General features: G+C 32.4%; 13 protein-coding genes across 19 annotated transcripts; 6 read left to right on the top strand and 7 right to left on the bottom strand.

Moving 5' to 3' along the window:
* Positions 1-1,636: 1,636 nt before the first annotated feature.
* On the top strand, positions 1,637-3,497 carry LOC108329917 (chaperone protein dnaJ 49). The gene is made up of 2 exons (XM_017564300.2): positions 1,637-2,049; positions 2,232-3,497. The coding sequence occupies exon 2, from the start codon at positions 2,265-2,267 to the stop codon at positions 3,357-3,359; it is 1,095 nt and encodes a 364-aa protein (XP_017419789.1). The 5' UTR covers positions 1,637-2,049; positions 2,232-2,264; the 3' UTR covers positions 3,360-3,497.
* A 5,622-nt stretch (positions 3,498-9,119) lies between these two features.
* Positions 9,120-12,990, bottom strand: LOC108331857 (uncharacterized). Of its 2 annotated transcripts, XM_017566836.2 has the most exons (8): positions 12,798-12,985; positions 12,574-12,686; positions 12,077-12,148; positions 10,548-10,583; positions 10,047-10,092; positions 9,775-9,862; positions 9,473-9,530; positions 9,120-9,398 (listed from the first exon to the last, which is right to left on the bottom strand). In XM_017566836.2, exons 1-8 carry the CDS (start codon positions 12,874-12,876, stop codon positions 9,348-9,350), a joined length of 543 nt encoding a protein of 180 aa, XP_017422325.1. In that variant the 5' UTR covers positions 12,877-12,985; the 3' UTR covers positions 9,120-9,347. The 2 variants fall into 2 exon arrangements, with proteins under 2 accessions (XP_017422325.1, XP_017422326.1); XM_017566837.2 differs by lacking the exon at positions 12,077-12,148 and having other exon boundaries at positions 12,798-12,990.
* Positions 12,991-20,051: 7,061 nt separating this feature from the next.
* LOC108331856 (beta-glucuronosyltransferase GlcAT14B) lies at positions 20,052-23,743 on the top strand. The gene is made up of 4 exons (XM_017566835.2): positions 20,052-20,832; positions 21,967-22,042; positions 22,165-22,280; positions 22,875-23,743. The coding sequence occupies exons 1-4, from the start codon at positions 20,280-20,282 to the stop codon at positions 23,387-23,389; spliced, it is 1,260 nt and encodes a 419-aa protein (XP_017422324.1). The 5' UTR covers positions 20,052-20,279; the 3' UTR covers positions 23,390-23,743.
* A 206-nt stretch (positions 23,744-23,949) lies between these two features.
* Positions 23,950-25,515, bottom strand: LOC108330189 (pentatricopeptide repeat-containing protein At5g66520). The gene has a single exon (XM_017564694.1). It carries the CDS (start codon positions 25,513-25,515, stop codon positions 23,950-23,952), a length of 1,566 nt encoding a protein of 521 aa, XP_017420183.1.
* A 4,008-nt stretch (positions 25,516-29,523) lies between these two features.
* Positions 29,524-31,445, bottom strand: LOC108331378 (2-alkenal reductase (NADP(+)-dependent)). Its single transcript, XM_017566024.2, has 5 exons — positions 31,050-31,445; positions 30,612-30,789; positions 30,245-30,411; positions 30,090-30,172; positions 29,524-30,021 (listed from the first exon to the last, which is right to left on the bottom strand). Exons 1-5 carry the CDS (start codon positions 31,281-31,283, stop codon positions 29,643-29,645), a joined length of 1,041 nt encoding a protein of 346 aa, XP_017421513.1. The 5' UTR covers positions 31,284-31,445; the 3' UTR covers positions 29,524-29,642.
* Positions 31,446-44,347: 12,902 nt separating this feature from the next.
* On the top strand, positions 44,348-47,535 carry LOC108330994 (putative pentatricopeptide repeat-containing protein At1g68930). Its single transcript, XM_017565596.2, has one exon. It carries the CDS (start codon positions 44,395-44,397, stop codon positions 46,636-46,638), a length of 2,244 nt encoding a protein of 747 aa, XP_017421085.1. The 5' UTR covers positions 44,348-44,394; the 3' UTR covers positions 46,639-47,535.
* Positions 47,536-51,356: 3,821 nt separating this feature from the next.
* LOC108329984 (amino acid transporter AVT6A) lies at positions 51,357-54,702 on the top strand. Its single transcript, XM_017564412.2, has 4 exons — positions 51,357-52,050; positions 52,296-52,499; positions 53,468-53,933; positions 54,349-54,702. Exons 1-4 carry the CDS (start codon positions 51,495-51,497, stop codon positions 54,485-54,487), a joined length of 1,365 nt encoding a protein of 454 aa, XP_017419901.1. The 5' UTR covers positions 51,357-51,494; the 3' UTR covers positions 54,488-54,702.
* Positions 54,703-64,403: 9,701 nt separating this feature from the next.
* LOC108330047 (3beta-hydroxysteroid-dehydrogenase/decarboxylase) lies at positions 64,404-70,611 on the top strand. 2 transcript variants are annotated; one of them, XM_017564496.2, is made up of 13 exons: positions 64,404-64,545; positions 64,634-64,884; positions 64,961-65,050; positions 65,119-65,252; positions 65,410-65,580; positions 66,133-66,258; positions 66,557-66,636; positions 67,784-67,982; positions 68,287-68,398; positions 68,926-69,100; positions 69,260-69,416; positions 69,810-69,876; positions 70,347-70,611. In XM_017564496.2, the coding sequence occupies exons 2-13, from the start codon at positions 64,653-64,655 to the stop codon at positions 70,490-70,492; spliced, it is 1,689 nt and encodes a 562-aa protein (XP_017419985.1). In that variant the 5' UTR covers positions 64,404-64,545; positions 64,634-64,652; the 3' UTR covers positions 70,493-70,611. The 2 variants fall into 2 exon arrangements, with proteins under 2 accessions (XP_017419985.1, XP_017419986.1); XM_017564497.2 differs by having other exon boundaries at positions 64,407-64,551.
* Positions 70,612-71,555: 944 nt separating this feature from the next.
* On the top strand, positions 71,556-76,910 carry LOC108331041 (protein BUNDLE SHEATH DEFECTIVE 2, chloroplastic). 4 transcript variants are annotated; one of them, XM_052877214.1, is made up of 5 exons: positions 71,556-71,725; positions 71,825-71,916; positions 72,047-72,110; positions 72,879-72,975; positions 76,506-76,910. In XM_052877214.1, the coding sequence occupies exons 1-5, from the start codon at positions 71,668-71,670 to the stop codon at positions 76,582-76,584; spliced, it is 390 nt and encodes a 129-aa protein (XP_052733174.1). In that variant the 5' UTR covers positions 71,556-71,667; the 3' UTR covers positions 76,585-76,910. The 4 variants fall into 4 exon arrangements, with proteins under 4 accessions (XP_052733174.1, XP_017421145.1, XP_017421144.1 ...); XM_017565656.2 differs by having other exon boundaries at positions 76,503-76,910; XM_017565655.2 differs by having other exon boundaries at positions 71,822-71,916.
* A 2,167-nt stretch (positions 76,911-79,077) lies between these two features.
* Positions 79,078-83,557, bottom strand: LOC108332029 (heme oxygenase 1, chloroplastic). The gene is made up of 4 exons (XM_017567120.2): positions 82,795-83,557; positions 81,749-81,972; positions 79,484-79,591; positions 79,078-79,301 (listed from the first exon to the last, which is right to left on the bottom strand). The coding sequence occupies exons 1-4, from the start codon at positions 83,204-83,206 to the stop codon at positions 79,209-79,211; spliced, it is 837 nt and encodes a 278-aa protein (XP_017422609.1). The 5' UTR covers positions 83,207-83,557; the 3' UTR covers positions 79,078-79,208.
* Positions 83,558-84,992: 1,435 nt separating this feature from the next.
* LOC108331562 (nuclear pore complex protein NUP205) lies at positions 84,993-118,594 on the bottom strand. Of its 2 annotated transcripts, XR_001832400.2 has the most exons (46): positions 118,240-118,594; positions 118,045-118,140; positions 116,299-116,373; positions 115,824-115,928; positions 115,618-115,728; positions 114,800-114,959; positions 114,587-114,672; positions 112,553-112,675; positions 112,231-112,458; positions 108,838-108,927; positions 107,861-108,010; positions 107,448-107,564; positions 107,151-107,357; positions 106,645-106,746; positions 106,366-106,509; positions 104,192-104,322; positions 103,976-104,095; positions 103,595-103,718; positions 102,565-102,762; positions 101,772-101,890; positions 101,513-101,663; positions 101,300-101,412; positions 101,140-101,221; positions 100,931-101,017; positions 100,767-100,844; positions 99,713-99,916; positions 97,562-97,654; positions 97,341-97,445; positions 97,041-97,211; positions 91,707-91,762; positions 91,529-91,601; positions 91,207-91,397; positions 90,994-91,120; positions 90,825-90,902; positions 89,858-90,022; positions 87,860-88,027; positions 87,651-87,788; positions 87,320-87,463; positions 86,923-87,045; positions 86,711-86,806; positions 86,449-86,586; positions 86,240-86,340; positions 86,005-86,124; positions 85,703-85,832; positions 85,426-85,560; positions 84,993-85,311 (listed from the first exon to the last, which is right to left on the bottom strand). XR_001832400.2 is itself a non-coding variant. In XM_017566326.2 (45 exons), the coding sequence occupies exons 1-45, from the start codon at positions 118,378-118,380 to the stop codon at positions 85,480-85,482; spliced, it is 5,640 nt and encodes a 1,879-aa protein (XP_017421815.1). In that variant the 5' UTR covers positions 118,381-118,594; the 3' UTR covers positions 84,993-85,479. The 2 variants fall into 2 exon arrangements, 1 of the variants encoding a protein (XP_017421815.1); XM_017566326.2 differs by having other exon boundaries at positions 84,993-85,560.
* A 4,710-nt stretch (positions 118,595-123,304) lies between these two features.
* On the bottom strand, positions 123,305-124,899 carry LOC108331324 (uncharacterized). The gene is made up of 4 exons (XM_017565979.2): positions 124,791-124,899; positions 124,016-124,352; positions 123,658-123,728; positions 123,305-123,565 (listed from the first exon to the last, which is right to left on the bottom strand). The coding sequence occupies exons 2-4, from the start codon at positions 124,345-124,347 to the stop codon at positions 123,552-123,554; spliced, it is 417 nt and encodes a 138-aa protein (XP_017421468.1). The 5' UTR covers positions 124,348-124,352; positions 124,791-124,899; the 3' UTR covers positions 123,305-123,551.
* A 12,164-nt stretch (positions 124,900-137,063) lies between these two features.
* On the bottom strand, positions 137,064-138,027 carry LOC108331345 (early nodulin-93). The gene is made up of 4 exons (XM_017565998.2): positions 137,809-138,027; positions 137,676-137,737; positions 137,411-137,486; positions 137,064-137,239 (listed from the first exon to the last, which is right to left on the bottom strand). The coding sequence occupies exons 1-4, from the start codon at positions 137,891-137,893 to the stop codon at positions 137,145-137,147; spliced, it is 318 nt and encodes a 105-aa protein (XP_017421487.1). The 5' UTR covers positions 137,894-138,027; the 3' UTR covers positions 137,064-137,144.
* Positions 138,028-144,179: the final 6,152 nt, after the last annotated feature.

Here is a 144,179-nt window from a genome sequence, read left to right as displayed (position 1 = left end):
CTCCTAAGTCATCATGAAACACTTCTAGTAAATTAAAAATATTTAGACCTTGTATTAAGGGTTCGATATTGTATTAAGAGTCAAGTAGTAAATATTTAAACTTTGTATTAAGGGTCAAATATTGTATTAAGAGTCAAGTAGTATAGAATTTCTTTTTAGACTGTGTATTAAGGATTGTATAAGGTTTTTGAACAATCTTATTTAAGTTGTAGAACAATATTTGTGCTTAACTTAAGCTAATTTTGAGTGATTAGTTTTGTAATTCTAACTTGGTGTACCATATCTCATATAAGACATGGTAATCATATAACAAACATGTAGTGAAGAGTTTTCCTACAAAAGTAATGGTTAAATGTAATTTTCTTAGTAGAGAACTTTTGCCAAAGTGATTTTGAAATGTGGAAAAATAATAGAAAAGGGATTAAATAATATTTTAAACTTTTTTGTAATTCAATACTTAATTATTATTACAAGGTTAAACATAAACACGTGTATTCTCAATTGATATTACAATTTTAGCTCTTGATAAGATAAAAAAAACTAGATTACAAAAGAATGTAAATAAGTCATAAAAATCTATTATGAACAATTTTTGATTCTAGTTAATATAAAAATTGTCCATAACTCAAAAGAAAAAAAAGTTATACCAAGTATAATTAAATGATTAAAGATTAAAAGAATGTGAAATTCTTTCACTAAATATAATAATCACTTGAAATTTAATTATTTATCAAAATAAAAATTTTGCACGTGTCAAATTATTCATATCTCACACACCAACACAACATTAGAAGATCCACTTTTGATTGAAAAAAAACCTAAATCATATTTTATAGTTTGTTTTAATTATAAATCTATTTCATTTCTATTATATTTTTTCCATTAAATTCCATTTCTTTCTTTCTTTATACCTTCTACTTAAAAAAAAAATCATTTACATTATTCGTAGTTACAAACTTATATCTTTATATTTAAATTTTTCATCTCTAAATATTATTTCATTTATTTTTAATTTAAATCATTTTAGATTGCCATATTAATCTATAATACTTTAATAAATATACAATAAAATTTTCTATTTCAAATAAAAATTGATTATAAATATAAATGGTTGTTTATTTTATTTTTCAACATTTAAAATAAAAATTTCCAATCGTACTCTCTATTTTATACATATAGTAGCCATGTTAAACTTTTATTAACAAAACTTATTACAAAAATTATTTATTATTTGCTTAAATTAATCAACAAAATTATCAATTTAAATTTGAAAGAATTTTATATTTCTAATACATTATAATGTAATAAAACAAGTTCTTCATTTTTCTCACTTATTAAAATTTGGTACCAATCATTATTAATAACGATATTTTATTTTAAAATTTATTTTACACCACACCGATTAATATTACTTTACATTATATTATGTGATTTATCATTTTAATAGATTATTTACAAAAAATATAATTTTTAAATAATCATTATTTATTTTTTATTAATTATCAAATTTCTAAAATAGGTGATGTTGTTTTGATACGAAGGAAAAAAAACATCTACTTTACCAACTTAAAATAATAATATTTCAATATATTTCTTAATTTAAAATAATTGTTAATTAGATGTTTCTTTTCAGGGTGTCGAACTCTTATTTTTGTTTTTTTTATCTCATTTTTGTTTTTGATGTTATGTTGGATGATTTATTATTAAAATTCAGGGAATTCTAGATATGTTAAGAAAATATGTATACTTAGTTAATAATTTAATTTATTTTATTATTTTGATTATATAAGAAATTTATTTTAGAAAAAACAATTATATATCTTTTATGAAAAGAAATGCGATATATAAATTCGCGTGTTGAGAGAGATGAAGTATATATGGAGAAGAGGAGAAAGATCAAAGAGTTGCTCCATTAATCTCCAATCGTGGGGCAGTGATAAACTGAAAAACAATCTCTCAATTCTTTCTGTCTCCAAATGAAACCCTAATCAACTCGTTTTTCCGATCTCGATAGCGCGATTCTTCTACGCTCGTCTTCGCTCTTTAACTGTAAGTTCACTTTCCCAATTTCCTTCACTCCCTCTCGATCCACCATATCAGCTTCACGCATCTCTTAAATTTGTCATTTCAATTCACAATCTTTTGTTCTTCTTTCTATTTTCCCCAAAATTAATCTCGAATCTGACATAAATCTCGGATTTTTCACTCCCTTCGGTACCCTAATTTTTCAGGTGCAAAGATCCGGTACGAGCGTTATCTTCACGATGGATGGGAACAAGGACGACGCGCTGAAATGTTTGAGAATCGGTAAAGAGGCGTTAGAAAACGGCGATCGTTCACGCGCGTTGAAGTTCGTGACGAAGGCGCGCCGCCTCGACCCCACGCTCCCCGTCGACGATCTACTGTCCACGATTGAGGCGGACACAGGGGATAAGTCTTCTGCCAAAGAGACCGCGGCGGAAGGTACCGTGCCCCCCAATCAGCCTTCTCTCCGGCGAAGGGCGGCCGCTACCTCGGCGGCCACGGCGGGGTCGTCATCCGCCTCGTCCTCTTCGGCCACGTATACCGAAGAGCAAGTTTCAATTATCAGAGAAATTAAGAGGAAGAAAAACTTTTATGAGATATTGGGAGTAGAGAAAAGTTGCACTGTTGAGGATGTGAGGAAATCTTATAGGAAACTGTCCCTTAAGGTTCATCCCGACAAGAACAAAGCCCCTGGCGCTGAGGAAGCATTCAAGGCTGTGTCAAAGGCGTTTCAGTGCCTTAGCAATGAAGAGAGTAGGAGAAAGTATGATGTTTCCGGTGAAGATGAATCGGTTTACGAGCAGCGTGCCGCGAGGCCAGCTGCTAGAGGTTATAATGGTTACTATGAGGCTGATGTTGATGCTGAGGAGATATTTAGGAACTTCTTCTTTGGAGGAATGGCTCCTGCAGCCAATTTTGGAGGATTCAGTTTTGGACCAGGTGGCTTCAACGGCTTCAATGGTCACAGGCCTGCTGAACACGCTTCTGGTGGTTTTAATGTTCGTGCTTTAATTCAGTTGTTGCCGGTGCTACTGATTTTGCTACTAAACTTTTTGCCTTCGTCGGATCCCTTGTACTCGCTGTCGAAGAGCTATCCTTATGAGCATCGTTTAACTACACCAAAGGGTGTTAACTATTATGTCAAGTCTACAAAGTTTGCTCAGGAGTATCCGCCTGAGAGCGAAGAACGAGCAACTCTTGAAGAAAGGGTGGAGAGGGATTACTTTAGCGTTCTTCGCCAGAATTGTCATTTTGAGTTGCAGCGCCGCCAATGGGGGTATATCCGGGAAACACCGCACTGCGATATGCTTCGGAAGTTTGAGTTGGCGAATTGATAAGTGGAATCATAATCCTTATTTTTATTATTGTCTTACCTTTTGATGTAGATGCAACAGCTATTACTTGTTTGTGATATTATAGAATGTACAATTTATTTTTTTCACTCTGATATCAGTGAAGCAAGTTCACAATAAGCCAGCTTCTTTGTTGGAATTGTTCTCTCAAATTTCATCAACTATCTCCCTGATGAATTTTTTGTTTACTTGCTAAAATTATTTATTACCTGAGGTATAGTATGAATGCATTGGATCAATTGTGTACTTACGTTTGTCAGTGTATTCCATGCTAAGCGGTACGCTGAGTGGTAGAGTAAATCTGTAAGTATTATTTTGCTATAATTCCTTGATTATTCGGTTGATTTTATTGCTGCTAAGTGACAACTTTTATATATTACGTTAATGCTTTAGCTCTAATACAGTAGAATGAATGGAAGAAGAGAATGGGGGCGAACAATAGATAAACATATGTCTGGAGATGGCAAAAAGAGGAAGGGAAAGATCGACAGGGATTAGCTTAACGCTTCCGTGATTTTACATCATCATCAAAAGGAATAGTGTTTAGAGGTTGCTAAACACTGGCTGAAGCAGGATTATGTGGAGTTATTGATGTCATCAATGAACATACACGTTGAAAGTCTATGCATTGAAGCGTGATTTTTGGCATAAACACCCAATTAACAAATGTCCCTTTTATTGTCTTGCCGTATGACTTGATCACTTGTCACTTTTCAATTTCTTTCTGCCTCCATGGGTAGACACCCCAAGGATTCTCACTTGTTTCAATTCCTAGTACGTTAAGTAGCTATCTAGCCTTCTTTGTTTTCTTGATACTTGATAAGTGGAAGCTCTTTGATTGAGGTAGCAGTGGATGCATAGTTGGGTAGCTAAAAAGATTTGACGAAAGAGAGTCGAAGGTCTATGGCCATCAATAACCATCTGTGGTTGCAAGAATTTTAGTGATATGATCTATAGCTTATCTATCATCATGGATACAAAATTAAACGTATAAAATTTAACGTTTCTTAGGGACTTGGTTTTCATTGAAACTATGCTATGTTCATCTGTGCTTATGCGATGGCCTGTGTGGGGTGTCCCTTGTTTGGGTCTGCATGATTGAGGAGAGCCAGAACTGTCCTTTTCAAATTCATCAGGCTCAGAAGATAATAGCCATTTTTTTCATTTTTTCTTTCCTTCTATGTCAATTTTTATGGCGGTTTGGCTGGCACTGCGACATTTGACTTCACATTTGGTGAAGAATATCATGTGTTTGTAATGTGTCCTGAGTTGTGACATAAGTATTTAAACCCGAATCATAAACCGTGGGGTCACTAGGGCTATCTTCTTATTCTCTCTCAGACATTTTTCTAAGGATCAATGTCAGACCTCATTAAAACGCACTTAAAAACCTCTCTGCACGGACGTCAGATGTCAAGCAACAAGGATCAGAAATCAGATAGTGGAGGGTAGGTGTCGGCAGATGAGCGGACACTTGTTTTGACGTGGGAAGAAAATTGATTTTTCTGAAACTTCTGTTCCACTCTCTTCTGCATGCACCTTTCTTCCCAAACTCTGAAATTCTCATTTTTCTCCTCCTTCTCTCTAGAAGCTCTCCCTTCTCTCTACCAAAACTCACTCTTTCTCTTCTCCGATCACCGTTCAGGCACTGTAGGAGCACTCCCGGCGTCCCAAGCTTCAATTTGAATCGAACAGTTTCGAGTTCTGATTTGGTAAGTTGTTTTTTCCTTTATTCGTTCGTTCCCTGGAACATGCAAACAAACTCCTGGTTGCATGAGTTCATAGTATCCTTCTGAACTAGTTTGTCTGTCGTTTGTCGTTTGTTTTGGTTTGAAGAGTCGATTGAACATTAAGGGTAGAAGAATTTTAGTCAGACAAACTGCATCCTATAGCTTGTACGCTCGTTCACGCTAGAGGTAAGGGAAACTTATTTAATTTAATTTGTATGATTATGTGATGTATGCGTGTTCGTTGGATGGACTGAATGAATATGTTGTATGATGATTGAGATGTTTGAACTATATGGAGTATGAAAAATTGATTATGCTATGAATGTGCAAAGTTATGAAGTTATACGTTAAGAAATGAAATTGATTATACATGAATTCTGAATATGAAATTCCCCTAAGATAGTGTATGTTCGTTACCGAATAGTCTTCGACCGTTCGATTTTCTGAGTGAACTTGGTTAGAATTAGATTCTTTCATTTGGGAAGAATCCTAGTCGAGTACGAGCGTTTGCATTTCGAAATACTGTGCTTGAGCGTTCAGTCAAGCATAGTTATTTCTTAATCTCCTGTTATGAACTTAAGTATGTATGTATATGTATATATATATATATATATATATATATATATATATATATATATATATATATATATATATATATATATATATATATATATATATATATATATGTGTGTGTGTGTGTGAAAATTTATATTTTAGTTATTCTTAAATACTAATCTAATAGTATCTTAGTATATTTATCAAGCCTCTTTTATATAAGTTTAGTAGCACCTGGTCTTATACCAAGTGTTCGTCCTAAGCAAGTGTTTGGTCTTACACTAGACACTCGTTCTATCTCCTTAAACTAAATTTCTGATACGAGCGTTCGTTTAAGCCACTAGGGTTCGCTCACTATAATGTTCAGTCTTTAACTGACATACGTATTTCTTGATTCTAAATTTAATTAATCTAAGTTTTCATAAACGCTCGGTTTATTCATGGGAATTCCTCTACGTATTATTCTTTGAATCTCTTCGAGTGTTTGTGTCCATTGACTTCGGCCTAGAGTTTTAGTGCTGAGTATGGTCTTTCAGATGTTCGGTTAAAGCTCTTAAGAGTCAGTTCATCTAATTGACTCATTTTGTAAGTTATGTTCGTTCTATTCATTGTTCGTGATATTAGATTGTATTTGGTTTCTTTCTCAAACCGATGATAAACCTCTTGGTCTAAATTCATTCTGGAACTGGAGACCTCTTGGTCTCGCTCCAATTTTTTAGTCTCGTTCTGAGTCAGGGTTGAATGTTCGGTAAATTGTATCCAAACAGATCTCTGTGTGTGAAATGGTTAAGTGAGATGATTATTAAAGAAAGATGAAGAAAATGAGATATGGAAAGGTCGTGGTTTATGGACGAACGTTCCGGGGAGGGACGACTCATGAATATTGGATTTGGTAAAGTATGACTGTGGGCATGCTAAGCTGACTGTTCATCCTGATGTTCCGTGAGTACTCGTCTTCACGTAGAGGAAAGTAGATCATGTGTGGGAACGACAGGAGGTCCTAGTCCTTAGGGGTACTTTGGACAGATAGGGCTAACCTCGGGTGGCAGCTGATGAGAGCATTCCAGTTACTACATCACCCGGGTGCACGAACGCCTGTAGCTACACAAGTTTCATGGACGGTCAATCTAGTATTTTAGGCTTTGTGTGAACGAACTATGAATTATCTTGTTTGTGTGATTTTGTGAAAGATATGTTATGCATGAATTAAATTACATAAGCTTACCCTGTGTTTCTGTTGTGTCTTGTTTTGTACGTCCGTCTTGTCGTTGCAATGATCATCCGTGTGGATGTGAGCAGAAGGAGACACACTGTTGGAAGATGCGCTGGAAGAAGAAAATTTGGTCGAAATTGAAGTTAAGGCCGAACAGTAGGACGTTCAGTTAGTAGTTTATTTTGGTAGTGAGGTGGTTGTTCGATCACCTCCCTCTTTAGTTATGCATGAACGATCGGTATTTTATTTTGTAAACCGGTCGGATAGTTTTGTAACAACGTACAATTTAAATGTGTAACTCTTTCTGTAAAGGCCGTTCGGCCAAGAACGGTACGCTCTCCTTAGTGTAAAATTGAACTGAAATATTATCAAATGTAATTATTCTATTATATGGTTTATAGTGTATTTTTGAGATGTTACAATCAAAGTCTCGTTATCACAACCGTAGGTATAACAATCGAGACCACCCAGGCTACAGGTAGCTCAGCACAGATTAAAATATACCCAATTTCTTAGTTTATTGGAAATTATTTCAATGAAAGTTTAGTTCCTGTCTTCTTATTTATAATTAAAGCTAATATTTAGAGAATTGGCCAAATGGCTTGTCAAAGAGCCTATGCCTTAATTCATATTGACGTAGATTTGGTTTGATAAAAGATAAAATATTATTTTTAAAATGTATAAACTTACCGGCTTATCGTTTGTTTTAAAAGCTAAAAATTAAAGAATTATAACTTAGAATTAAGTTATATTGTAAGTTAAAAATTAAAAAATTAAAGAAAATATAGCGTTTATGCTAATTAATTTATGTATAACTTAAATAAATAAGTTAATATTTTTTTCTAGTAAATTTTTTTTATGAAGTTTGTTTTAATATTTTAATGCAAAATCCTTAATGATATAAATAGAAAAATGTTATGAAGTGAGAAGTCATGACTGAGGCTTGATAAATCATACTTTAGGATGTTTCTTTATTAGGATGTTTCTTAAGGAATAGAAATTTTATATGAAATTGTATTTAATGTATTTTTACATTCATGCGTAAACATATGAAAACTTTAAGATAATGTTTTGATGTAAAGCTTCTCAACTAGCCAAAAAGCAGATTTGAAATGGTTCTTTTCTTAATTTCATATATAAAGAAATCTTCTAAGAAAGATAATAAAGTGATCAATAGTTGTTAAAATACTGTAAAATTTGTTGTTCAAAGCTTCATGTGTCCCAAGCGTTACAAAGATATTTTTCATGTTTGTTTAGTAAACTAGCCAAGTATTAAAACTCTATTAATGGGAAATCATGCTTCTCTACCTAGTGACACTTACAATTCTACTAGTCTCTCTCTTGCCGTCTGATGAGAACTTGGTGAGTTTTCTAAGTATAGGGAAGGATTGCATTACTCTTGAAGCAGTTCTGTCTAACCTTTATATAATTAAGCTTCACCTGAATGCGCATGAGAGTGTAGAAGATGAATCATCTTCTAGGTTGATAGTCTTCAAGAAAGACAAAAAGGTCAAGAAGTTGAGGAAGATGAATGTTGATTTTACAAGTCTTCTTGGACTTCTATAGATAGAAATGAAGTCACCTGGAAACCACTAATGTTAATGCTCTACTTGTGATATACATTAAAATATGCATGTAAAGATATTCAGAAGTTACCAACACTAAGTTTAAAGGTCACATTTTGGTTAACTTAAAGAGAAAATTAGATTTGTGAAGTTATTCTCAAATGCAGGGAATCCTAAAAATTTATGTTGTGCAGTTCAGAGTTTCCTTGTAAACATTTCACACAACTTTTGATGTATTATTAATAGTGTCATTATGTACTCAAATATGAATGGTCTTGCATACGCTTTTGTAAGCCAAAAGATGACAATAAATCATAGTTGTAACATTAATTTATTAATGGAACCTTTTGCCATTAGCAAAAAAAAAATTAGATGCAATTCAAGTTGGAATAAACCAACATAAATCATAGTGTAATATCCGTTTTATCCATACATATTTTCCCATTCCTTACTCTACCAAGTTCCCAAAATAAAACTTATTTTTTGAAGTATTTTAGTTATTTTTGAGAAAGAATTTTGAAATACAATATATCTAGTCTATGAACTCTAAATGTGAACTTGAGTAAAAATTTTGGGATGTTAAACAAAGTAGTATTTACTATTATACTTTATTATTGATATAGAACTGTCTTGATCGTATCAAACATTTGTGAGAAGATTGCTATTAAAGTTCAAAGTGTTAAACATGAAGAAATAATACTATTAATTTTTAATAGAGTTTATTGCACTATGTGATAATATGTGTAGCTTTGTAGCGTAAACCAAAACAAGGAAGAGTATGTAACTTTGAGGTATGTATATATTTGAAAAAGAAAAAAGATTATGATATTCTTATATAATTTATTTATACTCTGTTACACTCTTCGTCCTTAAAATCCATTTAAGCCATGTATCAAGAATTGCATCCTTATTCCTTCGTTGTTAAAACTAGCAGTCCCAGTGCCCCTAGCAGTATATACTGCAAAAAAGAATGAATTAATATTAAGCTGCTAATATTGACACACTATTGAACTGTAGTTCCAAAGAACAAACCTTGAGAACAGGAATATCAGACATTATTATTGTAGCCCAACCAACATAAGGCAAGAACCTGCAGAAAAGACACAAGTAATGAAGTGTGTAAACATAATTGACGAAATCATGTTTTGTTTATAATTTGAAAAATGATTTTGCAAATTTCTTCAAAGAAATGAAGAATAAAGATTCTTGATTTGAAAACAAATATTTTTAAACTCTTTCAATTTAATCCAAAAATGTACTTAGTCGGCTCAAAAGCAAATTCTCTTTGACGAGTTCAAAAAGGTGAAGCTTAGTCCTAAGGTAAAAGGATTTACCCTACAGCTCTTCCTATAATATGGTGTTTTTGTAACCACTTCTGGCCATAATTATACATAACCCTGTCATCTTCATGATTGTTGTCTCCTGAAATGCATATCAAAGAAATGTGAATGTTTTGAAACCAAAAAAGCTAATTCACAATAAATTTTTATTACTAAAAGTAATTGCTTTATTGAACCGTGACCAAAAAATATAATATGGTCATCTGCTGACAATTGGAAAATGACATGGACATATTATGTAGTCATCCATATCTATTGTATTGTACCTTTTGTTAGGATATAAGTTTCTTCAGAATTTTTACGTTCATGAACCTAAGAAAAATCAACAAATTGAGTGATATGTATCATAGTCATCAAATAGTATTCAAATTCTAAAAATAGAAGAAGCCAAGAAATCCATTTTGTAAAATGAAAAAAATTCAGCAGTACAAACCAGCTAGCCTTTGATTCTAGAATTAGCATGGTTCAAAGGACCTATTATCTATATAACCTTTCACTATCACTATTCCTTTTTTCATATGCATTCCCCTGTGTTTCTGTTTATCTGTATTCTGCACAATGTACTAAGATTATGACATGAACTTTCCATACTACAGCAACTAACTGCTGCAGAGCAGGCATACAACAGGAGAGGAAAGATCATCACATATTAGTGTGCATAATGTCTATTTTCTTATTTAAAGATACACCGTTTATGATAGGCTTACGTTGGGTGAACTAAATAGAAATTAAAAGGTTGAGCAGAAGAAAACTAAAGTTATACAAACCTCAATTACACGGTGAACAATTGGAATGTCTTTTCCCTGCACAATGTGTAGCATTTGTCGTCAAAATGTATTGTTGCAGCCACATTAAATATAAATAAATCATTCAAGACTAGCATTATTTTGCAAGAACATAACTGATGGCCTTGTCTTTCATCATAGTTTTTGTTTTTTTTACACAAATTTATTGATAACATTTTGATAATACATGTCATTTTTTCATAGTTCATTATTTATTTAATACCGACATACTTTAAACTTAATTAAAAAATAATATATATATATATATATATATAATATTATGTTAAAATATTATTAAAAAACCTGTGTTAACAAATCACTGCCCTATATAACAAATACATATTTAAGTGTCAAAAAATATTAAGAACTTTTTTTACCCTTCAGAGAACAAGGTGACAAGGATCCTATCCAATATTGCAATATGAAAGTCGCTAGACTTATTATGAGGCTAAGGGATTTGTTTGATGTTGAAAAAATTGAAAGAATGAGTGAAGATGAAATAAGTATGAAAAAAAAAGGAATATAATTTTAAAATTGACGGGAGTCATTGTGATATTTCTAACTTATCTGTATATCTTTCTTCCCATATCTTTATTTTTCTTCACCAAATCCTTCTAATTTCTATTTTATTTCTCAAATATTTATGCTGTACTAACTTATTTCCATTCATCCTATCTCTTATGTTTCTCTCTATCAGAGTATAAGAAACCTACATGTGCAGCGCTTAATATTAAGGAAAAGATAGACATGCAGATATCATATTTCAAAAGAAACATAAATGTCTTATTTCGAGAATAAGATGACAAGTATAATATTGATAGTTTGATATACTCTCCATTAACGGGAACAGCATGAGATTTTGTTGAATAATTAAGTATTGAGAAGAAAAGAGAGTTAAGGTTATTTCTCTATCTCTCAAAAGGGTTAAATACGCTCTACGCAAGAAAATAGCACAGTTTTTGTTTGAACTTCTGTGTAAATCTTGTAAATTGTAGTTTCTAACTAGAAAAACAATGTGATTTAATCTCTTGTAACACATTTTCAGTATCTAGAGAATGATTAAAATCTTAACATAAGATAAAGAATTAAACACTTTTTTATAAAAACTAAAATAATAAATAATATTATTTTAACAAGACTAAAAGTATATTTGAGTTCAAATAAGTGGATTTTCACTAGCAGCTTCAACATTTGGCTACTTGTGCAGTTATAATGGGAGTACTTTTCGGTTTTACCATTTTTCTATATCTTTTTTTATTAAGAAAGTTAAAACATATGAATAATTTAAAAAAAAAACAGTAATATTTTCATGGGACAAAAAACATGTTCTTGTCAAGACAAGTATAGCAACAAAAGACTGATGGTCAATGCCAAGAAAAAGAAACTGATAGAATAATATTGGAAAGCATTTCAAAATCCACATCCAGTACAAAACAAAATAATAATAATAATAATAATAATAATAATAATAATAATAATAATAATAATAATAATAATATAATGGTACATACATCTAGACTGTAAACCACAATGTCTCCTGCACGAATGGGATCCTTGCTCATGTGCAAAAACAGAATGTCACCCTGTAAGAAAACCATTTAACCAAGCATCGCATAAGCTTGGGACAAAAGAAAAGGCAAATGACCATTTACATTATTATTGGCATACCTTGAAATAAACCAAAAATAAGATCTTTCATCACTAACTCAAACTACACTTACATTCCTGTTTTCCCCTCGATATACTCGTTGTTCAACAGAATTTTTATTACCATCTGTTACGTATCTAAATAAAATAATTTGTTTTTCATCATATACCAAAATTCTTGTAGTTATATTTTCGTTAGACTTGGTCTTTTAAATGGTAATGATTTTAACATTGGAGTAAATATAATACTTTTATAATTTAAAAGGATAGTATGCAAAGTAAAAACAATGTGTGTGTGAGTGTAAGGTTCTTGAAAGAAAAAGAAGATTTAGGCATAATCTAAAAATAGGGCGACACTTACTCGTCGGAAACCAGGTTCCATGCTTCCGGAAATAACAACGACGACGGGCGATTCGCTGCCGGTAACACAGCTTAACCCTTTCCATATGACGAGCGCCGATGATACAATCAAACCTGAAAGCGATTGCAAGAGCGATAGAAATTAACGAGAATTAAGTGATTAATTTGCGTAGTAGTTGTTGAATGGGTGATTATGAAAGAAATGGGGGAAAAGGAGCATGGTACCGAGAGTGATGATCTGGTTGAATACTTCTCTGAATTGAATCGAATTGAAAGAGTGAAGAGTGTCTGCGACCCAACCCATTCTGTTATACGCTTCGCTCTTGCATGTCGAAACTTAAATCCACCATGTTTAAGCATTGACTTCGCTTTCATAGCTCTGAACGCACCACATTTCCAATTCAAAACACATATACGTGGTCTCCCCAATGTCTATGCGACATGTGTTGCTTCTGTACTGTTTGAAAAAAGGTCTCAATGCTATTAAATTAACGCTTTTTTTTTGTAGAGTACGAAAGAAACAAAAACAATAAGAAAGTGTGTAAATGAAAAAAATAAAATTCATAACAAATATCTACGCTTCTATACTTAATATACATTTTGAAAAAATAAAAATAATAAATTTATAAATTATATGATGTGATAAGAAACTGTAAATGAAAAAATAATTAAAATATAATAAATGTAAAAAAATAAAAATTTATATATATTATTAAAAAATGATTAAATATGATTTTAGTGACAAACTTAAAATTTGTATATCAAATTTGAATATATTTTGGTTTCTACTTTAAAAATTAAATAAATATATATTTTTAATTAAAAGTGTTTTAAATTGATATTTAAATTATAAAGTGACATTTATTTACATTATTTACATTATAAAGTGTTATAAAGTAACATCCTCTTGTAAGAAAATAAGAGATTAACATTATTTACATAAGTAGAATAAACATTTATAAGTATTCAATGTAATGTGAAATATTTCAAATTATGTGTCTTTGTCCAAACAAAAGCTTATAAAGCAAACATGCATAAGTAAGATATTTTGCGTTTGTTTAACAGATGAAACATTTACGTTTGTGGAGATCTTATGCTTCTAAAATTTTGTTTTATTCTTTGTACAAAAAGTCCTTAATCAAAATCAAATAAGGTTTATTGAACTTTGTTTTAACAAACTAAAACTTAATATTATTTGTTAAAACACAAATCTTATTACTTGTTAGCAATTATATAGATGTAGAGATGTGTTTAATTATTTATGACTTAGCATAGGCTGTCAATTCTTCTTCAAAGACTTTTAATATTAATGTTTAACTCCTTTTTATCTACCATCTTTTCCAAGGTTGTGTGATATGATTCAGTATGAAAGTACTCTTCCTAATACTCTCGACCTCTTTCATGTTTTCATGAATAACTTCAAGTACTATTCACATTTTCTTGACACTTAAACCTGTTAATACTCAATAGAATTCATAAATCATGAGGTAAATGAAATTATGTCATTTGCTTTTACATTATATCTAGCTTCATTGTTCTCATCAATTATTTAAAAATTAAAAAATCTTTAGGAATCCACATATTTTCAACAATTTTAAAAGAAGTGAATAATCAGTTTACAATAACATTCCAAACTTTTTGATTCAAGAAATTTTTTCATGGAATTTTTTCAAAAGGAATACTTTTCTTCTATAAATAAAGGAGGCTTATTATAATAACGACACTCTCAACAAAGATTTGATTTATTCCACTATAGTATGATATATTTTTTTGAAAAACTATCAAAACAACTAAGATGAGGTGGGGAGGGGATGAGGGAGGTGAATTGATGATTTAAAATTTCTTTGTTTATTAACAAACTTTAAAAAACTTCTTGAAATAATCAAATTAGAAAATGAGTTTTCTAGAAAAAAAAAATTTAAGAAATAGTAAAAGATAAGGAAAATAAAGATTGTACAAATAATTTTAAATTAGTTTGAATCAATCTCATTCTTCATCCAACATCAATCTACTAACCTTAAAATGATTGTTTTCATCATGTATTCACACAATATATAAACTAAAAGCTTTTGAATAACCAATGAAAAATACCATCTATGCAAAAACCTACTCCACAACTTACATTTCACATAATGTAGTTAAAAATATATAAAACATACCTCACATAATGTAGCTAAAAATGTATAAAACTTTGGAAGAATTTCACCGTTGTGATGAATAGTCAAACATTAAGTTTAGAGATAAAAGAAACTATTTTCACCGCAATTTGAATTTTCTCAAAATATGTATAATAGTCATGGAGTTTTTCATGTATTGGATAGTTTCTTCAAAGAGTATACTTGAAGACATGGAATTCAAAGGTTATGTTTCAACACTCAAATCAATTTATTGAAATGAGTTCATAAGAAAATCAATTATGTTAAAAAATAATTAATAATTAATAATATTGTTATATATTGTCTTAGAAACAAAACTGAAATAAGTTAATAGATTAGTTCTCAACTTAATTATTAACTGTGTAAATTAAAACATATGATAATGAATTGTATTAAAAATAAATTTTAATATAATAATTTAATATTAATTAAAAATAATCCGTTTGTAATTACATACGACAACTTATATTAAGTGATAAAATTTCATATGTTGTTAAGATCATTTTGAACTCATTTAAGAATAAGGACAATTAAGTAAATTTCTTAATCGATTTTAGAAAGTTAGTTAAATAAATTCTTTAATTGGTTTTTTAATTTTTTAATTTTAATTTTTTTAATAATAATAATAATAAGAGAGTTACTCTCTCTACCACCACATACTACTTCCTGCACCTTTCTATTTCTTTTTTGCCCTTTGATAATATTTAAACAGATGTGAATATACGTTGATTCTTAAACGGATGTCGACATCCGTGAACGGATATCGACATCCGTTGAAGAACAAACAGATGTCGATATTCGTTTAAGAAAGAGTTTGGGCGGAGTCTTGTATAATTAGAACTCTTCCTAATTTTTCTCCAACAATTCTTGACATAGAGTCCATCCAAAATAATCCTTGTAAGTGACACACATATACAAAGTTTGATGGCATGTAGGGTCACATAAACTGAATTTAGAATCTCCGTGCAACCTAAAATCAATTTGTATGTTTAACTTTTATCTGATCTATTTTTTAAAAGGTAAATGTTTTACAAGTTTATTTTGTTTGTGAAAAAAGTTCAGTTTTTTTCCCTCAAAGAATATAAAAAATCTATCTACAAGAAATTTGAGTTGAAAGTAAACCAAGGGAACAAAGAGGGTACCTTGGAAAGGAGGATTTTAGTTCCGGGTCACTTGTCACCCCAGCTGAAGGAGAAACCATCATCTTCAGCACCTAAAATGTGGCCATTGGATCAAAACTAAGAGAATCACTATAAGAACCCCTATAACGGTCTGCAAAATTGAATACCTGAAAATAAACATTCAGATTGATTAATTAGACAATTAACATACAGAACACTTTAGCTAGCAAGAAATGAAAATGGAGGAACAATTTTTTATATTTATTAATTACGTTTATGGCTGCTTGAAGCAATTTGGAGGAATACGTTGGATTTGAATCTCCGAATACTATCGAAGAAGCTGCCAGTGCAGCTGTTGTCTATGCTGTCTCTAGCGTTTTCAATCTGGTCTATCATTGAGCTTCGAAATTCAATCACACTCCATGCTAACAATGTTGCAGTAAAGGCCATTAGCAACCCAAACTTAACGTTGTCTCCAGCATCATAATAGCCATCTACTAGGTTTACCTTAATTACAACATTAATCATGATTAAACTCTTGAGCAAAACTATAAGACAGTTCAGTTCATCTGGAGTCACAGACATTTAAAATAAATAGATAGAAAGATAAAGAAATGGATAGAGGGGATGTGGATGAAATTTGAGCAAAATTAAAAACAAATTAATTTGGTTAAACAAGAAAATGAGGTAATTAAGCAGTGGTGGGGTTCTGTGTATGTACGTGAAGAAAAGAAGAGAAAAAGTAGTTTGTGTGTATGTACGTGAAGAAAAGAAGAGAAAAAGTAGTTTGTGTGCAATCGGAGAAAAATAAAAGTGAAGGGTGAAAGGAGATCTAAGGTTTTAAAAAAGGTAAATAAAATTAAATGGTAAAATTTAAATTAATATAAGATATTTTTGGAATATAAAAAAATAGTGGAGAAGTATAGGAAGTATTTGAGGTGGTGGATTTATTATTATTATTAAATAAAAATGGGAAGGTAAAATAAAATAAAAAGGAATTTGAAAAAAAATAAGGAATCTTAATCAATTTTAAAAGTCGGTAAATTTTTTAACTAATTTTTAAAAGTAAATTTCTTAATGGGATTAAGAATTCTTTTTTCAATTTTTAATTTTAGTTTACATTTTTGTTTTTTATTTAATAATAATAATTATTAATTTTGAAATAAAATTAATAAATAAATTACTTAATCAATTTTAAAAAATAAACTACGATAAAAAAATTAAAAAATAAAGAACCTTAATTGGATTTTGAAAGCCCAGTTAAGAATTGATATTTGAAAACTGATTAAATAAATTTCTAATGGATGTTACTCCCTCCATCACCACCCCTTGCTTCCTCCACCTTCCCATTCCTCTTTTACCCCTCTTTCGACCTCTCTATTCTTATTTTATCCTTATTTTATCCTTGGGTAAAATTTTATTTTTAGAATTAATATTTTTTAACTTTTGCGTCTGAGGTACGTAATCAACCCTAAATTAAACCTTGTAAATCTTAAACGAATATGATTATCCGTCAGCAAATGTCCCTGGCACAAACTTGACCAAAAATATCTTATTTCAGTACTTAACACCAGTTTTGATTTATATCTTATTTTATTGTAAGTTTATTCATAAATATGAACATAAGTAGTAGAGTGACATCAAGGTTTTCACCTTTTTTGGGAGATATCACGAATCAAAATTTGCTTCATTAAGGTGACAAATTAAAATTTATAAACTTCTTTTCCTTCAAGCTTTCCACAGTCTCCTTAAGGCTCACTTCCAAAGGAATACATTCAATCCCCAAGCTCTTTGTTTTTTCCTTGGAAACCTTATATATTGGCACATATGACTTATTATTTGCACACTTGGTAATTTGTTGACACGGTGAAACGATATTAGGAAATTAAAAACTTGAATTATTTGTAATTATACAAATGAAAAACAAAATTAGATAGAATGAAGAGTCAATTGGACCTCAACCTAATGAGTTTTTCATACAAAAGAATATTTGAAAGACCTTCACATCCGTTTCAGGCTCAAATGGATATGCGACATCCGTGGTCTGTTATCTTCTTCCTTCTCCTCTGAACACATGCACACACAGAGAAATCACAAAGCACACAGAATTCACAGAGCACACAGAGAAAACCCAAACCAGCAGCATCAACCACACAACAAAGACAATATATTACATTTACAAAAAAATTTATAATCTATCATGCAAATGAAGCGAAGAACAAACTAACCTCTCGTAGACCCAAGTCACGAAGCACCACTGACCACCGCACACACCGCCGCATCGTCGCACCGTTGCACCGTCGCATCGTCGCACCGTTGCACCGTCAAATGACCACCGCAAACACCCGCACCACAAAACCCAAACGGAGATGGAGACACGAAACAAACGAAAGGATATGGAAGAGAAATAACGGATATGAGAGTTGGAAGGGTGAGAACGAATATGAGAGTTGGAGGGGGTGAGAATCTGAAAAGAAAGAAAAGAGAAAGTGAGACTTGAGAGAGTGGGGTTGTGTAGTGAAAGTGAAAATGGATGAGAGAATATGAATAGAAATTTAGGATTTCAGAAGAGTAAAAAAGAATACATAAATAGGGTTAAAAAGTAAAAAAAACTAATTTTACAATTAAAAAAAAGTATACAGAGTTGGGGAGGTGGAGGGAGCAAAGGTGCTGGTGGAGGGAGCAGCACTCATTTCTAATTAGTTAAGAAAATTTCTTAACCAACTTTGAAAGTCGGTCCTTAACCAACTTTAAAAATCGTTAAAAGATTTATTTAATCGATTTTTAAAAATCTGTTAAAAATTTATTTAATCAATTTTTTAAATCTAATTAAGAATTCGTAAGCTTTTAAAAACAAGTTAAGGTTTTAATGATTTTTGAAATCCATAAAATTCTTTCAAAGTCTATTGATTCTTAATGAAAAGGCCAAAGTTAGAGTTTTGGAGGTGTAAAAAGAAAATGGAGAGGTGCACAGAGAGAAACACCCATGTATAATCTTCAAATGTACAATTCATCTTTGAGGTAGAAAGAGACAAATGATAACGGCACAATATGATTAAAAAGGTCAAACAACACAACAAATTTTATTTCTAATTAAGATGATTAATTATTATTTATTTGCATGAATCAAATATTAAAATAGAATTTCTATCTAACGAATACTTTTTAAAAGAAATAAATTTATGATAATATACATTTTATTTTTTTATCATGTATTAAACTGTTTATCATTATAATTAATTTTTCTTTTTCAACCTAAACTATTTCTTACCAATGGGAAGTTTTCGTAAATGTAATTTATTTCTAATATTTTCCAATAAACTCTAATCCTTTATTTGAAAGGCGCGTGTAAGAAGTGAAGTTTTGCAACAGAGCGAAAAAGGAACACATAATTCTCACACGTGAGTGACACCACACACCGACGTCTGTCGAGCTCCACTCACGAAGTCAATACAAGTCAATTATGTTTTTTTTTTCTTTTAACAACTAATTACTAATTTATTTATGAAGTTAAATGAAAAAAATAAATTTCGTATTTATATTTTACTACATACGAAATATTTATTTAATTTGTATATTATTATATAAATATTTATAAAAATAATAATATAATTCAATGGATTTAAAAATAATCCAAATTGCAAGAATGTTTAAATTTATCTTTTGAATTAAGAAAACAGTAAAAACGATGTTCAAATAATTTTCAATTGTGTAAAGGATCATTATATGAAAATACTTCAAGTATCTCATTTTATACATTAAAATATTAATTATTTTTAATACCTTACCAACTATAATTGAATTAATTTACATTTCATTAAATTTCAATAGAAAAAAAAAATCCTGTGTCTCATTCAATGCGTAAATTTTTTTCCATATCCCAATGCATTATTTTGATTCTTTCTTATTTTTAGTGAATTTCTAAAATATATTTATGACTTAATCAGACGACTTGACCTGCAACTTTCTTGTACATGAATGAAAATAATAAAAAATAGAAAAAAGTATAATTAATTGTAATAATTGAATAAAACAGGATGTCAATCTTCAAAAGAATTTGGTCATTAACATAATAATTATTGAAAAGATAGCACTATCGAGTTTATTCTTAAATAGTAAAAGGTAAGTTTCAAGAGACTGCAGTAGTAATATAGACAATTTTATTTGAGTAAAATATATTCATCTCATTTAATTGATTTTTTTTGACATAATTTAGTTTAATTCTTAAAAATAAATAAATAAATTTATTCTTCGAAATAAAAAGAGGTAGTGCTTTTGATAATGGGCCACTGCCATCATAATCATCACGGTGAGGGGTTGGCCACTAAGAATTAAGTAGCATGTATCTCTAATCTTTTCTTCGCCACTCACTCTCTCGGCGCGTTTCACGCCAACATAGATCCTCCGCTTCACAACTTACAGCACACGCCATGGAACCCAGCAAGCACCACAACAACACCAAGAACGCCAACTGCTTCCTCCCACTCATCCTCTTATCCACCTTCCTCCTTATCCTTTCCCTTCTCGCTTCCTCCACCTCCTCCTCCCAACGCCGCCACCACCGCGTCCAAGTCCCGCCGGAAAAGCCACATTTCGTGGAGTCGAAGCTCAGGGTGAGTCCCACATCGACGAGCGCGGTGCCGCGAATCGCATACCTGATATCGGGGTCGGCGGGCGACGGGGAGAGTTTGAAGAGGACGCTGAAGGCTCTGTACCATCCGTGGAACCACTACGCGGTGCACTTGGACCTCGAGGCCTCGGCGAGGGAGAGGTTGGAGCTCGCGAATTTCGTGACCAACGAGCCTCTCTTTGTGAAATTCGGAAATGTGAGAACGGTGGTTAAGGCCAACTTGGTTACCTACAGAGGGCCCACTATGGTCGCTAATACTCTTCACGCCGCCGCCGTTTTGTTGAACCAAGCTCGGGATTGGGATTGGTTCATTAATTTGAGCGCTTCCGATTATCCTTTGGTAACCCAAGATGGTAGGAACCTTCTCCCTCTCTCACCAGCACACTGACACTACTTTCTAACTTACCAAGTATGCTTGTTTTCTGGTTAGACCAACTTCTTCTTTTTTTCCTAAACATTTCTTTTACGAAAAAAATAAGAAAAATAGAAGCTGCTTATCTAGAAGTGAAAATTATTGTGTAAAAGTTGACCGGGATTTAAAAAAATAATTAAATAACTAGTTTTAATTTCATTCAAGTTTGTTTTCTTATTCTTATTCTTATGAAGAAATTTGTTATAAAAAAATTACCTTCTTCAGTAATGATGTTTCTGTTAATATGCTTCTTTTGGGGTCTTTAGATATTCTTATCTTTTATCTGTCTTTTTCGTTGCTAATTTTGCTCCCTCTTAAATATAGATTTTTTGTTTGTAAAGGGAATTAAGAATTAGTCTAACTAGGACCAAATCTGTGTTTTAGATGTATTTTCATATCTTGTTTGTTTTCTTGACCAATAATTACTTTTGTCGGCAAACTCTATCTTTCTTTGATACATACCCAAAAAACAAACACACACACACACATATATATATATATATATATATATATATATATATATATATATATATATATATATATATATATATATATATATATATATATATATATATATATATATAGATGAGTTATAAGATAGTAATATTATAAAGTGGTCATTCAATTATAAATTAAATGCAATGTAATTATATTAACTTTTACAATAATTATCTTTAAACTGTATCTGTGTTTTTCTATGTCGAATAATAACTTAAGATTACGTGGTCGTGTATAACTTTAAACTTCTTATATTATATTTATCTGTTCCTTAAATAAAAAACTTGCATTTAATTGTTTTATTGTTTCAAGTAATTAGAAATAATTCTTGAGATATCTTTAAAATAGTTATTATAAAAATTAATAAAGTATATTCGCGATTGAATGTTACATAGTACTAAGTAGTAATATTCTTCAAGAAATTTACATTATGGAAGAATTTAATGATTTACTGATTAATTTTGCTAGTTGTTTGAAGTTAAAAAATAGTAGAGACAGAGAACCATGGACTATGTTGCCCAGTTTTCATTGTCATTGACCAACTTTTGCAATTTGCTATATTTCTTTTACACAACAGATTTGCTGCATACGCTGTCGTCTATTCCCAGGCACCTGAACTTCATTGAGCACACCAGTGATATTGGTTGGAAGGAGTAAGTTACTAATTATCTCCGTCATTCTGTTCGTTACATGATTTATGAATGTTAAGTGACATAAAATATGTAAAGATCAATGTATCCGTTCTTTACCAGGGCTACTTTACTCGTTTAAATAGGTACCATAGAGCCAAGCCAGTCATACTTGATCCAGGTCTTTATAGTTTGCAGAAATCTGATGTATTTTGGGCGTCGGAGAAAAGAAATGTGCCCACGGCTTATAAACTCTTTACAGGTGACAAACTCTTACCCATTATTTTTCACGAATCACTGTTTTATTTTCGGCGCACCCGGTCAAATTTTTAGCTGTTTCAAATTCGAGTTTGTGAGTGCTAAAAACTACTTCTAATCCCTGCATAGATTAAAGACAATTACAAATACTAAGAGCAGTTAAGGAAATTCTTGAACCTAGCCCGACACTAATAATGTATAGTGTGAAAGATAAGATATTGATATTAAGATAGTACTGTGTAAGTGTGAATTTCGATACCTTTTCTACATATGCTCCCATTCTTTTGCTTATTTTTGTCCCAACTTTCCAATGCTGGTTGGCAAGCATCATTTCTGAGCTTCCAATCCTTATATCCTTTAATTCATAATTAGGCATAATTACAAATGCTCAAAGTCGTGCCGCTTCACAGTTTCTCTTTTTTTTCAAAATATGAAGACATGTACGACTAATTTGGTACATGAGATCACAGTTTACTGGAATCTGAGATAACTGTCCATAACAAAAAAGAGACTTAAAATTAAACAAAGTAACTAGAAATTGGTTGTCTCAATTTCATGTCATGGGAGTTGTTAAAATTTGATTCTTGATTTTGCTCAGGTTCTGCCTGGATGATGCTCTCTCGCCCATTTACTGAATACTGTATATGGGGTTGGGATAACTTACCCAGAATAGTCTTGATGTACTATGCCAACTTTTTGTCTTCCCCAGAAGGGTATTTTCACACAGTCATCTGCAATGCAGAGGAGTTTCGAAACACTACTGTTAATCATGACCTCCACTTCATATCATGGGACAACCCTCCAAAACAACATCCCCATTTTCTTACAGATAATGATTACCAGAGAATGGTGGATAGCAATGCTCCTTTTGCTAGGAAATTTGGCAGGAACGAACCAGTATTGGATAAGATTGATAAGGAACTCTTGGGAAGAAATGCAGATGGTTACGTGCCCGGTAAGTGGTTCACTCAAACGAATTCAAGCACCATTGACCAATATTCTGGGATAGTAAATATCACCGAGCTTAGGCCAGGGTCTGGAGCTGAAAGGCTTGGACGCCTTATCAGTGGTTTATTATCAGCGGAAAATTTTCAGGCAAATCAGTGTTCTTGACACCTTGGAATGCCTACGACGTTCATTGCAGCATTTCCATCACCGAACAGCTGAGAGGCGAACAATTCATTTATCATTTGACGCCTGGAGGATGCTGTGAGGAATAAACAGCAGGGAAAACAGAAATGGCTACCTTTGATTTGATGGTTCTACAGAGAAATTTTAAAAGGAGTCACTATGTATCAGCAGTTCACACGATTTATTAAAACTGTAAGGAATGACAAGTCATCGATGCAACTGTTGTAACCATCAATTATGTAATACGTGGGCAAGATGCTTGCTAGGCAGAAACTGAAATAAGCCACTGTAAAATATTCTCCAAATTCTTTATGCGATGATATGTTAACTTCAGTATATTCTGTGTGTCCTTTCCTTTCTTTCTTTTGCTCTTCTTTTTTCCTCGTGGAGCTACTGCCCTCATAAATTCAACAATAAAGGAACCACAATTTATATTTAATTTTCTTTTCATGTCCATAGATTCTTGCAAATAACTATAATTAACCTAAAGCATGTAAGAAAACAACTCATCAGTAAACAATAGCTCACACCCATCAGAAGTGCTATAAAATCCCCATCTTGAGGATGGAATCCAGTAATCTGCACATTTCCTGCGCTTGTGGATGAGAATGATCACCTGCAAGAAACTCTTCAACTTCATTATCCACCTCTATTATGCTGCATCCGGGCTTCTTTCTCATCCCTATTTCTTCAATCCTACTCCTAACTTGTTTCGCGTCTGCGTCCCTCCCAGCTTCTCTATATATATTGTAAGTAAGAACATGAGTGCCACAGTCAGAGATCCCCATATCAAGCAATTTTTTCCATACCCTATTCCCAACACGAATATTTTTATGAATTCTACATGCATTTAGAAGAGCACCCCACACGTTAGCATCACTGGCTGCAAGTCCACCCATATTCTCCTCAATAAATTTCTCAGCCTCCTCTACCATGCCAGCTCTTGACAGAAGGTCAACAACACAAGCACAGTGCTCCCTCTTTGGGACAACTCCATAAGAGCTACTCATTTCTTCAAACAACCAAAGGCCTTGCTGAACCATCTTTGCATGAGTGCAACCAGTGAGGACAGCCACAAATGTAGTCTCATTCGGCTTAGTCCCAGAAGCAGCCATTTGATAAAACAACTCGAGCGATTTCTCTGCATCACCATTCAAGGCAACACCACAAATCATAGCATTCCACGCACCGGCATCCTTATCAGCAATACTCTGAAAAACAGATAAAGCAGATTCTACGCATCCACATTTCGAATACATGTCCACCAAAGCCGTTGCCAAAATTGGATTGGATTCAAGTTGGAATCTCTTGGCATAGGAATGCACCCACAGTCCCTGTGCGAATGCACCAAGATGAGCACACGCAGTGAGGACCGAGACAAGGACGGAATCATTCGGCTTTGTACCCTCTTTTTGCATCTCTGCAAACAAAGCCAGCACTTCCTTGAAGTCACTAACTCGAGAATACGCTGCAATCATGGCACTCCACGATACAGCGTTTCTGTTAGGCATTTTCTCAAACACTTCTCTAGCCTTTTCCACATTCCCCATTTTACCATAACCGTCAACCATCGCTGTCCCCAACACCACATCTTTCTTTGTCGTTTTATCAAACAATACCCGTGCATGTTCCACCTCACGAGAAACAGAGTAGAACTCGATAAACGCACTCACGACGTAAGGGTCGTCGCGGAACCCGAACATAACGACGTGGCCGTGCACCAAACGGCCAACGACGTTCGAAGAAGGAAGAAGCGCAATGCAAGCTTTGACCAAAGGTGGGAATGTGTAGTTGTTAACGGCAACGCCGTTTTGGAGCATGGACAAGTAGCAGGACACAGCTAGGAGGGGTAAACGCGCTTGGAGGTAGCCTCTAATCATGGTGTTGTACATGAAGGTGTTACGGTGGGTGAGGTGGCGGAAGATGGAGCGAGCGTAGAGGAAAAACGACGCGTCGCTGGAGGTGGCTGCGGCGGAGAGAAGCGGCGCGAGGGCATACGGCGCGTGGTTGTAGCGGCATCGGAGAATGTGAGCGTGTAGCTGCTTCAGTTTGATTAGAGTGTTGCATTTTTGCGCCACGGTTGTGAGAAACCCCTTCTTAACGGTCATATGAACATCAATTGGAAGGGCATTTCTTCTTCAACGCTCTCTGCATAATTAAACACTAAATGCATTTGCTGTTTGTTATTTTCAACAATTTTTATTTCTTCATAATTTATTAATCGAATACATCATTCTTTGTTTAAATTAAATTTATTACAATATTTATGAATAACTTTTTTTTTAAAATAACATATTTTTAATACTTTTTTTTAAACAAGTGTAACAATAATTACAATTGATATAAATGGTTAAGAATTCACACGTCATAAACATTCCTTTTTGACAAGTGGTGTCTAAAATCTCTCTCTCTCTCTCTCTCTCTCTATATATATATATATATATATATATAACTTTCAACAAATAAATAGAAATATTAAAAAGTTTAATAAGAATTTAATAATTTAAAAGAATTCCTCCCAAAAATTAATAGGAAGATCAACTTAAAAACGCAAAACCACATTTAAAATATGTTGCTTTCAACCCTTTCATTTTGTTGTAGTGTTTCCTTTCAGGATATTTGACAAATAATTCCATGATAAGAAAAGTAACTCTTCATGCAACAAAATTATGTCTCACTATCACTTCTAAATATGTTGATTTGTTTATTGCATTTGTTCATGGGACTTCCCTTTTATCAACAAGCAAACAAATCCAAACAACCTCATAAATCAACTATTTCTCATGAAGGAGTTCTATACATTTCCCAAAAATTATAATGAAACAATTCAAATGTTGTGCTTGCTCTATGATCACTTAAAAGAATTTTTTTCCTAGTTTGCTTAGCTTTAAGACATAAGTCACAAACCTAATTCAAAGATTCACAATTTTTATTGTTATTGATGGTAGGAACTTACTGTGATTTTACATGAAAAAAGCCCCAAGCTCCTAAAGAACATTGCTCTCCGAATCCCACAGAAAAAATAGAACTTATTCCTGCACACACAAGCTTGAATCAACAAGATTAGCCATTACACAAAATCTGTTAGTCAATTATAGAATGCAATTGGATTCATCCATTAATTGTGAGATCCATATTAAGTTGCAATTAGGCTAATAAAGAACAATTTTTTTTAGTTTTAGACTCTCGTTCAGAAAGCAAAAGTGTTTTGTCTATTTGGAAGTCCTACAAATATCTTGAATATCAATTTTTTTTTACATGATTGATGCACATTTGTCCACAATTTTAATAAATAGACAAGTCATAAAACATTTACTAGTCATGAACTAAGTTGTGTGGATTTCACGGCCTTTAAAAAAAGTTGTGAGCACTTTGTATGACTATTTCTCAAATTTCTTAGAAGATAAAATTATGGAGTTATAATGATTTCAATGTATAGTTCTCGATAGATGATAGATGATAGATGATAGATGATAGATGATAGATGATAGATGATAGATGATAGATGACAAGCAATTTTGATAAACAACACATAACTCCCTACATGTAATTCTCGGTAAATAATACTTGATAAACGACAATTAAAGTATGTTATGATCTAATTTATTCTAAGACGAAATTAATGTTGATAAGTCATAATCTGTCTTTTATAATACAACTTTCGTAATCAATTTGGTAAAAAATAATGTTAAAATTTGATTTCATCACTATATAGAAATATTTACACCATAAAAAATAATGTTAACATTAATTGACATTTAAAAGAGTCGAAATTAATTGACATTGGCCATAGAGTAATATCCGACCTAACTTCAGATATTACTTTATGTCACATGTCAATTAAGGTTGAATTTTGTTAAAGGTTAATAAACTCTTTTGTTTTTTTAATTAATTGTGATCCACTTTTACAACTCTATAAGACCTGAAATTAGAAAAACAATTAAATTTTTGTATTTTATACAACATGAACTATGAACTATAAGCAAAAACACAAACGCTATGACAATAATAGTATTAACTTGTGATTTTTGGTTTTGATAGTTATGGTTATTGGTTTTGATTGAATTGTTTTTACCACTCCTTAGAACCCCTAGTTCAGGAAAAAATAGCCCTTACTTTACTTTGGTTCTTTGTGAAGTATAAAAATTATTTAGAGAGTGAACTGCGATAAATCTTTAAACAACCATAACATTTGTTTCGATTGACCGATTTGCTATTATTGTATATGGATTTGGGATAGAAAATTTTTTTCACTCGTCAATTTTTATTTTTGTTTTTTCCAAACTTTGAAAAAATATTTCACATAATTAGACTTTGAATTTTGATCTAAACTTTTTTGTGGGAGCTTCTCATGGTATTTTGGTGTTTTCAACAAATTTTCAAGTCATTTGAAATATACTCTAAGTTTTGCCCTCAAGTTTAAATGTATAACGTGTAGTGTAGTATGAACAACAAACAAGTTCAAAAAGACGACAAACAAGTTTTTGAAAACGAAAACTAACCTTCTTGAAGGTGGGTCTGTCAGAATAAAGTGTTGTTGTCGTTGAGTAAGAAAGGAGAACACGTCTATGAAGGAGAACATGAAAACAATCGATCAAAACAAACGAAAATTTATGACAACTTTGTGACCCAGCGAAAGGAATGCAAGCTCCAGAAGTCAAGGAACCTCCAACAAGGTCGAGTGGATGTGGTTACAGGGGTAGACCAATGCGAAAGAGGCGTGAAGTGAAGGCTAAGCTTTGACGTAGTCGGAAATGGTTAATTGTGTTTCTTTGTATGGGTGTGACTGGCATGAACGAAGGAGCTACACACACTTAGATGAGTGACCGCAGGAAGAACGAATTTATTCTTTGTAAAAATTTATGGTTTAATATGTCAACTGTATATAAAGAAATTTGGTAAGAAATTCTTTTTCACATTTATTATTGAAAATTTTTGTATCTAAATCAATTTTTTGTATTTTTAGAAAAAATTGGTATGTAATACTTAAAAAACTTGTTTTATGATTAGATTCTCTAGTCAATTAGATTTAAATATGGATTAATAGTATATGTTTAGAACCTGTATTGTATGGTGGTACGATCATATTCATGTGAGTGATCTCGCAATCATTTTGTTATTAGCCGAATGATCACTTCGACTAGAGATCAACTTCAATTATCGTTAGCCTCTAGCAAAACAAAATTACTAACAATTAGGTCGAAATTAGATTCTAGTTAATTAAAAGTCCACTCCAAAAACTATAAATACAAGTTTGTAATAAAAATGTAGGTGATTTTGCATTCGTCGCATATTAATTACTGTAATTATCGAATACTAACTTTAACATCGAAATATCTTGTGCAAATAATTTTAGATAACAATAACAAGAGTAAAGTGATAAAGTGATAGACAAACACTAACCCTTACGAGTTAAAGAAACAGATTTTAAAAAATTGTTAACTGTTTCCATTTCTACAAAGCGAAACAATAATCTTCTTTCAACTATTTCCATTTTTACAAATGTGATCATCTTTGTTTTTAATACCAAAAATGGCAAATCAAATCATTTGCCACCCTTCACTTCACTATAATAGGCAATACATGTGGTCCATGATAAGGCATTAAATTGCAGAAAACAACCGACTACCTTTTCATGGAAACCTTATCTAATTACTTCAACCACACGTGAGAACCATTTCATCGTTTGTGGGGCATTCTATCTAGCAGAGCATTCCGCATAAACAATCACACTTTTAGGTTACAACATTGTTACTTGATTTTATTCTCAAAAGAATTCTTGAAGAATTAAGAAAGAAAAAAATATATTTAAATGATTATTAATCTCAACTCTTGAATAATATGTAACTATTAAGACACATAAAAATGTTGTAAATATTTCTATTTCAAATTTAAAATCATAAAAAATAATTTGAATTCAGTAATCTACTGGTCTCTTACGAAACATTTTCTAATTTTTCAGACAATCTTTAACTTCAATGTCTACGACAAATGCGTTGTAAGAATTTATATTTTACTTTCCTTGAAAGACCTGAAAATTCAGGTCTCCATTTAAGATGGAACCGTTCTTGCATAGTCTACTATTTACTTAACACAAAAACTTAAAACCAGCTTAATAAAATTCAAAACCTTTTTCCGACAACAATCTTATTCTTAAATATCAAATTCATCGTACTGGTGATTAATGAGTAGCATTTTCTCTAATCTCTTGCTCAACCTCAACTTCATTCCTGTATCAGTCTTCTGCTAAACTTATAACTTTCTTTCCAATGTTATCCCCTTTGAAGAGTCCAACAAAAGCAGAAGGGATGCTCTCCACGCCTGATGAAATGTCTTCAATTGTCTTTAACTCTCCTGTACGAAGGTAATCCAAAGTTTTTGAAAAAAATTCTTCAAAAACATTCAGAAAATCAGCAGCCAAAAATCCTCTGATGCTGATTCTCTTGTACACAATGTCCAACATGTTTGGTGAAGCTTTTCTTCCAGCACTATTATACTCAGATATTACCCCACAAACAGCCACTCTTCCAAATATCCTCATATTAGCCACAGCTGCTTCCAGCGTCTCACCCCCAACATTGTCAAAATATACGTCAATTCCATCAGGAAAATACCTATAATATAAAATATAAACCTACATCAAACACAGTCCTCCTCAAAAAGTTTATCTTGAATCACTTACCTTTTAAGAGCATAGTTTAGATCTTTTTCTTCTTTGTAGTTGAATGCTTCGTCAAAACCTAGCTCTTTTTTAAGCAATTCCACCTATGACATAATCCATTATGGATTAGGCTTTTAAGCTTGAAATCAAGTAAGCATAAACTTCAGTTACTTTACCTTTTTCTGGGTACCTGCACAACCAACAACATAGCAACCTAAAAGCTTTGCATATTGGCCTACTAAATTTCCAACTGCTCCACCAGCTGCAGAGACAAAAACCTTTTCACCCTTTAGGGGTTTACACAATTCAAAAAACCCAGCATAAGCTGACAGTCCGTTGAATCCTGCACCAGAGAATGGAATACATAAAACTTCAATTTTCAAAGCTCAGTCATACCAATAGGATACTACTGTGATATAAAATAGTTAATCTTACAATATTTATTTATAATTATATATTATAAATTTGTTTTATTTTTAATTGTGTAAAATCTCTAAATGTAAATAAGTGACAAATGATATGGAGCAAATCATTATATATTACCCAGAACTCCAAGATAGTATGATAGTGGAAATTCAGAGGACTCTAATTTTCTCAAGATACTCCCTTCTTTCACCAAACTATACTGTGCCCATGTGAATACTCCAAGCACCAAATCATCTTTCTGAAACTTAGCATTCCCAGAAGCCACAACTTTTCCAATAACAGCACCATCAATGGCCTGGAATGTGTCAAAACAGAACCACACAAAAACAAATTCTCATGAAGCAATAGGATCAGTCATAAATAAACATTAAAATTATCTACTTCTACTGTGTCTGGTATTTGGTTTGGTGTTGAATTTTGAAGAATTACAACCTTAATTAACAATATTTTAGGTAAATGTTTATGGCATATATAACTTTAAAATGAATTTTATAAACCCAATCCAATCACAGACTGTATCAAAATTATTGAGTTACCAAAATAATTAACGATTACCTCGCCTGGATTTATGGGTGCTGCAAAGCTTGAAGTACCCTGGGAGGAACTAGAAAGTTTCATGCGGTTAATCTGGTACGGGTCGATAGAAATGTAGAGATTCTTGACTATGATATCATCAGAACCTGGTGCAACGGACAGAGCTATTGTCCCAGTTTTAAGCTCAAAGTTGGCTTCTTTGGGTGCATCTTCAAAGTGATGCTTTATCACTATGTATTTATTCTTCACTTCCATTTTTTCAGCCTTTTTTCTATTGTTGCTGTATTTTTTTGTATACTCTTTAGACCAACTTTACAGATCGACGAGGCATGGCAACAACACAGGCAAACGTCTCTTTATAACAGACTTTGGATTTTTTTTTTTCTTTTATTAATTAAGTTTGGATTTAGTTATGTATGGTACAACCTATCATTGAGCCTAAAATGAGTTTGACTATATTCAACTCATTGAATTCAGTTTCAACAATGTTGTTGTGAATGAGTCTAATTTATAGGTATGACTCAATCTATCCTATCTAAGTCTAGTTTTTTTAGCTTGACTTGTGCTTAATTCAGGCTGATCCAATGTTGCATAACCCAACTTGACCACCCAATGTGAACTTCATCCTAACTCAACATGACAAGTAACCATTCTAACTTGACTTGGCTAAATTTGAACCCAATTGAACTAGACCTAATTTAGGTTTTGCCTAACACAATCCAACCTTGGTCCCCCCAACATGTCCCAACTTAGGTCTCACCTATTTCAGATGAATGTGAGTTTGCTCAAATTAACTTGACATGGACTTAGATTGATTCAATCTTGGACCTAGACAAATCAACTTAATGTGAACCAGAATTAACTCAAACTTACTTAGACTTAAGTTGACTTGACTCGACATTGATCTTGTCCAACTAAGCTTGACTTAAGTCTAACTCGTTTTGGCTTATCCTTAGGCCTCATTGAATTGCTTAACTAGGTCTTAGCCTGATTTGAGCTACTACGAGTTCACCTCAACTTGATGTAAACCTAGCTTACTCATTTTGATCCAGGCTAAGGCCAACTTAGCTTAATGTGAACATGGGTTGAATTACCTAGATCGTTACTTGACTCATCTTAGTGTGGATTGAGGCTCACTTAAACCAAGACAAACTCATATTGTGTTTCTTAACCTAGCCTAACTTGGATCAAGCCTATTTCAGCTTTACTTCAGCCTCATTGACTTGGTCTAACTTGTTCTTAACCATATTCATCCTAACATGACCTAAGTTGACTCTATCTAAATTTGGCATAGGTCAATTTAATATGATATGAGGCCATGCCAATTGTGTCTTAAGTGGACCTAAATGAGTTAACTAGGTTTGGGCTGACTCAACTTGACGCGAACCATAATCGACTTGGTCTAATATGGACTTGAATCAACCTACGCTCCATCCACTTGGCTTGAATTGGGCTCAGCTCAACTCGATTTGATGTGGGGTGACCTTGATTCAACTTAACATGGGTTTGAGTTAAGTTAGTCTAACTTGGACTTGACATGACTTAGTTTGAGTTGGGCTAGCCTGATCCAACTTGACATGGTTTGACTTACCTAAATTAACTTGGACCCAGTCTAACCAAAATTTATCTAGGTTTGCTCTAATCCATTTTGGCTTAGGTTTGACTTACCTGAGGTTAGGTTCAACCTAGGCCCACCTAACTTAAGTCTGACGCAAGAAATTTCCATAATCTAATTTAATTTTGGTATGTCTTGTCCAAAATCTGACTCAATTCAATCTTCCATTATTTGAACTAAATTGTTCTCTAATTTACAATAGTTATATCCAACTCAACCTAATTTTGTCTTACTTGAATGCAACCCAACCTATCATTGCATACCTTAAATTAATTTATCTAACCTATCATTTCATAACTTTCTAATTTAAACTCACTTTTAATCTTAAATTTTCAAAATCTAAAAAATTATAGAATATATATAATTCAAATCTAAGATTTATAGTTAAATTTAAATTTGAAATACTTCCATTAAAATAAACTTAAAAAGTAATATAAATTTAAATAATTATAAAATAAATTTAAAAATTTGAAAGCTATACATAAAAGTAATTTATGTATAAGGAATTTATTCATTGATATTTAGCTGGATAATGGACATTAAATATAAATTCATTGATTTTAAAAATATTCGTTTATAACTGGAGAGAATATCAAGTCGTTAACTATCCCATCAACTTGCTGAACTACGCTTTCTAATTAATTGAAGTAAAATCCAAAACTAACAATGAACTAAATTGTTAGGTAGGAATCTGGCCTGCAATAAACAAACAAAGGAGGCGGCTTGCTTATAGACAAAATTGGAATCATATGCCAACATCAAATCTTTAAGCATTCCAGATTCTTTCTATTCCTAAAATGCTATTAAAATTCTAAAATTCTAGATAATCTCGGTCTCATACACATTCACACCTCATCCATATACATAGACAAGTACTTAGGTCATTGAAATTATCAACTAGGTTGTCATGTGCACATACAAAAAACATAAAAGTAGTAAATATGTGAAGATCTCAATGTCTATACATTTCATTAATTACATATTTATTGTCTCATATAATGAGATAGGGTTATGATTATTTTTTATGCTAAACTACGATTAATGAACCAGAGAATGAGTTATAAGTTACAGTTAAAAACCGTAGGCTATAATATATATATATATATATATATATATATATATATATATATATATATATATATATATATATATATATATATATATATATATATATATATATATATATATATATATATATATATATATATATATATATATATATATATATATATATAATTATTAGTGTAAGTAAGAGATTTGAAACCAATTATTTTAAATATTATGTTTCGGTTCAAAAATAAAAATAAACAAAGAATGAGTTTTTAGTTTCTCCATTATTATTTTTTTCCATTATTTTGAGTCTTTTCTTCCATTCACTATATTGTTCTTCTTTATTGTCATCAACATTTATTTTCTTTGTTATATTTCCACCTCCATACAAAAAAATAATAATTACGAGATCTATCATTTTTGTCTCAACACTGAGAACCCAGCTTACATTGCAAAAATTCATATTTGAAAATTTTCAACCTAACCAAAAATTCCAAAATCAGGACAACCAGTGCTTACAATTTATGTTGTTTTATTTGTAGAGAAAGTTTGATCTCAGTTTTTGTTAGCTTATTTACATTATGTTTTACAATATTAGCCAAAAGCATGATAATTCTTGATGATATAGTACTTATAAGCTAGATCTTAAATAGCTTATCAAATAACTAAACTTTTCCTAATTGCTCAATGAAAACTGTAATTCGTTCATGCATGGTGTATCATCCACCATCAGGATAATATATAATGTTATTCAAGGTTCGACCTCTACTTGTGTATTTTAAGGATTTTAATAGAATTCTCATAAGTATAGTTGAATTTATTATGTTTATTGTTCTCAGTTTTTTCGCCTTTCTTGTAGCTGGCTGCTTGTTGGCTCACTAAATAGTGTTCTTTTACTAAAATTTATGAGAGAAAATTAACTGCTATTTATTATAAAAATGTCATTAATTAATTTATTATGACAAGTAAATTTCACCTATTATAATAAATTGTCATAATCTTTTTTTACTAATAATTATTGACAGGGAAGATCCAATAAGGTTAGTAACATTATTTCCCAAGTATTCACTTAAACAAGATTTGATATTTTAATTTCCTTACCTTCTTTCAGCATTTTGTCCATAGTCCAGAAACATAATAATTGCTCATTTCTTTGAACTTTTTTAAGTGTTTTTTTATGAAGACATGTTTTATAAAAAAATTATAATCGTTTTGTAAAAATATAAAACTAAGTGTTTCCAAAGCCAGAGAGAGTATTTTTCAAAGCTTAAACAGCCAGCCCCTAATTCTTTGAGAATATATTTTTGGAGTAATTTCTCTTAATTTTAACTATAAGTTTTAAACATTTCTTTAAGAAAACTTTTTTTACTGGATAAGAAATATTTTATGAATGTATAAATTATGTATACTAGTCTTTTGCATATTCTGTAATTTTTCTTTGTATTATATTGATTGTTGAACATGTGGCTGCCAAAGTTTGAAAATAGTATATCTTTAGCTGCGTTGTTGATGCACATGATTAATTTATTTTTTATTTGTAGTTATTTAATGTCTATTATATTTTTGAATGAGCATTGATTTTAGGCTTCACTCATTTTTATATCTTCGATTCCAGAATCAATATAAAAATCAATTTTTAATCAGTATAAAAATATTTTTCTAATATAGTGCTAATACCAGAGCTGGCTTTACAAACATCCCAAGTATATAAAGAACATAGAAAACATTTGAAAATTCAAGTTATGGTTACAACAAGTGGAAATATGATATTATGCGTTTATATCAACCAGTTCATCTGCTAGTTGGAAGGGTGTTTTGCATTCTGAAAGATTGTTCTATGCTTGTTATGGATGAGGTAGTTATATTTGTCTTGAAATTTACTAAATGATAGAGATACATTAGCTAATTTATACTGCTTATATATTACAAGAGGAATTGAAGATGAGGTTAAGAAATGAATCACTAGTACAAAAAGAGTTTTTGATGTTGGTGTTTTTCAGTCTTTAACATTCAAAAAATAAGGACGTGATATAAAGAGATGTTAAATAGTATCGAAAAAAAAACATTGATTGAATTTTATCATTAATCAATGTCCTTTTTTATCATTCTTCAACATCAATTAACTCCTTTATTTTTTTAATAAAGAGTGATTTATTTTTATAACTTTACAATACTTAGAAAAGCAAAAAGCTCAGATTTGACATTTTATATATCCAAAACTGCACTATGAAGTACAAAAGCTATCACAAGTTAACGATGTTATAATGAATAGTAGTGTATTGACTATTAACTTTGTTAATTTTGGATTTGATAATTATGAATATTTTTTTTGGTTGAAATTTTTTTACCACTCCTTAGAATCCCTATTTTAGGGGAAAAACTTAGGAGCCCTTATATTGAGTCTATGTGAATTATAAAAATTATTTGAAAAGAAGTCAATTGTGATAGATCTTTAAACAATCATAACATTTGTTCGAGTTATCGATTTAATAGTATTATCTATCGATTTGGGGTAGAATTTTTTTTCAATCACATGGCAATCGGCATAACCGGTTGTTTCTTCTAGATTTTCAAAAAAAATATCGTTTTCTATTTTTCATCACTTTTTTGTTTTTTCCAAACATTGCAATTAAGATTTATTTATTAAAAATGTAATTAACTTCTAATTTATTACAAGTACATGTATTTCTACTAATTTATTTTAATAAAAACTATTAAGCATAAATTTAATTCGTGGGACTAATTCAATATAATCATATGAAATTTACTTTTATATAACTAGTATAGTGTTCGAATTAGATAATTACGTGAAAATTTGACAAAATATAGATTTCGCTGCTAATAAAATAAAATTAGTATTTGTAGAATTTAAAAGAATTTGTATTTGGTCTTTAATATAAAAAATTACTTTTCATTCTTAAAATATTTTTAGATTTTAAATTTAACTTCTGAAAATTTATTTTAGTATTTTTCGTCCTTCATATTATATTGACTCTTATAAATGAAGTAAAAACACAACTTTTATTTTCGAAATCTGAAAACTTTCATGATAAATTGAAAACAGAGCAAAAAAAATCACAATTAAGATATATTTATTTGGAATAAATTTTTGATGATTTTTTTAAACAAACTGGCGGTAAGTCTGTTAATATTTTCTCCATTTTGTTTGTTGTGATTCTGATTCATGTTATACCCTTTTTAAGATTAATTCTTCTTATATTCTTTTAGTTGACGAATTTAGTTGGAATAAAATGTTAGAATGTTTACTGGATGGTCTTCAATAACATATTTGTTGAACTAATTTGTAAACTTTGAAGTATGAATCATGAACAAGTGGAATATGGAGAAAGTGCATCTCAAGTTACAAAACGACCTAATAATATTACAAGTGTTACACATATGTATAGGTAGAGATAAATTTCCTATTCCAATATCATAGTTGCTTCAATAGGAATTTCTGGTTGGATGAGAAAACAAGTGTCATCCCTCAAGAGGGCATGTTTAGCTTGTTTCAATGCAAAATAAGATTCTTTTGGAAACTTTGAGAATATCATGCATGTACACATCAATCTGTATATGTCTTTTGCAGGTAACCTAGATAATATTTCAAACAAGTTATCAGAACACAAACTCATTGTGATGATTTCGAGAATGTATCCAATTGAAAAAGTTGCATTAAATGGGAAAATATATCTATAAAAACAAAATTAATCCTTTTTTCTAATAAATTTTAACAAAGTAATATCTTTGGATACGATTCGGTTAAAATATATTCTCTATATAAATTATTGCAATTATTAAAAAACCATATAAATTATTTTAAAACTCATTTCAAATCAATATCTATGTTTTATGAAAACATTAACATTTTTAGATTACATTTTTAAATCTAAAAATTAACTTTAAAAGCTGAATATATATATTATATGGTAACAGTATAACAATGTCCAGCACAAAATATGTATGTCACGTTTTTAAATTAATTATGTTATTATTTATCAATTTGAAAATGAATGTATATTATGAATTAATTCTTTTATATTTTAAAAATATAATAAAGAAAATTATACATAAAAACATTTTCTATTATGAAATTTAGTTATAACAATTATTATTGAATCAATCAACAAATCTAGCTAATATTAGATGAGCTTTAATGTTATCATTTAAAAATAATTTTATGAAATTACTTTTTGAAATTACAATGTATGGTATAAATATAATCATATTAATTCTTCTTATATTCAGCATATCTATGTTGACTATTTATCTTTTACGAAAACTTATTATCATTTTACTTTAAATTCAAAACAATGTGAATTACTAGTTAACATGTTATTAACATGTATCATAATGAATGTTTTATATTTAATTTAATATTTATATTCGTTATTTTTATTCAAATTTATTCATATTTTTTTAAAATAAAATAGTTTTATCGCTTTTTAAATTAAAATTAAATTTAACTTTTATATAAATTTTTTATTAATATTTTTATTAAAATTTATATTTTTAATAAATATTTTATTTTGAAGTTATTATTGGTTTAAAATTAGAATGAAAATTGTAAAATTAAGAACTAACATTTATAATTTTAAGAAATTAAAAATAATAATTTTATGGTGTTATTTTTCACTTTTTAACCTCTTAAAATTTTAAATAAATGATATTACTTACCAGTTTTAAAATTTTTATTCTAATTTTATAAAGAATTCTAACTATAAATTAAAAATATTTAATAAAAATTATAATTAGTTTTTAAATTTCTTATCTATTAAGATTTTGATTAATAAAATAATTAGTTTTTAAATTGGTCATTAAATTAATTAAAGATCAATTTAAAAACTAATTCCTTTAATTGGAAAGCTTGATAAGTAATTTTAGGGACAATTTTAATAACTTTAGTTGAGATAATAATTTTACGAAAACTTATTATCATTTTACTTTAAATTCAAAACAATGTGAATTACTAGTTAACATCAGAAAAATTCTCATGTCAAATTATATCGTAATACGTGTTAGAGTTACTGACATATATCATTTTATATTTAATTTAATATCTTCGCTATTTGTTTAATTTTATCCATATCTTTTTTAAATAAAATAATTTTATCTCTTTTTAAATTAAAATTAGATTTATTTTTTGTTTAAATATTTTATTAATATTTTTATTAAAATTCAATTTTTTAAAATACTTTTTGTTTAAAGATACAATTAGTTTAAAATTAGAATAAAAGTTTTAAGAATAAAGACTAATTAACACAATTATTTATAGTATGAAGAGATTAAAAATCACGTAAAGTAATGATTTTATGGTGTTACTCTTTACTTATTAACCTCTTAAAATTTTAAACAAATATTATTACTCACCACTTTTAAATTTTTTGTTCTAACTTTAACAAAATTCTAACTCTAAATTAAATATATTTAATAAAAAATATAATTAATTTCTAAATTAGTTTCTAATTTTAGTGATAAAGATTTTGGTTACCAAAAAGTTTATAAGGATATTGTTGTTAGCAAAATGATGCATATGAAATTTTGATGATGTCCAAATCAAGTCAAGACCAATCAAGAATCAAAATGATTTGAAGATTTGTATTGTGATGGAAAGCTTTTGTAATACTCTTAGAAATATGTATAGGACTTAGATAAGGAAAAGAAAAGTGTTTTGTAAAATTACTATAGTAAATCATTGCAACAAAACACTATAGTACTATTCACATGAATAGTAACACTATTCACGTGAATAGTGACGGTTAACGGTAAGAGTATCGCACTTAACACGGACGTTGGAGAAACTAGCCGTTTATGACCATTGAAAAAACTAGCCGTTTATGTCCGTTGGACAAACTAGCCGTTTATGGCCGTTGGAGAAACTAGCCGTTTATGGCCGTTGGAGAAACTAGCCGTTAAGTTTGTCTTTTAGTGAATGGAAGCCTATAAGTATAATGGAAGGCTTCATTTCAAGAAAAACTAGAGACACAGAAACTCTTCCCTTGTGCTCAAATACTCCGAAATTCTTGAGACTTGTGTGTTCTTGTTCGGCTTGTGAAACTCGTGTCTGTAGAGCTGGTGAAGTGCTGCTACGGTGACAGAGGAAATAGCCGGTTCATCCTTGGTGTGTCTAAGGAGGTGTTCGGAAGAGAATCATCCTTCGTGAAGTATTCGGAGGAGGTGTTCATCCTTTGTGAAGACTCAAAGGAGGTGTAGTTTCATCTCTTGTGGTATCAAGAGAGGTGTTTTCTAAACTCTTACAAATTGTTTCTTTGTGATTGTAATTTGTAATTGTTTTGTGTTAGTGAAAAGGTTTATCTTGTTTGAGATAAACGACTGGACGTAGGATTGGTAAGATCCGAACCAGGATAAAATCATCTGTGCAAATTTCTCTCAACCTTACTCTTGCTTTATTTGTCTTTATTAATTGCTAAGTAAGTTTATTTGAGTAGAAATTAAAAGGCACAAGTTAGTATTAAAAACCCTCTTGGTTTGTTATTCCACGCTAACCATTCCGCTGCAGCCGCTTCTCACAATTGTTCCTAATCATTATCATATATATTGTTATTAGAATAATATTTTTCTTATTGAACAATCATAGTATAATATCAAGATATTGATTCTAATTATCATAAATATTACTTTTAACTATTAAAATAATATTTTTCTTTAAAACTAAATATTTCAAAATACTTTCTCGTGATATGTCTTATAATTGGTATAAAAAGTTAAGAGTGGAATAAGAATATGTATAAAATCATTGAATCGTTTGCCCATGAAAGGGAAGTGATAATTAAAATCAAACCGAGTTATCCCTTCTCTCTCTTTAAAAAAAATATTTTATTATTATTTTTGTTATTATTTTATTTTATTTTTTTATTCTTTTTGTGTTAAAATTAAAATTTGAAAATATAAAGAAAATTTATTTTACTTTTTTTTATCTTTTCTTTTACCTACCATTAATTACAAACATATATTTTATTTTTTGAAAACAAATTTATTTATTTGTACGAAATTAGGTGTTGGCAAGAAACGTGTAGAGAGAGACACTGTGAGAATTGCATATCATGCAAAAAGGCCAGGTCTAAGGCCTAAGCCAATAGTCTTTATACTCGCTTTCCCATTCCTTCTTTGTCTTGGATAGACATCTCTATGGATTTCATATTAGGGCTTCCAAGGACAAAGAAAGGTAAGGATTCTATCTTTGTGATTGTGGATAGGTTTTTAAAGATGACCCATATTATCCCACACCACAAAGTGGAAGATGTAAGATTGATTGCAAATCTCTTTTTTAAGGAAGTAGTGTGACTTCATGGCATCCTTATAACTAGAATACAAAGTTCTTAAGCCATTTTTGGTGGACATTGTGAGGAAAGCTTGGAACTAAACTTCTCTTTTCTACCACTTGTCACCACCAAACCGATAGCCAAACCAAGATGGTTAATAGGACTTTGGGTCAAATGTTTAGGTGCATGATAGTCCAAAATCCAAGGGAGTGGGAAGATCTTCTTCCTCATATAGAGTTTGCATACAATAGGGTGGTGCATTCCACTACTTCCCACTCTCCCTTTGAGGTTGTCTATGGGTTCAATCCCGTAACACCTCTAGATCTCCTTCCTCTTCCCACTCATGAGGCATTGACTTACCAAGATGGAAAACAATGTACTAAGAAGATTCAAGACTTGCATGCTCAAGTCAATGATAACATAGAAAGGAAGGTACAACAATACCAAAGGTTTGTTAATAAAGGTAGGAAAGAAATAACTTTAAAGAGGATGATTGGGTTTGGCTCCACTTGAGAAAGGAGAGGTTCCTTACTTAAAGGAAGTCCAAGCTCCACCTTAGAAGGATGACCCTTTCCAAGTAGTTAGCAAAATAAACAATACTGCTTATAAGTTATATTTACCCCCTAACTATAACATGAGTAACACTTTTAACGTGGGTGATCTTTCTCCTTCTGATGTAGGGTTTAAGAATCCAAGGTTGAATTCTCTCTAAGAAGGGGAGGATGATGAGTCCATGACTCATCATGACTAGAAGCGAGACATCTAACTTTACTTCTTTGCCTTTATTTTCCATTTCTTTATGTTGACTTTTGCTTACTTGACTTTGGTTGACTTATTAACCACAGTTAACTTGATTTAAGTTGACATGTTGAATTTTTTTCTTGTTTGTTTTATAGGTTAAACGTATGCTAAATTGGAGGAGAATAACACTACTTGGAATGGATGAAAGCCTTAATCTTGGAACTACTCATGCTAAGCATGTATTTGGAGAGAGGAGAAGCTTGGAATTGACCTTCATTCTAGAAGATCAAAGGCCACCTAGGAGAGGCTTGGAGATTAAGGTATGGTTCTCTCCTTTTCAATACACATCCTTTAGACGTAGTTTTTAGAAGCTTAGTTTGTCTTTTTGTATGAACACATATAAACTTTGTATTTTTGCTAAGATACCCTTCACCCTCACCTATTTAAGGGACTCTTGAAAGGAGTTGAATATTTTGAGTAAAATTACTATATTTGACCATTTGCGAGAGAGCTATCCTTTGTGAGTGTCTTCCTTAAGCCTTATCTTAAGATCATCACTCAAGTGGCGGCATCCCCACTTATCTTGGGTTGGTGAGCCTTAATGTCTTCTTAAGTGGCGTTCAACCTTGAGCTTCCCCGTCCCCTTTCATGTCTTCCATCTTTTACTTCATTTTGGTTGCTTGTTCATCATATTTATGTGCACCTATGCAACTTGTGTTATTTTGTTTGTGATTCTCTTTAATTGAAATTCTTCTCTTCTCTTGAGCCTTGGAAGTGCATCTTCACATCTAGATAACACTGTTATCTTAATGTTTAGTGCAAATCTTCCTTATACTTTCTTAATCACCATAACATCATATTCTCTAAACTGCAAAATGGGTCTTTATCAACGGACTATGATTTCATCTAAACCATAACCTTTATCCTTCCAAGATTTACAAAAATGTCATAGTATTTTTATAGGTTATGTTTTTCTTAAAACTGTAGTCTATATGACATAATTAAATATGATATTTAAACTTATGATAAATCATATAACTTAAGTGTTATGTTATCATTACATCATCTCCTTCATTTTGAAAGATTGTTTTGGTTTAACAAAATGACATAAGTCTAACAACTGAAAAGAAAAATCTTACCATATAAAAAGTATTTTCAAGGTATTATAAGAACTTGTCTTTATAAGAATAATTAATGTTTATTATGAAACTAAGTAAAATTCTTTTAAAATAATATGAGAAATGTGACAAATAAATAATGATAATCACCGAACCACTTAAAAAATGAGACACAAGTAACAATGTTAGTTGAACTAAAAAGGAGTTAAAAAACTTAAAAGGAAAAATCATACAAGTAGAAAAAAAATGATTGTAATGAAACTTTGTGAATATTAACAATATTAGAATAATTAATGAAAAAAAGTACTTTGTAATTATTATTCTACAAACCCATAATTGAATTTAAATAAAATTTGTATGAAATTTATTCGATTTCGGAATATATATCACTTCTATATGAATTTGAAGAAAATATTAATAACTAGTGGTTAAAATAAATTTAGAAGTTATTTACGTAATATTAAGAAATAAATATTTCTCCAAATTTTAAGAGTAGAAAAAATATAACATTATTCAATTTAAATCATACAGGCCAAAGATAAATTGGAAATTTCATAAGTTAAGAGTAAATTGTATGTTTCAAAACAATATACGCGAGAGAAAAATTGAAAATTTCATAAAGCAACATCATTCGATATCGTTTGATCACCAAGAGGATTTCGTAAGAAATAACAACATCAGGAAATCTCTTAAATAGTGTGTGAAATTATTTTACTCCAACAACTTCTATGAAAGTGTCAAAAGATATTTAATCATGATTTGATAACTTATGTTAAATCTCAAATGTTTCTTCAAGTAGAAACTTGCATTATATGTTGCATATGAAAACATCTAATGCAACCATTAAATCTACAAGAACAAACACTCACAATGGTTAGATAAGGATTTGCGTTATATTTTCAAGCTTTCAATAAATAGGAAAAGAAATGATATTTCTAAATGTATGTTTTTAAATATAAAAAAAATTAAAATAGATTCTAAAACTTTTATACACATTAATAATATGTGTAAATTGATATAATTTCATTTAGATAAAATATTTTATTTAAAATATTATAATATTTTCCTGGTAATGTCTTATATTTAGTAAATAATGATTGTCCTGTGTAATAATTAATAAATTAATTTAATTATTACATGATCAAATTCATATGCCATTTTTTTGTTACATACAATTTTAAGGTCATTTATAAAAAATGTCACTTTTATTGAATAAAAAAAAAATCAATGCGTAAAACAACAATATTATATCATTTATCTATATTGTTTATTTGTTTAAAAAAAATAACAACAATATAAAGAAATAATTCAAACTTAACATTGAATCTTAAAACTAAGATTTAACGTTAAATCTTAAAACATTAGCATTAAACCATAGTGCAAAACAAAGGAAGAAAATATGAAAAATAAAATTTCGAAAAATGATATAAGACTTAATTGAAATTAAAAAAAAGTAATTTTTAATATGCAAAGACTATGGCATCTTTCATTCACTTTTATTTCTCAGTTGGGTTTAGTTTTAATGTTGAAGCGAAAGGAGACTAAGCAAGACCAAGTAAATGTCTTTGCATGTCTCAAAACAATTTAGTTCCATGCGTCTTTCTAATCACTATTGCGAGTTGCTCAAACATTGCGGTGACACAAAGAAGGTTCATTGCAACATAATCAAGGCCTTACGAAATCCAGAAATCTTTCTGCTAAACAACTTAGTCAATGCCTATGCTAAGAATGGAAGCATCATTTATGCCCGCAGGGTGTTCGATCAAATGCCTCTACGGAATCTATACTCTTGGAACACACTTCTCTCCTCCTATTCAAAACTGGGTCGTCTTCCTGAGATGAAACGCGTGTTTGATGCAATGCCAACGCGAGATATGGTATCGTGGAATTCCCTTATTTCCGGCTATGCTGGTCGTGGTTTCCTTGTTCAATCGGTGAAGGCTTATGATATGATGTTATATGATGGGCCATTTAATTTGACACGGATTGCGTTATCCACTATGCTCATACTTGCCTCCAATCAGGATAATGTTCGTTTGGGTAGGCAGATTCATGGGCATGTGGTGAAATTTGGTTTCCAGTCGTATGTTTTTGTTGGGAGTCCTTTGGTGGATATGTACTCCAAAACGGGGCTTATATTTTGTGCAAGACGGGTTTTTTATGAGATGCCCCAGAAGAATGTGGTTATGTATAATACACTGATTGCAGGGCTTATGCGATGCGGTAGAATTGAGGATTCAAGGCAGTTGTTTTATGAAATGCGGGAAAAGGATTCTATTTCCTGGACAGCAATGATTGCGGGATTTACTCAGAATGGCTTTGAAATAGAAGCTATTGATTTATTGAGAGAGATGAGATTAGAAAATCTTGAGATGGATCAGTACACTTTTGGGAGCGTGTTAACTGCTTGTGGTGGTGTTGCGGCTTTACAAGAAGGCAAGCAAGTTCATGCTTACATAATTAGGACGGATTACCAGGATAATTTATTTGTTGGTAGCGCTCTAGTTGACATGTATTGTAAGTGTAAGAGTATAAAATCAGCAGAATCAGTTTTTAGGAAGATGACTTGCAAGAATGTTGTATCTTGGACTGCCATGCTGGTGGGTTATGGGCAGAATGGTTATTGTGAAGAAGCTGTTAAAATATTTTGTGATATGCAAAAATATGGGATTGAACCAGATGATTTCACCCTTGGGAGTGTAATTAGCTCATGTGCAAACCTTGCCAGCCTAGAAGAGGGCGCTCAGTTTCATGGCAAAGCTTTGGTTTCTGGCTTAATTTCTTTTATCACTGTTTCCAATGCTCTAGTTACATTATATGGTAAATGTGGAAGCATTGAAGACTCTCATAGACTTTTTAGCGAAATGATCTTCCTGGACGAAGTCTCATGGACGGCACTTGTTTCTGGATACTCGCAATTTGGTAAAGCCAATGAAACGATAAGGTTGTTTGAAAGCATGTTAGCCCATGGTTTCAAACCCGACAAAGTTACTTTTATTGGGGTTCTTTCAGCTTGCAGCAGAGCAGGACTAGTAGAGAAAGGAAATCAGATATTTGAGTCAATGATTAAAGAACATAGGATTATACCAATACACGATCATTACACATGCATGATTGACCTCTTCAGTCGAGCTGGGAGGTTAGAAGAGGCAAGGAATTTTATAAATAAGATGCCTTTCAGCCCTGACGCAATTGGTTGGGCATCCCTGTTAAGTGCATGTAGATTCTATAGAAACATGGAAATTGGTAAGTGGGCAGCTGAATCTCTAATAAAGTTAGAACCGCAAAACACTGCTAGTTACATCTTACTTTCGAGCATCTATGCTGCTAAAGGAAAATGGGAAGAAGTTTCCATATTAAGAAAGGGAATGAGAGATAAGGGTCTGAGAAAAGAACCAGGATGTAGCTGGATTAAATATAAAAACCAAGTACACATTTTTTCGGCTGATGATCGGTCAAACCCTTTTTCTGATCAGATATATTCTGAGCTTGAAAAATTGAACTATAAAATGGTACAAGAGGGATATGTGCCTGATATGAATTCTGTTTTGCATGATGTTGAGGATTCAGAGAAAATAAAGATGCTTAATCACCATAGTGAAAAGCTTGCAATTGCTTTTGGATTAATATTTATTCCTCCTGGTTTGCCCATACGAGTAGTTAAAAATTTAAGGGTTTGTGCGGATTGCCACAATGCAACTAAGTATATATCTAAGATCACTCAGAGGGAAATTCTTGTTAGAGATGCTGCCCGATTCCACTTGTTTAAAGATGGAACGTGTTCATGCGGAGACTTTTGGTGACAGGCCCAGTTGTTATATTCTCTGAAATATAAAGTACTGTCAAAAGTGACTACTAATTACAGGATTCTTCAGTATGAAGATACCTATGATACCTCTTTCTTCAAAAGGTGAGTATCATTACCGTGTGTGCAATGCAGTTGTGTATTGAGTATACTGTAATTTTATATGGACTTGAACAAAATTACAGAATATGGTGACTGTTCCTGACTTGCTATCATCATCTTTTGTCTTAATTTGAGAGAGGAGACATTCTTATAGGCTGATTAATTTTTTACAACGTTTTGACGTATTTTGACATAGGCACGTCTTCCATCATAGCTGTTGAAAATTTTCACTAACCCTGTAAATCAGTGTTATGTGGGCAGTATTTGTGGGACAGTTTTGTCAATTTAAACAGGATTTTTTATCTGTACACCCGAACCGAGACAGCTCCTTTTATTTGGTTATAATGGTGGCAACAAGGTTAGAAGCTATGTGTAACAAATACAGTTAGTGGAGGAGCAGGTAATGGAAATGTTTCTTCGGAGCGGGTAATACTGAATAAAGAGATTTTCTCATACGCTGAATCGGATTTTTTTCATCCGCTCCATTCATTCATTTGGATTCCACAAACTATACACATTACACTATGACCTCATGCATACTGCACAAGTCCTTCAACCTGCCCAATCCTAGAAACTTACAATGCTATCATATCATTTCCTAAGCTTTTCGGATCAAATTTCTGTTGAATCTTTAGCCTCTTAAAGGAGTGGATACCTATTTCTTACTTCAGCTTTCAGAGTATTTAAAATTTTAGATTCTAGACTAGTTTGTAAAAATGATGTGAAATCTGACGTCTGTATTACTCACAATTGTTCATCATGAATGAACTGAGAGAGACTTTGATAGAGTCAAGTGTTTGTTTTATGTTATTGTCATTATTTACGTTATGAATCATTAATTTATCTTTTTCTTCTGTCAGTAATTCAATTCAATACACTCTTAATCATAATGAATTATTCTCTCATTTTTACCTAGTGGATGAAGGCATTCAGTCACTGCAAATTGAAAGCTAAATTTTATGTTATGTCTCTTGTTTTAGTTGATGTTGTTGGTTATAAGAGTCAAATGGATGATTCATTCTATTATGCTTATCTTGGAAGAGTAAGGCTTCTCAAAGAGGTTCATCACTTTTTGCATCTCCTAAGTCTTCTATTCATTTTTTTCCTTTAAATTATTGTTTTGTTCTTATTTTTTCATTTTTCTATTATGTCTTTGATTTTAGTTCAAATTATATTATCATATTTTTGCCCATTTATTGTAATTTTGAAGTTCAATTTTCCATCTCTTATATGTTCTTATTTTTAAATTCTCACTCTACATTGTTTCTACTTTTCTCTGAACTTATAATTGGAGTCATTGGCTCAAGTTTCTCATAAATTTTTCATGATTTGAGGAAATTCAATTCTTTATCATTTTTTTGTGTGTTTCATGCGTTAAGTACTTCATATATGACTTTTGTCATTTGGCATCTAAAACAATGTCAAAGTCCATAAAAATTATGAAATATTGAATTGAACTTTGTTTAATTAATTCAGAAATTTGTTACAAACTTTGCATTCCATTACAAGTTAAATTGCTAACTTTGTTTATATATTCATGTTCATAGCTAAATTTTTATTTTTATTGCTAGTTGTGTTTTTCCGCTGTTAGCCTATTGTTAATCTAATTTTTAGTTTTTATTCATTAATTCTAGGTTAGCTTGATCAATGAATAATGTTGCAGTTTAGACCTTTGATTTATGATGAAATATTATATAACACGATGTTCTTATTTGATTTAGGTTGCCTCAAGTGTGTCTATCTCTTTTAATTTTTAGTCATGTGATCATCTATTACCTTTTGTAATTTCCAGTTGCCTAATTACTTGAATATATATTGTAAAGGAAGATGGTAATTTTTCTATCACATATTGAAGGAGTTGCTTTCAACATAAGTCTTAGTTAATTCTTGGTTTGATTTTATTTGTAGCTTCAATTGATTAATTGACATTAAATATAGAGATTAAATTTTCATATTATGTGTTGAATCATATATTCATGTCGTGCTTAAATTTATAACTTAAAATCAAAGTAGAAAAACAATTAAAGTCAAATTGTCGAGAGCTACTATGTGTATTTGCAAAAGAAAATTTGAAAAACATTCAAAAGAAGAATAGTTAGAAATAATGGTTTTAAACTTAGATGCAATATTAATTGCTGATATTTTTTATATGACATTAACACTAACTTTGAATGAAGTCTTAATTTTTGCATTGTTTAAGTGATTTCTAGTCGTAATTCTATTTCCATCTATACATTAGTCTCTTGTCAGTGTAAAATGTTTTTTTCTTTATCTAAATATATATACAATTTTAGTATATGTACAAGGAAAGAATGAATCAAACATGGAAGGTGCGACACTAGATGGCTATAGATACAATCACGTTTCCATTGTACAAAACACTGAGTATTATGAGAATTAGAAAAAATCTTTAGAGTTTGCTCGTGAGAAAAAATCAATTTTATATGGAGTCTTGTCATGGTTTCTAAGTGCAATTTTATACTTCTTGTGAACTTGTAATTGGAATCATTGTCTTAAGTTTGTCATAAATTTTTCACATGCACGTATGGATAACTAGTTATATCTTGGAATCTTAGTTTTTTTTAGCGGAGAAGTGCTTCCTTATTCAAGCATCCAAAAGAGATCATTATAGGTTGTATGCTTTAGAGCATACTGGGTCAAAGATTTTTTAGAGGTTCATGACTTCATGCTGATATTTGTGTTTTGTGGTACTATGAGGTGATTAGATGACACTCTATCTATGTGATGTCAATGTATCACTAGCAATACCAAACAGAGCGAGCTTTCACAAATTGAAGATTGGTACTTTGTGACATAATTTTTATGAAAGTCGTTGAGTCAACTTGTTAACTATAGATGATAGGACATCTCAAGGATGTGAACACTTTTAAACACCTTCATCAAACATCTATTCTATATGACTTAGCCAATGTTGAAAAGGAAACATATTAGAGAACATAATTAATAACACAATCATCTAAACTTAAAATATTTCTAATGATATATGATATTAAATGTTTAGATTGAATGTTATTGATATATAATTAGATTGGTTTGACTAAATGCGTTTAATTAAATCTTAGATTGAATTTCGGCTAATACAATTGTTTCGCTTAAATTTAATAAATAATTTTAGTTTAAATTGAATACACTCTATTTATTCTATCTAAGTATCTCGTGTTTGTAGGATGACTTCTTTTGATTCTTTTTTAAATTTTTTGTGACGAATATCAGAGATCTGTGGTGGAGATTTAGACTTTTGTGATTTGGGTTTCGCTTTGCATATTTAGGTTCGTGATTTGGGTTTCTGTTTGTAGTTTAGGAGTTTTTGTTTGTAGTTTAGGATTCGTGATTTGGGTTTATGTTTACATATTAGTGTTTGCGATTTGGATTTATGTTTGCAAGTTGGTGGTACGAGGAAGAAGATGGTGGTGTGTTGCGGTGATGTAGTGGCCAAGAGAGATAATTTGGTGACTAGCGATGCGGCAACTAGGGATGACAACGGGTCGGGTAGGGCACGGGTAGTGCCTACCCGCAACCCGACCCGTTACCTGCCGGGTACCCGTTTAAAAAATATCCGTGGGTATTTTAAAACCCGCGAGTACCTGCGGATACCCGCAAAAAAAAATATTTAATACATTTTAAAAATAAAATTTAAATAAAAATACAAAAAATATATATATATATATAATATAAATTAAATTAAATGTAAATTATAATTTAATTTTAATTAAATTTAAACTAATAAAATATAATTTTATTTTATTTTTAGTTAAATTTAATTAAAAGTTATATAAATTATTTCTTTTTAATTTTTTGCGGGTAACGGATACCCGCGGGGCGGGTAGTATACTACCCGTACCCGACCCGTTTAGAAGCGGGTATTAAAATACTCGCTACCCGTTACCTGCGGGTAATAAATATTCACGGATAGTTACTACCCGCCGCGGATTTTACCCGCGGATACCTGTGCCCGCAGATAAAATTGTCATCCGTAGCGACAACTATGAAGTCGGGAATATTGGAAAAAAGATGAGATGATGTATATCATTCACTAATGATTTATGTAAATATTGTGTCATTAACTATTTAGATGTCGTGAAAAAAAAAATATTGAACAAAAATTAAAAAATTAAAACAAAATGTTGAAAAAGTTGATGACTATTTAAACTAAAATAGATATTGAGTTTAAATTCAATTGTAGACATTAAAACTCAAAACCTTAATAAAACCCCAAACTTAATTATAAAATTTTAAGATTAAAATAATAATAATAATAAATAATATTACTTGTGAATACAAATTAGATTAAACCTTAAGAATTACATATTTCCTCCTATAAGTTCGTTTGATTTGCTTCTGTGATTCATTAGTTAATTAACCCAACTTATGTACATTTACAATTCTATAGTTAGAAAAGAAATAAATTACTTTTTATTTATTAATTAATTAAAGAACAAATAGAGTTTGTTTTTTTTCTTTTCTTCTTTCTTTATCCTTTCCTTTTGTTTTTTTTTTTTCCATTTACGTTCATACCAAAAATGGGAAGCTAAGATAATACTGAGTAGAATGAAGGTATCCGTAGGCATCAACGTGGTCCTGGTTGGCACTTTCTTACATCACATTTCACAAACTTATCGGATTGTGCAATATTATATACATTGTGATTGTGATGTGAGTGTGACGCGAGAGCCACAGGAAGAGAAAGAAAAAGATACAGAAGACTGAATAGCAGTAGTTAGCAATAACAGAATGAGCCACCGCAAGGTGGAATCACCGTCGGCGTTGCCTCTGCTTCGAAGCAGCGAAAGAGATGACGGCTCATGGTCCGGATCCGGGTCAGGGTCAGGGTCAAAGGCATCGCTTAGTGGTTCTGTGTTCAATTTATCTACAACGATCATCGGTGCTGGGATCATGGCCTTGCCGGCGGCCATGAAAGTTGTGGGTGTGAGTGTGGGCGTTGGTGCCATCATCTTCCTGGCCTTCCTCACGCACACCTCTCTCGAGATTCTTCTCAGATTCAGCAGAGCCGCCAAGGCCGCCACCTACGCCCACCTCATGGGGGATGCTTTTGGGAGCTCCGGAACCCTGCTCTTTCACGTGGCGGTGCTTCTCAACAACTTTGGGATACTTGTTGTTTACGTCATCATAATTGGTGATGTCTTGTCTGGAACATCTTCCAGTGGAGTCCATCATTTCGGGGTGCTTGAAGGCTGGTTCGGCCAGTGCTTCTGGACAACCCGTACTTTCGTTCTGCTTCTCGCAACTCTCTTCGTATTTGCTCCATTGGCCTTCTTTAAGAGGATAGGTAACTGACCACAATACACACTGCACATGTTTGAGAATGATTATTTCTGTAATTACTTCCAACAGAAAAAATAAAATAAGTGATGAATTTGATTGTATACAGTTCAATTTTGTAGTTGGGGTATTAATGATTAAATATGCTTCACTAGTGATTAATCGAGTCGTGAAGGGAGCATTGTGGGTGGATATTTTCAGTGGGGTATTGATGATTATACTTTGGTATGTGGACTGTTTTTGTGCCTGCAGATTCGTTGAGACATAGTTCTGCTTTAGCAGTGGCTCTGGCCATTGTGTTTCTACTCATAACTGCGGGAATCACGTTCTTCAAATTGTTTAATGGCAGCATAGCCAGTCCCAGGATGCTTCCTAATATTACTGATGTTTCATCCATATGGAATCTCTTTACTGCCGTTCCAGTTCTTGTGACGGCATTTGTTTGTCACTACAATGGTAAGCTGCCATATTGTTTAAAATTTCATTTTCTGATGTTTTGGATGATAATTTTATTAATTCTCCCCACTTCAATGAAAGTAGAGAGATTAACTAATGACTCAAATACTGTTATGTTAATACAAGTACATATTTTTATGCCAAATCAGTGAAATAAAAAAATTTCGTCAATCCATGAGTCATGGGAACTTATCTGAAGCAGTGCATTCTGTTTATTGTCTTGACTCTTGACTTGGTGTAATACGTGTCTCTTTGCTTTGGAGGAGATTGGTTCCAAAAGAAATAAAAGTTGAGAAATGAAAAGAACAACATTTTACCCCTCTGTAAGGAAAGAAAGATACAATTCACTAAAAAATGTTAATGGCAAAGGCAATGATAGTTCCTTTCACTCACTGCTTTGTATTGTCACAATCACAAATCTTCCTTTTCAACGGGTTTCTATTTATTCTGCATGATCATTCATGCTTGTTGCAATAATCATATTTCTTTAAAATTGGAATAACATGACAGTTTGTCAATATTTATCATTCAAATATAAATGCTCTGTGATATTGATCCTATACCGACTTTTGGCACAATGTCAGATATTAGGGCTGAACAGGGCCTGAATCAATTGTGGGATCCAAGCTTAAAGAAACATATGATCTGTAGGGTTTATAGAATAAATTGGCCTGTGGGAAAGAGGGAGTTAGTTACAATCCTGGCTTGCCAGTTTACCTAATTAAGAGTTTATGGCTAGGGACAGAGCGATGTGAGGGTCAAGGTGGTGTGTAATAAATTTTTTAGACAGGGAAATCATTCCGAAGGAGCTGGAGGCTCTAGTGTGAGTCTTACATTTCTGGTGTTCTATCAGCTATCACGGTTTTGTATTTATGATTTCTGTTATGCTCAGATATTTAATACAACAAAGAAGCAGTGTTAAGTACTGGTAGACTATTTTTGAGCAAAGTTCTGTCCTGTTCATGCAGTGCATACAATCGAAAATGAATTAGGAGACCCTTCCTTGATGCAACCGGTTATACGTGCATCACTGGTTCTGTGTTCTAGTATTTATATTCTTACAGCATTATTTGGAGTTCTCCTATTTGGTGAGTCAACACTTGATGATGTGCTGGCCAACTTTGATACTGATCTGGGTATCCCTTATAGCAGTCTACTCAATGACATTGTTCGTATCAGCTACGCCCTCCACCTCATGCTTGTTTTCCCAGTTATCTTCTTCTCATTGCGCTTCAATTTGGACGATCTCATCTTTCCTTCAGCTAGGTCCTTGGATTTAGATCATCGTAGGTTTGTCTTGATCACCATTGGACTCATCACTTTAATATATGTGGCTGCAAATTTTTTACCTACTATCTGGGATGTGTTTCAATTCACTGGAGCTACTGCCACCGTTTGCCTTGGGTTTATTTTCCCTGCTGCAATTTCTATCAGGTGGATTTTCTTACTTTATCTAAATGTATTGAACACATCATATTTTCATTATTGTTGATTTAATCTGTGTTCATTTTATTGAAGTGTTTGTTATGTCAATCTTTATGGCTTATGTTGGATAATAAATAACTTTTTTCTTCAGCTGAGAACTCAAGCATATAGGTCTCTGAACTTCTATAATTTTTAACTTAACTGGGATATAGGATGACATTAAATTATGGAGATTGTCTTGTTTAAGTATAAGGCTGGATAATAATGACTATCTCCTGTAATTTTGTTTATCCATGAAGCAAAGTCTAGCAAATGAATGTAATTTTTCACTGACAGAAAACTATTATTATTTAAATTGGTTTTAACTTCAAAGCCACTTAGATCCATTTTCCTAACTATCTATAATTTTTTTTTTTCATTTCAGGGATCCTCATGGGATTTCAACAAAGAAGGACAAGGTTTTATCCATTGTCATGATTTTTCTTGCTGTGTTCTCAAATGTGGTGGCTATATACAGTAATGCTGAATCTTTGTTCGGAAAACGTGTGGATCCTCAGCAATGAGTTATGAGTTGCCTATTTTATCGGTAACCAAACTCATCAAGTTGAAATACACACTCTTAACCACCGAAAATACACCAATCCTTGATAGTTCAGTAGGTCAAATTGAATGTGTGGATTATTTAGAAGTTGGTTTGAAAAATCACTGAACTTTTTCAAGGTTCATAACATTTGAAAAGGTTTTGGAAATACAAGTGGATTTGGAATATTTGATCAAATTGCAAGCAGAAATGGAAGACTGTCTCAAATAAGGAATATTTAGTAGTACTTTAATATTTTCCATATTTCTCAAAGCACTGTCTCTAAACCTATCTACTATGGCTTCTTTTCCGGATGTTTTTTTCAAGTTATTCTTGAATAATAAATATTAATAATGGTATACTATACTTGCCGTAAATTTTTCAGAAATCATATTATAAAACCTTCCATTATTGAATCATCTCTGTTTTTAGTGATGATAAGATTTCTTTTTATAAATTCTGTCGTGTAGCTTTCCTAACAAATTGTGAAGATTATTTAGATAATTATAGGTGTAAAATCATTCAAGATTTGTAGCCAACAAATCTGCACTAATGATAACAAATATTCTCCTTGATAATACAAAATGAGTCATTTATATATTGAAGTCATATAAGAACTTTAGTTGTAGATGTCACATTGCCTTTTTTTTTTTATAATTAATCTAATTTTCCGATCACATTTATAAATTAATCATCATTATCCTATATCTTAAACAACGATAATTAATAAGAAGATTGTTGTGTACACGTGTGATGATAATTGTCCTCATAACATGCTATGTGTGTTATTTTCTTATTATATAATAAAAGGTAATTATTATAATAGTTATTAAAATAAAAAATATTATTAAGTTGATTTTCATAAAAAAGTAATCATAAAAATAAATAATATTTCTTCTGTATTAATTTTTTTTATTGTGATAACAAAAAACAAAATTAGTGTAGATATTAAAATAAACTTTTTTATTAAATTTTGTAAAAAATGATATTCATAAAAATAATTATGAAATAAATTATTTTGTTATAGGTACTTTTTTTTTGTACGTGGTTAATTGAATTTAAAAAGACCGCTACAAAACACAAAAAGGTAAAATAATAAAATAAATTATATGGATAAGGGTATAATTGATAATGAAGCAAGATTAAGCAACCTGGTTAGTACACGATTATCACCAATACTTTAGTTATGATATTTTAATCATTTATTTTTACTTCTTTAGTTTTCTTAAGGCCATATTGTAAAGTTTGTTCAATTGCAAAAAATTTCCATGAAATTGATTCATTTTCTTATATTATGTAATACTTTCTATGTAAAAAGAATATTTTACTTTTAAATATATTTTTATCTATTTATTTATCATGACACATTATAGTTTTACACTATAAATAAAAGATAGATACAATGATAATTGTTTCGGTTGTGAGATCAAGATTAATTATTTAGTTTTTGGCATGTCGTTATAAGTTCAAGTTCTAAGTTCAAATTATGTTCAGTAAGAAGAGTTCCCATATGTATAAATTGTTCAGATGATATTTATTGAAAGTACTTTAATGTTAAAGTCATATCAACTTAGACAAAGAACAGTGAATATTGTGATTAATGTGTAACCGACTTTCTTACCTTAAACCTTTATTTATAGATTTTGGGATAGACTTTTAATTAAGGTCAGCTTAGTTATAAGCCCAGACGTGAATAATCATATTTTAACCTTGAGTTAATTGGTTTTGGAGATGAATTGTCGCTTGATTTGTTAGATAACCGTCTCAATTTAGTGACTTGTCGTCAGGGTGTTTGGTTGAACATTCAGACTCGAGATTTGTTATTGACTTGATGGCTGACTCTCCAAGTTGTAGTTAATCAGACTGTGACAATCGAAATTATAGTTGACTAAACGATCATACGATACATTAAGTTTCTAATGCAAAATAACACTTGTCATATTAAACAAATGAAAAATATATTTAAAATAAGATATTATTGACTATTTGACCTAAGATTTATATATATATATATATATATATATATATATATATATATATAATACATATTAGTTGTATTATTTAAAATAAAGATAACATTTTTCATAGTAAGAACTAAAATAAATATAAGAAAACTGAACATGTATTTTTGATGTAAAATGTTGGCAATATGATTGAACAAAAGTTTACATTCTACATTGTAACACTATGCAAAATTGTAGACGAAGAAAAGTAAATGTGTAAAGTATTATTATTAAAAAACTAAAAGGGGAAGTCTAGGTAAATTATTAAGATAAAAATGCACTAATCACTTTAATAATACTCACATGTGTATTACTTGATCCTAATTTATTATTATGCTTTATAATCATTTAATCAATTATAATTTGGACGGTCAATCATCAAGTCAATGACAAATCTCGAGTTCAACTGATCAACCAAACATTTCGATGATAAGTCACTAAGTCCATATGGTTATCTAACAAACTGAGTGATAATTCATCATACTGTTTGAACATAATCAAAGTAAATCAATCTTAAATTCGATTAACTTAAGATTAAAGCATGATTATTCACGTTAGGTCGTAATTAAGTCTTAATCAAAAGTTTATAATAAAATATATAAATAAAAGTTTGAAATAACAAAAAAGATTATACATTAATTATAACATTCACTGCTTTCTGTCTAAGTTGATTTAACTTTGAAATTAAAATAATTTTTACATATACAATCGGAATAGTTTGAACACACACAAAATCTCTTTAACCAGGCAAAATTTGGACTCGAAACATCAAAAACCAAACAATTGACCTTGACGAAACACTTATCATCAAGTTATGTGATAGTTTTTTAGTTATGTATGGTTACTTCTATTTTAAATTATTCTTATTCCTAATTATTTTAAAACTCAGATTTTGTAATAACAATCTCACAATCATGCCAATTATCATGGACAGAATTCAAAATTCAAATTCAAACTTCAAACACACATTTCACAATCAAATCATTGCAGAAACATAATTCAATCTACACAACCAAACAGATTCAGCTTCAATCCACACAACCAAAATAACTGAAAACATAAATAGATAGAGTTAGAAAGCTGGGTTGCCTCCCAGTAAGCGCTTGTTTAACGTCTTTAGCTTGACACTAAGAAGCACTCTGTGGTTGATCCAAGGTTTTGAAATCATCCTTCCTAAATATTATGTGCATGGAATAAGAAGAAGTACTTATTCCTTTCAGATCAGAATTTGACCAACCTACAGCTCCTTTGTCCACTTTCAAGAATTCGGTTAACTTTTCTCCCTCCAGAGTGGATATAGCATTGCTGATGATCACAGGTTTATTGTCATCTTTGTCAAGAAAAGCATACTTCAAATGTGAAAGTAGCAACTTCAAGTCCAGCTTCTTTTCTTTTATCTCTTTTTCATCAGATGGAATCTCCTTCAAAGTATCTAGACTCTGTATACATTCATCAATTAACTTCTCTTCATCTGCAAGTAAAAATTCACAAGCATCAACAAGAGTTCTTTCAAGAGGTGATGATATGTGCATCGTCTTCTGTGCCATCATGCAGACTTCCTCAAGCTCATCAGTTTGAAAGCATGTATCTTCATCATTTGGGTGAGACATTGCTTCAAAAACATTAAAATTTACTTCTTCATTCTCAACTCTCAATTTAAGCTTTCTATCATCAACATCAATCAATACTCGAGCAGTCTTCATGAATGGTCTTCCCAAAATCAAAGGAATTTCTTTATCCTCTTCCATCTCCATGACAACAAAATCCACTGGAAATAAGAATTTGTCTACCTTTACCAACACATCTTCTACTACTCCATGCGGATATTTGATTGATCTGTCTGCCAATTGTAGAGTCATGCGTGTGGGCTTCAACTCTAATTCTCCAATTTTCTTAAACATTGACAGAGGCATAAGATTGATGCTGGCTCCAAGATCAATTAACGCTTTCCCAATAGCCAGTTTACCAATGGTGCATGGAATTGTAAAACTGCCTGGATCTTTAAACTTTGGTGGAAGCAACTTCTGAATGATAGCACTGCACTGGCCCTGTACTTCTATAGTTTCTTCCTCAATATACTTTCTCTTCTTTGTGAGCAAATCTTTCATGAATTTCGAGTAAGCAGGTATTTGTTTCAGTGCTTCTGAGAAGGGCATCTTGATTTCTAGCTTCTTGAAAATATCAATGAAACTCCTGAACTGTTTTTCCTTCTCGTTTCTAGAGAAAACCTTTGGATATGGAAGAGGTTTCTCATACATCTGTTCTTTCTTTTTCTCTCCCTCTCTCGCTTTTCCACTTTCTCTATCCTCTTTCTCTTCTTCTTCATCTCCCTGTTTACTCATCTCATTTTTTTCTTCACTCACTTTTTTTTCAATCTCTCTTTCTTTCAGAATTCTTCCTGACCTTGTAGTAATAATATTGCAGTTTTCCTTTGGATTTACTTCAGTGTTTGCCCCAAAGTCCTTCTCTGGTTTTTCTTCCAACTTTTTAGCTAATTGACCCACCTGAATCTCCAAATTTCTAAGTGAGGCTTCTGTACTCTTATGGTTGGAAATTGATACCTGCATAAACTGCTGAAGAGTTTCTTCGACTTTTGAAGTTCTGTCTGTCAGAGTAGGTTGTTGCTGAAAGTTCTGTGGAGGTGGTCTATTGAAAGGAACAGCTTGTCCCATACTCGGATGAGGTCTCCATCCTTGATTAAAACTTTGACCTTGATTATAATTCGTCTGAAGACCTTGATTTCCCATATAATTTACTTCTTCATGAGACATGCTTTGCACTACACATTGACCATTATTATGATTTCCTCCGCACAATTCACAACTTTGAACCGTCTGATGTTGAGCTTGAGAAACATTCTGCAGTTCTTTAGGTAGCTGAGATAACTTCTTCATTAATGTCTCAAGTTGCTGAGTCATAATCTTGTTCTGAGCTAGTAAAGCATCTTGAGATTGAAGTTGAAGAACACCTTTTTGTTGAAATTGGGCTCTTTCACTCTGAACTTCATTATCATTTGCAGCCATGTTTTCAATCAGTTCATGTGCTTCTTCAGGCGTCTTCCATCTGATACTACCTCCAGCTGATGCATCTAACATTAACTTTGTTTGAGATTTCAGCCCTCCAAGAAACAAATTTAACATTGTAGGCTCATCAAATCCATGAGTAGGGGTTTTTCTCAGTAGGCCTTTGAATCTATCCCATGCTTGACCTAGAGTTTCATTAGCATCTTGTTGGAAAGACGAGATCTCCTGCTTTCCCTTATTGACTTTGGACTGAGGGAAGAATTTATTCAGAAATTTAGCAACCACATCATCCCAGACTGTCAGACTATTCTCTGGAAAGGAATTCAGCCACATTTTTGCATTACCAGCTAATGAGAATGGAAATAAGCTGAGTCGAATTGCTTCATCTGGAACCTGATGAATCCTCACTGTATTACAAATCTCCATGAAAGTAGCCAAGTGAGTGTATGGATTCTCGTGGGATAATCCATGAAATTGATTGTTCTGCACCAGATGAATAAGAGCTGGCTTCATCTCCATGTTAGCAGCATTCACCACTGGTCTTGCAATACTGTTGAAGTGTAGAGGTCCTGAGAAAGTATTATAATCTGCAAGAGTACGTCTTCCTTGCCCAGAACCTTCTCCAGTACGATTATCTTTCATTTCTTCTTTGTCTTGACCAGATGAAAAGTCCAGAATTTCTTCAGAAATAGTAGAGGATTCTCTAGATTCTCTACTTTGTCTCCTTCTTCTACTGTTGTTCCTTCGAGCAGTTCTTTCAATTTCCGGATCAAAAAGTAGATTTTCAACCTGTTCTCTGCTTCTCATACAAAACACAAACTAAAAAGAAACAATCCAAAAAGACACAATTTCTACAGATGATAACAATTATGCACAAGAATTCAAATATAATCACTATAAACACTTAAACAAAAGATAGCAAAAATCAACTAAACCAGATAAACAACAAACAATCAACGAAAACAAAAACAAATACCCGGCAACGGCGCCAAAAACTTGTTGAGACCTCGGCAAGTGTACCGAATCGTACAAGTAATAAACCGGTAAGTCCGGAAATCGTTTTCCCAAGAGATTTGTTTTGATTCACAGAATGATTAAAGTTTACTAATTTAGCGATTAATTTTACAACACAAGTAAGATTTGCATACAGATGAAAATAAAGTGGTAAAAACAGATGAATTAAAGTTCACTGGGGTTGATTTTCAAGTTCATCACTCAAGTAATTTTTCTACTAACGCAATTCCTCAAAATTAAGCATCAACATCCTAGGCGCATGCAGTCCTGATCTCTCAGATGACCGTTCAGAATCATTCAAACTAAATCCTAATCTCTTAGATAATTCAGTTATCAGATTTGCCTTAATCACAATGTCACAGATGACTAAGAATTTCCTCCTATGTCTAGGACTCGAAATCCTTTAGCAGTTCTATCCTAGGTCCGCGGTCTCATACATTTCTCAATGATTTAACCGTTCAAATAGCTCAGATTCTCATCATAGGCATGAATAATAAAGATAGAACACAAAATTCATACAAGATCATGCATTAATATAGAAATTACAAAGAGTTTCAGAAATGTACTCTCAACCCCAGTGAAATGGAGTTCTAGCTACACATATACATCATAGACACGATAAAGGATGGATTGGATGGTAGAAAGTGTTGAAATTCCACTCCGGAGCACCCAAAACGAGCATGGACGCGAGCTGCAGAGTCTCCCCTAGCTTCTCCCCTCCAGAACTGACTGGTTTCTGCCTCTGGATCGCGTTTTTAAAGAAAGGACCTTAAGTGATTTTTCGCTGGGCGACGAACGTACGCTCGCTGGGCGAGCGTCCGTCGCTGGGCGAGCTGGCTCGCTGGGCCACTGGTTCCTGGTCGCTAGGCCACTGATGCGCTCTGGCTGGGCCACTGGTGCGCTCTGGCTGGGCCACTGGCTCGCTGGGCCACTGGTTCCTGGTTGCTGGGCCACTGGTTCACTTCTGGCTGGGCCTCTGGTGCGCTCTGGCTGGGCCACTGATGCACACAGGGTCTCTTTGATATTATCCAATCCTTATTCTATTGCAAAAATAAACACACAAAAGCATCAAAACACACATTTAAACATTACAAACTATACTTACATCAACAAATATATACTTTTCATGAGAATTAATACTAAAACTTACTCAAAAACACAACATTTTAAGTAACAAAAGCAAGTAAAATTTACACCTATCAGGAGGTCGTCCGTTGTTTCTTCTGGGTCTCCACCGCCGTTCTCTCATCCACAATCGACGAGGATAACACCTCAAACGCTGCAAGGGGCTCCTTCACGGCGAAGAAGGAGTTGTCGGAGAAGAAGTGGAGGAGAAATCTAGGACAACGAAGAGTCGTGACACGTCGAAGAAGCTCTGATAGCTTTCGCAGCAAGGGAAGACGACGGCGACGAAGCTAAACCTTCAACGACGTTGTTTGGCGGCGGAACGGAGTTAGGGTTTCGAGTGGTTTCGTCTTCGAAGGTCGAAATCGAAGGTTTTGAAAACCCTTGTTGTTGTCTTCGTCTATACGCCATGGAATCAATCCACCACGATTGTGTGGATCGAACGAATCAATCACAGAGAAGAAAAACACCGAAACGATTCGCACTGAAAACAAACTGAACTGGCTCCACCGATAGTGCCACGGCCTCGGAGCTACCAGAAACTGCTTCCTCCCCAAATCCTAACAGTGACACCACCTTGTTCAATTGTGCCCGTCATTTCCCGGAGTTTGAAATGTCAGAAAGTACTTTCTTATACCAGTAAGTGATTTTCCAGAAGCTTTGTTGGTGATTCTTTTTTCAGTTTCAAGATTGTTAGAATTCTGCAACTTGGGCGCCTGATTAACAAAGGGTTTGCCAATGTTCAATGAACCATCAAGGGCTTTCTTTCCATCAAATTGGTTGATGAGGTTCCCTGCATTGGATAGATCTCGAAGTGGTTTTCTTCCCCAGCTCTACCTTTCCTCTGCGCCAGAAAGAGCAATATACCGTGAAAGAGAGAGAAAAAGTGAGAAAGATTCCGTGAGTGTCAGAAAAAAAAAACTTGGCATACACCGTTAGCCACCTCAGCTAATTTTTAACGTGGTTTGTTTTGGAGGACCAAAAATTATGATTTCTTTAAGGAGAGGAATCAAATCGTATAAAGTTTAAAATAAGGAAAAAAAACAAAATCGCTTGATAGTTGAGGGACTAAAAACATATTTAACCCTTAAATTATTAATGATATTGCTGATGAAGGCAGTTCATAAGGTTAATCTTGTGTAAAATCAGATTAAATTTTTATTTACCTTAGGCACCAATTAAGTTTCCGATTTCTCATTGTTGATTATCACAAGCTTATATTGCTTTTTCTTTGTACTGCAGTTATGTTGCAACTGCATTGATTAGTTCATGAAATGGAAAATGGTTTCAATATGTAGTCTTTCAATGACAAACACAATGGATTTATGTCATCTGACTCTTATCACTCTAAAATGATTTAACTTCATCTATATTAATAATATGTGTAATATATATATATATATATTATTTATTTTTTACATATATATATATATATTTACAATTTTCCAATGTCCTATTGGAAGATATTTTAGAATCACCCCAAGAGGAAATAAAATTCATTACCTTTTATGCTAAGTCATTTTTCTGTAATTGCTTTATACTACACCTAGTAAATTACATATTAAATATATTTTTTGTTGAAGGACTATACAGAAAAAAACTACAACAAAATGCAAGAAAAAACATAGTCAAGCTGAAAATAAATTATAAACACATAAGTATATTTATATTTCTAGAAAAATATAATATTGAAAGTAAATTATTGAATAAATAATAAGAATATGTAAATAATAAGATGTTTTTAGTTGATAATTATAAGTGTTTGGTGAAGTAATTAATAAATGTAAATACATAAAGATCATAACTTCAGTTATATAGAAACTAGTTAAGTTAAAGCAGTTTGGAATGTATAAGTTAGAAGTTTCTAAAATAAATTATTTTAAAATATCAACACATAAATAAAGTATAGTTATATTTCTAGAAAAATATAATATTGAAAGTAAATTATTGAATAAAAAATAAGAATAACATGTGCAATTAATCTGTGTTAATATATTGTTTATTTAAGCTAGAGATCTAAAAATAACATAATTAATGTTCTTTTAATGTTAAACAAGTTGATTAAAATATAGTTTGTAATTGATTTTCTTAAAATAGGTTATTTTAAAATAATTTGTAAGTTAAATGTTTTTAAAATAATTTATTTTAGAAACTTCTAACTTATACATTCCAAACTGCTTTAACTTAACTAGTTTCTAGCTTAGATACTGAAGTTATGATCTTTACGTATTTACATTTATTAATTACTTCACCAAACACTTATAATTATCAACTAAAAATATCTTATCCTTTACAAATTAATTTACCAACTAGTTTTATCAAATAGAACACTTGTTATAACATATTATTAACCTTAATTTTAACAACGACAATTCAATCATGACTAAGATTCTTTTATATAACATAACTTACAGTACATCGTACTTAGTCTACTGAAAAAAACTATTTTGGCCAATAAATGACATTATTTACAAAAAAAAATGTTAATAACACGTTATGTTACGAATTTGAAAATAATAATTTCTTTTATATATATTCTTTTCATTTTAAAAATAAGTAATTTTTTGTTTATTTTAATGAATAAAGTTGATCTGTTTTAAATAAATAATTATTTATTTTAAATTTAAATAAGCTGATCCACAAATAGAAATTATACTTTAATATTTATTGTTTGTTTTATTTTATCAATATCCATCTGTCTACATTTATCAATATTTTACAAATTCATAGTTTCCGAGTCGGGTCGAACTAACTGAGTTGATCCGGGTTTGTCATGACACTATCGCTCTTCTCCCTCGTCTTTACGCATCACTCTACGAAGAACTCTTGCTCTCGTCTCTTTCTGACTCTCCTTGTCGATTCATCTTTGCTGCGACGTTGGTGTTCGTTTGTTTTGTTGATTATGATTTGTGAGTGTTTGAGTTAAGGTGCTGTGTGTTAATGTGAATCTGCAATTCGAATCAGGTGAGCTTTTTGTTTAACAATGGCTGCGGAAGACAAGTGGTGCGTGGTGACCGGAGGGAGGGGTTTTGCCGCTCGGCATCTGGTGGAAATGTTAATCCGGCAAAACGAATATTGCGTTCGCATCGCCGATTTGGAAGACAGCATTGTTCTCGAGCCCCCCGAACAGTTGGGGCTTCTCGGCCAGGCCTTGAACTCCGGCCGGGCCCAATACGTCTCCCTCGATCTTCGCAACAAGGCCCAAGTCCTAAAAGGTGATAAACCTCTTCTTTTCTCTCTCAATTGTAGCAACATTTGCACTCGCTGATGTTGGTTTTATGAGTAGTGCAGCATTAGAAGGAGTTGAGGTTGTGTTCCACATGGCTGCTCCAAACTCTTCCATTAACAACTACCAACTTCATTATTCCGTCAATGTGCAAGGTGAACCTCACTCTTCTGTGTATTTGCTTGTTTGAAGTTTGAATCTGCTGAGATTTTTCCTATGTAAGGGACAAAGAATGTCATCGATGCTTGCGTGGAGCAGAGGGTGAAGCGACTCATTTACACCAGCTCTCCCAGCGTTGTTTTCGATGGCGTTCATGGGATTCATAATGCTGACGAAACAATGCCTTATACACCTTCGGTATACACTTTAGCAACTCTTCTTTTACTGAATTCACAAATTACCATACGTGAACTTGAGAAAGATAGATAATGTATAGTGTGAGCACTGGGGCTATATGTTTGTTATAAGACTAGCTCGGGGTGGTCCTAAGCCGAATTCTATTTGTTTGTTTCAGCCTAATGATCATTACTCAGCTACAAAAGCCGAGGGTGAGACATTGGTTATTAAAGCTAATGGGACTAATGGGCTCCTAACGTGTTGTATACGCCCTAGTAGCATTTTTGGGCCCGGTGATAGACTGTTGGTGCCTACACTTGTTGATACTGCCAGAAAAGGGAAATCCAAGGTAGATGTTGTTTTTCCTTTTAATGCTATAGATTTTAGTGCCTTTATATTTAGCATCTTTTCTAAGGTAGGAAATGTCTCTATTACATATGCACATGACCAAAGGAAACTTCCATTCTATTAGGTATGCTTTATGACCTCATTTGCCTTACGGTTGAGTCCAATGAAATAATTTAACCTTTAGTTTGACTGGTTTTTTTGAGCCTGTTGACTGATTTTAGTGTGTAACCAATTGGGCTGTCGCTCAAGGTTATTGTTTCTTTTGCATATTTGGAGTCTTAGTAAATATTTGGTGCTTTTTGCTGTATAAATTACTAATTCAGTACTAATGGAAATGTAATCTTGAATTTTTTTATTAGCCTTAGGAACATCTTGAAGAATCAGAGGCTAACTCAGATTGAATTAAATCGGACTCAGACTGCAAACTAAAACATTTTTCTATATAGCTTTGGGAGGAATATGTTCACAAATGGTTGCAAAGCAATTAACTTCTTAGCAGAAACTGCTTTCAGTCTTTCTTTGATTCTCTTATTTATATTTCTCTTTTGACCAGTTCCTTATTGGCGATGGAAATAATGTTTATGATTTCACATATGTTGGAAATGTGGCTCATGCCCACATATGTGCTGAACGAGCTTTGGCTTCAGAAGAGCCAGTTTCAGAGAAAGCTGCTGGAGAGGTACCACTGAGATTCTGTAATTACTTTTATTTGTGTTTGTAAATGAAAATTAAATAGTAGACTTCCAGAGATGATGATGATTTGTTTGAAGGTTTAGGGTAGAGTCTCTTCATTTGGGAAAAAGAGGAAACATGAAAGAATGCTTGAGAAAGATTTGCCAGTGACCTTTGTTAAATTAAGAATGAATTATTGCATTTGCATTCTCATACTAAAGAGGTGGGAAAAATGATTGATTTGCAAGTTAGGAAACTTAGCAATTACTGTAGTATTTTCTTGCTAACGGATATTCGTTTTGTAGGTATATTTCATAACAAATATGGAGCCTATGAAATTTTGGGAGTTCGTTTCAGTGGTATTGGATGGTCTTGGATATGAAAGGTACTTTATTACAACCGTCACCATAAGTTATTTCGTTCCCTTGTTATGTAACCTCGTTTTCTTTTTTCTTTTTATTTGAGATTCTCTCATAATGTAAAACCAAGGATTCAAGACACCAATATTTCATGCAATTTTTAAACTTTTCTTCTTACTAATAATCTATAAAAATAGCAATTTGAATCTCAGAAAATGAGTATTTATAATCCTAGAGTGACCGGTAGTCAAATCGTAATCAAACACCAAGGCTAACTATAGATATGGGAAATTTACCTCTATTTAAAATTCGAATAACATAAACTATTGTGTTAAAAAAAAGACATGTATTTACTCTGCGTCTCCCTTGCTCAATTCATAGTAAAAAGGAACGTGATGGCAGTTTCAATTGTCAGATTATGAATAAAATTCTTATGTGATTATACTCAGTTAACGCTTATACATTGATATCAATGAACACAGAGAAGGTGAAAAGATAAAAGAAATTATTGTATTATTGCTCATTCTGCCTAAACAAAACAGAGGAGAAGAATCCCTCACCACACGAGATATCCTCCTGACCTCATTCCCAATTACCTCAAATGCCAGCCTCCTCCACTCGTGCTCCCCCTCCCCTCTATGTTCTCCCTTTCTCTCTCTTCAAAACAGAGAAAGAAATCTTTCTGTTATGATCCCAATCATTGGGTGTGTACAGGTGGACCCCACAAAATGGGTTTCCAGTTCTTCCTTTCATATACCTTACTGAACTTCCCTCTTTGCCCTTTTTTCTTTAGAATTATATTTGTATCATACATCCTTTTTCTTTGTTTTTTTTTTTCATAGTATGAAAGATGCAAACTTTGGTTGTCCTTTATCATCAGTAGCTCAAGTTGCTGTCAATTTGGGATGTTGGATTATGGGATTTTCTGTCTTGCTGTCCTGACCAGTGGCTATTATTTTTAATCTATTTTATTCATATGGATGACTTCCATATGTGAATTAGAATATTGGACTCTATTATTAATCAATCATTCCTAAGTTTTGAAATTTCTTGCATTTATATTTGAAATAAATAATATAATTATGCCTTTTCATTCAGAAAAACAAACATAAACATTGTTGAGGCATTATCAGTGCTATTTTCTTGCTATCTGAGGCATGTTATCTTTTGCAGGCCGAGAATAAAGATACCTGCTGCTGTTATCTTGCCCATTGCGCATTTGGTGGAATGGATATATAGGCTGCTTGGCCCATATGGGATGCAGGTGCCTCAGTTAACCCCTTCAAGGATTAGACTCGTGACCTGCAGCAGAACTTTCGATTGCTCAAAAGCAAAGGATCGCCTTGGCTATGCCCCCATCGTAACAATGCAGGTCTCTGATATTTATGAAAAGTAATAATATAATATAACCTCTATTCTTGACTTTCATCTTGTTCATGCCTCTAAATAGAAAAACATGATGAGAAGTTGGCTAACTCCATGCCCCCAAAATCACTGATAATACCAAATTAGGATTATATAATATATTATGAAAACAAGTATGAGATGGTTTCCTTAAATGAATGATGTTTTAGTGCAATATAGTGTACGAGTACATCTATTGCTATGAATATATACATAATCATACTTGCCTGGATGCTTCTCCCATATTAATGATGTTGTAATTTTTCTTGCAGGAGGGCCTGCTGAGGACAATTGAATCATATGCACACTTGAAGGCAGAAAATCAACCTAAAACTAAAAGAGAAGGTCCCTCAAAAGCTTCTAAATATCTTGGAAGTGGAAGAGGTGTGAATAATCAATTATATGTATCTAATTTCTTTGTTGGACAATCTGGACTTGCTTGTAAAGGAGAATTCCTCTGTTAATATAACCAATTGCCATATATAATAGAAACATGGTGGCTGGCTACTCTTCCGTTACTGTATCACATGGTTGATTGATTTTGATTATCTAATGAATCTTATTAGATTGTGATCAAGAGCATTTTCACAGACATTAAATACATAGCACTTATTTTCCACAGGTAAATTGTAATAGATGGAGCAGGAAGTTGTAGTTTATGCTCACAATCCCATCATCATGTACTGCGAATTATCCATATGTTTTAACCTTGTTGGTTTTTTTTTTTTTTTAATTTGTTATAAAGCATGTGTGTGTTTGATGTGCTAGTTCTAAGAAGCCTGAAACATCAATGCTATCGGATCTCTTCTACTTACTATGCAAACACTACAGTGTAACCAGTTTACGCTTGGAGTCATTTTACACTTTACATTTATTTATCTAAAAGTTTTGATTGAATTGCTAATTTGCAGTGGCTGACACATTGCTTTGGAAGGATAAAAAGCAAACTCTCATCACATTGTTTGTCTTGATTGCAATATACTTCAACTTCATTGCATCTGAAAATACCATCATTAGTGCTCTGACAAAAGTTCTATTGTTCACATCGATCTTTTTATTCATTCATGGCGTTCTACCTGCAAAAATGTAAGTACACTATGTACTGTTGGATATTGCAGTTGTCAATTTAACATTGTATGCCACTATTAACTTGTACAATGATGTATTATTATTATGATAACTATTAAGTTAATCCAGTTGTTAGAAAAGCATTGAAGTTTTCAATGTGAGAATAAACTTGTGCAGGTTGGGGTATACTGTTGAGAAAATGCCCAAATCATGGTTTCATTTGTCAGAAGATAGGTCACATAAATGTGCTCTCTCAGTGGCCTCGTCATGGAATATTGCTGTGAATGTTTTGAAGTCCCTTGCAGAAGGGAATGATTGGGTATTGTTATTAAAGGTATCTCTGCACTGCATTGCCTATATTTTCCTTGCCATTGCTTGCTATTGTGATTATGATGTATAGGATGCATTAATTATAAAAATCCTATCCCTTTAATATACTATTATTATTAATATAATAAAATATGCAATATTAATAATAAAAATATCATTTTCCTTGATTTATTTTATTTTTAAATTAAAAAGTAGTCATGCGGTATGTCAGTAAACTTGTCAGTGAATTTGTGAAACTCTATAGGTGAAACCCATATTTTTGGAACCTTCATGTTGAAATTTCCATGTAAAATTTTGCATATAATGAAGTTTTCTGTTTACAAATGCAAAAATTTACCGAGTATAATTTTCTCAAGTATCAGAATCGCTGAAACATCTTTCCTTTGATGATCAATAGGTTGTTCTCTATCTGTTCATTCTTAGCTTCCTTGGAGCCTTTTCACTTCAGAACTTGTATACGATAGGTTCTCTCCCTCTCTCTTTCTCTTTCGTGCTTGCACACACACTTGTACATATGCATGTGGGAACATGACTTTGTCTGTGCCGAAAATATGCTATATGCTATTATGCTTGCCTGTATTTAATTAAATCTATTTCTGCTACCAGTAAAATTGTGACTGGAGGTCTATATATTAAATTCACAATTTGTGAAATTGATGAATTTTGAATCATGTTTGTTTACTTTCTAATGAAAAGAATCATTTGCAATCAGCATTCAGATGTCTGTACCCCTGTTCACTTATGGATACCTCATTGAATAATTTGACTTATTATTCCTGAGGTTGACAAGTTTCATGTTGCACCTCACTTATTTTCTATTGATGTGTCTTGTTTAAATCCAGAGACCAGAAGAGACTAATACAAGTTTTACTTTTTCTTTTTTCTTATTTTTAGGTGGTGAATGATACTAATTTTTTTCTTGTGGTGGTTACAGGAGTTACATTTGCATTTATAGCTTTCTACGTATACGAACAGAAGGAGGAAGACATTGATGGCATGTTTATAAAAACACATTCTTTTAGTTGCAAATTGAAATCTGATCTCACCAAAAAGTTTCTTTCTTCAAAGAAGATTGATTGATAGGCTTTTTTCTTGATAGTTGCACCTTAAATATTCTATTGAGTTCCATGTATGACTATAATTGTAATTTGAACACTTCTCAATATCAAAGATCAGATGAAGGATGATGTGCATGGTCATTTGGATTTTATGGAAATAAATATATTAATGGTTTCCAGCACTGGTATACTACGTCGAAAAAAAAACATTTCTACCAATGTCTTAAAAGTGTCAAAATACTGTGAAGAATACTCTTTAAATATTATTTTTATAATAATTATGAACACTAGTACTTAAATTTATTCAAATATAAAACAAATAACAATTGTTAATTGTTTTATCTGAATTGTAAAAAGAAAGTGCAATAATTAACAAATAAGTCAATTTCAACACAACAATTAACTTCAAAATAAAACATGTTCTTATTTTAGAAAGAGTTTAATTTTCACAAATAAACATATACTAGTAAAACTTGCATATTTGTAGTTTTTTTTTATTGTATTCAAATGCTTATTAAACTAATTAATTAATCATATAAATTAAATCATAACACCAATACTTTATTTAGGAAATACAGCTATTCATGCAAATGTTATATCTAATTGAAAATGCAATGTTTAATTTTGAATAAAATCTTTGAGGATAAAAGTAAACATATGATTTTATAAAGAAATCAATTTTGAAATTTCTATGATTTTAGCTTTTCTAGGATTGAATATGAAAAATAAATGGACAAAAATACCCTCTGTGATTTTTCAGAATGCAAAAAATACCCATTCCTATATTTATATTTTATTATTATTAGGAATATGAATGACATTGCTGTGAAAATAATATAAAATGACAATTTTCATGTTAACTATTACTATTACGGGAAACTAAATAATTATATATATATATATATATATATTATAACAATATAATTAAATTTTCTAGTTAAATATTTAATTTGATAAAAAAATGCCTGCATGTAATTTTTCAAAAAATTATTTTAAATTTTACAACCTAAATATTTAAATCATTTAATTTTATATAAATTTTTAGTAATGTTAACAGTACTAAAGAACCTATTAATATTGTTTTTATTGATCTTTCCGCAGACAAAGGTTCATCGTCAACCCATTCATCAAGTGTTAGTTGGTTGGTTACCAGCAAGTTAAAGAGAGTGTATTCAGAGAACTTGAGGTTGTGAATCAATGGCACACTCTCTGAGTTTTGCTCCTTTTTCTTCCTTCAAAGCCTCGTGCAGACCAGGTAACTAGCTCACTCTCTCTGTGCGTTCTCACGCGTCTTTTGGAAGACTTCAATAACTGAATGTGGTTTTTCCTACTTTTGCTATCACTTTAAAAGCAGTTACTGGTAATTTGGTTGCCCCAAAGGCTTTTTGGATAAACGAAGCCTGCCACAATTCTAAAGTTCGGAACTTTCAATCTTTGAAGGTTAAGGTAAGGTTGATTTTTGTGTCCCATTTAAAATAACATGTTTCTTGGTATCCAGTTATTATGTCAAGACTCTATTGTGTTGAAAATTCATGTGTCGTGAGTTGAAATCTTCTCTAGTGCTGATTTAATGCAGGCTACGGATGATAATAAACAAACCAAAGCAAAGAGTATCGTTTGCCCAGACTGTGAAGGAAATGGTTAGTGAAAATGTGGATTGCTATTCGTAAGCACTTCAGTTTGGTGGTTTTTTTCTTATTCTTTCTTTCTTTCTGTAGGTGGGTTGAGTATTTTTTTTTTTAACACTAATCCTTCTTTATGCACAACGATAAGAGAACACAAAGAACATCACAATATAGAAATAATATCTTTAAATCTAAGTAGTATCATTAAGATTTGAAATTGAAAATATGAATTTTCCCTAGGTGATTGATAACTCTAGGGCATGTCAAATGACAAATGTTAGTTTGGTACAAGGAGATGAAAATGGACTTTGTAAAAGTATAGATTGCTGGGTGCTTTCTTGTCTTGTTGAGAAATTTTAGACCTTTTCCTTGAAAATTGTCGTGCCAGTAGTGAAAAAAAAAACATGTTTTAAAACTCTGTTAACTTGATCACTTACTAACTTGAGTATAGTTTGTACTGATATCACCTTAGGATATAGTGACAAAGTGATGTTTCATTCAGTGAAAACTACGCATTTGTCTGTTACTCATCCGTTAATTAGTATTAGTGTCTTATTCCCCGTTATATAAGTCAATAGGACGGGCTAGAGATGCATTCATGCACTTTGGCCCTCAGATGCCAATTAGTGTCTGTTTGGAATACCAATAATTCTTGAGGATGGACTGTGGCCTGTTGCTTTTTCACATTATTTTTCAAAAGCTATCGTACAGTGCAAGTTTTTCTCCTTCCATAAGAAATCTTGGCATTTAATTCACTGAGCTGTCTTTCTTCTCAACTGCAAGGTGCAATATCATGCACTCAATGCAAAGGTACTGGAGTTAATTCTGTAGATCACTTCAATGGACAATTTAAAGCTGGTGGATTATGTTGGCTATGCAGGTAAGGGCACTAGATCTTACATTTCAGGTTCTATTCCTTATTATTAGTGTGAGCTTGTGAGTATTCCATGTTATGTGTTGTATCATTGTATGGCAAATCAACTTCACAATATATTACTTTTTCCACACCATGCTTTCGATTAAAGAACAGATAGGGTTAATATTTGAGCCAAAACAGCTCAAGACTGAAATCTGTAATACTAAATGGAAGTAGGATTGTTGTTATCATGCTTCTGGTCAAGTCATCACTGCAAAGTTGTTTCTCCTTTTCAGTCAGCAATAACAATAATTTTCAAGGTAAGATGATCACTACCAACAGTTGAAACGAATAATGACTGGGTAGTAGCCAATTGTTTCCCAGAATTTGGTGTTAATGATACTAGATTCCAATAATCATAATTATATTTTAGAAAGAGTTGTATAAAAGATGTCTAGTTGTTTCAATTACCCAAGCACATGATCATATCATAGCGATCAGAACTCACCTCAAATTCCAGGAAACAAGTGCATGTACATTAGAGCTAACAGGTACATTCTTGCAACCATCTAACTTGTTATTGTCACTGTTGTTTTCATCAAGTTTAAATTGGCCCTTAGTCTTAGTGAACCAGCATAAAGAAACTCTTTTTAAGTTCAGGTATTGTGTGATTTCCAGATTGATCAGACTGCTCTACTATCAATACCATCTTATCTTTTCGCCTAGCCCTTGTTTTGGACGAAACATCTTAAGGAAGAATTGGGACTCAAATTTTCGCTCTAATTTAAAACTCCATCTTCTATAGAGAACCATGTCAATACCATTATGTCCTTTGGTTGTATATGGATCCTTCTCAACAAAGGTTGTGTAGTAAGTAGGGGATTATCAAGACAAAAATATCCTAATATTTTAATACTAATTAGGAAAAATATTCTTAGAATCTTCACATTCATTCCAATAGATTTTATTTCATTTTTTAAGAGAATGTGATTGTTACAAAGGTATTGTTTCACTTGCTAGATGCCATGGTGGTCATTGTCTGTAAGAACAATGTCATCAACATATACTACACCTAGCATTCAGATGACGGTAAAGTACTGAATGATCCACCTTACTGCAAGTCTTTCCAAATTGTTGGACAAAAGTGCTAAATTCTCCAAATTAGGCTCCAAGAGACTGCTTGCTCCATATAAATTTCTTTCTACAAATCCTCATTAAGAATAAACCCAAACTTGTCATAACCTCGGTCAATCTACCAAACCATGCTCTTAGGAATTGTTTCGGCCCATATCAAGTCTTTCTTAACTTGTAAACATTTCCAGCAGCAACATGTCCTTCATAGACTAGGGGGAGTCCATGTATATATCTTCATCAAGGTCTCCATGTAGGAATGCATTCTTCGCATCGAACTACTGCAGATCCCAATCATGATTTTCTCATGACAATATTACTATGACTTTGTTCATCATAAACGTCTCCAAGTAAACCACACCATAGGTTTGAGTGAATCCTTAGGCCATTAATCTCGCCTTATAACTTTCAATGGTCCGATCAGTCCAATATTTCACTATATATACCCACTTACACCCACTGGATTTTTCCAGCTGGTAGGGTGACAAGTTCTCAGGTCCTGTTCATGTTTAACACCTTTTAATTTCCACAACCATGGCTTGTTTCTATTTCCTACCATTTGCTTCATATACAAAGGAAGGTGTGATTATAGAGTTTAGGTTTGTGAGAAAGGTTTTGTGTTTAGGGTAGATTTTTTCAAAGGACAGGAAATTTGGTAGAGGGTAAAGAGGCTGTTGGATCTGTTGGGTGCATGTTTAGGTTCTCTTTCTAAGGGCAATGCTCAAATTTAGAAAGAATAATATATTTCTTCAGCATTTCAATAATGAGGCCATTGGTCCTATTAATACATGAGCCTACTGTTTATTTTAGAAAATATGGAGAACCAATTCTCTGGAAACAAATCACTGTAATTATGGTACTCTAGTCAAATACATAATCCTAGTTTTAATAACAAAGATACACCCATAAATAAAATTATAGAAAGGATAAAAGAAAAACTTTCTAAAATACATAATGAGCAGCACGATTTGACATCATACAATAGAAACAAGTGACATGAGATGGATAAGATGGTTTTCTAAACTTTCTAAAAACTTTTGGTTCTTTTGGTTGGTCCAAGATTAGTTTCTAATAAGGGACATTAAGGTTTCATGTGCCCAGGCTTACCACACTTATAACATATGATGTTTGAGGGCTGATCAACTCTTTTTTCTTATCCTGTTCGGTTGCTGACCTTTGTTTTTGTTCTTGTTTCTCAACAACTTTGAAACCTTTTTGACAAGCAAACCTAGATTTTTACTATCTAAATGTGCATCCAGTTTCTTTGAGTCATCTTTCAAGGCAATTCTTTTCTTCTTGTTGCCTTCTTAACTCATCATTGAGTCTTCTTAACTCAAGTTCATGTTCTCTCAACTTTCCAAAGAGTGTTGTCATGTGCATGAATTTCAAGTCCCTTCGGTTCAAAAATTTCAAACATGTTTGACTGCCAAGACCTGTTCAAACTTTTCAAGATTTTTATATTTAATTCTTGAGTATAAAATTTCTTACCTAGAGCAACCAAATAATTGACCACATGATTGAATCTTATATGGACTTCATAGATGCTCTCACCCTACTGCATTGTGAACATTTCATACTCTCCGACCAATGTGTTCTTCCTTCATCATTTCCCATTTTCAATTCCTTAATGGGTAACCTCCAAAATTTCCCACATTTATTTGGTCGTCTTTCACATAGAAATTCTGTAGAACTAATCCAAGGTGAGGGTAGAGGCTATGCGTTTCCTTCTTTTCACATCATATTGAGCCTTTTTTGTTTCATCAGCTAGCTATCCAGATGGAAAAATATTTCTCTTTGTGCACATCATTAATTACATGCATAGGAATACATGGTTCATTTATTATAATATCCCATATGCCTCTATAAATAAATTCCAAAGAGATTTGCATTCTCACTTTTCAAAAGAGATCATTTTCACCACAAAATGAGGGGAGGTATGTTTATTGCAGCCCTTTAACAAAGGTTTGGTTTGGCAAAGCCATTCACAAAAATGAAAAAAGGATATATGTTGAGCAACTTTCAAAAACCAAATCTAAGGCTAAATGTTGGAAATGAATGAGAGAGTATGCTAAACCAAAACCAGGGGCTGAATTGATTTTGAAAGCCTTTTGAAAAGATTTACCCTTTTTAAATATTGTCATGAATGCTTAGTTTGTTTCATTAAGCCACCTTATTTTTGGATGTGGAAAAGTTGGTGACTAGAATGCAAGGATTTTCACGTGGTTCTCTGTAGTGGTTGAACTGTAATTGTTTATAGGCTAAGCATGACCTGTTACCATTATTTATATTATTTGTGTGATTTTGAACTCCATTCCTTGAACTTCAAATATCAGTAGGCTTTGGGAGTTGGATTATACTCATTTGATTGAAGTCTCATTGGTTTGGCTGCAATCTAATTCGTATCCAATGAATGTTTCTAGCAGGGGAAAAAGAGACATATTGTGTGGAAGCTGTAATGGAGCTGGCTTTCTTGGTGGATTCATGAGCACGTTTGATGATTAGAAAATTGCCCAGATTGACTATTACAAGAAATTTTTATAGTGATGGCCAAAGAAATGAGTGGAGATTACGAAGCAACATGAATGTTCTTCTGTTGGTATAGTTAAGTAATGTTATCCTTTAAACGAGGTTTAAGTCATCGCGGATATGTTCGTGGTTTTAGTTTGTACCAAGTTTTATTATTAGTGTTAGCGTTAAAAATTATAAATACTATTTAAGATAATTAAGCTAATAAGAATGTTTTAATCTTAATACAGGGATACATATGTTGTAATTTTAAAATGTTATTTTAAAGTTCAGGTTACCGTTGTTGTAGTTGATTACTATGAAAGAGTAACTTGATTTCTCAGCAGTTGAATTATGTCAGAGTTTCCAAGTGATTGGGTAACAGGCACACATCTTTGTTTTTTTAACATCATAAAAATACAATTTGTTAGTTTACAACAAAAGAGGACGTAGTTTTTCTTCTTAACGAGCGCCCTGTGATAGATAGGCTTTACAATTGTGCCACAACTGCCTTTGAACCTGTCGTCATTACGTTGTACCTCTATTCCCTGCTGCACCTTTGCTTAGGAAGCTACCATGTAGATTTCGAAAAGCTTGTTTCCCAAATTTATTTCATGTGTTTTATAAAACATTTCTATAATGTATTTATATGTTTTATGAAGTGCGTTTTGAAAATCTTATTTCAGAAATATCGAAAAGCTTGTTTTGGAATATTTTCATAATAAATAATAATTCAGAAGTCACTACTACAAAGGGTATAATGGTTATTCTAAAAATTATGCGGGTGGAGATAAAAAAGCATACACTTTTTGCTTTATGACTTCATGATGGACCCTCTAGCAATTTTTTCTATCGCAAAATACTTTTATCTGGACCATGGTTTCTTCTTGCATCCTTTTGGAGAGTGAAATGAGAAAAATTAACCCTACTAAAAAAGTATAAATTTTGGTCTACCTTGCTCTTTCATTACATGGGCACAAAAAATTGTCTTCCCAGAAGCGTTCACAACTAGAGCAGGCAACTTGACCATGGCTTCATAATCAATCTTAACTTATTCTTGAATAAGTCTCATTTTAGGAAGATCTAAATTAAGGAAGCTAAAACCTTAGGTCAAAGGTTAGAATGAATTGACCAAAATTGAAGTTCAAGACTAATATGCTTGAGTTGAAGATTAAGATAAACCAACTCAAATCAAAGATCAAGACAGACCGATCCAAGGCAAAGGACGAGATAGATCTAAGGTAGAGATAAGTCGTCTTTGATAGAAGGTTAAAACCAATCATTTCAAGTTGATGATTGAGATGGACTAACCAAAGCGATCCAAGTCAAAGGACGAGATAGATCTAAGGTGGAGATGAGTCATTTTTGATAGAAGGTTAAAACCAATCATTTCAAGTTGATGGTTGAGATGGATTGACCAAAGTCAAAGGTTGAGATAGTCTGATTCGAGCCGCAAGGCAAGACGGATTAGCCCACAAAAAAGGTCGAGACAAGGCAAAGGTCGAGATAGACAAACTCGGACCAAAGATTGTTATGATCAATTTATGTCAAAAGTTGAGACAAAAAGTCCAAGTTAAAGGTTGAGACAAGTTTATTCGCTCTTCTAATGGTGAACACGAGTTGACCCAAGCCATAGGTTGACATGAGTCAAAAATTAAGACAAAACTCTTTGGATTGAAAGGTCGACACAAGATTTGACGAAAATCTAATAATTAGAAATATTCATATTTTTTCTATGATTAAAAAGAAAATGCAGTTAACTCACACCTCATTCCATGTAGGTTAATACCAAATCATCTGGAATGGACCAAATTATTAACTCTATCGGTACAAATGTCTAGATAATTAAAATCTTAAGTGTCCAAAACCCAACTTGTTTACAGATGTTTTTTAACCATCCAGAAGAATAAACTAAATCTTGTATACATTGAAAGATATCACATTTTTTTAATGAAGCTATAATCTTTTAGATCATTTTGTTTAATAATTGAAAGTGATTAGAGTCTAAAAAGTACTTGGTTTCAATGAGTTATTGCTTTCCAAGAATAACCACTTTAGTTAATAGTGAATGTATTCCAAACAATACTTAATTTTAGATCAAAGTGACCGCAATCTAAATAATTGGATGTTTCTCTTGCAATCTGATAGGATCCTGACCTTTTCCTTCACCTTGAGGACACGGTGAATCTAGCACATTAGAGAGGAAATAAAGGTGGTGTTGTGGGCAAGGGATATACGATTTAGAGCGAACAAGAATTTAAGGAAAAGATAGATAAAGCAAGTGGAGCCTGAATTGACAGGAAAATCCCAGAAGGAAGTAGATTTAGGATTGAAATTCAACGTAGATACTGACCTATAAATTTATCTTTACACTTCTAAATTTTCTGATCAAGTTCAAGAGTTATCAATAAAAGTCAGCTTCTATCAATATCATGGAAGCCTTTTTTTTGTCTTAGGACCCATCAAAGCCCCCCATTTGACAAAAGCAAGTTAATCAACATCAGTCCTATTATTTCTTTGCATTGGAAATTAAATAATTCACATATAATGTTCTTGGCTTCCGCCATGCACTTTAATAACCATAATTACACAGATAGCACATACAGCAGGGCACTTTAATATCACGATAGAATCAGTCGGAGAATCTCTCCCGATAACTTGAACGACTTTTCTGTTTCTTCCAGACAGTGGTTCTTTTCTTCCCTAGTCCAACCCTGTTAAAAAAAGGAATATCAAAAAGGTAAATTCAACACCCTAACTAAGAAAATTTGGAAGCTATCACTGTATCCTTTGTTAATTACGTATAAGACCGCAAAAGAAATAAACCTCTTGATGATTCCTTAGACAATTGGAAAGAAATGTATGCAAATAATTAAGAAAATCAAAAGAAACTTACTTCAGCAACTTTATTCAATTTGTCCCTCACGCTCTGTAACAACTGGGGAAGGTCACCGTCCCATTTGTAGAACTTTAATGCCTTGTTGTCAAGCAACTGTTCAGCAACCTGTAAGATGCAGGAAGAATTTACTGATTATAGAAAGGATAAGTATTAGCATTTATCTCGTCAAGTGATAATGAAAGCAAAATATTTAGAACATAGTGAAGCTTAATGGATGTCCAGTGTTGTAAGAACAATTACATTTGGAGATAAACAAATTTCATCCAAAAAAAAAGAAGTAGGAACCCACAGATTTGTAAGAAGCTTGTTGTCATTTCTTTTTCTTTTATGGTTAGTAATAAATTAAAGGTTAAACCCCTTTAGTTGCCCCTATTTATGTGGGTTTTTCCCAGTTTGATCCCCGTTTTTTTTAAATCCCCAATTGAATCTTAAAAAATGCTAATTTGAATCAATTAAGCCCCTGCCGTTAATTTGGCTTAACGGAGTTAAGTTTTTGCTGAGATTGGAAGTTGACGTGTCAATTTTTTTAAACGTGGCATTCTCATACCTTTGTACGTGGAATATATTATTAAAAAGAAAATTCTGAAAATTGAAACCCAAAGATTCATCGTCTTCCTCAGACATCGACATCGTCTTCCTCAGACATCAAGCTATCTTTCGTTGGCATTTTATCAGAGAAAAAGAAAATGGAAGATGACTAGGGCTTGAATGAGTTTTCGTGTTTGGAATCGTGCTTGAAATTGGGTTTCCTGATTGTTGCGATTTTGGGTGTTCTCTTAAATCTTTTCTGCAGTTTTGGGTCTCACGAATTGGGGGTTAGGGTTTGCAATTTGTTCTTGCAAATTGGGGTTTTTGATCTTGTTTAGGAATTCTCTTCTAGGTGCTCTATTCTTGTTTTCTCAAATTGCGTTTGGGGTCAGAGTTTTGCTTCTTGTGTTCTTGATCTCGTAAGTTTCATTTGAGTTGATGATCGAGATTTTGGGATTATGGCTTTCTGGTTCTGTTTTGGAATTGGGGTTCCTATTTTGAGATAACAACAATTATTCCAGATGTTAAAGCACGATATGGAGAAGCCAAGCGATGGCTCAAGACCGGTTGGAATGTTAGGCACCTGGAAGAAAGAGGTCTGAGATGGATCGAGACCGGGGGGAACAACGACATCAATTGGGGCAACCAAACCACCAGGGGGAACAACGACGACTTGCAGTGTTGGGTGGTGTTTGAATGACGGTGAGGGAGGTTGATGAAGATGTTCGCAAACTGGTGGAGAAATCGAACTCGGGACAGCGTTGCGATTCGCGTTCGTTCAAGGGTTCTGCTGGAGAAGATGAAGATGGTTGCTGGAATGCTATAAATTGATTGTGTGACGGCGACACAAGGTGGTCTTGCGGCGGCGACGCTGGTGTTGGGTGATGGCGAGGTTGCGGCAAGGCGGCAGGGTGGTTGACGGCGGCCTAGGGTTGCCCATGGTGCTGACGACGGCACAAGCACATTCCTCTCAGCATGTCACGTTTACAAAACTTGACATGCCAACCTCCAACCTCATCAAAAACTTAACCCCGTTAAGCCAAATTAACGGCAAGGGCTCAATTGATTCAAATTAGCACTTTTTAGGACTCAATTGGGGATTTTAAAAAAACAGGGATCAAACTGGGAAAATCCCACATAAATAGGGACAACTAAAGGGGTTTAACCTAAACTAAAAGAGGCACAATTTTAATCCTTGCTGTTGCATTGCTTATCAGGTTCAGGTGCATTGTGTATTTTACTTTTGAAAAGCTTATAATCAAAATGCTTCAGAAAGAGCTCTGGACTGAGATGTCTATAGTTCTTTTAAGTGATAGGCTAATTATACGTGTATCACTCTTTAGTATTATTGATTAATTAACATCGACAATACTAACAAAATAGAACATATGGTACATATGTGCAACATTCTGCAAATATCTGTGGAAATAGCCACATGCCAGATCATATATACCTACTACTGGTATCAGACATAAAACATTGCAGACGTAAAGGAAAGATGAGATATTCCCATTTCATTAAAAACTTCATTATGTTCTCACATTCTCAGAGGAGAAATATAGAGTGGTAAACAATCCATAGGGAGAGGACAAATGAGAATATGTCCCCAGATATGAATGCGCCTATAAATCATAAAACTGATGTTCCAGCCCATAATAGCAATCAACCAAAGATGTTCTAAAAAAAATGTAACAACATAATTGAACCTCTTTAAGCATGTATGTAATTGTTTACCTTTCTCCCAATCATTCGACCACCAGCTGAATGAGCAAAGTAGATGTTGTAAAAGTGGCAAATGAATGCTTGAGGATCCTTCATGGATAATTCCTTAAGATACTGTGCATAGGTAAGTCCTGGAGAAGAAGGTTCAGGAATAGTATAACCTTTCTCCTTGAACCACTCCAAATCTTCTTTCAAACTTTCAGACCTTTCCAATCCAGTCTTTCTGAATTCAGCATCTACACAAGAAAGAGAAGTGCATAGGGCATTTAACAATTGGATTTAAACATATATATATACCGACACCAAAATGTCAGTTGTAGATATGGTAGATGTAACAGAATAGTACAACCTATATGGATAACAACAAGAAACACACTGAATTAGAAAAATCTTGCTCACAAAAATTGGTTACAATCAATTTATCTTCAGCATCATCAAGTCAAACATGAACGAATCAGGTGATGGATACTCTCGAATGACCTTGTTGTAACCCTGTCTATCCCACTTGTACCCACATATATAATCTCGCCTTCATTCCCAAAATACTATGGATGATCGTTTGCACACAATATTAGCAATAAAAAAATGGGAGACCTCATGAAGATCACAATATGAGCACACCAAAGCAAAAATTAAAAATCAAAGAAATGAAATAGCCAAAGACAGGAGCAGAGACTCAAACTCCTTAAGTAGCCTCTAGAATTAAACAACAAAAAGGGCTAAGATTCACCACAGCTCACTTGGTAACCAGTATGGCACTGGTTAAGGACTTGAAAGAAGAAACAAATTTCCTTTCAATTCCTTAAGAAGAGACACTAGTTAGCATTTGTCTATCAAATACAGCAATAATTATTAATTGCCCTCATGATTAGTTGGAGTTAAAACAACCATCACATAAAACTCGTGCAACTCGTAGAACAGAAAACCACAACGCAAGACACACATCAGCCGCAAGAATGACCTCACAATAAACACCACAATCAACTGCACATCCAAAACAGACAAAAGAAAAAAAAAACCATTTAACTAAAATATCCAGGGAGAAAAGCGACACTCACAAGAAGGATGAGGAGCCTCTTGAACGATGTCTTCTAACGTGTCGTAAACGACCTTACTATCCACAAGAAACTTGAGGTAGCCTTCAACAGTTGGGTCCCACTTGGTAACGGCTTTCTCTTCGGGTTGTTTCACCTCCTTCTCCCCCTCCTTGGCCTGGTCCCTGGTGTGCAGCCTCATCGCCACGAACCTCATCTCCTCCACGAAGCCCTTAGACTCCCCCTTCTTCTTCGGCGTCTCAGCCGTCGCCGCCGACACAATAACCGCCTTTCTCGGCATGGTAGCCCGGACCCCTCGAACTCCCGCTGGTAACCCCGTTGGCAAGAAAAGGGAGCGTGATTGATGAGGCGGCGACACCAAACGGGGCTTAATATACAGCAATTGGGTCTGCGACACAGCTATTAGTGACGCCATTGGAGATAGTTGAGTGCACGAAAACGTTGATGTGAAGGCGCAGCAGAAGAACGGGCACGCTACTCGTGAGTGAGTGTGTGCGATACAGAGATTAAAATAAGAGGAATGGATGATGCAGTAATCTTCAAGAAAAAGCGATGGATTCCGAATAATAATAAATATAATATAAAGAAAATAATAAAATAATGATGTTGATTGGTGCTTTCAAAGATAGAGCGAAGGACGATTGTCGGAGATGTCTGCAGATTTCTATGTATGTGCCTTCTTCTTAAGTTCGACCCGACCCATGTGTTCGACTCACTACTTATCTCTTTTATTTTCTTTTAAAAACACAATTACTCTTTCCTTTTTCTTAATTATATTACTTTCAATTTCTCTCCTATCACTCATATATTAATATCTTCTTCTTTTTTATAAAGCAAAACAATTACCACACAATAGAAATTAACAAGAAGATTTTAACTCTTTAAAATAAGAAAACTTAACTAACAGAAACCCTTTTTAATTATATTAAATTTAACGCCACTCAGATAAATTATATATATATATATTGGTTGTCCGTTTGAAATGGATTCTAGGTTTCCGAAGAATTCAGTGAGATTTTTCATATAAACACGCAAAAACACGTATTTGTTTTAATTTTATGCTTAAATTGCTTTTCTTATCTCAATGTTCATTTATTATATTTAACTTTTTTCACTGTGGATAAACAGTTTAATTTTGTTTTCATTACGTATAAATATAGGTCAAATTGGTTTGTTCTTTTTAAAATTGATCTAATTTAGTTCTTTGATTTTTAAAATATAAGATATTAAAAGAACGTGAAGGAAAATACTCCACCTGGATGTCGTGAAGATGATGAACATCATATAAAAAACCAATATTGGAAGGCTAAAATAGAATCACAATGTTTTTCATGTGAAGACTTCACAAAGAAACAAAGTCTGATCATCTCCTTAAAATATATATTAAGGCGAAGCTTAGAAAGGGTGAATTATCTTTGCAAAACTTTTTTAAAAGATTAATCTTTTATTAAAAGCTCTTTAGGAAACAAGTCTATTTGAAACCTGAAAGCAATTAATTTCGAAATCAAGATGAATTATGATAGCAATAGAAAATATAATACAATAAGAACAATATATAAAAGATAGAAAAAAGAACGAGAAAGATACATTTAATTTTAATTATTCAATTTTAGAACCAAAATCTATGTTATTCTTTTGTGTTTATTACCAGCACTCAACACATTTGGAACATATCCAAGATAAGAAACATGGTCATATCAACTCTTAAAACGCAATTAAAAAAGATACATCCAACTCTTGGATCAGAACAATAAAATTACAATATATTACTCTTATGCTTTATTCGTTTGAGTGAATAGTTTTCTAAACTGATATTAAGAGACAATTATATTCGAATCAAATTAAATAAATTTACAACATTTTGTTAATTTTATGAAATTAAAATATTAAAATTACCTTCTTTTTGCCTACCACCTTTATATAGATGACAATACTTAACAATGACAATATGAGATAAACCGACAATAAAAAATAGGAAAGCTGAGTATTTTAGTTTGTTGAGATCGTAGCTCATGCAGATCAGTAATGGGATAACTTGCATAGTCAAATTATTTAAACTTCCAAAATCTAACAGCTCTAACAGAATGCATAGTGCATATCTTCTAAATAACTTATTCATTCACGTTATTTTTATAATTCATCAAAAAGTTTATTTATATTACAAAAATGTATAGCGACCAAAGCATAAATTTAGCTTTTCATTTTACAAAAACAAGAATGCTAAAACATGTTTACCATCCCAGTTATATATTGACATCATAAACAACATTCAATCTTCTCCAGTACCTCAACATATCACAATGAAAATACACAATATAGTGGAGACCAAACCTGAAACTAATCTGTTACCCTATAACAGGATAAATCAAATTTATCCCTGAAACCTCAAGACCAAAGAGCTGTAGCTTTTGCTTCGTAGGAAACATTTCTATTTATCAGCTACGTCGTCTAAAATTTAAGGGCCAGTCAGGGACTTTAGTCGATTTGCCATTCCAAGACGACTTTTAAATTGCATCCATGCTTGAGTACAATAATTCAGAAATAGAACTAAAATCTCAGCATATACACAACAAAAAGTGTGAAGTTGTTTTCTTATAGCTTGAACTGAATTCTGTGAAACTACTTAGAACTTACATAATTTACAGCGCCCAAGCAGTTAATTTAAGGGAAGCAAATTTTTGAAGACATTTAAATCAATTTTTGAATTGCAAGCTCTTTGGCAGAAGTTGCTAGTCTGCGGAATACTTTGAGATTGTGCCCTACTTTATCCTGAAAAGAAAGCATAATAGAATTGGCCAATTAGGGTAAACCAGATTTCTACTAAATAAATACATGACAATCTAGCAGATAAGGTCATATTCAAGAGGTTGACTTTAAACCATCGGAACATTAAGAAGAACTATACCCATACCTCACCCAGCAACTCAAGTCGCTCAAGGGTTGGGACTAACTTTCCACATAACAAAGAAACGTCTTGTTGTGCATCATACTTGGAACCATATGTAATTGCTTTTGTCAAGGTTGAATCAAGCGCAGCAGAACTGCCAGAAGATTACAGAGAAAGATTAGCCTAGAGAATCAAAGATCATTTTAGGGCTTTGTATAATTTTCCCTAAGGTTCGGCCATTTAGCATTAAACTTCACGAACCCAATATTTTATCTAATTTCAGTTAACATTAACATTCTTATCACCTTTCCAACTTAAAGCCTCACCTCTCTTGAAGATGGATAAGGATGATATTTAGTATATGTTCGGAGAGTGGGAGCAACAAAATGATTAGCTGATCCCTATTAGCAACAACTCGACACATTTCTACCATTGCAATGTACCTCCTGTAAAAAAATTTAAAAACCATACAAAGAATGTAATGGATAAAGGAGAAAGATACTACAAAATACGACAACATGAAGATGAACTCAAATTAAAGACCTCAGTCAAATGATTAACCTTTTCTGTATGTTATCTGAAGATGAAACAGTGTCCTGCCGGACACACATATTGATGATTTCATCCACTTCCTGCCTTGACAGTTCATTTATGTCTCGGATCTGCAGATGTGCGAATAAGGTGTTCTTTATACATCCATATTAAAATGGCAATAATGTAAACAAAATCAATTGTAAAAGATAAAGAGATAAGTTTCTTTGCATTTTCACCTTATTCAGCAATACGGATTTCTCCTCAGCTGCCCTTTCAAGAGCAGTTGTAACAGAAGAAAGAAGGGAATTGAGCAAGCTCAATGTAGGTTGTTGAAGTTCAACAGAAGTAGGGTAACTGGACGAGGCATCTGAAGGCTGAGACAGAAAATTACAAGAGAAAACAAATTTCTGTTTAGAGGGAAAAAAATGCACATACACTAGCTGAATGGGGAAAATAGCTCAAGGTCAATAAAAACTGCCTGATGAATGTATAATATACCTGCAATCTCAGGGATTTCTTTATGACTAGAAAATATAAGTACGAGCTCAGGCTGTAGCACAAATTAAACATCCGTAGTTCTGAATTCCTCTGATTCTGATAATTCAAGAAGGTAATATCACCATAAGATTAGGATTAATAATACTATGTATACATAATGTCAAATACTCTTTGCCATAACATAACATTAATTAAGAAAACTACAAACTCACCTCAGGCGATACTCTTGATTGAGCAAAACTAGGAATCTTTGAATCATGTGAGAAAAGAGCACGCATCATACCAAAAAGCCCTTGAACAAAACCATACCCGTCACTCTCTTCGTAAGGCCAAACCTAATAAAAATAAAAAATGTAAAGTAACAAAAAGAAACGACCACAGCTTCGTAAGTAGAATTCTGAAGCCTCTTGCAGCTAGAACTAGGATGGTGTTACCATTGAGCATGGAAAAAAAATCACGCTTTACCTTATATATAAAAGGTAAAGTTCTCAAAGAATTCAATTAAACAGTAACTTAATATTGTTTGACTTCACCTACACTAAGTCTGGCAAGCTACCATCACACTTGCAGTAAAAGGTTCATAAATATACAGAAATAATTGAACAATACCTTGCTAAGAATACCAACAACTAAATTGATCTGCTCCATTCTTAGCTCATCTGCTTCAGCAATGTCTAAACGGAGAACCTGATCAAAGAGTGATTGATGTCCTTTGACAAAATCGATTACCTCACGAACAATTTTATTCTTCACCTATATCATACATCAATGCAACAAAAATTGGATTTCCATTTAAATAAAATTCATTCACAATTGAAATAATAATAAAACTTCCCTGGCAGGGAATGTGGTAACATGATTGATTCCCGAATTGGGTAGCAAGGAAAATTCATAGAAACCATCATATTAAAAATATTGTAAATGGAGCACAAAAGCCAACCTCCAAAAAGTCAGATGTATCAACCAAGGAAGTTAGTGAAAACACTAATCTCATGACTGGAGTTATAATCATCCGTTGTCTATCAACATCCACAGTCACATCTCTTCTATGTCTTGTCTCAACCCACCTTAAACTTCCCTGCAGATTATTTACTGTTCAGTAACCCGAATTAAAGCAGATGAGGCATTAACAAGAAAAATTTCCCTAACCTGTAAATTGATTGCCTTGCCAGATGAAAGATGCTCCAATATGCCCATGGAAAACAGTACCTGTGCTCCAGACTTCCCATACTTGTGGCTGATTCTTAGTAGTAAAGCAAGTTCAGCCTCAAAAGTGCATGCCCTCTGTAAAGAGTCCAGTGAAAGACTGCCGCCATCCTTGAACCAGACATAAATGAATCAGTATTATTTTTTCCAACGTGATTCAAGAGCACAAGGCCTTGTATTAATCCACACAAAAATACCATACTTCCAATGTGGGACTCATTAGCACACCATGCAAATGTTTCATGCTCTTAGTTCCGTTTCTTTAACTTTGTTCTTTAGTTCCTTTTCTTTAACTTTGTTCTTTTGTTCCTCTTCTTTAAGAATAATCTTTTAGTTCTCGAGGATTTTTCATCCTCTTGCATTTGACTATCTCCTCTCTTTCTTAAAGAAAAAATCTTGGTGGACATTTGTTTCACTCTTGATTTTGCATTTTCGGAAGTATTATACCAAAGAATGTTATTCCCAAAGACACCCGTGTCCGTAGTAATTTTATAAAAAGAACATTTTTGAAAATTTAAAATAAAAATAAAAGGTAAAAGAATGTCATGGGAATAAGCAGTTCTTGTAGATGATAACTTTCATTCCCATAAGAATGAAACACTCACTCCCTTGTCAAGGGAGCACAAACTGCTTAAAACCTGCGTTTAATTCTTTTGAAAAATATATATTCAAAACTTCCTATAATTTGTTTCTCACCTGTTCATTTGCCGCTAGGTTGAGGAAATGGCTTCAAAGCATTACTGACCTCAGACTAGAACCTACTAGCATTAAGACAATTATGCAACTTCATTGAAATCGCAGTAATTAGGTGCTGAGAATGATTTCTGCTATTATTAATAGCAGAGATTTGGCATAGTAAGAACAGAATTTAGTTTGAGGGACAACAAACTCAACACCAGCATATCAAAAAAGAATTTTCACCAGAGTCTTTCTGGTTCTTTGGAAACAGGGTAACATGCATTCCATTATTGATGAATTCAAAATTATCAAGGCCCTTTTGTTCTTTTGCAGGCCAAGGAAATCACATATGATTATTCGGGTGGATTGGAGGATGGATCAAATGTGATACGGATGGGGCATACTCAAATCAAGGGCATAGATCAGTTTGCTGTAAAATCTTCAGGAATTCAAAATCTGAAATTTCAGCCTTTGAAACAGTTTATGGAAATTCTACAAAAAGGATGGAGAACTCTTTGGATTGCGACTCATTACTTGCTTAATGTGAAACATTGGGCCTTGGAAGCTAAGAAATGGCTTAACGTTTGAGTCCATGACGAGTGTACACTTCAAAATTTCCCATACTTTCAGGGAGAGAAATAGGTGTGGTGATGGTTTGGCAACTTACGGATTGAGATCTGTTTTAGTGTTACCTACTTATTGTTTCTGACTTTTGTTGGGATAGGCGTGATTTAAAAAGAGATCTTCAAGATGAGAATAATTGTTCTTATCCTCAGATTCCTGGGAAATAGGGATGACATGAAACAGACAGTTCCATTGTTTATAAAAACAATTGCCAAACATGCCAGCATTCAACAGTGGCCCATGTTACATTAGATACATTTTAAATATGAAATTTCTCTAAAACCTAAATACAATATCAATGAGCAAAAATGACAGCATACATTGTAATAACAAGTTACCAAGCACACCAGTGATAACTAAAGGACACATATAATGAATTGCTACACCAAGTAGGATAAAGATAAAAAGATATCCTATTTATTATTGAAATTTCAAATCAGAAATTTTCCCTCAATACAAAATGGGTGAAACCACTTAAATAAAACAAAAGTATAACGATATTACAAAAACCAAAATAACCATTAAAAGAATTATGTGTTAGTTCCCTTGTGAAAAGAAATAAACAGTCTACAACTGCAGAATCAAAAACTGCCAAGTTTCAAAATAGATGCAACAGATTATGGTGGAAAGAACAAGCACCTGATTGCAAACATTGCTTATGGCTGTAAAGCAAGACCTTAAAAATCCCCTGCTCTGAAGTTGGCTCAAAAAATAGCGCTCGTGGTCGATACTAATCAGTGCATCAAGAACATAAAGTGATATTGTCTTTCCAGGCTCACTACCATGTGTAGCATCTTTTATGACCTACAATTTTAAATTAACTTAAGCTGTAAATAATTGACATAAGAATAATGAATAGAAACAGACTCTGAAAAAGTAATGCTAAACAGACCAATGATAGCACATGGAAGCAAGAAGCCTATAACACAATATCCTGTTGGAGAAACATATTTCAGCAGTCTAATGTGAGGATGGAATCTCAACTAAAACTAAAACTGACAGTTTCACTACAGATAATAAAAACACATACCTCTCATTATGTTGAAATGCACCCTTGTTTCATTTTATTTTAAAAAAATAATAGTTTTCAATAGACATTTTCGAAGAAAAAATGTATATATCTGTCAAAAGTAGATTCAATAAAAGTGAATTATATCTCGTTGCATACATTATACAATTTCTTAAAAAGAGGACTTTAAGTTTAACTCAACCTCACAAAATCAATTTAACAAGGTGAGACATCCTATAATTTGACCATATTTGTAATCGATGTTAGATCTTCAACGCACTCCCTTACACCAAGGGCAGGACATTTCAAGCATGATGTATGCAAAGCCATGCAAGGCTACTACAATAGGAAATTACCAACATGGGCTATAGGCTACAACACGTCCAATTTCATTTAAAAATTAATTGGATTAAGTGAAGTTGCCTAACAGATGTATAAGCCGCATTTTAGGATTAGAAGGTGATGTGGGACTTCCCAACATAATCTCCTACAAGCATAAGCCCGATCCTTTCTCTATCCCATGCTAAAATTGGACATGTTGTGTCCTGAATAATAATGTATATAGAAAAGAAAAGCTTAGTAAGAGTAGCAAATAACCAAATTCAAAATGCTCTGAGCTTCTTTCCTCAAAGTTGAAAAGTTTGCATGAGCTAGTTCTGCTTGTTCATTGTCGATCTGGAAAAAATAAGGTAAAAGTTGCAATGAAGTTTTTTAATCTGCCATCAAATTATAGTATTGCTTTTGTAAACAATTCAAGAAATTATACCTTTGGGAGATCAATATATTCATTGTCTTGTTCATTGAGCAGCAAGAATTGAAGAACTGTTGATGGAACATCAGGATCAACCACATTTTGACAATACTGGAAATAGCTAAGAAGGAAAGCATATTGACTGTACAAAACATGCAAGTGTAAGTTTGCAAATTAAAATCGTGTACAGCCACACCACCAGAATTCGTTACTGAACATGAAACGTACCGTCTCCTAAGAGCTTCAGAAGATTCATTTCTAAGAATTGCCATAATAAGCTTAAACAATATAGTAAGACAAGCACCGTTGGATAATTGCTTCACCACAATGAGATCAAGGCAAGTGATATTATCAGAACTAAGACTACCAGGGAACAAAAATCTTTCATCTCGCAGCTTAGCCATGCATGTCAATGCTACCTGAGAAATTTCACATTATATAAATATAAATCAGTCTGTCTGAAAAGATACAAATAACAACAGAATGACTCAAATTGATGAAGAACACATCAACATTTCCAGATGATAAAATCACAAATTGCAATATTTACCTGGGACAGTATGAATGCCATCTTTAATGAACAATCCTGAGAAGCAGAAGCACTAAGAGACGCGTCAAGGACCCTGCCAATACAATTTAGCAGTTACATAAATTGCACAAACAATGAGAAAATCAAGAATGCCAAGTTAAAGCTTTTGCTTTTTCACTAATGAAGTGCAGCAACTCACTGGAAAAGAATTTCAGTTCGATCTTCTATCATTATTAATCTTCTAGAAGCAGACACCTTAACAAAATAGCACAATGTTAGAGAATGTACATAATAAGACAAAGACACTACCTAGGTTGGAAATGTGAATCAGGTTTCCCACTGTTTGAAAACAATGTATAGCTATAGATTAACTCATTAAAAATTCCATGGGGAAACATTTTCCTTCATTTCCTCAGCTTTTTCTAATTTGTATTATACAGGTCTCATGCTCCCCCTCCACTGCCTTACTTTGTCATTGTTCTTCACAGTCCTTCACAATGCGCACCACCACACCTCCTACCCGCCCCACGAGGGAGAAAAGAAAAAACAAAGCCAGAGTGGAAAGTGGATCAATGTTTTTTCATCGGTTTCACAATATGTTAGGTTCTTTTATTCAAGGAACCGAACAGCAGCTCTATGCTCACACACACACTCAACAGTATAAAAGAAATATGTATGTATATGTATTTCTATTTCCTCTATAATGTGTAGAAAAGGAACATACATGTATCAGTCCCGTCCCCCCCCCCCCACCCCCAAGGAAGCCTCCATTCCTCCACTGGCCAAGAGGTCCAGTCTAAATCCCAAAATAATATTTGATTCCCTTTCTCTATTCTGTTTGTTTATTTATACCCTCTCTCTCCTCTAACAGATTAGCTTCAACTGGGAAACATGGAATATAGGGTGTATTCTTGATGTTTCTGGTAACTGCAAGCGAAAAGCAACTGGTCCTATTTGTTTCTCCACCAAGAATGGTCCATAATACCTTGCTGAAAGCTTTGGGTGTAACCTTGTGAGCATAGATGTTTGTCTATGAGGCCTGATTTTAAGCAATACCCAATCTCCTTCCCGTATCTTGGCTTCCATCCTCTTCTTGTTGGCATAGTGTGTCATTTGGTCTTGAGCCCTAGCCAGATGGTATCTCAGTTGTGTCAAAGCCTCATCACGGGTTTGTAAGTCTTGTGCAACTGCTTCCACCACTGTTTCTCCAGGTATGAAACGTGTGAGAGTGGATGCTCCTTGGTAACTAGTGTTGTACCAATATTCCGCCCAAGGCAACACTTGACTCCAAATCTTGGGCTGTTCTGATCTAAAACAACGCAAGTAAGTTCCCAGCACCCTATTCAGAACTTTAGTCTGCCCATCCGTCTCTGGATGATAAGCCGTGCTCATTTTAAGTTGTGTTCCCTGCAGGCGGAAAATCTCCTTCCAAAACGCACTCAAGAATGTGGAATCACGATCACTGACAATGGTCATAGGTATCCCATGAAGTCTAATCACTTCCTTCACAAACACTTCAGCTATTGATATGGCTGTATAAGGGTGTTTAATTGGGATAAAATGCCCATATCTGCTAAGTCTGTCCACCACTACTAGTATCGTGTCAAATCCATGAGATTTGGGTAGTCGTACTATAAAATCCATGCTAATCTCTTCCCATATTGCTTTGGGTATAGGTAAAGGCTCCAACAATCCTTGGGGAGAGGCCGCCAAGTATTTGTGTTGTTGACATACTAGACATGTAGCCACAAAATTTGTAACTGTCTTCTTCATTCCCACCCAATGAAGAGATTGTGCCACCCTCCTATAGGTTCTAGATATCATCTGTAACACCTTGTCTACTTCCTCCCCCTCTGCTTCTTTTCTGGATAACCCATCAGCCACATGATTGGATGCACCTGTTCTGTATTTGATTTCAAATTCATACCCAAGGAGCTTAGCTAGCCAATTTTGCTGGCTTTGAGTGGTAATACGTTGTTCCAGTGAATAACGTAAACTCTTTTGATCCGTAAAGACAACAAACTTTTGACCCAATAAGTATGGCCTCCAATGTTGTATAGCCAGCACAAGCGCCATCAATTCCTTCTCATAGATGGACTTGGTCAAAGAGGACCCAGATAACGCCTTACTACAGAAGGCTATGGGTTTGTTTTTCTGTGATAGAACTGCCCAAACTCCTGTACCCGAGGCATCACACTCTACACAAAAGGTTTGATTGAAATCCGGTAGAACCAGTACTGGAGCTGTCGTCACAGCTTCTTTAAGCTTTTGCATAGCCATTGCTCCTGCTGTAGACCATTTAAACCTCCCCTTCTTCAACAAATCAGTAAGGGGTTTAGCTATCCTCCCATAGTCTCTAATAAACCTTCTATAATACCCAGTCAGCCCAAGGAATCCTCTCAGCTCCTTGATACTTCTGGGCTTTGGCCATTCCAAAGCAGCTGCAATCTTTTCATTTATCCATCTCCACCCCTGCTGCCGATATCTTGTGCCCCAAATATCTCACTTGTCTTCTGCCAAATTCGCATTTCTTTTTGTTGGCAAAAAGTTTATGTTCAGCCAATACGTTTAAGACTTGCATTAGGTGTTGTGAGTGCTCCTCCCATGTCTTGCTATAGACGAGTATATCGTCAAAAAATACTAACACAAATCTTCTCAATAAGGGTCTTAATACTGAATTCATCACAAGAAACTCATAATGCCCTTGATGCGTCCAAAAAGCAGTTTTTGGAATATCTTCACTCTTCATTCTTATCTGATGCTACCCCGCTTTCAAATCAATTTTTGAAATATAGGACACTCCTTGGAGTTCATCCAGCAGCTCCTGAATGATTGGAATAGGGTATTTGTCGGCCATTGTTACTCTATTTAACGCCCTATAGTCCACACAAAACCTCCAACTTCCATCCTTCTTTTTCACCAGTATTACTGGACTAGAGTAAGGGCTGTTACCGGGCCTGATAATGCCCAAATTCAGCATCTCTTCCACCTGACGCTCTATCTTAGTTTTCTTTCCATGGGGGTACCTATACGGCCTCACATTTACTGGTTCACTGTCTTCTTTCAAGGGAATTTTGTGGTCGACTCTCCTCTCAGGTGGTAATCCTTGGGGGTCTCTGAATACCCCTTCAAAATCATTTAGAATTAGCTTCAACTCTGCCTCCTCATCCTGAGTTAAGCCATTCTCTTTTATCTCCCCTTCCATCAATTCCGCTTGGCTCAAGCTCCAAACTGAAGTCATAATTTCAATCCCTTTTTCCTTTATGAGAGCTTCTGGAGTCACCACTCTACGTGTCAAAGTTGGATCCCCCTTTATCTCCACTTCTTTCCCTTCTTGCTCCACCTTCATAATGAGCTGTCCCCAATCCACTTTTATCTCTCCTAGGGAAGCTAACCAAGTAATTCCCAATATCACATCCACACCGCCTAATTCAAAGAGATACAATTTATCTCTGACTTCCAAACCTTCTAATATCACGGGGACTCCTGCACAATACCCACCAGTCACTTTCTTTTTCCCATCCCCTAAACATACTTTATAAGGACGTGTGTCGGTGCATTCCAAACCCATTTCTTTCACCAATCTGGTGGATATAAAACTGTGACTGGCTCCACTGTCAATTAGCACCAGAACTCTCTTTCTCTGCACCCAGCCTTGCAACTTCATTGTATTAGATTGCGTGTGTCCTCCAGCGGACAACCCCGACAACTCCATCGTCATTTGTTCCACCTCGGCATTCTCTTCTGCTTCTTCTTCTCCATCCTCCTCAGCCAATATCATGACACGCATGCTCCTTTCAGCACAGCGATGGCCCGGACTGTAAGGTCCACCGCAGTGGAAGCAGCGCCCTTCTTCTTGTCGCTTAATATATTCTGGATACAGCAGAGTTCGGACTCCCCTTCCTGCGTTTCCTCCTCCACTACTACCCGCCTTCGAATTCACAGTATTCACACTAACGTCCTTCTTCATCCCTTGCCCTCCGCCGCCATTCACAAACCCTTCTGACGGCCCTCGAAAAGTTTTCGTTCTCGCAACCGTCTCGGAACTCGCTGAGTATCTTCCCCACGACGCCCCTCCTTTTCCTCTGACTCCACTGCTCCCCCGCAGTATCAACCCCACTTGTTCGACGTCTCGAGCTCGCTCCATTGCCGTCAAAGAGTCGCGTGGGTCGTGCGGTCTCACTAAGTTGCGCAATCCCTCCTGCAAACCAGCGAAAAAATACCCCAGTAATTGCTCTTCAGTTACTCTGGTTGCTTGCGCCACGAGTACTTCGAACTCCTGGATATACTCATCGACGCCTCCTTTCTGTCGCACGGCAGCCAACTTTTCAAAAATAGTGCCTTGGTTCAGTCCTCCGAACCTCCGCGTCAGCGCCTCTGTAAACAACTTCCACGTTGGGTGTCTGGTTTTCTTCTGCCAGAAGCGGAACCAGTAGTTAGCGCTTCCCTCCATACATATATAAACCAGCTTCATCTTCTCTTTCTCCGTCACTCCTTGGATGTCAAAAAACTTCTCAGCCTTTGTTATCCAAACAGTGGGGTCAGTACCTTCAAAAGTTGGGAGCTCAACGCGTTTCATCCAACTGCGTTGTACTTCGCCTTGACCGTCCTCTGATTCCTCCTCAGAACTCTCCGATGATCATCGTTCTCGATCGGCATTGATAGAATCACGACTCCCTTCAGAGCTACGGTCTTGGTTTCCAGAGCGTTGTTCGAAAGCTCGTCGAAGCTCGAGAGTCATCGCTCGCATTTTTGCCTTCAACTCTTCCACCGTCGATTCCATAGCCACCATTCGTCCCTCCATTCTTCTCCGCTACAGCTCACTCCTCTTCCCCCCGAACAGATCCGGCAGGTCGGACCAAATCTGTTAGGTTCCTTTATTCAAGGAACCGAACAACAGCTCTATGCTCACACACACACTCAACAGTATAAAAGAAATATGTATGTATATGTATTTCTATTTCCTCTGTAACATGTAGAAAAGGAAAATACATGTATCAGTCTCCCCCCCCCCCCCCCCCAAGGAAGCCTCCCTCCCTCCACTGGCCAAGAGGTCTAGTCTAAATCCCAAAATAATATATGATCCCCTTTCTCTCTATTTTGTTTGTTTATTTATTATACCCTCTCTCTCCTCTAACAGATTAGCCTCTCTCCTCTAACAGACTATCCCCTCTTCCCGCCTCTAACTTTCTCCCCTTTTATTCCTCCTCACATATACTTTTAATTGTCTAACACAATAGCTTTCATGTAGGGGGAGGAAAATTTGAGGTGGGTACAGAGTGGTAAAAATGCTAATTCAATTGGGCTCAATGTCATCCAGTTGAAGGTGAGCATGGCATGGATTGCTGTTGTTTAAAACAGTGGAAGTATTTGCAGGCAGGAGCAAGATGGGTTTTATGAAGGATGCAAAAGAAGAAAGAACTTTAGGCCACAGTTTGAGGATGTGGAAGAGGGAAAGAAGAGCACTGAGAAAGAAGGAAGCATGGGCAAATTGGGGGAAAAAATGGAGAAATCGAAATAGAAAGATCTGCACCTCAACAATTTGAGACCAGGCTGTCAACATATGAAGTTGTGCAGCTTGTTCCTCAAGATTTTTATTGTATTTCCAACCCCATCTAAGCAACTGTTGAATTGTCTCACGAACATTATTTAGCTCAACTTCATTTCCAATGTTGCTTGCCTGGGAGTAAGCTGAATTGTATTTCTGCAACAAGAAAATAGATTAAATTTCATAAACAATATTAAAGAAAAACTACAATTCAAGGAATAAAGATCAAAGATAATATTTTCAATAACAAATAATTAATATTTAATAATTGGACAATAGACCAACCTGCCAAAGTTTGTCGTGGAAAGCGGCCAGGTCAATTAGCCGATCACCTCTCTCAGAATAATAGTACACACCATCCTTTCCAGAATTTCCAAGTATGTCTTCCGCCTAAAATAATGTTCACCCAAAGGCAGGCAAGAACGAGATGAAAATGTAAAATATCATCTTGATTTTTTCCATACATAAAATATAGATTTACTATGTTTTAAGGACTAGTATCTCACCGACAAGTCATATTTCATTCCAGCCACAATATCTGAGAGCTGAGAAGTGGAATCTGGACATCTAAACTGGATGATTTCAAGCAATTCAAATACCTGAATTTCAAAGAGAATTTAGAAGTAAAGCATAAATGGGAGTTTAAAATGAAGAATAGTATAATTTACAAAGAATTTCTTATTACGTGGGAACTATCTCCAAGGTTTAAAATGTATAATGCACAATATGTACACAGACTCTTAGTAGACTGCGTCAGAATTATCTCCAAGGTTAGGACTAAATTAGAGCAACTTCCTAAATACTATGCACGAAAGTGAGATGTCTGGTCAATTTGATTTGGGGACTAAGAAAAGTGATCAAAAAGTGATTGGGGTCATTATAAAGATATGTCAATTAGAAACGGCAGCATGCATTCACACAAAAGTTTCTATTAGTTAACAATCTTTCCACCAGTAGTTTTCACCCTAGTAACTATCCAATTATAGATGTCTTCTTGTAAAACCTAAATATAAGTTATGCAACCACCCTTCCCTTCCACAACATTTTTCATGGCACTCAAATGTTACTCTAATCGTCAATACTTTCTCATTAATATTGTAAAAAATAAAAGACCTTTTCGTTATAGACCCATCGATAAATCAGAATTTACTTCTTTTACCAGACTCCTTCCGTAAATGTTCTCCTCTCTCTAAGTATTCATAATCATAAAATCATGTCATTTTTAAATCAATAGTATCCTTCCTAATTTAGAATACTTTGAGCAAACCCTCAAAATCTTCCCAAAGCATGCCTTTCAAAAGTGGTTTTTATCCTACTTGTGATGCTTATGTACTGATGAATATTGATAATATCCCTGCACTAATTAACTTTCAAGACACAATTTTGCCATTGATCATTTTACAATCACCATCCTCTCCTTTCAATCCGCATCCACAATAACACTCCCGTTGTTCTGTCATCCATCTTTTCCTGTGTACCAAAGTTTAGATCCTAAAGTGTCGAGGACATTAGTTTTCTCTCCAACTCATTTACAACTTTGTCCCCAATCCATTTTAAATACAAAGTACTCCCTTTTCAATCCTTAACCATGACAATAGTCATGCATTCTTTGATGTAACTTTTCCTCTAACCCAAAGTATAAATAGAGTCAAGCATATTAGTTTTTTCTCCAACCCAATTTAGTTTGGGAAAGACAAGTGATGTTAATCCCCCTCTGAATCATCATGTTCACCACCTCTAATGGCTTGACCATAAAAGAACCAGAATTCCATGTATCAAACTTACTCAAGAACATTTGATCTAGCTTATTTACCAAAACTATCTTATAGGTTTAGTGGTAAAGTGTGTGTTAGGAGAAATGAGGGTAACATGCAGTTATAACTGCCTGGGGGTTGGTGTAAACAGACTAATATATATAGTCTGTATGGGGGGTTGTTTTGGGTAGTTTTTGAAAAGTTGTGAGTGTTAGTAAGGGAGAGACAGGTCCTCTCGAAAGACCTGGGCTAGTGATGCAGAGTGTGTTCGTGTTCTTGTTTCTTAGACAGACCAAGCTGTCTGGTTTTCCTAAGAGAACATCCATGAACCTGTCTTGGAGTTCTTACATTTCTAATAAAAGTCTGGATACCAAGCTCATTTAACACTACATTCAAGCATTGGCTTAATGGATCTAGCTTATTTAACAAGTGTTATTTCCATGTAACAACCTACCATGTTCATACATATTATTTGTCCCAAATGATCGATGATTGGGTTGTAGATGAATTTTACATTCGTTATCCAGAATATAATATGACCCTCCCTATTTTCTATATCATTAAATTCATCCATATCGCCATGATGACCCTTTAACTATCACTAGGCCAAGATGTTTCAATTATCCTTTGTTCTGTCCCGCTCATTCACCATTTAACTCTCATAATTCTTCTCAAGTTATGTCATAATTGACAACATGATTCCCTACATCCACCGACAACAAGAAAAATAAGCATATGAGCCTATTGCCCATAACTCAAGAACCCAACAATAAAGTTCACAGATATGTTAGCCCATAATATCAAGGGAAATGTAATAAATAATAAAGAATCCAAGATATGCATGTGATGTGATATGTTAGCCCATAATATCAAGGGAACAATGAAGCATGTAAATATCAGTACCTTACTCTTGCTGACAGTTCCTAGAGCAGCATTTTGAGAAGTATCATGACGCAAAAATGGATACATGGTCTGGCCCCCACCAACGTCGTTGACACCATGTGAAAAAAGATAAGAGAGGATTGTCTGACATGCTTCTCTATGATTGGAGCTACTAACATCACCAGCGTGTAGTTCAACAGCTAAGAGTTTCAAGAGCCATGCTCTCTGGGAAAGCAATGAAACAAAACACCTATATCAAACCCAACAGTATAGGCGAACTGTATAGTTTGACATACTTCATTTCTATTCCTTCCCAGAAATTAATATCATTCAGGCAAAAATATTAAATAGACATCAGAAATGTCAATATGAAACAACACATGGATAACATGTTCAATGAAGATGCATCGGATTTCATTTTTATGTGCTTCTACAGTTGTGAAGATTTGAAAAAAAAAATTAAAACAATAACAATTGGAAAGATGTTTTCTTGTTATTGTTAAATCAAAGTATCGAACTAAAGGATTATATGCCACCATGCTGATTAGGAGTCAAGTGGTTTCAGGTTTTGATGGAATTAAACTTCGAAGACTCAGTATTAACTATTGAACACGGTGTGCTAAGTTGATTTTTTATTTGTAAGTCAAACATGTCATTCAAAGTTGAGTAAATAAAAGTGTTATTTTCTTAAAAACATCTAATGTCATGCATTAATACATCTTGATTAAGCCTCAGAGATCAACATAAAGTAATATTGGGTTCACTTGTAATTACTGGAATCCATGAAAAATGAGAATAATTCAAAGTCTTAATTCAATAGATTGAAAGTGCTTATCAACGCATGATAATAACAAAGAATCCAAAAGGTGTGCCCAGCAGATATAGTTCTATTCACATGTATTTGTCTTGTGCTGATCTAGTTTCGAAAAACTCACTTGTTATTCCCGCCACACAACAGCCACTTTTGTTTGGAACACCTTGTTTCAAACATTTTACAAAAATTGGCAGCATCCTACAAGTTTTAAATGAATTCTAAATTTACAGATGACTTGAAGGAGAAAGTACAATGAAAAACCTGATGAAGTGAACTGTTACGAAGCGACTGATTATTATTCCTTTTAGGAAGCGGAGCTACCCCAATTGTATCAAGGTGCTGCATTTTAGCAAGGAATTTTGAGCAATAATCATAAAAAACTAGAAGGAAAAAAGGTAATCAAATAAATTAAACAGAATGTCAACCTTAACAAAGAATTGGTACTTTTTATTTGACAACAGATCCATTGTTGGTACACATGTTACTGGATCTACACACAATTCATAAAGGAGCTGCATCAATCAAAAAGTCAGAATCCTTTCAAAAAAAATCACAAATAACTGGGGAAGATGTAAAAATTCCAACTCTCTCCCGTATATTAAATGTAGTGTGCATTAGATAAACAACATCCGACCTGAAAACAAAACTCGTGAAGTAATGCATTAACATCAGGCTTCAAAAGCTCCTCCAGAATATCAAGAATAACCTTCAAGCAACTGCAAATAACATTAGAAGGTAAAAGTTACAATCTCCAGAATCAAATTATTTAGCACCATGAAATAATAGACAAAAACCTGTAATAAAATTTAGGCTGTAAAACTGTTCGTTCAATTGGAGTATCTAGATCAAATTTAAGTAGCAAATGAGTGATATTTGGAGCTGGCCGGCTGATATTGTCAATTAGAAGCTGAAACATAGAAGGCAAATGCAAACAAAAACCATTTTAGGAAGATTATACACTAGGAAAGAGGAAACAAAACAAAAAGTTGATAGTAATGAGGGCCAACTTGCATAATAAGAATGCCTGGATCATCACTGCTATTTTCAAGATTTTGAAACTCTTCTGACCGTAACTCAAGGCACGCTGCATAATCTTCTATCAAGCTGTTTGAAGCATTGCATTTTAGCAATAGTTGAACAAGCCCAACCATACGGGAGCTGTCACTCAAAAAATCAAAATACAGATTAAGTAATGATATTCAGAACAGCAGAAGAACACAAAAAATTACAAATTCAAAATAAGAAAATGGAAAGTTATCTAAATGCCTTAAAATACTCATGATTTTGATGGAGGATTGCTGAACTTTTGGCTGAAAATCATATCTGACATACTCCAACAGGGACACTATTTGATTATGATCATGGGAGAGTATAATGTCCAATGGCTGCATATAGATTATCAATAAAAGACAATAAGAAGTAGCTACACAACTCTAAAAAATAAGATATATTTAAACTAAGGAGCTACATACATAACACACCAGTACAAAAGATATTGATTTACTTTTAAACACAGTAAACGGTTAGTATCACTTCAAAATAACAGCATCCAATAGGACCAATATCCCAACCAAACCCTGGAAATCGATTGACACCACAAAATGAATGTTAATAATTCAATATACAAATACAAAATCATGTATAGATAGTGAACCAGATCACCTTGACAATGCCTCCACACACTAATCAGTAATTTCTTTAGAAACTCAAGCAAGAGAAGATGATGAAACATGCAACTTTAAATCTATCTATCAATACATACAACTCCCGAATGAGTGTGTGTGTGGGAAGCATCTTGTTGAGAAGCGGTTTCTATAGCACGTATCTGAGTAAACCAGCTATCGCCAGTGTTATAATTGAGGTGTTACGAGTCCTACGGATGTTCCTTCCACTTTCTTACAACTAATAATCTCTGGCACCATGGATCTTTCAGTGTGTCTCATTTGTTCTTATCCATAGTAAAAACAGGAAAAAACTTGATCCTAGAGCTTTAAAATTGATGTGTACGCACACACCCGTGAAAACAATTTGATGTGTACTGTATAGAAAATTGAGTTACCTGGTATAGAGGAAGCCAATAATCAGAAAGAAGTAAATCCTTATCAAAGACAAGGATTATAATTTCAAGGGAAAGCTGCACTGCATTCTCTAAAAGCTTCCCATATAATTGACTGCTGCGTTCAGCAATAATAGAATTCACCCCTGGAAGAAGAATACTCATTATGTTCCGAAAGGCAGTTTTTCCACTCATGAAATCCTGAAACATATCAACTGGTAAAATTAAAGCTATGAAATTCCCAACAGCACAATAATTTTCACAATGCTACATTTGCTGAATATTTCATAATGAAAGCTATAAAACTCCCAACAGCCAGTAAATTTGCTCGGTTGATAGTTGCTCGTTAATCATAACTACACAAGTACTGATCTATCAATCTCAAAGTTGAGACTCGTTATAACATATCATACAGCTAACAAATCCAAAATCCAGGATGATAATCATCAGTGTTGAGATATTAATCAGTCAATTTGCAGTTTTAATTTTGTATTTCTTATTTCTTGCCCTTTTAGTAATCTTAGATAGCCAATATGTATGTTGAGTGTTGTATTAGATAGCTGTAACTGCTCTAAATTTGTTAGTATAACAGCACTGAGAAAAATGCCTTTCAGTTAGTTAGATAGTTGGTTAGATATTTCACCCAATATAATGGGTATTTTCCATATCACTTATAACTCACTTCTTAACATGATATCATAGCCAAATTCGAACCTATCCTAGTTATGTTTGTTGGGCATATTGTTCCACCTGCTATCGAACCACCCATTAATGTTCGATAACATATAAGTAGGTGCAAACCTCACCTTACAAGTCGGTTTTGTGGGGTTGAATTAGGCTTAAAGTCCACTTCTTAACAATAACATGAATTTAAAATAATTTCATCAATCTATTTTCTCTCATTTTTCCAATTTCTATTGGACAGATCATGCAATGCAATATACAATATTCTAATACATACATTGGAATAAAAAAAAGTAAAGCCATTGCCCATATTTTAATACACCATAACAAGACAACGACGAGCACATACTTTGAGCAACTCTAGGACTGGGAGCTGCGTCTGAAGTGGTGATGATTCTTTAGTTGCTGTAAGTCGCGACTCATCAACTACACCCTCATAGTCCTCATCTTTGATGCCATACATGCTCAAAACCCTGTCAATTTGTGTTCATCGAATAACATTCTAAGTCTATAATCAACGGTGTATACCATAGCTTGTTCATAGTTTTGCATTATAGAGATCAGTTTCAATCAAATTAAAGACAGAAAAGTTATGTTGGTGTCTCAATACAACTCAAATAACTGTGAATAACAAAAACCAATCTATCCAACAATCAATACAACCTATATCAAATAAACAACAGAGATATATTCTAATTATTTCTAGAAACACGAAAACAGAATCACTCACATGTGAAAATGTTTAAGGCAGGCACCAACCAACTGCCACTTTTCGCAAGGATCCGCATAGGCTCTTTGAGGAAATGGCCCAAAAACATGATCATAGATGAACCTAAAGATTCCAATAAATCTGAAAAACGAAAAGTTTTTACACATTAAGAGCACAAGCAAGAAAACAACATGAATATAAAATTCACTCAGATTTGAAATATACAGTGTACAGTACCTTCGCCCTCTGTCAGACAAATCACTTTCTTCTGCAATAAGAGCATTTATCAAATTAAGGAAAGATATTGTTGAAGGATATTGTTCTCTCCTTGCTTCAATTTCATTCAATTCAAATCGCATGTCATAAACCTGTCATATATTACAAGTTCATTTGTTCATCAGAGAAAGAGAAAGTAAATGATTGTGATGACAAAAAACAGAAGAAATGTAAGGGGCAATGGAAGAAACATATGAATAAAATGATAGCGATAACAAGTCAGATAATTTAAAAGAAAAGGATGAGCCCTAGTATATCAATTAAGTTTTTAATATATTTTGTGGTTAGTTTACAGAACTACAGTTCAAACAAAAAGGCAAAGCAAAACAGTAAAAGAACAAGAGTCCAAAAAAATTCTGGCTTTTCAATATACCAATAAACCTCAAGACCCACTAGGTCATTCCAGTTAACAAATATAAGAAAAACCATTCCTTGTTTTACAATACTTTTTAGAGGTACTTAGCATATAAACCCTTATCATTTTAAACTTTGACACTTCTTTGGAAAAGTTTATTTCCTATGAAACAAACTGTTCTCTTTCTCGAGATCTTTTGATAGAAACTTGGTATCTTTGCCATAAAGAATTTAGAAGAACTCTCAAATGTGCAGCTAGGAAGAACTAATTATAGACCTGGGTACACTAGGGTTACCCTAGGAATAACAACATATATTTTTTAAAGAGATATAACTTCATCGTTTCGTGTCCTTCAAATGATAGCCTTACCCATGAATAGGGAATCCACTCAGTGAAATTGACGGCTGGCTCATTTAGGGAAACTAACTACAAAGTGCCGAAAAAAGGGTTATGCAGAATACCTCTCATGCATAATAGTCTTTAGTCCAGACGTAATCACAAAAACAAGGTCAACATGCCACCTCTAGTATCAATGCATGTAGCCTACCTGCCTAGCTCTAACAGACCTCACGAGCACATTTTGAAGAATTGTAACATCCCATTTGGCTCCGATTTGTGTTTCTTGATTCTTTTGCCAAACATGTCTTTGTTTTGTGTTATTTATCGATGCTTGAAACAAAAGACTATAAGAAGGAACTTGATCGTCTAAGAACAATGATGAAATCGATGAATAAGTCATCTAGATCATATACCTGGTACATGAAAGATAAGAGTAAATTCAATAAGGTTGGCCCTATGCCTTAGGGTACTTGGATTATTGATTCAAGGACAACTAATCACATGACCTCATTTCCTATACTCTTTGATTTGTATGTCAAAATGACTAGAGAACTCGTTGCAGTTGCAAATGGACATAGTGTATCCATGTGCAAATATGGAAATATATCTATTAAATTAAAGGATTTGTATATGTCCAAAAACTGCCAACAGCCTTATCTTTGTAGAAAAACCTGCAAAAGATTTGAAATGTTCAATAACTTTTCCTCTTTCTTATGTCTATTTCAATCAAGACCTCGGCAGGAGGAAGATTAATTTAATTGCTAACGAGCATAGTAGGTTATATAAGTTGGAGTCTACGGTCCAAAACAAAACAAAAGGTCATAAGTCAACCAGCAACATTAGAAACATGGACAAATTCCCTAATATGGCTTCATATAAGATTTGGACATCCCTCGTTCAACCTTATGAAATCCATGTTACCTACTTACCATAGAGTTTGTTGAGTCTTTCCAATGTAATATTTGCTAATTGCCAAAGCATCACCATGCATCCAACCCCATTTACCTTAATTACTATGATGCTTGAGGACCTGGCAGGAACATCATGGAACTACACCCACCAGTGCCCAAGGACCCAAATTTTCTCAGAAATGAAAAGATTATCCATCTCTCAATTTCCCTAATTATTATTACAGACGATCTGCCTCAATATTTCTATATCTAACACCAACAGAGTATCAAATATCTACAACTAACTTACTAACATGAGAACTAACAGATATCAACAGTCTTAAATATCTATAAGGATGCCAGCAAAAAAAATGTAACATCCAAATATCTTAAAATTGTAAGAATACAGAATAGAACAAGAACATTTTTATCCTAACTAACATTTCAAACAAACCCATAGTTTCTAGAACAGTTGGTTCTCGTAGTTTTGAAGGATAAAAATTCTAAGATGGTGATTAAAGATTACTTCTTCATCAATCAGATATACCAACCTGAGTACCCATAGATTGTGGACTATTCTGGATATCAGGCCCAACAACTACTGGCAGATCATATTGCTCAAGGTAGGTCCAGATGCTGTCTTTCAGTATTGGAGAAACCTGAATAAAAGCGGTTATTGCATTCCTCAGAGCACCCTACAGCAAAAAGTATTGTCTCGTCAGAAAATAAACCGTTCAAACATTTCCATTGGAAGTACAAACTTTAAACAAAATCAAGAACCTAAATATCTTTTTACTTTCTTGTAAGAACATCATGATACAGCTATTTACCTTAAGATAAGGAGGCACATTTTCGTAACTAAGAAGCTTAAATAGTGGTTCAATATCAGGAAACCAGGTCCTCCTTTCTGTTGGATTCCCGTTTTCTACAACCTGTATATACAACAAATGCATAGTAAATATTGTTGTTCCTCTCAATTGAATAAAAACTACAAAGGGAAAGTCACATGCAACAATGAAATGTTAGACACGCCACATAAAATAAGTTGAACCAAGGACCTTTTATTGAATATTTTTCCCTTCTTACTAGACTAGAGTTTACAGAGGAGCACACTTATATACTGTGCTAGAGTTAGTTAGACGTAACAAATTCAATAGAAAGATACATTTACAGCTGTCTATTAACTAACTTAACACTAACAGAATAACAAAATATCCATTATCATACATAATATTTGCACAAAACAAAATTTATTAACTTCTATTTTGACTAGGACAAGTTTGGGCGTCCAAGGGATTCAATATAAGCTGACACAAGAAAATAGATAAACTTGAACCTTCTTCAGAACATTTAAGTATGCCACAAGAGCTTTAGCATCCCCCTCCTGAATTTCAGGCCACATAGCTCCAGCAGTTTGAAGAGATTGTTTGAATTTCTCGTCATAAATTGTTAAGCATTCAAATAAAGTGCTCCATCCAATTGAGCGAAATGCTTTACCTTGCAGCAACTCATAAACCTTTGAAGCACCTTCTTGACTGCAAGCCTAGAAAGCAGTTTCCCAAAATTATGTCGTATAAAAATGGTTGAAAAGAAAACTTAAGACACCATAGAGAGTAAAAAACTTCATCCTCACCAAGGTGCTCAGCATATTCAAGAATGCCACAAGCGTGTGGAAATTTGTATGGTCCTCTCCAGCAAAATTTGCAAATGTCCACAATACATCATTGCCAGACAAGAGTTCTGGTTCTTTCTGATAACTTGACAACATTAAAGGTCATGTTTGAAAGGAAAAGCCTTAAAAATCAGCCAAGCACATTACTTTAATCTGATAAGCCTAAAACAATAATGCATCCAAACCCTATATAAACATACAACCACAGCTTGAACAGACTTTTTTCCTAAACAAATGTATAGTAGTGTCATCAGGGAAAAGGAACATCTACACTGCCATCAATAATTTGAATCACCTGATCTATTTCAAACTTGCACTGATTGCTTACAAGAAAAGAAAATTTTCAGGTTTTGTTACTATTTGGTCAAACTGACCTGATAAATATCGCTCACAAAGTCCAAGATTGAATTAAATGGCATAGGGCCATGAAGAGAACTTGAATTAGTGTCTTGTGCAAAATCATGAGATCCAACAACTCGGTATGTACTAAGCACACTCATAGATCGCTCCTTCGTTTCTTTTATCTGCAAAATGCATAATATTCAAAAAGATAAGTGCAGAACTAAATATTTTGAATAAAAAAGATACACCAGTGTGGATAAAAATATAATTTGAAATAATTATCCAAACAAAATATCTTCTGCCACATGTACTTACAATTGCCAAAATTTAAAACAAATTCAATGCTCAGAAAGAACCAGACATTTAAGAATAGAAGTGAATATTTAATAATAATTTTGTAGAAAATGATTAACATTGCAGTTCAAAAAGGAAATCAATTTAAATTATTGAACAAAAATCAAACAGTTAGTAGTAAATTAAACTATAATTGGAAAGAGAGAAAAAAATATGAAAGAGCTAAAAGCTGCCGGTGCTGTCCAGTAATATTCAGGTACATATACAGTTACCATCCTGATTTCCTAACCATCACATTCAAAACCTGAAAAGAATTGGAAAGTGATCTATGGGATGACCTTACATTGTTATCATTTGGAAACCATGTAAAAAAATGAGGAATAATCCAAAGAAAAATGAGAAAAAGAAACACCTTTCAACTGTCAAATTCCACTTATTTTAAATGAAACAAAAATACAGCAAGTATATACACAAGTACAAAAAACAGGGCAAAAATAAATAATGAAGTTAGAAATAACAAAAACCTACAATCATGACTTCTCAGACAATAATTCCATGATTCAACTGCTATATAAAAGAAGAGATAAGAGGCCTAAAAAGAGTAGTTAACATCGATCAAGTAGTTTGAGAACCAAAACCAAATCCTAGCAAAAATTGTGCACTCAATCAACCAAATAAGCTTGTTCCATATGTACGTGCCGAAAAATTAATTAACCTTGTCTCTTGCTAGAGGGTTAGACAAAAAGCAGGTAATCAGTTTGTGCAGATAAGCATTGTACATGTAGACCATATCTTCATCCTCCGTCTGTAAGATAACAAGCAGACTTTTCAATAGGATACCAATGAAGAATAGTCATGATCCATGAAAAGTTACAGTAAATACAGAATTCCAATTAAGTGATATTGCACAAATTCAAAAAGCTAGAATAACTTGTATACTCCTTGAGAATCTTAATATTTTGGTGTGTAAATACAAGAAAATAATTCAAGGAAACAATCTCGTACAGGACAAGTTTCCAAAGAGTGATCTACACCCTCACAAAGATCATAATATGAATAATTATAAATATAATCAATATCTTAATTGTATAAACTAACCTGTTTCCTTATATACTAATATTGGCACATAACTATTTGTTAGAATAAGTATTAAAATCTGGGGTAGGAAACAGTTGGGTTGGGAACTACTTCTTGTTGTACCTATGAGTTGTCCCTAGTAGACTAGTGTAGTCTTTTTATTTTCATCTTCCGATTATATCAGATTTCTACCAATATAAATAGTAGATCATAAGAGGGATCTTTCAAACCCTCCAAAAATATATCTCTCTTTAATCTTAAGTTGGTAAGAGAGTGGGTCGATCCCGCTCTGCTGGTCTCAATCTTCTCCTACATTTATTTTCACCTCAGTTCATTGTTTGTCGCCGACCACCTACTTAGTTTTCTTCGACAACCACCAGATATGAACCATCTCCTTGAGAAACAACCAACCCCACCAAACTCAAACCCTGATTCCGTTGCACGCATCGTCATGCACCACGTTTCTCTTCGCTACTACTTTGCGTGTGAAGCTCATGTGCTGCCTTCCCCTCATTGGGCGACATCGAACCACCTCGCCAGTGCTCTTTGGACCTCCTTCACGTCGTTCCAATCCCTGGTTGTTCTTTCCCAATGTGGTTATTATCAAGGGTTCCCTAATTAAACCTAGGGTTTTCCCTTTATTGTTCTTGTTGATTGGTTTCGTTGCCTCTTTTGGTTTCCTCAAAAATGTCTACTGGAGTTATTTCTCATTCTTTGGAAATCCTTCTATTACTTATGAGAAACAAAATGGAGAAAATTACCTCACTTGGTCTGCATTAGTTGAAATGTGGTTGCTTGGCCAAGGTTATCATGACCACCTAGAACAAGATAGAAGTAATGTGCTTTCTGAGAAAGCTAAATAGTTGAAGCAAATTGACTTTCAGCTATGTGCCTTGTGGCAATTTGTGGAACCAAAATTACTAGGTACCCACCCTTAGATCCTTTCAAACTTGCAACTCCTTTTGGAAGAAAGCACAGAATATTTTTACAAACGATATTTAGCACCTTTATGACTCTACGAATAGGCTTGCCTCTCTCAAACAATCAGATCATGACATGGTGTCCTTCAACACAAAAGCTCAATTTGCAGTTCAACAATTGAAGATGTTCTTGGAGGTTGAGTCTTTGAGTGAGATCAAGAAAAAACTTCACAAATACTACATGTTGATTATCCTTTGTGCTCTACATCTTGACTTTGATCATATTAGAGATCAACTTTTAACAAGTCATGAAGTCCTTCCACGGAAAGCTTGACCACACGACTCCTTCAGGTTCCAACTCTTCAAAGCAAGGATGCTCATGAATTTATGGAACCTTTTGTCATGACTTCCATACGTGGAAGAGGAGGAGGCAATACTAACAGAGGACATGGTGGTTGAGGCCGTTCTAAATGTCCATACTGTAAGAGGATAGGTCACACTCAAGAAAATTACTCCTTGATGGCCTTCTTAACAAGATAGCCAATGTCTCTAAAGCTAAAACTGCTCCAAATTCCCTGATGAAGAATATCAACAGTATTTGAGGGTGAAGTCTAATAGCTTTGCACTAACATTTGCAAATCCCAACTCATCAATAGCTTGCATCTCACAATCCATGGATAATTGACCTAGGTGTTTCTGGTCACATCTCAGGTAATACCTTTTTGTTCTCATCCTTTTCTTTTCCAGAAAAAAACCCTCATTTCATAATCTTAACAAATGGTTATACTTGAAGAGTTGAGAGAAGATGAAAAGTTTTATATTTTTCACTTAGAAAGCCTAATACAACTTACTACTGTATTTATAGGAGACAGTAGTTCTGAAAAGTAAAAGGGCGGGAAGCCCCTAACATAAATATTAATAATAATAAAGGCATTATACTTCAACACTCCCCCTCAAGCTGGAGCATATAGATCATATGCACCAAGCTTGGAACATATAAATTGAATTTTAGGCCCCCTTAGAGATTTGGTCAGAATGTCTGCGAGTTGTTCATTAGAGTTGACAAACTCAGTAACAAGATCCTTTGACAATAACTTTTCTCTAATAAAATGACAATCAATCTCTATGTGTTTTGTTCTAATATCGGAGACTCAAAAATCCTTTATAAAATTATAACGGAAACCATAACAGGTTATGGCAGAAACATTGCTTTCAAAAGAAATATAATAGCACCACATGTAATTCTAATGCAAAAGTAATGATATTATAGTGAAAATCGGTATTTTTATTAAAAATAATATAGTAAAACTGAAAAAGAAGAAAAATTTTAAAAACAAAATTGAAAACAAAAAAAAAAACAGGCTTGGCTGGCGGAGGATGATGGCAGCGGCGAGCGGTGGCGGCAGTGACCGGCGAGCAGTGTCTGCAGTGGTGGCAGTTGGGAGCAGTAAGTTAGGGCAACTGGAAAAGAATAAAAGAAAAAGTGTTTTAAAGTTGTGTATTAGAGTGGGTTTTGAATTTTTATTGGGCCTGGACCAATTTTTAACTGTTCTAAACACAGAAAACAAATAAGGTTTGTGCAATTAGGGTTTCCTATCATGTGTACCACTGCTGCCCCTCCCTTCTCCCACTTTGCTGTTACTTTTTTTCGCAGATGTCATCCTTCTTCTCCAATCCGCTTCTTACACCATTGTCGTTTTGCCATTGTCGTTCCGCCACCGCCAGCCACTATGCCAAAAGCGGCCGCCATGGACCACCACAGGAAATCCGTTTCACCACCGCCTTGTTGTAGCAGCAGGTCAAAAAACCGCTACCAGTTTCCACCATGGCCAAAATTTGATAACACTGTAATATACACTTGAGAAAAATCCTTTCCACTTACATAATCGAAGTGCTAGTCGTTTGGAAATTAAAGCAAATTTACTTTTACAGGTATTCCATTAACCGATATACAGAAAGATTGAGAAAAGGCTTTGCTCCATTCTTGTTTTCACTTTTCACGTGTTGCTTTATTTTCCCTTTTTACCTCGTGAAGAACCCCTTGTCCTCTCAATGAATATATTTTTTATCTAAAAGTAAAAACAAAAATAAAAAATACCATAGAATTATACCTGGTAAGCAGCAGTACGAAGAACTTTATCAAGTAAAAACTGAAAAACATTATTTGAGAAAATGACTTCCAAGCATTGACTAAGATAACCCAGTTCGTTTGATGACCCACTTGAAATAGTCTCTCTTGTTACAGCACCATCTTGTATTAACATTAAATATACCGCCCAAGCAAGCCTTACGCCACCAACAAATCCCTCAACAATTGGATCATTTCCAGCAGCCATTACCTTAAACATTAAAAAACTTCAACATTATTCCAATTTCATACTAAATATTGTAAACAATTAGTACAGAGAAAAAAGCAATTATATTTTCTCTTACAAGCTCATGAAATTCGTGTTTGAAGGAAGTATTAGAAGAAAGGACAGATGCTTTATCAGGCACTGTACTCAAACCATCTGAAACAAACGCAATCACAAGGGCAAAGAGAAGACAAAAGGTAATCTGCAATACAAAGTGAAAATTATAAGAGTAACACATGAGGAAAAGTTTATGAGCAAAGTGAGCCAAGTCAGACAGAATAAATAACAAGTGCATCTTGATACTCATGCGGAAGCATGTATCTCTCAAAATATTCAAGTTTAACCTTTTCAAAAATCAAACTTATCATTTTCTCATAAAAATAATAAAATAAAAATACACAAAAAAAAAGAAACTATTCATTTTTTACATCACCAATCTAACTGCTGATTCTGAACAAAATACAAAATATTTGAATGGTAAATTAGACACAGCCAAGGGCATTTTTTTCTTTTAAATGTAGATGGAAAAAAAGTATGTACCTAGTTAAGGAATCTGCTGGCTCAATTAGTATACTTTGAAATCAATGTTGTCAAAATCAAGATCTTACACAGGATAGGATGAAAGATCATAATTTTAAGGATCATAATAAGACTGAATTAGGAAAGTCATATACAGATATGCATGTGAAAAAGGTGATATAAATAACAAAAGATAAACTGAACTAAAGTAAAACCAAAAACTAATCCAGGGATTTATACAGATAAGTTTCCTTGTACTCATTAATATATATAACTACTGAATTTTCCAACCCTGACATACCCTGATATTATGAGATAAGACACTGCACATCAGGGATTCTTGATAACTACATATTACTTTCATAACCATGAATAAATAATATTAAAATACACAATCCAAGTATTTTAATATATATACTAGGAGAAATGAGGCACCTTGAAAACCCCCTCCGTATTTTGGATTGAAAAAGATTAATAAACGCGGTTGGTTCTGAGAATGCAGTTAGGGTATTGGTTGCTTGACTAGTTTATTCACAGGAATAAAATAAAAAATTATAGAGAAGGGTTTAGGGGCAAAATAGTTCACAAAAATATCTACACTAAACCTCATATGCCCTTAATCTACTATCCCTATATACAAATATGAAGATATATATCATATAATATAATGTAATAAATACAAATAAGTCAAATTAGTGTATGTAATTCTAGGAAAGTAAGCTTGTATTTTACAAATGATGCCGGTATTTCATAACTAGCCTATAGGCAAGCGAAAAATGGATGAATTCAAGTTAGAACAACAATAAATCAAAGCATAAAAAGGAGTTTCTTATCACAAAGAATGAGAGGCAAAATCAGACAAATAATATGCCCATAATCCACAACAAAGATAAAGTGTGACAGCGGAAGTCAACAAGAAGAACCCAGCAGTACTACTCATGTCAGAATAAGCAAAAGCTTCAAGAGTGTTAGGCAAAGACGAGAATAAGAATATCCCTGTTATATTATGATAGAGACAAAGCAAGCAAGAGTTAAAGCTGAGATGGAAAACAGGGTCAGGTTCAATGGATTTTACTTAAAAAGCAGGTCCAGAGGAAGATCAAGTCCGCTAAGATTGTATGACCTTGGATCAGGAAGATCACATTAAGAAGAATCTAAAGAAAAACAGTCCCACAACAAATTTTGAACATGATTAGGCAAGAAAATCATAGTATCATATGATTCTGTGATCTTTACAAAAATTTCAAAAGCACTGGATTAGATTTTTTCAGTTACATATATCCACTCTTCCCTCTATCCTTTTCCCAACTCTGATTCAAATTTTTTTCAATTATAGTAAAAGCCGACAAATTTCTTCATTTTCAGATCATTAGTTTCACCAAATGATTTAGAGATGAAGATAACAATCATTGAATACATTTATCATCAAAGAAGATGAATGAAATTTATACCCTGAATAACAATTTCTTACCATGGGACATTGGTTGGATAGTTTTAATGCTTAAGAAATTATGATTTTGAAAACATAATTCTAATGCTCTACCAAAAAAACAAAAAATATATAAAATTGAGCTCAGCGAGTATAGAAATGCACCTGATGTTTGACAATGGTATTGCTCTCACTAACTTCAGAAGCATTATCTTTCAAAACAGAAAAAATATCTTTAATATCCTTTGGACCTGAAAACGGAGATCGTGGATGAACTTCCATTTGAGATATTAATCAAGTATTCAAGAAGTATAATCTGTCACAAAATACAATAAACCAAGTAGAGCCTCAGCAGACAAGAAATAACACTAAACATACTTGTCCGAACAACTAGAATCGAAAGGACAAGACAATGCCCAAGAATAAGTCTTTCTCTAGAGACCACTGCCTGCCTCTCCACAAGAGAACCTCTTGAATCAATAATAAAGCGCTCACACTGAAGACCACCCAAACCAGAAGGTTCTTCTCTATTGAGTTCCTACATTCAAAAAGAAAATTCTAATAAAAAACTATGTTTACATTCAAGGTTAATCCAAAAGTTACACATTCACATAATATATTAGATACTCTAGTCAAGATTAAGAAAATAAACCACCACATTGGTTAACTTGCCAATCATATGCTTATAAGATTAGATAGTTTATTGATCATGTTTCTTCAAGAGACAATTAAGCATAGTAATCAACAACAGTGTACCTGACACATACTTGTGCATCAGAAAATGTCTTTAACTATGAAATATGAACTCATATATAATACAAGCAGGACCATTGAGGTTAATTAAAGTAGTTACAATATTAAAAAGCATGTTTAGGTTATTCACCAGCCAATATAGAGCCACAATAATCAATATAAACTGCCAGTTTTTAAACACACAGAATTTTTAAAACCAAATCACTACTAATATATAAATATTAATTATTACAACCAATTACGTCAAATTTTAAGTAGTTGAATCGATGTAAGCCAATACTCAGGCAAAATCTGTTACAGCCAATATGAAGAACATCTAGTCAACTCTGACAATAGCTTGGCAATAAACAATACCCACTCTCTAAGAGCCTTTACCCTAAATTGGAATATAATCTTGAAGTTACAGAACAAAACATTAATTAATAACTCATTACAAATCAAACCTTGATAAGAGAAATTAACCGCTGCCTAAGTCCTGAACTGATAAGATCTTCTAGATACTTCTGAATGTCTACCAATATATCATCTTGCAGTCCCTGATCTAGCACCACAGCCTGTCAAGAAAACAATACAGAGGGATTAACCACAAACTAAATAATTAAATAATGGCCAAATGAACTTCAATGATTCCTTAAACAAAAAGAAATACCCTTAAGAGCAAATGGAGGGATGTTATCAAATCTCTTCTCTCTGTATACCAGAGTCCTGCCGCAAGCCGTAAAATTTCCAGTGGTTCCCTTCCCATTAATCCCCACTACAGATAAAACCAAAGCAAATAATCAAATATAAATGATGCACATGTATTGACAATATCATTCATGGAATCATGGTCTCTCAGTCCAACATAAAAACTGGAAAATTAAATGCATTAAATAACCACAACTAAAACTAACCCATCTGTAAACTAAACCACCTTCAACATTTCCACTCAGTCCTTCATTTTCATAAAATTATATGAAAATTATTTTCTTTACTAAAACTACAATTTAAAATCAAAAGCAAACGATAATGAAGCAGGTAACAATAAAATTAAAAAATTTATAAACCCAAATCATATGGCTATTCATTGTGTGTGCCACAAAGTCTGTTAATGTATATAAAGCAAATTAAAAGCTGAAGTCTACCTCTTGATTAGCTGATACAAGCAAACGAACACAATCTACTTCATTGAGATGGAGATCATCACTCAACTTGAGCGCCTAAGGGTCATATAAGCAGTTGTTAGGAAAAAGGAAGGGCAAATAAAACCGCAATAAGACCCCAAACAAGATGTGCACACATATCACCAAGATAAACAAAGTTATTACTCATTGGTGGCAAGAATCATATTAATAAAATCGTAAGACTTCATCAACAAATCCTGAAAATGAAATAATCGTAGGAAACTAGCAATTTAAAGAGAAAATAAAGTCAAAACTTTAAATAAATAAATATACAAATGAAAAAGAAAAAAGGACCACAACACATACCATACAACAAAGATAAAAAAAAAAACCATACGTGTAATTATAAATATATCCAGTGAAGCTAGCCTAACGTACTATGGCAGGACAAGAAAAGGGTCCAGTCCCTTCTTCTGGTTAAGGTACTGCCCCTTAGGTGAGGCCCACACCTTTCATTCAAGGCGCTTGTGCAGTTGTGCCTCATAATAGAAGATGCACTGCCCCCATTGGTACCTTCCTAGTGGATTTAGCAAAGCCTAGCGAACAAAAGTCCTATGATTAAATTTAAAAGACAGTGGCTGCTAGGAGTCATTCAACAATTCAAGCTAAGTAAAACAAAGGAGTAAAACACCTCCGCCATCAGTTGAACTAATAGGCACTTTCTTAGTTTTGATTTGCTCTTCTATTCTGAGGTAAGTGTTTCAGCATTTTTTTTTTAATTTTGCCTTGACACCACTTCCTCCAAGTGTTATTGCCTTTTAAAAAGATTCGTCATGGCACATAATTTCCCATGATATCAACATAAAGAGTAAAATGACTTGGAACCTTCAAGCATAAGATCAGAAAAATTGTAGCATGTTGCTGGTAGAAAATATTAGACTTAAGAACAATGCTTCCCTTAATAATCTATAATTGACCTCATCAATATAGACATTCAAAATCCAATTTGACGTGCCAAAGAAGTAGGGATGTTTCGTTCAACGTATTTATTGAAATAAATAATTTTTTTACCAAAATCCAGCAAACTCCAGAATAAAAACGAGTATTTTGAAGGAAATAACTTCGAATCAAACATGTGCTTCAAGAGGGGATACTTAAGAACAATGAAAAGCTCAAATAGACAAAACCCAAGAAACTCAAAGCACTAAGGGATTTCAATCATTCAACTCCTATTTCATTTGTCGTCATTTTTCTATCACCAATGAAAATCAATCTCCATGATGTTACCCCAAGGCATCAGAGGTGTCTTGTGTTCATCTATGCAAACATACATATGTAATTCGATTTCCATTATACAGGCACATAAGCCTGTAAAGATTAACAATCGTTCGATTCCCATTACCACTTATCATATTTTATACATATGTGAGCATGTGCATGTGTGGCTGTGCAAGCCAAGGGTCAAACATAATAGGTATAGATTACAAGTAGACAAAGGGATTTCACTTTGATCCCTAGCTGTAACGTCTTTTATTTGGTCTTCCCAAATTAAGTTTCACCACTAAAGTTACGAAATTGACTATCTTCCTGTTTCAGTCACCTCGCATTTTGGTCAAACCAAAACATTCCGTTCATAGAATAAACTAGATATACATTTTCTTTATAGGAAAACATAAGCAACGAAACTTATCCAATGCCCAGACTATTACTGAATACAAACCATGTTAAATACTAGCAGCGTAGAAAAGGTGCAGAATGGGAACTTACAATGTGCACATCCTGGTCGTCAAGTGAAATAGGAGGAGAATCAGGCAGCCTGACGGACTTTGACTGAAGTTGGCTTCGATCAGAGGGTTTTGGGGGCTAAAGAAAAGACACAACAAAATACAAGTACAACAAAAGAGTTTTCATTTTAGTTTGAAATTGAATAGAAGAAAACAAAAATGGAAGTTAATAGCGTACTGGATAGGAGAGAAGGGACTGGAAGGAGATGACGGAAGTGCGAAGAGCGTGCAAGAGTTCTACGCGTTGCGCCGCCGTCGGAGACGAAGCGCCAAGAAGCGCTGATTCGATGGTGCCTAGGAGCTGCTTCGGAGACACCATTTTTTCGCCAGTCGCCGGTGAAACCCTAAAGCTGGAAGAAGAACGCGGAAAGATAGGTGCGTTCCCTTAGGGCCACTATAGCGGGAAATGAAGCAGTGGGGTTTCAGTGAAGATTGAAGATCCGGGAATGCGCTCTTATGCCAGCTTTAAACCCTATAAACCCCTCCTCTTTGAAAATTTGAGAAAACTAAACTAAAATTCAAACCATGAAAGGAAGGAGACCATTTTTTTTTTTCTTAATTTGGTTAAAGAAAATAATGGAATGCATACACAACTAATATTTAAAATAGTTTTACTCATTTAATAAAAGATTGAGCGTGACTATGACTTTTAAGATAAATAAAATTAATAGATCTATCATATGTAATTAATAATTTATAAAAAAAATACACAAAACATTTTATTTTTGAAATTCAAGAATAACATTATTAAAGAACATTTGGTATTTCATTCTTCATTTGAGATTGAAAGGACTACCGTAAGTCAAAAGTAGTATGAAAAAAGTGTTTAAAATCTCAATGTGTGAAGTGTATAGGCCTAACTAGTATTTTATTTTTTATATTTAGATTTATTATTTACTTTGATTTAATATCTTTGTTAAATCAAGTTTTAATATTTATTAAGTAGAGATTATTCAATTTATTATGTTAAATTATGGATAATGTCGTTTGGAATTGTTATTTGTCAAAAATTTATTTCATTCTTTATTTTGGAACTTTTCTAGTTTTCTTTTTTCTTTGTTTCTTCCCTCATCTCTCCCCAACTCCCACTGAATATTTATTTTGCACAATTTCTACATAATAAAATACTACGATATCAAAGGATAACTTTATTTATGAAATTTCAAAAACAACATTCTTACCAAAGCATAGTAGAGTATGGTAGCAAATTTTAAAATCTCATTTTGATTTTCTTAACTACACTCTATGATAATCTAGAATCTTAATCTTATTTTTTTAACTATATTCGGTAAAGGAAAATGGTAGTAGAAGGTGGACAAGGGAGGAATGTGGAAGAAAAAAACATAAGGATTCAAAGGTAAAAGATGAAGCGGATTTTGACAAGTGACACTTATAAATGACATTAATGTTAATTTATTATAAAAGACCAAATTTACTTTAAGTGATATTTGAACTCAATTGAGTAAAAAATATATAGGGATCAAAGTAAATCATAGGCCTAAATTTAGAAACCAAATTACCAATTAAGCCTTAAAGTGTATGATTAATCATTATTGAAGTATTTGTTATTATTGTCAAAATTTGTCATGGATGTTTGCAATTATGTAGCTTGTATAGATGTTGTAATGTTAATCCTTGTGTTTTAATGTTAAACTTTTAAGAGTTGTGTTTGTGTCTTTGCACAATGTTGTTGAAGGGCATCATTGACCATTAGTGGATGGGATCCATGGTGCTCGCGGTTGAAGGTGCACCACTTAGATAGGCCACTTGGATGGTTCTATGGGAATTTGAGAATTTAATGAAAGTGGTCCTAAAAGGTGCTTAATGGTTTGAAGTTGTGTGACCAAATAGGTAGTAACACCTTCCTTAGCAACTTTGGCTTTAAGCTCAGCCTTAGTTTTTCTTTGTTTAGCCTCTTTTATTGTTCATTCCACTTTGTTCTTTCTTTAAAAGCTTATACTCTCAACTTTTTTATAATTTTCGTGATGGAAGATCAATAAATTCAAATAGGTGTTGAAGAAGAAGTAATCTTCATGGACTTTCATAGGAATGCTTGTGACAATGGAGAAAACAAGGCAAGAAGAAGAATAACTTCCAAAAAACACTACAAAATGGATTAAAGGTAAGAAGATAAATAGACTATGCCACCTTAGGAACACCATTCAAGGAAGCTTTTCAAGATAAGAACCAAAAAATTTTAGTACATGTTTGAAATAAAATCTACATAGCATAAGTTTATTATGTGACAATAGTGGTAATGTTAGGTTTAAGAAAGACTAACGTGTAGTCAGGAACTCTTATGAGACTCCATTATCTTTTGTTAATGTACAAGTTAAAATGTACAATATTGAGATAAACGATTTATCGGCTTAAAAAGTCTTATGCCTTGAGACTATAAAGCAAGATCAATAGGTTTGACATAGAAAGTGTTATCACGCAAGCTTGAGGTTACTTTTAAAATTACAAAATCGCAACCTTATAAGGAGTTTGTGAGAAAGTCTTTAAATGACATCTTTTTGTGTGAAACATGTATAAAAGGAAAGCATGTTAAAGTCAAATCAACCAAGTTAATGCTCAAAAACCACTTAAGTTGATAGACTTATTCATTCCAATCGAACTACATTTATTGATGGTAAATGGTACGATCTAATCGTCTTAGATGAATTCTATGAATAAACTTAGATAAAATTCTTGACCCATAATGATGAAACTTTCAAACTCTTTCATAAATTTTTCAAACATGCTTAAAATGAAAAGGTCTAGCAATTGTTTCTATCAAAAGTAAGTTTAACTTTGGGCAACCAAAAACAGGTCGAACGAGGTTGACTCTCAATGTATAGGTTGACGGGATAGCCTACCATTTTTCAACTTTTCTTTTAAAGAACTTTCTTTTTTTTATAAGTGTTTTTTTGATAAGTGTTGTTTATGTGTTTGGCCTTATTTATTTACTTTTAGACATTGATATTACTTTTTGGAAAGTCAGAAATCAATCGACACCAATAAAATTGAATCAAACTTGATTATTATAATCAAACAAGGTCAAAATGAATAATACTCTACAAATCAAATGATATATAAAGAAATTAATGTAAAAAATGTTTGATATAAAATATTGACAACAACCAACTTTTATTCCCAAAGCATCATAAATAAAGTGAATACATAACAAATACAATAAAAGACCAATAAATATAAAAAATTATTATTAATGTGAACTCGCTCTTTTCCATAAGTAGAAGAGATTTTCATTGGCAAATGGGATACACTTCTCACTAGACGAGAATAAAACTTGTTAAGCGATCAGAAGAGTTCTATCGCTGGCCAAGAAGGTCATGAAACACTTCCTTCAATTCGCTTGAAACTTACACTTTACAAAATTTTTAGGAAAATTATATCTCCAAAAGAATTTTGTTTTCATGAGTTAAACAAAAATCTACGTCAAACATGGGAAACAAGTTATTATCACACTTATCGATGCTAAACTCGAGGAAAATTTAGTTGAAACCTAAACAGACTTGATGTATTTTTCCTAAAGAGATCTTATATACTTAGATACTGAAAAATAACTTTATGTCCTTATTTGTAAGCTAAAAACAACAATAGTAATACTTATAATTTATCTTCAAATAGGGTAACTCATTGTTGCTTAAATTTGAAGAAATAAAGGTAGAATTGGTTAGATGAACTAATTTAATGCGTATACATTAATTATCCCATTATAAAAGTTTTGGTAAAAACTTTTACAAAACCATCAAATAACCCTCATTTGTGTATGATAGACACTTACAAATAGTTTTCAATATTTCTTTTAATATATTTACATTCAATTCTCCCTTTATTTTAAAGCTAACCTATATAACTTCTCTTACATTCAATAACATCTCTTTCTACATTGGTTTATAAATTGATAGTGAATTCCTATCAAACGATAAGTGGAATATTGTTGTTGTAGTATGAATATATACAAACATAATTCATAGTTTGGACCCATTATTTAAAGTAAAAAAAAATGGTATAAATTTTTCCGCACTTTGGATTTCTCATCAACTTATGAGTCAAAGAGTAATTCTATTTATGATATTGTTAACCCATGGGTGAAATTGAACCTAAATTACATGATAATATAAGTTATATATATATATATATATATATATATATATATATATATATATATATAACAAATTAACAAACATAATGAAAAAATTATTAATTTTTATATTAATTATATTCAAAGTTTGTGCTTTCTTGTAATTAATGGTTAAGTCAAAACATCACTGTTAAACTTTACATATTATACTAATTTATATGTATATTAAACTTTACATATTATACTAATTTATATGTATATTAAACTTTACATATTATACTAATTTATATGTATATTTAGTTTTCAATTAGGCAAGTCAATATTTTTCTTAAAAGAGATATAAAAGAAAGTGAAAAACTTAGGTAAATTAATATTAGGGGTTAGTTCCACTCAAATCTTGCCTTAACCCATTTCACATGAGGTTTTTGGGATTATGGCTTTAAAAATGGCCCTATTGAATGGGTAAAAAAAATAAGGCATAGTTTTAGAATGAGTCAAGGCCAACTCATAGGTCATGGATCTAAATGACACATGTAACATTGATACAAAAAGAGATATTTTTAGCTCGAAGAGAAATACCAATATAAAGGAACTCACATTAGGGGGAAGAGATTATTAAGAATTCAAGTGTAAATTTAAGTCGCACGTTGATTTAAAACAAGAAAGTTGAACATCATACAAAAATGAAGATTCATAAATTCATTGTTTTAAAGTTTTAGGTTAAAGGTGATATCAATTCTTTATATGTATGTTTGACTCATATCTTGGTAGTATTATATCTTTCCGTTAATTTGTCATATATATATATATATATATATATATATATATATATATATATATATATATATATATATATATATATATATATATATATATATATATATACGTGGTATATTATCCATGTCAATCTCGTATTTGTGTAGGTATTGGTCCATGAGCTTTATAGATTTTAAAGATGATGAAAAATGATACTTTATAGATTTTAAAGATGATGAAAAATGATACTTTGAACACATAAATATTTTATATTCATTTGACATTATTCTTTCTTACTCGTTAATTTCTTTTTTTTTGAAAAAATACAAAAATTCACTCTTTTATGATTATTTTATTCTTGTATTATATGTCAAATGAATGTAAAAATATGTCACCCTATCATTGTTCTAATATGATATTGTTCTAATATGATATTGTTTAACAATAAAACTATAATGAAAGGAAAATATAACTTTCTTGTCAAAAACATCTAGGAGTAAACAACAACGAAAGGAAACCCTTTCAAAAGCTTGGCCGTCACTCTATAAAAGGACCTTTGTCCATGATTACTCTAGGCCTTAATTAGGGAAAACAAGTTTTCATAAGAAAGAAAGATGTGAAGTTAGCGGTGGTTCAAATTTCCCCTCTCAGTCGGCGTCACCTGAAATAGAAGTAATAAACGTGTCATATGGAGCTAAAGCTTTCAAATAATTACAAAGAAAACTACATTAGAGTTAAACTTATCATCCTCACCAAAATTTCTGGGTGTTTTGCACTTGAAACATTCTGTTCTGCTGGCATAGTTATGGACTCCACAGCCAATTCTGATACACAAGAAAATAGAGGTCAATTTTTTTTTCCCGATTCTTTCATGTTAAATGAGTCATTTTATTTTGAACAATGACCGCCATTTGTATGATTCTTTCTCAATTATTGTTGCGGGCTTATGGTTCAAATACTCTCCTTTTTCAATGTTTTACCTACTAAAGTGAAAGAAAAAAGCATTCAATTCTTGAAATGTAGCTTTAGTGTGTAAACTTGCATGTTTTAAACTACACTGCTCAGTTTCTCATAGTTAGAACAAAATTACAGGATGATAATGTGAACTAACCTACTGCAAATCCAGTCACCAGTTTTCCACCCAGGAGGACAATCAGAAGCATATCCTCCACAGGGGTCAATGTTTCCCCCAAATCTGCAAGAATAACCATCTTTCAATGCACCACATCTGTAGCAGCTTGATCTACTGGCATAGTTGTGAGCTCCACAGTTCATAGAAGTGCAATACCAGTCCCCTGCCAAGGTTTCAGTCCAGTTGTATCTGTAAGTTGTTGGATCAGGACCTCCAAATTTAGGGTACCCACAAGTTTGGCATGAATCTCTCTTCTTGAAATTTATGTGCTGGCAAGCACCACACATCCAATCTCCTCCAGACCAGCTCATGTTTCCTGTTAAATTAGTTTTAATGATTTCTTGTTTAAGTCAGAAAAGAGACATACCACAACTTCATGTGCTTGTGTTCAACTACGATCACGTGCTAACAAGAAACACTGATACATACTTTGTAACTTAAAATACTAAATAAGAAGTGAAACTCAACAATAAATATTTACTAATAATAGAACATATGTTAGAGAGGCTGTATTTGACAATTTAATATTCTTTTTTCTCCTACGTTGTATCATGCAAAGAAATTTGTGAAAGTATTGTTTGGATAGGGATCTGTGATGTTATTGATAGCATACTCTGTCATTGGAGTTCATAGTTGATGTTACGTAGGTTGAAACATGCAAGTCTTATTTATATATAGAAGAAATTTGCATATGATCATATGATTGATGAATTATTTGTGGTATGAATTGTAAATGCACATACAAAAAGTTTACCTTGTATTTTCAGAGAGTAAACGATTATAGAAATATGACAGAAACAAATGTTTGTTATTTTCAGAGAAGCAGCTTGTGAAAGAGATGGTGAGTTCAATGCTTTGGTGAAGGGCTATATATACTAGCCTATGATAAGAAATTGTGGGTAGGGACATGATTTATCCCTTATCTAGTAATCTTGATATCAACGAACTATCCTTGTCAAAGCTTAATCTTTTGGATATAAATTTTTTTTACATGTTAATTTATTTTTATAAAGAATTTAAATTTTTATCATAAAATATGTTGTTTCGGTAATTTTTTTAATATTGAAATTCTTGAATTTTATTTTAGTAATATTTTCAGTTATATACATGTTGTGTTTGTATTAATGTAGATCCTAATTGACATGATTATCTTTTTATTTACATTATATTCTTTTGCATTAAATGTTCTATTCATGATAATTCGGTAGGAATGATTACAAGATTTATCGCGTTCGTTTTGGCTGATTTAAAAACGAGTACCAGAACGGATTTGAGGGATTGTAGAGATTTTGAATCATCGCATCTTAGCTTGGATTTGCTTTGAAAGGACCAAATGTCCACAAAGACTTTATCTAATTCCAAGTCCTCACCACAAAACACTACGAGCTGATTCCCCAAGGACATATATTCAGTTACGAGACAACGCATTGGATTTCACATAGGTTGTATTCGATTACAACCCCTATTATGTTCCACAAAGGTGTTTTGAATACACCCTGTATTATTCAATTCCAAATACTACTTATGTGGTTTCTAAGGTCCTTTATTCAGTTTCAAGTTTCAGTACGTTACACGAGCTTGGATTAGGTATAATAATTTTTACAATTATATATATTATTAACAATTATCATTTTATATTATTTTTACTACTAAAAACATTTTGATAATTTTTAATTTCTAGTAATTAAACCATTTTTTATTTGTCACATAATTTAAATCCTACCTAATTTTACAGACTTTACTTTCAAATATATTTTTACTCATCTCTAAATTTCTTAAAGAAAACAATCAACTCACCTTCAAATGTATCCACTCTCTCGCCAAATAATATTATATTAAGCATTCATAAAGAGAATGGAAGCGGGCTTATGATTGTAGGTTAAATATAATATAATTTTTAATAAATCCAAAATATATTTTATTAGAAATACATTAACGTAGTAAGATAGAAATGTTATAGTAGTTAAAATTTTCTCTCCAAATATTTGGTAAAATGAAAACTCAAAATTAAGTAAATTGAATAACTAAAGCAAGAAACTAGAATGTATATATGTCCACACTTTCCTCTGTATATATGTTTTTCCAACAATACCCTTCTTTACATTATTCGAATGCATTATTGCAGAACATATCCATGGCTGTGAAGGCTTTATGAGGGGAAGCTGTTATGTGAGACTGCTTCGGAATCCAATTGCCTTCACCAAAATAATATTATTAACCAACCGATACACCAAAATTCATTATAGTCAATCAGAATATTTAAGCCACAACTAAAATGATTAATCTTAATTAGTTCAAATAAAATCGGGTTCTATAAAGGTAAAAGTACATTATTAGTAATATAAATAAGTGATTCTGGTAAGGTAGGGTCTTCTTCTTTATAAGAGTATTTATTACAATTTTGACTAAAATAAATTTAATTTGAGTCACAAAGTGTCATTTACATGTATTATTTGAGAAAATTGATAAGATAACAATATATTCAATAATGGACTTCCTAGAAATAATTACTATTGGGCGTAGTTAAATAAATTACTCATACATTTTTAAATCTTTTTTAAATATTCTTATTATTATATGAAATTGTCATGGGTAACGCAAAATATATTTACCTTATTCAAACTAATAAAAAATTATTGATTTTGGATTAAACATATTTTTAATTCTTAAATTAAAAAAAAGAAATCCGTTTATATATTAAATTTTAAAAATAATAAATATAGTCTTTCTAATATATATGTTTGAAAATTTGTAAGCTTGTTAAATGATATTATTTACCTAATTTTACATATTTAAATTTAAATATCAATTTAAAATATCGTTAAATATATATAAAATAATAATATTATTAACTTAAATTTCTTTTTAAATTTGAAAATTAAAATATAAATAAATTTTAATTTTATAATTAAGTTTGAAGAGTAGAAACATGTTTAATGTACTAGTACGATGAAAAAATGTTATAAAGAAAATGTCTTAGTGACATTTCGAATAAAGCTTCACTAGGTAGGCTTATGCAGTGCACAGTGTGAGAAGAAGGGTGAAAAAATTATGGAGAATTGATTCGTGTTTGATGCACATCCATTATGAAGGTATTTTTTGGATGGCTGGATTACTTTATGCCAATAATAGAAATGCCATTCGAAGATTCACATCCAACACCTAAGATCAATCCTAATGTCTGTTGGTGATATAAACTGAAATTATAGACCTCAGGACATGATTCTCCATCACGCACTGCCACATCTTCGCATGCTACCTTTCAAACAATACAACCATGCCTTACTTTTTCTTTCCTCTTTTTTATTTCTAAAGTAACATCGCTATTAATATGTTTTAGAATAAGGATCGCGGCGAGCCGACGCCGTTCTGAAAGGACAGATCACCTGTTAATTTGTTTTTCATACTAAATATTAAAATAATTTCTAAACTAAACTTGTTTAGATTTTTTTTAGAGAATAAATTAGGAAGATTCACCACTTCTTCTAGTAACAAATGAGTTACCACTATAAAAGACTGTATATCATCTTTCACATGAAATTTGAAGGATCAGTGTCTGTGAGTTTTTTTTTTTTTTTACTTAACTTTCTCTTTTCAATTTATGATGATTTTTAACTCTAACTTTCTTTTACAGTATAATTTTTTTAAAATGACGAAATAATATTTAAGTTTGTATCTTTTTATCTTAAATATTTTCCAAAATAGAAGAAAAATATTTTATATTTATATATTTTTTATCCTAAATGTTAAGAGATAGATTTTAGATTAGACATAAACAGTAGTATGATAATAGTCCGACAATGAGTGAAACAATATGTCTAACAAATAATAAATATTTGTAGGATATTTTTAGATGACTCTCCTACTATTGTGAACTTTAAATCTAATTTAATCCTACAAAATCGACTTGTAAAATGTGATTTGTGCTAATTTATATATAACAAATTTGTCTTATTTGTTGTCGATGTGGAATCTCCAACATTAAATGCATAAATATGGATTACACTATCAAATATGAGACTCGTGTCATATAATATATATAATTAGTAATTTAATTTTTATATTTAGGTCTATGATTCACTTTCATCCCTATATTTCTTTATCCACTCAATTGAGTCTCAATATTTTTTAAATAAAGTCAAGTTGTTCATTAGTATTAAATTGGTGTTAATGATGTTTGAAAGGTGACAGGTGTTTGAATTTGAAATGTGTCATGTCAAACTCTTTGAAAAGTATCACGTGTCAAAATCTAGAAATGTGTCACGTATCAAACTAGAGAAGTCCTAAAGCAAAATATAACCCAAATTTTGACACGTAATACTATTCAAACGATGTTAACATCAATTTATAATCTTTCATTACACTAATCAACATTCATGATGCACAATCTTTTTAAAAACTATAAAATTAGTAATATTAGTAAAGGTATAAAAGGTAGAAAAAAACTATACACACAAAAATAACCATTACAAAACACAGTCTCTTAATTATTATATATTGGTAATATATAAGGATTTTAATTTAATATATTGTAATATTTCCTTTTTAGTATAATATATAATATAATAAATTTGGATTAATTCATTTAAGAAATTGTTTTTGAAAGTTATGTTTATTAATATCAATGATAGAATGTTTAAATGTTTAGAAGTATTAGATAATTAGTGTTTAAAAAGTTTTGATGATAACTAATATAAATATCTAATACATATGTATCTTAATAATTAAAATACCTATATTTCTTGAAGTTGAGTTGGGTTTAAATCATATTGAGTTGAATCTGGTATATGTTGTGTTTACTTGAATCAAATCCATGTTAAGTTGGGTTGAGTTAGATCCACATCAAATTGAGTTATGTTAGGCCACATCAGGTCAAGTCAAGTTGGGTCATGGTAAGTCAAGTCAAGCCAGCCTATGTTGAATTGTGTTAGGTTGGGTCCACATTAAGTTTGGTAGAATTGAGCTCGTGTCAGGTATAATAGTTAGACCCATGTTGGGTTGAGTGGACTTAGGTTCACTTCAAACTAAGTCAAGATAGGCTCATGCTTAGTCAAGTCAAAATCGACCCACCTTGGGTTAAGTCGAATGGGGTTGATAATTATATAAAGTGAAGTCGAGAAAAAATTGAGCTGAATTAAGTCCGGTCTATGTCGGCTTAAGTTGAGTTCGGTCCTTGTTAAGCCGAACTGAGTGCAACTCATATAAACCTATTTGATTATGTCTCACATTGATTCAAGTTGTGACGAATCCATATTAGATCGAGTCATGTCAAACTCGTGTTGGATTAAATAGAACGAAACCTACAACAAGTTGAGTCAAGTCAAACCCGCTTCAAACTAGGTTTAGACCAAGCTAGATCAAGTTGAGACAAGGTTAACCATAAATAAACTTATATCGATAATATGATATCAGACTCACGTCAAATTAAATTGGATTAAATATAAGTAAATTGAATCGACCGACAAACTAAATTGTATCTTAAACTTTCAATTAAATTGAAATAATTAAAATTAATCAAATATTAATTTAAAGTATACATAAATCAATTTACGATTTTAAATATTTTAAAAACACGTGTACTTTAAAAAAAATTTAAAAAAATCACTTATTTTATATTGAGGGTTCGAGAATTAAAGTTTTCCAAACCATGAGTTAATAAAAAAAAGGACTAAAAGTATATTAAAATACGCAACCACATTGGTTAAATTGACATCTCAACGTCAAATTCATAGTGGCATAAAATATCAATTCGTTCTTGCTTACGTTTTCCTAGCTAGGTTCGATAAGGAAGAATCCCAATCACCATTGTTCAAGAGACAAGATGAATATTCCACCAACAGTATATAAATAACTCGCTTCTTCATTTTTTATTTTCCAACTAAAGCAGAAACACTATATGTTCTCCATCAAACAATCGCATATCTACAATCTTTCTGAATATATAATAAATATTACTACTAGACATAAATCTTTAAAGAAACATGTATCTCAACTAATATGTCAACTTAATTTATTTAAACATAGTTGATTTATATTTTTATTATAATAATTATCAACATCCAATTTAGTTCGAATAAATAAATTTAATTTAAAAAATATATAAAATAAAATATAAAATATACAAAATATTTTCTATTGATGGTAGAAAAAAAAAAGACAAAGGACAAAATAAATTTTCTTTTAAATTTTTAAACTTTAATTTAGCATAAAGAAAAGAATAAATTTGTTTTTAATCTCAGGAGCCATTAGCTTAAAATTTATATATATATATATATATATATATATATATATATATATATATATATATATATATATATTCACCTCACTCTTAATACCATCTTCATGTTTTAAACTTATTAGTCCTAACAACTAAATAATTATTTTTTTCAATCATTTTAAAAATACCAAAAAAAACTACAAAATTTTCAAAAATTAAAAACACCAACATTTTCAAACAGACAATCCTTTTAAATAATAACGTAACCACGATTTCTCATTTGTATGTAGAAATAAAGTCGATCCTTATTGAATGCATAAAACAAAACAAAAATGTTTCTTATAGTGTTATTTTTGAGAAAAGTTAAACATTTTGAAAATCACGTCAATTTTGTACAATTAATTAAAGGTAATGCTCTTAGACAGACGTAGTAGAGTGTTAATACTTTTTCTACGCATAATTGATTCCCGAACACAAAATCTAGTTTTCACAGATCATGTCTTATTTTATGGTTTTCCATAGTTTTTTCAAAAATAAATTATGGTGGCGTCTTCAAAACCTTTTTTCTTAACCCGTTCTTTTTTTCCGGTTCATCATCCTATCGCAATCCCGTTGCTATAGTAATTTTTATTTATTTAATATAAAGACGTATACAAACCTTAAATATTAATGTAACCACGTGTTAATATACACTATTACAAAAACGAGTTTTGACATTCGATATTTTTGACCTTTGACATTGGCCCAAATTCTAATGTCATAGTAGGAGACGTCAATTTAAGATCGGAAGAAAAAAGAAATGTTGATTAACGTTGTAAATTAGGGATATCCAACATCCACTACCGCTGAGCGTAATTTCTGGGTTTGTGAAAAAGGGTCAAATTGACGTTTGAATTTACCTTCCCTGACGTGAATTGATGTTGGTTAATGCATTAACAGATGTTTATCTTATGGTTTTTTTAATAAATCATTTGTTTTACTGTTTTTCCAACTCTAAAAAGTAGAAAAACACCAGTTTGACATTTCATATACCGAAAACTCTTTTTCAACTTTGTATGAACTAATATCAAAAGTATAAACTAAAGCTATCTTAAGAAAAACTAAAAATTAAAGCTATCAAAACTTGAGGTATTAAAACTAAACTAATGTATTTCATAACTTCATCGCTCTAAAAGATACACTGCTCACTCCTATCACATCTTCTTCATTGTAGCTTATGTTATTGGTGATAGAATGTTGAAGCACTGCAAAAATAATACAACTTATATTATGTTTGCATTCTAGTGTTTAAAGTTGAATTCCATTTGTAGTATGTGAAAGATACGTCATTACCTTAGTCTAATCATCTCTAATTCTTGCTCAATGATGATCTTGATCCAAGACATGACATAATAGTCGCATGCCTATGAATCTGACTACTTGTTACGCTAAACATGACAAAGAAAATAGTAAAATATGAAGGTCTAAAGTTCGCATAAGAAAATTAATAACTTAAAGATCAATGAGTTCTAACCTTTGAATACAGTATTTAAATTTGTTGTGCTCTGAGCCTATCCACAATTCTAATTAAATTTGAAACATAAGTTAATATATTAATATCATAATGAATTGATATGGAATAATGTAACAAGGATTTTAAGTCAGGTTTCATATTTCTATATATGGAATAAAATCATACAATTGTGCAAAAATGACGTGGTATGATCACCATCAGTTGCCAATAGACCCAATCATGAATCACAAATAATGAGTTGATTAATTAGGTAAACCTTTATAAAATTATACAATGAGTAACATATACCTATAAATGTATGGCATGATGTACATCTTTCTTTTGAACTCACCCATCCATGTTTGCAAATATGATTGCTTGAATTCAATTGTGTTTCAAGAAGGTTGAATGGTTTGAGGTTAAAAAAATTCATACATGGATGCCAGACCTTAGTCCATAATGACGGTGTCCATGACAAGAAAGTTAAGTATATCTATGAAAAAGTAACAATTTGAATATTTAAACAGGGAAGACAATGAAAAATCTTACATGAACCATGATTGTAGGATTGAAATATTTAACATCCTTTCTCCACCAATGACCTCTAGTGCATCATTTAGAGTAATATATAACGGCACATGACACTAAAGGTCAAATACTCTTAAATCTCATTCCAGCTCTATCGGTCCTTTATTCAACATGTATAATTTTGTCATCACCTTTGGTAAAGGATCATCCTCTGCTTCTGCCATGTCATGATCTTCATGGATCATAGGTTCACGCATGGGTTGTTTCTCAGGATGAGAAAACTAAAATAAACATTTTAAAAGTTATGAATAATTTATTTTTAACTTTGATACAATCATCCTCTTCCATGTCATGGTCTTCATGGATCATAGGTTCACGTATGTGTTGTTTCTCATACGAGAAAACTAAAATAAACATTTTAAAAGTTATGAATAATTTATTTTTAACTTTGACACAAAAATACTAAGAATAACAATATAATACTTGTGGTGGGCCAAAATACGGCATAACCAAAGCTTTGGACCAAACTATAAATGTACCTAAGGCCTCCCCTACAAATTGGAATTCAAAAGTTGGCATAGGCACTTGAGCATGGGGTCTCGGGCTACATCAATTGTCATACGTGTGTAGTAGAGTAATAGAGGAGCACCATGAATAGTTTGCCCTCTACAAGTTGTCGTCCTATGACCACTACGTGCGGGGGATCTTCATCTACCAATAACTCGTACTGACAAGTGTAGTCAATTCGATCTACGATAGAGCATGATCACTTTGTGCTCATACGCCGTCCTGTTGAATCTTCAGTGGAGAGATTGTCGCTCTGCTAGGTAATGCCTTGAAGTCTTTCTTCAAATGCTCTTTGTATTTCTTGTTATTATTGGAGATGTTCCATGAAGCGCTGCTCCACAACAATCATGCGCTGGTTTCATTTGGAGCTTCAACTTCCTCAACACCTCCTAACTTAAGGATTTTGTACTTCTTTGTGCAAACCTAAAGTAGTCTTTCAATCCAGCAACTCCAAATTAGGGAAATCATTTATGGTGCAAACCAACATTGGACGCAAACGGAAAGTTTCTTAAGAGTATGAATCCAAGACCTTAACGCCCTCTTCCCACAATATTTTCAAATCATTAATTAACGGTTTCAGATACACATTAATGTCATTTCCAGGTTGTCTGGGACCTGATATCATCATAGACAACATCATATATTTTCTCTTCATGCATAACAAAGGAGATAAATTATAAATCAACAACAAAACTGGCCATGAACTATGTTTTCCACTTAGGTTCCCATAAGGATTCATACTATCGGTAGCAAGTGGAAGTCTTAAGTTTATTGGCTTTGCACCAAATTTTGGAAATGTTTCATCTATCTTCTTCCATTGTGGGGAATAAGTTGGGTATCGAAGAAGATTACCACACATTTCATCAACATGTTGTTTAAGGTTCTTCACATCTTCTTTAGTGGAAAACAATCGTTTCAACCTATATATTATAGGAAAGTACTGCATCATCTTAGCAAGTGGACCATCACTGTCTTCATCACCATTATTTCCATCAACATTCTTCTTAGACTGTGGTAAACCACATATTGGGCACACCTACAATAAACCATATTCATCTTTATACAATACACAATCATTGGGGGCATGCATGTATCTTATAGTATTTCAAGCTCATTGGACATAGAATTTTATTCGCCTCTTAATTACAGATAGGTAACATGTTATTTTCTGGTAGCATCTTTTTAAAAACTCCAACAATTATGTGAAACTTTTATCGATCCATCCATTCCTTGCTTTTAAACTAAATAATTTCAAAGTTGTCGATAGGCATGTAAAGTTGAAGCATTTTGAATACAACTCTTCCTTTGAATCGTTCTTAAGAGAATCATATAAATGTGCTCTTCCAAAATTTTATTCACCAACATTACATACCATGTCCTCTAAATGATCAGTCATTCATTTGTCCACATAATTTGTTCCTCTTGATATTGTAGGCCTTTGTAGTACTTCTCCATGCTAAGTCCAAACTGTATAACTTCTCATTATACCATAAATAAATATATGATCACACATGTTGTCCAAGTTTTGACATATTTAATTAAGACAACAAACACAAAGACAAAAATATGTTTCGTTCACAAAGTTTCTATGTTCTTAAACATATTGTAAGAACTCGAAAACTCCTTTTTCATACTCTTGATTGATACGATGTTCATTCATCCACTTTCAATACATATTATTTTTAGAAAGTGAATAAAAAATAATTTGACATATAAACGATAAGTGATTATATTTATTGATATAATTTAATATCGTCTTAATATTATTTGTTTGGTTAAAACCCTCGGATGATCCTCGTATTTGTACTTAAATCTCAATTCAGTCATCAAGTTTTAAGTAAATTCAATTTGGTCCTTATTTTTTACAATGTGATGCAATTTGATTATTTCCGTTAATACAAAACTAACGTCTTTAACTCAATGCCACATGTTAGTCTGTGTTATTTTTTTAATTTTTTTTTTTATAATTGCCATTTGTCAAATGAGAATCCTATCATGTGAGAGAGACAATGTGAAATGAAAGAGACAATGTGATGTGACAATGACAGTAACACGTATCATGTGAAAAATCTCAATTTAGTCATTTTATTTGTATTTGATCTCATTTTAACCCTAATATTTTTTAATTGGAACAATTTCATCCCTCTCCAAATTAAAACCAAATTTATCTTCTATATAGATCTATAATGATATAATAATTTAGAATAAATATATTTAAAATTTAAAAACAAAATTTAAATAAAATTCATTGTAAAATATTAATTTAAATAAACTTAATCTAATTAAAAATATTTTTAACAGTATTAAATATATTTAAATTTATATTTTGCATTGAACTTTATTTAAACAGGTTGAGTTAACCTGTTTTGTCACCTCTAATAAATGTTATAATTATTATAATGTTATTTTTAATAAAATTTATTTAAATAAGATTAAGTTTATTTAAATTAATATTTTACATTGAATTTTATTTAAATTTTGTTTTTAAATTATATATATATTTATTTTAGTTTGTTATACAAATTTTTTAAAATTTTATATTTGAATTTATAGTACTGTTATCTTTAAACCAACTCTAAGTATAGAAATTATTAATATCTAAATATTTGAAACAAAATTTAAATAAACTTCAATGTATAATATAAATTTAATATTATAAAAATTATTTAATAAAAATATCAATTTTTAATGAAGATATCATTATACATCTATATAAAAGTTAAGTTTGGTTTTAATTTAGAAAGGGATACAATTGCTCCAATTTAGAAAAAACATTAGAACTAAAATGAAATCAAATACAAATAAAATTATTAAATTGAGATTTTTCACATGAAAAGTGTCATTGTCATTGCCACATCACATGTCTCTGTCACGTCACACGATCTTTGCCACATGGCAAAATTTCTTTTTTAAAATAAAAAAAAAAGTTATATTAAAAAAAAAATAATCACACACGTGACATTGAGTTGACATTGTCAGTTTTGTACTAACGAAAATGACCAATTTGTATCACTTTTTAAAAAATAAGGACCCAATTGAGACAACTTAAAACTTTGATAACCGAACTGAGATTTCTATATAAATGTGAGGACCATCCGAGAATTTTAACCTTTTTTCTTTACACATAAATCATAGGGTTCAAAAACCTTATAAATACACATAGTATTTCACCAAAATATACACAATTCACTCATACTCTTTCTTTTACTTAAAAGATTCAAACTCTCTTAATAACTTGAGTATTAGAAAGTCTTTTACATGTAAATCTTTTACATGTAAATCTTTTAGTCCGTAGACATGTTCATTATGAATCATCATATCCATCAAGATTTTGTTATCTATCCAAAAACATATTCTAAACTCCGGATAAGAACAATATATAAATAACTGTAAAACTTATATTATAAATTTATTTTATTAAATTGAATTAAACTTAAAATTATTAAATTAATAATTAAAATATATAAATAAGTACAACTAAATTTTATCGTATTACAAACTAATTTTATAAAATTGAATTATATTTAAAATTGATTTTTTACGTATTCAAATACATCGAATTAGATTTAGAATTTAATTTTTTAGCATATTGGAATAAATTGGAACACTAAACTAATTGAAACGGTATTAAAATTAAGATATAGTTTATAAAAAAGATAGATGTAATTATCTCACCAGATTCAGTGATGATGTTCATTATTATATCATAAAACTGTGTCACAATTTCCAAAGGGCATCAGTTTCAATTTTATTATTACTTTTTGAGAATCAAAGTGCCGCGACGCTAATTAGAACACAGTATAGCCGTTGCTTTTGTATTTTTAATTTTCCAATTTCTTTAATTGGGGGCTAATAACGTCAGCCATTGCCAAAAGTTTACAACAAACCTAATTGAAAATATTTTACGCAAGTAGATGGATACCACGCTTTAATAAGAACATTAGATAATGAGTTAGACATGCATATGATATAAAATGCGTTGGGTCTCTAAAATAATATCATAAATGATTATAAAGACTTGTAGAATTTAACTAGGGAACTTAATTGTGGAACTTTTTACACATTTAAAGACTAAAATAAATATTTTATATTTTTAAAAATTTAATTGGTCATTTATCCCGAAAAATATATAAAACATTTGACTATATATATAAGTGACAGAAAAGAAATAATATAACGAAAGTGTGGTACATATATAAAGTCTTAGTGAGGAAAAAGGTATATGAACATTTAAAAGTCTTTATTTGGATAAATAAGTGCAATTGGGTTCACATTTGGATAATGTTACCAAAATGGAATACATTTCATGGTTGAGAATGGGAGGGTTTATTGAAGGAGTTCTTTCTTGCCGTTGCTAAAACTGTCTTGTCAGCTACTATGAAATATGCCGCTGCCGTCGCTAAAGAAAAAAATAACGCTTAAAATAATTTTCAGTTTGTAAAATATTGGGATTCGGTTGACAAATTAGAAGATTTGAAAGAAATTAGCAATGAATATTTTTTTGAAAAAAATTAATATATTATTTATAGTAAGAAAGAACGGTGGTGGTTGTGATTATGATAAATGAAACCTGTGGAGATTATGAGAGCTTGAGCTGTGTGATTGAGATTGGCTTTTGCCCAAGGCAGCATCCTCACACTAGCCAACTGCATAATATCATATCATCATAATTGTTGCATTCCAATTTAAGATGTGAATATATAAATAAAAGAATATTCATAAAAAATAACACTCGGTAGATAGAATATATTTTTTAAAATAAAAAATATTTAAATTTATAAAAGAATTAATATTTAATTAAACCTATCTATATGTGAGTGAAAGGGAATAGTTACAGTTGGAATGGCGGTGGCAACACATGCAAGAACTGCTGCCTTTGCTCCGGCTAACACACTCTCTGTTTAGATATTAATAGTAAAGTTTAAATTTGAATTAATAGTAAAGAAGAAGCAAAGACGTGAGAAGTACCATCAGAACATCGCTTGGCGAAGGCCAATTTTTGATCGAGCGAAGCGATGGTAGGTCTGACGAGAGGCGAATTTCCTTTGGCCATATCGAAAGAGAGAAGAAAGGAATTAGTAAGTTTTGGTGAGGGGAAAGGTTAAATGGTTATATAGGAATTAGTAAGAATTCAATCTTTGTGAGTTCATGGTTTCATAACAATCCAATGTCTTTAGACCATTGTTTTCACACCACTTCATTTTCATCACACACTCTAATCATTTACAAAATTCAAATTAAATTATTATTACTCTTTCTTCTGATTCCTCGTGTCACACTTTGTCTTGTATTTTTAAGATTAAATATGTTTTTAATTTTTAAATATGAAATTAAAATTTATTTATATTTTAAATTTTATATTATTTAACTTTTAAATTTTAAAAATGAATAAATATTTTTTTTACTTTTTTATTTCTCAGTTTTAAGTTGATATTGAAATTATTTAACACGTTTTATATCAAGTAATACTCTAAAACATCATTTAATAAAAAGAAAAAATTATTATCTTAAAATATTATATACATTTATTTTTAAAACTTAACCAAAAAAGTCAAAATATAAAACAAAATATCTTTCTAATTTTATATTTATTATTTATTATTATCAAAACTTTTCTCATAAAATAATATATATTGTCTAGTAATAAATAAAATAATTTAAAAAATTGTGACACTTATATACACAATTATTTTGCAGACAAAAATGTTATAAAAACTTTTTATATTACAACTTTTTAATAATAAAATATGTGTTATTATTTTATTCGTTCGTATATTTAGATCGGATTTATCCGTTAAAAAGAAATTGTTAAAAAGGCATTCTTTTTTCAATCAAGTCTTTGTTTCTCAATGTTGGCGGCAAATTACGTTTTCTAAATGCTTTCGTTCCTAAGTTATGGCCACGTGCAACGTTCATATTTTTCTTGGAAACAGTTTCTGACTAACCTTTTGGATTTGGGGTTGTCTCTCTATAAATAGAATAAGACCCATAAAAAATATTTACTTTAATAATAATAATTTTATTACTAGTAGTAATAAATTTCTTTGTGAATGAAAAATATATAAGTTTATAAAATGTGGAAAGATTAATAAGAAATTTTGGTAACTTAATTTGTAAGACCCATGAAAAAAAATATTTATAATAGTAAATTTTAGCATTTTATTAGTAATAATAATTTTAATAGATAGAAAAATGTATATTTTTGGATATAAAATTATAGTAATTCTAGAGAGAGAGCTTCAAATTTTTGATAACTTATTTAGGATTTTTTTTAAGAAAAGTGAATAGTAAATAGTAAATAGTGAATAGTGAATAGTTAAAAAAAAATATTAAAATAAATTGTGGAAGAAAACACTCCACGTAGAATTAATGATTCAGAGATAAGAATGGTGAATAAAAAATAATTTTTGAATAGTAAAAATGAATAGTAAAAGTGAATAGTAAAAATGAATAGTAAAAATGAATAGTAAATTTTTTTGGCTATAAATAGCCAAGGGGGAGGCTGAAGATTTACACCAAAATTCTAGTGAAATTGTGAGAGAAGAGAGTTGGAGGAAATTCTAGTTGAAGAGAGGAAATTCTGGAAATTTCCGGAGAACGGTTTGAGAAGAGGAAACTAAGTCTGGAATAGAGGTAAGGCGAGCTAACTTTGAGTATTTCCTTTTGTATTATCTTGAGTCTTGAATATGCTATATTTTGCTTTTGTCTGATCTTAAATCTTGAATATGAAGTATTTTGTTTCTGTATGATCTTGAATTTAAATGAGAGTATGCTTTTGTGTTGATATCCAAGTGTGATAGTTGTAAAATGTGATGTTGATTATGTTATGCCATTTGTATGTTATTAGTTGTTTATTTTTGTATTTTGGAAGGATTAGAAATTGTTTAACCGGCTCTGCCAGATTCAATTTCTTGTTTCCCCAAACATTTTATTGTTTTCCTTATTTATTTTTATTGTATTTTGGAAGGATTAGAAATTGTCTAACCGGCTCTGCCAGATTCAATTTCTTGTTTCCCCAAACTTTTTATTTCTTTCCTTACTTATTTTTATTACATTTTTGGAAGGATTAGAAGTTGTCTAACCGGCTCTGCCAGATTCAACTTCTTGTTTCCCCAAACTATTTATTGCTTTACTTATTTATTTTATTGCATTTTTGGAAGGATTAGAAGTTGTCTAACCGGCTCTGCCAGATTCAACTTCTTATTTCCCCAGACATGTATTGTTCTTGTTATTTAATTATATTGTATTTTTGGATGGATTAGAAGTTGTCTAACCGGCTCTGCCAGATTCAACTTCTTGTTTCCCCATAAATTTTTATATTAAGATTATTTTTATGATTGTCAAATATTGTATTCTTATATGACCATTTACAGTAATATTTTATTATTGTTAATTGTTTATAATTATCTTTACGAATTCTATTATGAATGTTTATTGTGATGATTGATATGAAATTATGCATTTGAAATATAGTATGAGTCTCGGGGAGAGACTCTAAATTGGCATGGTATTAATGTATATGTTGATGTTGAGGGTCCTGTTGTTGGTGGTGATCCTAAAACTCTAATAATTTTCCAGTCTCAATTAGAGAAGGATGTGTTATGTGGTGAGAGTAGTAGGAGGTCCTAGTCTATGTTTATAGACATTAATGGATTAACCTTGTGGGTGATATGATATATTCTATTTGGCCAAAAATTTTGTTGTTGAAATCACCACAAGTGCATGACCACCCGAGACTTCCATCAACATTATATCCGGATAATAGAGTCTAGTATGATAATTGCATCTTACAAGAATTTATGGTGAATGTATTATGTATATTAATAGTGTCATGCTTTTCTTTGAATTGTGCATGGTAGCTCACCCTTACTTGTTTGTTTGTGCCGGAAAAATCTTATTTTTGCGATGATCGTATAATGTTTTGTTATACGGGAGCAGATGAGGGAACGACATCTGAACCAATTCAAGTGAAGGAGGAAGCAGCAGAAAAATGAAGAGAATTTTAAGAAGAAAAAAAAATTTATTAAGAGTGTTTTTATTTATGTGAAAAAAAAATATAATGTATTTTCAGTGTGAACCATTTTACTCATAAATGGATTATTGTTACAATGTACGATGTTTATATTATTAATGAAATAATTGGTGTGTGAGATGTTTTATATTTTGGAGTGTTACATCTTTCATTTTATGAGACACCAAAAACAAGCTTTTCTTTTCTCTCTCAAAAGCTACCTTCTTAGTTTTTTTTTATCCTCTTTATATTATAAATTTTTTGTACAAAAAGAATCTTAATTTATAATCTTATTTTATAATTTTTGTCAATTTTTTTACACAAAATGGAAAGTAATGAAAAATTTAGAGGTGTAAAAAGAACAATGAAAGTACAAGAAGAAAACAATGAAGTGCAGGAAGAAGCTCCATTCAGGTATAGCCATAATATGTTCGAGGGGGTTGCTCACTCCACCACCACATAGTGCTCACTGCACCGCTCACTGCACCTCCCCGTCTCTCTTTTATCCTTTTGTAAAATTTTAATTTCTATTTTAACTTTCACCGAGATCCAACTACTTCATTAAATCTTATTAATGGTCTCTACCCCTAAATACACCCCACCACTTACACGGAAATCCTTCAAGACCCACAAAAATGGCATCAAGAAGCCTAAGAGGCATCACCATGCTTCCACCAAAGGGATGGACCCAAGTTTATGAGGAATCAGAGGTACATTAAGAAGCACAACAAGAAGAATGGAGAAATTGCTTCCGAGGAAGAGTAAAGTGGCATTTAGGGTTTTTAAACTTGTTTTTTTATTCTTCAAACAGTAATTGGAATCAATTTCGATTAGTATAATTACTTTGTTCTGAGAATGCACTGTTCTTCTAATTTTGTTTTCTTGGTTTCTATTGAAGAAGACTCTTGATTTTATTTTATTAATCAAAACGGATGTCAATGCACGTTTGATTCTTAAACAGATATGAACATCCGTTCATATTTGTGTGTTGCAGCATTCCCAATTTTCCGAAGAACGGAAATGTTGATTCGCCACACTATTTCCTTGTCGTTCCGGTGGTTCAAATGGACTTCGCATTCTCGTTCGCAAGCAACTTAACTCTTCTCCCTACACCTTCTGCTATAGCTCCAACGACAATCTCCCTCCACAACCGGTAAATTCGTTTTCACGTCACGCCTAGGGTTTTTTCGATATAATATTTATTGCATCACTCACCTAATTTGAGTTTCCACTCGTAGGGTCACGAAACAGATTTGTCACTCTCGCAATATCTGAACGACACACTACCACCGCTACCACCACCGCACCACCAACATACAACCAACACACCACCAAGGCACCAAAATGGAGAAGAAAAAGGAAGGAACTCGAATCGGAAATGGAGAATGGTAGGGGAAGAAATGGTAGGGGAAGAAACAGAGAGAAAGAGAGGAAGTGAGAGTTGGGGGGTGGGCTGTGACTTTGAATGAAATGAGGAGGAAGTGTAGGGTAATTAGGGTTTTAACTTAAAAGTAAAAAAGGTAAATATTAAAAATAAAAAGGATAATTTTAGAATTTAAAAAAAAGTTGGGGAGGTGTAGGGATTATGTGGTGGTGGAGAGAGTACCTCTCTATGTTCGATGCAGAGATGAAAGCCCACCTCATAAAAATGTATCTTGGCCCACCTCAAAATCCATGATAAAAATATATTAACGGGGGTTATAATTTATATTAATATAGACTGTTCAACGGGGTAGGCACGTGTTCAATGAAATAATTGTGTCTATTTTCTAAAATTAATTTTTATTTAATTAAAAAAAAGGTATATTTCGTTTTTATATTTATTTGTCTAAGTTTTTATTTCAAAAATAGTTTTTTATTTTTATTTTAACAGGTAGATTTTATATGTATATTAAGTAAATGTGTATTTCAATTTTTTATTTATTTTAAAAATACTTATTTTTAAGATTAAACCATTTGGCTGAATGTATCATGTACCTTTGATGATTTTTATTTTGTGAAAAATAGGTTTAAGCCATGGTTTTGGCTCACTGGGTGTCCTACCCTCTTAATTTAACATCCTAAAAACATTATCATCATCTATTTTTTTTTATTTGGAAAAAAATATATACTGCGGAAAGTTATTTTCTTTCTTGAAAGCATATATAAATGTTAATACTCTTAAATATCTTTTTGGGATCCTGACTCTCAAAAAAGAAAGACACCTTGTACTTTTTATTAATAAAAAGTATTTTTATTACAGTCATGAGAGTTATAATTAATTTTATTATAAAACAGAATATTTAAAACAAAAAAATTAACAATTACTTTTAAAAAACATACATTGTCCTTCATATTCTTTTCAACTATAAAAAACTTCCTCTAGTGAGATCTTAATCACTCTTCTTTCAACAAAAACATGATATTATTAAAAAAAACAAAACATAACACATTTTTATGTAAAATTTAATTAGTAGAACCTTTCTGCCAAAATTAAAGGATTTTTGTGTGTCAGAGAGTCTGTCAATTCCTTAAAATACTAAAATATATTTAAGAAAAAAATATTTATAAAAATCTGACCACATATTTAAAGATTAAAAACCCTTTCTAGATCATAATTATAACCAATTATTATTTAGAATGAGTATTTTTACTTTTTTTAAAATATTTCTTAAATAGTCAACCAAATTTTGAATAGTTTTTCAAAAGATAATTATCTAAATTGGTTGGTAAAAGATGAGTGTTAATAGTTTCTTAATTAAATGTCATACAAATGAGTGTTTGAAAGATATACTCAGCTTTGATAGAGTATTTTATAAATATTTGACATTTGGTACATTTATACAAACTTTTCTTCATATTTAGTATGAAAGGGACTTTGCATGCAACCAAATAAATTTATGAAGGACTCATTTATGTGAAAAATTGAACCACGAACCTATTAAATAGTGCATTAATAAATAGTGCTTTAGTATCTTAAGAACAGACTTGAGTATTTACTACCTTTCACTTTCACTCTGTCTTCTTTGGATGATATATCATTTTATTATCCCATTTCACTTCTTTTTTATGAATTTTTATAACTGGATTTTTTTTCAATATATTATTCTTCTTGTCTCATAATCAAATTATCTATCACATATTGAAAATATAATTTCTATATTTTAAAACATTATTTATTATAATTTTCATCACAAATAAATTAGTATCTATATCTTAATAAAGTACTAATTCATTTATAAAATAAATTTTTTTCCACAAATAATAAAAAGTTACATCTAAAAGGAAAAAGTTTGAGTAAAAATTTAAAAATAAGTTTCAACAATTCTTGCAAACATTTAAACAATAA

The sequence above is a fragment of the Vigna angularis genome, chromosome 4, assembly GCF_016808095.1.
Source record: "Vigna angularis cultivar LongXiaoDou No.4 chromosome 4, ASM1680809v1, whole genome shotgun sequence".
Classification (NCBI taxonomy): Eukaryota; Viridiplantae; Streptophyta; class Magnoliopsida; order Fabales; family Fabaceae; genus Vigna; species Vigna angularis.
This window is presented reverse-complemented; position numbering and strand designations above follow the sequence as displayed.

Bases quoted from the DNA above. Each gene is read 5' to 3' on its own strand.
- LOC108331345 (XM_017565998.2), bottom strand. From the start codon at position 137,893: ATGGCCAAAGGAAATTCGCCTCTCGTCAGACCTACCATCGCTTCGCTC. The intron at 137,738-137,808 runs GTACTTCTCACG...ATATCTAAACAG, and splicing joins CGCCAAGCGATGTTCTGATG to AGAGTGTGTTAGCCGGAGCA. The intron at 137,240-137,410 runs GTTTCATTTATC...TTTTTTCTTTAG, and splicing joins AGCTCTCATAATCTCCACAG to CGACGGCAGCGGCATATTTC.
- LOC108331041 (XM_017565654.2), top strand. From the start codon at position 71,668: ATGGCACACTCTCTGAGTTTTGCTCCTTTTTCTTCCTTCAAAGCCTCG. The intron at 71,917-72,046 runs GTAAGGTTGATT...GATTTAATGCAG, and splicing joins TTCAATCTTTGAAGGTTAAG to GCTACGGATGATAATAAACA. The intron at 72,976-76,502 runs GTAAGGGCACTA...GAATGTTTCTAG, and splicing joins GGATTATGTTGGCTATGCAG to CAGGGGAAAAAGAGACATAT.
- LOC108329984 (XM_017564412.2), top strand. From the start codon at position 51,495: ATGAGCCACCGCAAGGTGGAATCACCGTCGGCGTTGCCTCTGCTTCGA. The intron at 52,500-53,467 runs GTAAGCTGCCAT...CTGTTCATGCAG, and splicing joins ATTTGTTTGTCACTACAATG to TGCATACAATCGAAAATGAA. The intron at 53,934-54,348 runs GTGGATTTTCTT...TTTTCATTTCAG, and splicing joins CCTGCTGCAATTTCTATCAG to GGATCCTCATGGGATTTCAA.
- LOC108331857 (XM_017566836.2), bottom strand. From the start codon at position 12,876: ATGGGTTGGGTCGCAGACACTCTTCACTCTTTCAATTCGATTCAATTC. The intron at 10,093-10,547 runs GTTTGTATAACT...GATTTTTCTTAG, and splicing joins TTGTTCACCGTGTAATTGAG to GTTCATGAACGTAAAAATTC. The intron at 9,863-10,046 runs GTACAATACAAT...TATGCATTTCAG, and splicing joins AACTTATATCCTAACAAAAG to GAGACAACAATCATGAAGAT.
- LOC108331324 (XM_017565979.2), bottom strand. From the start codon at position 124,347: ATGAGCTGGTCTGGAGGAGATTGGATGTGTGGTGCTTGCCAGCACATA. The intron at 123,729-124,015 runs GTTAGTTCACAT...CTTGTGTATCAG, and splicing joins GGTGACTGGATTTGCAGTAG to AATTGGCTGTGGAGTCCATA.
- LOC108332029 (XM_017567120.2), bottom strand. From the start codon at position 83,206: ATGGCGTCACTAATAGCTGTGTCGCAGACCCAATTGCTGTATATTAAG. The intron at 81,973-82,794 runs GTGAGTGTCGCT...TTTCTTGTGTAG, and splicing joins AGAGGCTCCTCATCCTTCTT to ATGCTGAATTCAGAAAGACT. The intron at 79,592-81,748 runs GTAAACAATTAC...TGCATCTTACAG, and splicing joins GTCGAATGATTGGGAGAAAG to GTTGCTGAACAGTTGCTTGA.
- LOC108331378 (XM_017566024.2), bottom strand. From the start codon at position 31,283: ATGGAAGTGAAGAATAAATACATAGTGATAAAGCATCACTTTGAAGAT. The intron at 30,173-30,244 runs GTAAAGTAACTG...ATTATGTCATAG, and splicing joins GTGCAGGTACCCAGAAAAAG to GTGGAATTGCTTAAAAAAGA. The intron at 30,022-30,089 runs GTAAGTGATTCA...TTTATATTATAG, and splicing joins CTAAACTATGCTCTTAAAAG to GTATTTTCCTGATGGAATTG.
- LOC108330047 (XM_017564496.2), top strand. From the start codon at position 64,653: ATGGCTGCGGAAGACAAGTGGTGCGTGGTGACCGGAGGGAGGGGTTTT. The intron at 64,885-64,960 runs GTGATAAACCTC...TGAGTAGTGCAG, and splicing joins CAAGGCCCAAGTCCTAAAAG to CATTAGAAGGAGTTGAGGTT. The intron at 67,983-68,286 runs GTCTCTGATATT...TTTTTCTTGCAG, and splicing joins CCCCCATCGTAACAATGCAG to GAGGGCCTGCTGAGGACAAT.
- LOC108330994 (XM_017565596.2), top strand. From the start codon at position 44,395: ATGTCTTTGCATGTCTCAAAACAATTTAGTTCCATGCGTCTTTCTAAT.
- LOC108330189 (XM_017564694.1), bottom strand. From the start codon at position 25,515: ATGACCGTTAAGAAGGGGTTTCTCACAACCGTGGCGCAAAAATGCAAC.
- LOC108331562 (XM_017566326.2), bottom strand. From the start codon at position 118,380: ATGGTGTCTCCGAAGCAGCTCCTAGGCACCATCGAATCAGCGCTTCTT. The intron at 108,011-108,837 runs GTTAATTAATTT...TGCATTTTGCAG, and splicing joins ACCCTCTAGCAAGAGACAAG to ATAAAAGAAACGAAGGAGCG. The intron at 106,510-106,644 runs GTAAATAGCTGT...TTTTTGCTGTAG, and splicing joins ATGTGCCTCCTTATCTTAAG to GGTGCTCTGAGGAATGCAAT.
- LOC108329917 (XM_017564300.2), top strand. From the start codon at position 2,265: ATGGATGGGAACAAGGACGACGCGCTGAAATGTTTGAGAATCGGTAAA.
- LOC108331856 (XM_017566835.2), top strand. From the start codon at position 20,280: ATGGAACCCAGCAAGCACCACAACAACACCAAGAACGCCAACTGCTTC. The intron at 20,833-21,966 runs GTAGGAACCTTC...TTTACACAACAG, and splicing joins TCCTTTGGTAACCCAAGATG to ATTTGCTGCATACGCTGTCG. The intron at 22,043-22,164 runs GTAAGTTACTAA...TCGTTTAAATAG, and splicing joins AGTGATATTGGTTGGAAGGA to GTACCATAGAGCCAAGCCAG.